General features: G+C 43.1%; 2 protein-coding genes across 7 annotated transcripts, besides 1 other annotated feature; one reads left to right on the forward strand and one right to left on the reverse strand.

The window, feature by feature from the left end:
* The first annotated feature begins 3,840 nt into the window (after positions 1-3,840).
* ADCY7 (adenylate cyclase 7) lies at positions 3,841-85,928 on the forward strand. Of its 4 annotated transcripts, none has more exons than XM_081870161.1 (28): positions 3,850-4,103; positions 36,960-37,531; positions 38,659-38,865; positions 40,447-40,608; positions 48,840-48,989; positions 49,950-50,095; positions 51,108-51,219; positions 54,062-54,189; positions 55,288-55,446; positions 57,594-57,726; positions 60,960-61,148; positions 62,133-62,176; positions 64,673-64,726; positions 65,007-65,087; positions 66,615-66,696; positions 67,967-68,064; positions 69,750-69,834; positions 70,629-70,766; positions 71,842-71,883; positions 74,916-74,981; positions 75,527-75,699; positions 76,823-76,904; positions 77,792-77,947; positions 78,402-78,548; positions 79,888-79,995; positions 80,955-81,069; positions 82,083-82,207; positions 82,581-85,928. In XM_081870161.1, exons 2-28 carry the CDS (start codon positions 37,361-37,363, stop codon positions 82,716-82,718), a joined length of 3,291 nt encoding a protein of 1,096 aa, XP_081726287.1. In that variant the 5' UTR covers positions 3,850-4,103; positions 36,960-37,360; the 3' UTR covers positions 82,719-85,928. The 4 variants fall into 4 exon arrangements, with proteins under 4 accessions (XP_081726290.1, XP_081726287.1, XP_081726288.1 ...); XM_081870162.1 differs by having other exon boundaries at positions 3,851-4,103; positions 74,919-74,981; XM_081870163.1 differs by lacking the exon at positions 64,673-64,726 and having other exon boundaries at positions 3,851-4,103.
* Positions 85,929-86,615: 687 nt separating this feature from the next.
* BRD7 (bromodomain containing 7) lies at positions 86,616-107,554 on the reverse strand. Of its 3 annotated transcripts, none has more exons than XM_081870221.1 (17): positions 107,392-107,554; positions 103,815-104,023; positions 102,995-103,124; positions 102,004-102,061; positions 100,510-100,654; positions 98,929-99,039; positions 97,939-98,117; positions 96,772-96,895; positions 96,452-96,527; positions 95,433-95,540; positions 92,228-92,360; positions 90,752-90,863; positions 89,956-90,018; positions 88,979-89,093; positions 88,737-88,880; positions 87,546-87,689; positions 86,616-86,802 (listed from the first exon to the last, which is right to left on the reverse strand). In XM_081870221.1, the coding sequence occupies exons 1-17, from the start codon at positions 107,438-107,440 to the stop codon at positions 86,735-86,737; spliced, it is 1,968 nt and encodes a 655-aa protein (XP_081726347.1). In that variant the 5' UTR covers positions 107,441-107,554; the 3' UTR covers positions 86,616-86,734. The 3 variants fall into 3 exon arrangements, with proteins under 3 accessions (XP_081726347.1, XP_081726346.1, XP_081726345.1); XM_081870220.1 differs by having other exon boundaries at positions 86,616-86,799; positions 95,433-95,546; XM_081870219.1 differs by having other exon boundaries at positions 95,433-95,546.
* A 152-nt stretch (positions 107,555-107,706) lies between these two features.
* Positions 107,707-108,189: a sequence feature (RNA overlapping with rRNA (AC0ZRL_020874) was converted to a misc_feature.).
* Positions 108,190-109,658: the final 1,469 nt, after the last annotated feature.

Consider the following 109,658-nt stretch of genomic DNA (forward strand, 5'->3'; position numbering starts at 1 on the left):
CTACTGCCGAAGGTCATCAGATCCACATAAGCACGTCAGCCCAGGAATTTATTACAGAAAAGAAGTACACCTAACAATAGGGTTTTTTAAAAAAATACTACTCTTATAACACTCAAATATACTTATTAATATTTGCATTTAAATAAACTAAAAAGGCCCAAATGCTGTGACCTTTCTTCACTGGGTGGGGGGGTGTTGCTCCATCCCCCTGATCATTTTGGTTGCCCTAAACTGGATAACATCATCCCCAGCAAAGGGAGAGGAGAAGGTAAGCAACTTTTCAGGAGTACTTTATTACAATAGCGCTTTACACTTAGCTGTGATTCTCAACAGCTGGTGTTCAGAGGCATACTGGTGGACATTACTAAGCTTAATGGACCAATGGTCTGACTCAGAAGAAAGCAGCTCCCAGTGTTCCTACAGATTTCTTAGCTAGATCACCAGAAGGGGGATGCTCTCCAAGCACTCTGGAAGCAGGAATTAGTGCTTTGATCTGCTCTCCGCCAGCACTTGGGAAACAGTGGAGCAGTTTCATGAGCACTCCAATCTCGCATGTCTGATCCACTCTGCTCTGTTAAATGGTTAGACTTGGGAATACAGCAGTGAGCTGGTCTCCTGAAAATGAAAAGCATGGTCTGGAAATGGAGGCTGTATGTAGTCAAAGACTGTCAGAAGTTGCTGTTGCTAATCTTATCTGGGAAAGGAGGGGGGGGGGCTTGATCCAATTTTTATTGGTATCTCTTGCCTTCCTAATGTAGAACTGCTGTCTCTTGCTTGATTGTTTTTAAAGAACCATGCCTGTTTGTGCATGTACATACACTGCCAGAACATAGAATCATAGAATCATAGAGTTGGAAGAGACCACAAGGGCCATCGAGTCCAACCCCTGTGACCATGGGTGACCATGCCCAGTTTTTGGACATCAGAGCATCCTGTCCACCCTTCACAAAACTACAATAGCTTCCTAGGGTTCTCTGGGCAAAAGGAATGGCCGCTAAGCTGCCTATGCCTTGCCCAAACACAGACGGAAGTTGGCAAAAGGTCAGGGTCACAAGAGGGAGTGACAATGGTCACTAGCTTAGTTGGCATTGTAGGGGAAAACAGACAAATCCATGAAGGATAGATCTATCAAAACTATTGCCCGTGAAAAGTTGAACATAACTGAGTTCCAGAGGCACTGTAACTCTGAACACCAGTTGCCAGGGAGTGACAACACAGGCCCTGCTGTTACCTTCAAACTGTTTGTGGGTTTCTGGAGGAATCTGGTTAGGCACTGTGGGAAGCTGCAGGCCAGACTAAATAGACCTTTGGTCTGACACAGCAGGACTTGTCCTATGTGTGGCTATCAATACCACCTGCCTTCCTACTAAAGGGCACCTCAGGCAGGAGCAGTAGGGCTCAAAGGCAGGTTTTGTCTTTTTGCTTGGAGAACATCTGATGAATGTTCTTTGTATTCATGCTTGTATTAATGAAATTCAGAAGGCACTCCAGAGAAGATGATGTGTCACCGGTATCCGGCAACCCAGCTGACTGCCACATGTCCAGTGGGTGTCATTCTAAGGTCACAATCACACCAAACATTTAGCGCAGCAGTATGATATATCTTTGAACAGTCATGGCTTCTGTCAAATTATCCTGGGTGCTAAAGTTTGTTATGGATGCTGAGAATTGCTAAGAGACCCTATTCCCAGCCCCCAGAGCTACCAGTTCCAGAGTTCCCTGGGAAGAGGGACTGATTACTCTGTGGACTGAACTCTTTGAGGGGGAAAGGGGGTCTCCAAGCAGCCCTCAGCACTCTTAATAAACTATAGCTCCCAGAATTCTTTGGGGGAAGCCACGAGCATTTAAAGTGGTATCACTGTACTTTAAATATACAGTGGTACCTCAGGTTACATACGCTTCAGGTTACAGACTCCGCTAACCCAGAAATATTACCTTGGGTTAAGAACTTTGCTTCAGGATGAGAACAGAAATTGTGCTCTGGCGGCCCGGCAGCAGCAGGAGGCCCCATTAGCTAAAGTGGTGCTTCAGGTTAAGAACAGTTTCAGGTTAAGTATGGACCTCCGGAATGAATTAAGTACTTAACCTGAGGTACCACTGTATGGTGTGGATGTGGCCTAATCCAGGAGACCAGGGTCAGGGCTGGCTTGAGATGTTTTGTCACTGTAGGCAAAATGCTCCAATGTCTCCTGCCGCCGCCGCCACATATCAGTGTCCTCGCCCCCTCCCTGCCCATTCTGTTGTGCCTGTGCTGCTGCCAACCCTGTCACAGCAACTGTATCCTCACCTGTGGTTGTGCCTGCACTGCTGCCACAATACTGCAGCAGTGGAGAGGGTAACGGCACTGTATCAGTGGTGTGGGAAGCCTCGGGGGGGGGGGCTGGCAGTGGTGCAACAGAAGGGGCCTGAAGCCATCTCCCCTGCCTGAAGCAAATGGCTTCACCTTGCCACCCCTCCTTGAAATAGGATGCTTAATAAGTCATCCCTGCCTACCTCTCCTGCCACACATAAGAGTTCTGGCTTGAGAGATAAGGGAGGCATATGAACAGGCTCTCCAGAGAGCTGGGCTCTATTGATATCTAGAGCAAGAAAATTTCAGAACAAGATATTGGTTGGGTGTTTTTCTGTTTTGGGGTTTTTTGTTTTTTTTTAAATGAAGCTGATCATGACTGGTTATCCTTTTCTGGGCATGGGAATGAATGTCTGCTACAGAAATAAGAGCTCAATCAGGTTGTGAAGGCCAGCAGATAAAAGGATTCTTTGTTAAATAGACACCAGCATTCAGGGGGACAAGGTTAACCTGGGGATGATATGAGCAACTGGGTGTTTCTACTTGGATGCATTTTCAGAGGAAACGAAACCAAGTCACAAAAGGCCTGTAAGGCCTGGACTTAAATAAGTAATAATTATATGTTTTGCAGGGTTGGACAACATTATTTAGAGGTGGTTTCACCAACCGGGTGCCCTTCAGATGTTTTGGACTACAATTTCATATAAATTGGCCAGAGATGATCTTAGGCAACGCACTGCAGGTGCTGAGTACCAGTATGATCTAGGCTTAACCTCAAATGACATGCTAGGACAGATGCAGAGGAGGGTGACTAAGATGATCAAAGGTCTGGAAACCAAGCCTTGTGAGGAAAGGTTGAGGAAGTTGGGTATGTTTAGCCTGGAGAAGGCTGAGAAGTGATATGATAGGATACCTGTCTTGAAATACCTGAAGGGCTGTCACATAGAAGATGGAGCAAGCTTGTTTTCTTCTGCTCAAACCAATGCATTCCGGTTACAATAAAGGAGATTCCAAATAAACATTAGGAAGAACTTTCTGAAGGCAAGAGCTGTTGGACAATGTAAGGGACTACCTCAGAAAGTGGTGGACTATCCTTCATGGGAGGTTTTTTATATATATAAAAAAAGAGGTTGGGTGGCCATCGATCAGGGATTCTTTCCTTGTGATTTCTCTGCTGCAGGGGTTTGGAGAAGAGGTGCCTTGGGGTCCCTTCCAACCATGGGCGTAGCCAGGATTTTTGATAGGTGGGGGTCAGAACCTCAGTTTGCTATTTATTTTTATTGATTTTTTTATTGGGGGCAGCTGCCCCTTCCTGCCCCCCCCCTTGGCTACGCCCATGCTCACAACTCTACAATTCCAAGCTCTCTAGAGGCCCGCTGCGCCCCGACCCCTGTGCTCCCACCTCATTCTGCAGCTCCACGTGGGCTTATAAAAAGGGGAAGCAACGGGCTGCCAATCGTCAGGCGCGCAAGGCGCAACTAGAGGCGGGGTTTCCCCAGGCCCCGCCCCTGAAGCACCTGCCTCGGTTCCCACCGCGGAGGCAGGCGAAGCGCGCCTTCCCTCCGCTCTGGCCCCGCTGCAGTCGTGCTTGGCGAGGCGGGAGAGTGGCCGCGCCGCCGGGGGAGCCGACGCCGCTAGAGGGCAGGGGCGGCACCCGCACGTCGGGCAGGCAGCGCCTTTCCGCTTTTGACTCACCCCTTCGGCTTGGGCTCTCCTCTCTTTCTCGCACACCCACCTACGCACGCAGGCAGGGTAGGCAAAACCCCGAGCCGAGGACAGCGACGAAGCCCTGGCCGGATAAGCGGCGGCAGAGGTGAGTTTAGGGGCTGTTGGCTCCGTGCGCCCTGGGCGCGGCGGGCCCGGTACCTCAGACGCTTCGGACAAGTGCCCTTAACTCTCACAGCGCCAAAAAGGCGGGGGGGGGGGACGTGAGGGCTTTGCGCACGCGCCGCCGCCCCCTCCTAACTTTTGCGCGCGGACCTTTCTCCCCCGCAGGACCCCCCAGCTCGCTTGTTTGGTGGGTGTTCTTGCGCTCGGGGAAGAAAAAGGTTGCGCTGCGCTAATTGGCTGGTTGGGGCTTCCAGGGCAATAGAATAAGGGGCTTAGGGAAAGGTAGCGTTGTCCCTTCCTCTTCCCCCATCTCCTTTTTTTTTTTTTTTAAGTCAAGGATCTGAAGACAGAAAACAAGTGTGCCTCTGAGCATGCACGGTCTGCAGACACCTCTAGCCCTAGCTTTGTCCACGTCTCCTCACAAAACTCTGCGGAGTAGGGGAGGAAGGCTTTGATCCTTGCATCTTTTAGTAGCTCAGGTGGATCTCCTTGGCAGCTGATGGAGTGTAGCTGGGGAGATTTTTCTTTTGTGAACTGTGGAAGATGAGGGGCATGCTTTCAAAACGTTTCAGACGCGTTGAGATTATTTTTGTGTTATGAAATACACACAGACATATATACATGTGTGTGTATGTGTTCATATATATTTACACACACACACACACACACACACACACAAAAGTATAACACCCAGTAGAGTCCTATGCAGCACTCAGAAGAAAGGATCCCTGTGTCTTCAATGGAGCTTACAGCCAGCAAGCTGAGCATTAAGATTGCGATGAAATTTGTCTCCATACTAAATTCTGAATCTTGGCCATTATCTGATGCTATTATGGTAATTGCTCAAATCAAATAAACATTAAGGTTGTTGGTTGAGTTTAAGAACTTGTTTGATGAAGTCTGCATGCTCTTGCATAGGAGCAGAAGAATGGCCCTGGTCCTTCCATAAGGGAAAAAAAGAACATTCTTGGTTGGTTCTTCCGTGGTGCATTTGAGGCATTCTCTCCTGCGTGAGAATGAAAGCAGAACCACCTCTCCTAAGATGGCACTGACTCTTCTTATAATTCACATTGAAAAATAATGTCTCTCTAAATAATATGTTAACAAAGTTTCTTTTTAAGCCAATTGATTAAAAATTTATAGCGCTTAGGATGTTTCTTTGCCTCTGAGCATATCCAGAGTGTTCTTCCTCTCTAATGAGCAACCACCAAAGAATCCTGGGAACTGTAGTTTAATCATTACAGAGCTACAGTAGCCAGGACCCTTAACAAATTACAGTTCCCAGGGTGTGGGTGTGCACTTTAAATGTATGGTGGGTACATAGACTACAAGCAGAAGCTCTGTTGGGAAGATATAGGGTAGATTTCAGGCAGTCTTCAATCCTGGCATCTCCCTGTTCAATCTCTCCTCTGGGTCAATTGTATATGTAAACGTCCCTTATTTCAGAGTGCTTTATTTAAACAAAGATTTAGTCGATTGATCAAATGTTTGCATAAATAACTTTGAAGAAAAAAGCATGAAGTCATCTTTTTAGGTTTATGCCTTCAAATGTTTGCGTGGCAGCACTTCTTTTCAACTGGTCAAAACTTAAGAGTACAGTTGTATGCAGTAGGGATAGGGAACCTCTGGCCCACCAGATGTTATTGGACTCCAGCTCCCATCAGCCCCAGCCAGTGGCAGGGATGATGGGAGTTGTAGTGCAGCAACATCTTGAAAGCTGCAACTTCCCCATCCGTGCTATATAGCATATTCAGAAGTCCCACTGTGTTGAGTAAGACTTACTTCCCAGTAAGGAGGGGTGCTAAGGTTATAGCCTACATCAACTGGGCATGTAACAGGTATCAAACATTGCAGGCATCCTACTCTGATTATTAGTACAGACATTGATCATATAGAGAGAGGGAGGGTTGAATCCAACTAAATTCTGCTTGACCTATTGAAATTAATAGATCTGTGGTTGAATTACGGTAGGTCTTCACCAAGTACATATAATGTTGAATACAACTCAGAGATGTCGTAGCTGAAAACCCTTAATCTCAGTGGTGCAGAAGATGCCAGTGGTTATTTCAGAGATATGCACTCTGCACACCCTCAGAGGCACAGCTCAGCATTGTTTCATGTGGTTGAATCGTTTTGGCCAATAAGTCATGAGTGAGGGGAGGGACGCTATGACTTAGTGGTAGAGCACTTCCTTTGCTTGCACTTGGTCTCAGGTTCAATCATTGGCATCGCCAGTTTTTTCAAAGGGCCTGGTAGCAAATGATAGGAAAGTCCTCGGCCTCAGATGAGATTAGACTAGAGAGTTTCTGGCAATATTAGGCAATAAAGGCAACCAGCCTTGCCTGCAGTAAGGCAGCATCCTACATTATGCTATATCCATGAAAATACTGGGATTACTTTTGGGTGTTAGTGAATCGCTGCTTCTTGCCTCTGGGTTGATGTCCAGAACTTTCAGGAAACTGTCATTTATTAAGCAGTGGGGCTTTGCAAATGCATTAACAGATGCATTAGCAGATGAGCAGCTCATTGTTACCATTTCAGTGGCAACCCTGAGGTACAGGTGCTTCCCATTATTGGCAGCAGGGGAGGGCAGGAAAACCCCGAATGGTCACTGTGAAGCATATTCCATAATTCACAATTGATATGTCCTCTTGCTCTCTGTTTACATTTGGTTTTTCTAGGAGTGAAAGGGAGTGACTGTTCTGATGGGCTGCATCTGTTGACCAATCTGTGCTGTAATCTGTTCAATATGGCACTGTTCATTTCCCTTTTTAAACTTCATTTCCTTTTGGTGTTGCAGTCTCTGCGTTTCGTAAGCCTACAGATATTGAGCATGTCTCTAAACTACAGTGGAGAAAGGGTTTTTAATTTTTTTTTTTTGGTAATGCTTTTGTTAAGAGAAGGTGGGAAATTAGCCAACTGCAGCCAAAGTGTTCATTTTCAGAATAAAGAACAGCGTTTCATGGAGGCTGCTGATTGTCTGAACAAAATGTGCTCCTAGCCTTTCAAGACCATAGTTCTTATTTCTGAAAACAAGTCTTTCTTTCCTGAATGGAAATGATTTCCAAGAGCTATTTCAAGTTTGACAATTTTTCTCTCTACACTGCTGGCATTGATTTATAAGGCTGTCAGCCACTGGAAACAACAAGAATCAAAGAATCATAGAATTGGAAGGGACTACGAGGGTCATCTAGTCCAACCCCTTGCAATGCAGAAATGCATGATTAAGAGCCTCATGCTTTTACCAACTAAGAGTCTTATAGCACCTTTAAAGACTAACAGACTTATTATGCCATAAGCACTGGAGGATGTTGGCTATTTGCAGTATGGTAGCGCTGCAGAGAGCTTGCTGGGGAGACCATGCATTAAAAAGGGACTCAAAAAGTACTTAAAGAAGGCTTTAATAAGAAAAACAAAAACTCCATTTACACTAAATACATCAACAAACAAACATGACCCAACCACCAACCCATCCCCCCAGGGTAATGGGAGAACTAGGTGCTGCTCCTTATATACTACACCCAAATGCTGACACAGCTTAATCAATACAACTCAGCAGCACCTGCTATGTTTCACAGCTGTAAAACTGGGTCTCGTTATTTAGCTCTGGCCCTTGCTCTGGCCCCTTAAAGACATACACATCGAGTGGAACAATGATGAACCTTTACATTTAAAGAAACCATTCAACAGAGGACTACAGTCCACTTCATCAGGTGCTTGAAGTGTGCTTGTTCCCATTCAACAAACCACCTAGAACAGTGGTTCCCAATTAGCTAAGTACTGAATGGGGGTTTTTGGAGTTCATCATTTACTCCGTTCCAAGAAATCTTCATTATGAGCCTGTTTGGATCATAGAATTGTAGAGTTAGAAGAGGCCGCAAGGGTCCTCTAGTCAAATCCCCTGAAATGCAGGAATCTCAACTAAAACATGCATGACAGATGGCCATCCGACCTCTGCTTAAAACCCTTGAAGGAAGGAGAGTCCACAGCCTCCCGAGGGAGTCTGTTGCACTGTCAAACAGCTCTTGCTGTCAGAAAGTTCTTCCTGATGTTTAGTGGGAGTCTCCTTTCTTGTAACTTGAAGCCATTGGTTCGAGTCCTACCCTACCTTTCATGTGACAGCCCTTGAGATATTTGAAGATGGCTACCATATCTCCTCTCAGTCTCCTCTTTTCTAGGCTTAACATATGGTTTCATCAGTCCATGCAACCTATACAGGCAATAAAAGTGGTGCAGGTTCTCGGTGTTCTGAGATGAACTGCCTCATTTGAGTTTGTGCAGGCAAACCACATCTTTGCATATGTAGATTACACATGTGTTCATTTTGGAATTGTAGTTGTACAAACTTCATGTGATTCACAATCTATTTCGTTCACATTTCATCTATGCAGGAAGAACTAGGTTTAAGCTTCCTCTTATAGCAATTGCTTTCTCCGAGGGTACTAACAAGAACCCTTCAGTGTGAAATGTGTCCTTTTAAAGAATTTGTAGCTTTTACAGTAAACCAGATGGACAGGTGGTGAGTGATTCACGATGATGTGATAAGCTTGTGAGGGTTCATGACAAATAACAGAACAAACTTCACCCAGGAAATCAGCATGGACAGAATGTAATACTTGCCAGAACCTGTTTCCAAACGCAAGACTTGACCTCATGTTAGCCAATGTTAACGCACTGGTTTGCGACTGGGGGCAAAAACTGGCCAAAGCTGTCTTGAGTTCATTGTGGTTCTGATAGTGACATGTTGCTCCTAAGGAACCTGAGATAGAGAATAAGATAGAGATGATAACTGGCTGAGTCAATTCCAGGTTGGTTTGCAAGGTGTTTACAGCAGCCATTGTGAGACTGGTAGATGAAATACACCCACCCACCCACCCACCCACACCTACCTTCACCACCATAGTCTACAAAAAGGATCACATTCCACATCCCTCAGGTCACAGCAGCAGCTTCTGCTACTTCCCAATTCCTTTTAAATGTGGGTTAAGTTGCAAGCTGGACATGTGCTGAAGGATGAGGATGTACCAGGAGACCCCAGGGATTGAACCCGTGACCTTCTGCATGCAAAGCAGATGATCCGACCATTCAGCCTGTACTATAAAGTGGCTCTTCCCACCAAGCTGAAGGACCAGGGGCAACAGCTGTTAGAAGACCAGACCAACACTAAATTTCTCTAATTAAAACCAACCCTTTGATTGTGGCTAAGTTGCATCAGTTCACAGTCAAAGGATGGAAGTGGTTTATCATTGGGTGTTCAGTATCTATGGAGGTGGGGGGAGGCCCCCACCCACGTGCTTAAACACTTCTTGCTGGAGTCTGCAGAGTTCTGAAGTGCACAGTTGTTGGCCCTTCTTCATGCCCACTTCAATATAAGATGATCCAAATTCTTGGGAAAATGTTGCAGGCAAAAAAAGACATGCCCTGTCCTTGCAGCAAGAACTCGCTTGTGGTGCAAAATGGCCTTGTTGTTATTGTGCTGTGAAATATAGTTTAGGGTTAAAGATGCTCTCCAGGTGTGTAAAAGTTGAATGTGACGGTACTACATGTTATTGAGGAAATGTAGGCTGGTGCTAGCCATCCATGCTTGTAATGTCTGGTTGGACACAATGAGATGAGACTAGTCCATAACTAGTCCCTAGATTCTAGTGTGAAATATCCTATTGGAGTGTGTTTGGTGTGCGCAATGTAGAGATAATTGGGCAAAACGGCTTCTTCCCTGTTTTAGCAACCCTCCTTCAAATTTTAAATACCTCCCTTTTTAAAAAGCTGTAGTGTAATATGCAAGGTGATTAGAAACCCTTTTATAGAAGCTGAAGCAGGATTAATCATTAAACCCGCTTTTTTTAAGTGTTTTTTTTTAAAAAAGAAAAGCAATTGCACAGCACAGTGTCACCTTGACAGCATCCTATTCAGTGTAGGATGGAGAATATGCAGATCTGGTTACAAAACTGCGTGCTTCATACTTGTGGGATAAGTTCCATAATTACCGGTACTACTTCTTCTTTCTTTCTTTTTTTTAAAAAAGCAGAATAATATAAATCGGTGTTGGAATGTGATAGGGAGCATGTTTTCTTCCATCATGCTCTAGTTCATAAGCCTATTTCTATTATGCAAAGGTGGCTCTTCAGTTCTCATTTTACTGAGTTAGGTTTGCAGTGGTAATATGGTGGTTAAGAGCCTCTGCTTCAAGACAGGAAATTCTAAATAGAAATTTGCTGCCACTGTGGTTAGAGTGGCAGCCTGGGACATGAGAGACCAGGGTTCAAATCCCCACTTGGCCATGAAGCTCACTGAGTGACCTTGGGCAAGCCACTGCCTCTTAGCCTAACCTACCTCACAGGGGTGTTGTGGGGATTAGATGAGGAGGGGGAGGATACTGCCATGAGCTGCCAAGTATACTGCCTTGAGCTCCTTGGAGAAAAAAGTGGGATACAAATGAAATAAGTAACTGGCTAGCAAGGGGAGGTTTGGGAGAGTTGCCATGGGATCAAAAGTAAATGTTAAGTAATTAAATTCACGTTCCAACTTATTCCAAGAGCTTAAGTTGGCATAAATGGTTAATTCTCCCCCCCCCCAATTTATTCTAATAGCCCTTAAGGTGGGTTTGCCTAAGGCAGAGTAGCTGGCTCAATGTCACTGGGTAGGCTTCAAGGCTAAGTGGGGATATGAACTCGGGTTTCTATCGTGAGATACTGATTCCCCAGTCTGCAGAAGAATTGTGTAAGGTCCCAAGATGGTAATCCATATTCAGTAAACAGCACCACCCCCAGCAGCCCCTCTCCACAAAAATTCCCAGTTTGCAGGTTATAATTCTACAGTGAAGAACCTCTGAGTGCAGCAATGTGTTGCTGTGTGTGTGATTGTGTTTTCCCGACCCCCAAGAGCCAGGATGCAATTCTGCAATTACATGGTTTTGAGGGTGTGTATGGGACCAGGGTCAACTGAAGTTGAGTGGATCCTCAAGCTGATAATGTTCAGGAATTCAGTTTAAAATGCTATAGCGTCATTGCTCCTCTCTTACCCTAAATGAGGGCCAGTTCTCACACAGCAGTGTTTGTGATGCAATAAGTTGCTTTCCATGATCCCCTTCATGGATCACTGCCTTGCCGTGGCAAAGGGGCTTGAATAACTCAGAGAAGCTATGAACTATGCCGAGCAGGGCACCCAAGATGAACAGGTCATAGTGGAGAGTTTTGACCAAACGTGATCCACCTGGAGGAGGAACCGGCAAGCCACTCCAGTATCCCTGCCAAGAAAACTCCATGGACAAAGACAATAGGCATATAAAAGTTATGACGCTGGAAGATGAGCCCCTCAGGTCGGAAGGCGTCCAACATGCTACTGGGGAAGAGCGAAGGACAAGTACAAGTAGATCCAGAGCTGATGAAGCGGCTGGGCCAAAGCCGAAAGGACGCTCAGCTGCGGATATGCCTGGAAGTGAAAGGAAAGTCCAATGCTGTAAAGAAAAATATTGCATAGGAACCTGGAATGTAAGAACCATGAACCGGGGTAAGTTGGATGTGGTCAAAAATGAGATGGCAAGAATAAATATTGACATCCTGGGCATCAGTGAACTACAATGGACGGGAATGGGCGAATTCAGTTCAGATGACCATCATATCTACTACTGTGGGCAAGAAACCCACAAAAGAAATGGAGTGGCCCTCATAGTCAACAAAAGAGTGGCGAAAGCTGTACTGGGATGCAATCCCAAAAATGATAGAATGATCTCGATACGAATCCAAGGCAGACCTTTTAACATCACAGTAATCCAAGTTTATGCACCAACTACTGGTGCTGAAGAAACTGAAATTGACAAATTCTATGAAGACTTACAAGACCTTATAGAAGTGACACCAAAGAAGGATATTCTTCTCATTATAGGGGATTGGAATGCTAAAGTAGGGAATCAAGAGATAAAAGGAACAACTGGCAAGTTTGGCCTTGGAGATCAAAACAAAGCAGGGCAAAGGCTAATAGAGTTCTGTCAAGAGAACAAGCTGGTCATCACAAACACGCTTTTCCAACAACACAAGAGACGACTCTACACGTGGACATCACCAGATGGGCAGCATCGTAATCAGATTGATTATATTCTCTGCAGCCAAAGATGGAGAAGCTCTATACAGTCAGCAAAAACAAGACCTGGAGCTGACTGTGGCTCAGATCATCAGCTTCTTATAGCAAAATTCCAGCTTAAACTGAAGAAAGTAGGAAAAACCACTGGGCCGGTAAGATACAATCTGAATCAAATCCCTTATGAATACACAGTGGAAGTGAGGAACAGGTTTAAGGATTTAGATTTGCTGGATAGAGTGCCTGAAGAACTATGGGTGGAGGCTTGCAACATTATACAGGAGGCAGCAACGAAAACCATCCCAATGAAAAGGAAATGCAAGAAAGCAAAGTGGCTGTCCAACGAGGCCTTACAAATAGCAGGGGAGAGAAGGCAAGCAAAATGCAAGGGAGATAGTGAAAGATACAGGAAATTGAATGCAGATTCCCAAAAAATAGCAAGGAGAGACAAGAAGGCCTTCTTAAACGAGCAATGTAAAGAAATAGAGGAAAACAACAGAATGGGAAGAACCAGAGATCTGTTCAAGAAAATTGGAGATATGAAAGGAACATTTCGCACAAAGATTACCATAATAAAGGAAAAAAGTGGTAAGGACCTAACAGAAGCAGAAGACATCAAGAAGAGGTGGCAAGAATACACAGAGGAATTAGACCAGAAAGATATGGATGGCTCGTACACCCCAGGTAGTGTGGTTGCTGACCTTGAGCCAGACATCCTGGAGAGTGAAGTCAAATGGGCCTTAGAAAGCACTGCAAATAACAAGGCCAGTGGAAGTGATGATATTGCAGCTGAACTATTTAAAATTTTAAAAGATGCTGCTGTTAAGGTGCTACACTCAATATGCCAGCAAATTTGGAAAACTCAGCAGTGGCCAGAGGATTGGAGAAGATCAGTCTACATCCCAATCCCAAAGAAGGGCAGTGCCAAAGAATGCTCCAACTACCGCACAACTGCACTCATTTCACACGCTAGCAAGGTTATGCTTAAAATTCTACAAGGCAGGCTTAAGCAGTATGTGGACCGAGAACTCCCAGAAGTGCTAGCTGGATTTCAAAGGGGCAGAGGAACCAGAGACCAAATTGCAAACATGCGTTGGATTATGGAGAAAGCTAGAGAGTTCCAGAAAGATATCTACTTCTGCTTCATTGACTATGCAAAATCCTTTGACTGTGTCGACCACAGCAAACTATGGCAAGTTCTTAAAGAAATGGGAGTGCCTGATCACCTCATCTGTCTCCTGAGAAATCTCTATGTGGGACAAGAAGCTACAGTTAGAACTGGATATGGAACAACTGATTGGTTCAAAATTGGGAAAGGAGTACAGCAAGGCTGCATACTGTCTCCCTGCTTATTTAACTTATATGCAGAATTCATCATTCAAAAGGCTGGGCTGGATGAATCCCAAGCGGGAATTAAGATTGCCGGAAGAAATATCAACAACCTCAGATATGCAGATGACACAACCTTGATGGCAGAAAATGAGGAGGAATTAAAGAACCTTTTAATGAGGGTGAAAGAGGAGACCGCAAAATATGGTCTGAAGCTCAACATCAAAAAAACGAAGATCATGGCCACTGGGCCCATCACCTCCTGGCAAATAGAAGGGGAAGAAATGGAGGCAGTGAGAGATTTTACCTTCTTGGGCTCCATGATCACTGCATATGGTGACAGCAGTCACGAAATTAAAAGACGCCTGCTCCTTGGGAGAAAGGCGATGGCAAACCTAGACAGCGTCTTAAAAAGCAGAGACATCACCTTGCCAACAAAGGTCCATATAGTTAAAGCCATGGTTTTCCCAGTAGTGATGTATGGAAGTGAGAGCTGGACCATCAAGAAGGCTGTTCGCCGAAGAATTGATGCTTTTGAATTATGGTGCTGGAGGAGACTCTTGAGAGTCCCATGGACTGCAAGAAGATCAAACGTATCCATTCTTAAGGAAATCAGCCCTGAGTGCTCACTGGAAGGACAGATCGTGAAGCTGAGGCTCCAATACTTTGGCCACCTCATGAGAAGAGAAGACTCCCTGGAAAAGACCCTGATGTTGGGAAAGATGGAGGGCACAAGGAGAAGGGGACGACAGAGGACGAGATGGTTGGACAGTGTTCTCGAAGCTACAAACATGAGTCTGACCAAACTGCGGGAGGCAGTGGAAGACAGGAGTGCCTGGTGTGCTCTGGTCCATGGGGTCACGAAGACGAAGAGTCGGACACGACTAAACGACTAAACAACAACAAGAAGTTGCTTTATTCGAAAAAGGCTCTTGCAGATCAGATAAGCCCATCAGTGGGAGCACTGTAGCAACATCTGAAAGGAGGTGCCTGTGTCCCATCAATCCTATTTGGGACTATAATCCAATGTGTCCTTTTCTGGGTTAGGCTATTTTGCAACCTTTCTCTTTCTCTCAATTGACATGTTAATCAGCTTTGACTCTGATATGACATCTTGAATCTTCAGATTGATGATGACAACATTTGCCATTGTTTCTGTGTTCCTAGTTGAGTTTCCACCTCTCCCCCCCCTTTTTTTAAAGTAATGCTTTACCTCGCTCCCTGATTACTTGGTTTCTTCAGTAGCTAATTGTGAGGAGTTTGTCAAAGGCCCATTGAAAGCCTGAATAAATTACTCCAGCTGGTTCTCCTTTATCCTCTACTTCAACTGGCATTTTAGCAGCCTGAGATACTGTTTATCCTTTGTGCAAGACTCACAATGGGGACGTTAAGGGGATTTTTCATCTGTGCATGTTCACACAGAAGTGAGTCCCTCTGAATTCAGTGTGTTTTACTCCCAAATGAGCGTCCATAGGGTTGCAGCCAGACAAATTGAATGTGTGACTTTTTCCTCTCTCCTTTGAGAGAGTGTTATGGCCTTAATCCAGGTGGGGATGGGCGAAGGCCAAAACACCCCTTTCTCTTCCAAATTCTGCCATGCACTGATCACGAACAAGTAGGACAGCTTTGTTGAAGGCCTTGTTCAGTTAACCCACTGTTGAGGATTCAAAGATGGAGAGGAAGAAGGAAGAGTTGGGGCAGGTAGAACCTCGTTGATCCTCGTGGGAAGAAGCAGAAAAGTTTAAATAATGTCGTCTAAGGCTGTGTACTCACTATACCTTTCGAGTACATTCGAAGCACGTTCTTTCCCTCAAAGAATTCTGGGCTCCGTACTTTGCCTCTGACAGAGTTACTGTTCCCAGCAACCCATTAGAAACTACACTACCCATAATCCTTTGAGGGAACGAAGGTGCTTCAGATGTGCTTTGAAAGGATAGTCTGTGTGCAGCCATAGCGGAGTCACTGTCTGCTGCCTTTTCCATAGATGCTGAGCCTTTCATGGAATGTGCCCTTCCATTGTTAGCTCTGACAGTTCCAGACAGATGGGTTTGAATCCTTTTCTTTAAAAAAAAAACCCATCTTAAAGAGCTTCCAGAAAGGTAAGCATGTTTACAACACCAGAGAGCCTCATGGCACATTAATACTACTGTTTACTATAGCCTGAGATGCAAAAGGGTTGAACACACTCAAAGAGAGAGAGAGCGTGCAAACGGATGGGGAGGCTAAGGCTGCTTCCCACCTCCTTGCCAGAAATATTGGTCCTTGCTCATCAGTGAGCTGCAGTTTTAGTTCGTCTACTGATTTGGAGCTTGCTCTTTCTTTCTTTCTTTCTTTCCATTTCAAAGTCTTCCAAAACTTGAAGGAACCAATTGATTAGATATTTCCTTTCCAGCTAGGTTGTGGTGGTCAGAGTACAGTATAATTTGTTACTTGCACAGTCCTTTTTTCATTGATGGGTAATATGGTGGAGAGAATAAGGCAGGGCACACTGTAATAAAGTGGCCTGACTAATGGTCAGGAATTGGATTTTCTGGAGGAAAAACCCGAGCAAGTGGTGGTGGGTGAGCTTCAGGTTCAACTTTCTTGTTGCCTCACATGGCTCTGACTTGGAAACTAACAAGGACATTATCCCACAGGTTAAATTTGCCCCAGAGGTTTCCACTTCCCAATTCCTACTATAATGCACTCATGACACCAAAGATACCTGCTTCCAGCATTTTTTACATACTAACTATGCCACAGTTATTTCAACAATGTCTAGACACTGAAAACTATCAACATGCCTTATAACCAGGAGAAGATTTGGTGAACTCCACCTTGGTTTGCATAGATTTCTGAGTACGCCAGGGAAGAAAAGAGTAATGGAGTACCTAGCACATTTTGCATGAATTCCAAAGAAACGTCTGAACCACAATGTCATGTTTTCAGAACCATTCATTGAGTTTTCCCAATACTGCAGACTCAAATCATTGAAAGAATTGCTAGGAAATTGGTGGGGGTTATAACCGTGGTTTTGTGTCTGTTAAATGTGGCGTATGGAAGCATTATGGCATGGAGTCATTCATTATATGTTGGCTTATTTTGACATCCTGGAAAATTATATCTGATTTTTTTGCCTTATTATAATAAACCTAAAAGCATGAACTGTCTTATAAACTTGTTTTTCTTAGGGAGGTAAAACATTTTACAGTGGTACCTCAGGTTAAGAACTTAATTCGTTCTGGAGGTCTGTTCTTAACCTGAAACTGTTCTTAACCTGAGGTACCACTTAGCTAATGGGGCCTTCCGCTGCAGCCATGCCACTGCTGTGTGATTTCTGTTCTCATCCTGAAGCAAAGTTCTTAACCCGAGGTACTATTTCTGTGTTAGCAGAGTCTGTAACCTGAAGCGTCTGTAACCCAAGGTACCACTGTAGTAGCAGCTCACTAAAATCAGTGGAAATATTGTTGCAGATTAAATGCACTGCAGGTTGTAACCATGCAGTCCCAAACTTTGCATACTTATTGAGTTCAGTTATGTTTAATCTCAAGTAAGAGTGTCTAACATTGTAGCCGTTTCCCTTCCAGTTTTGATTATGGAGAATGCATTGTGTACAAGGTCAACTTCTTCTAAAGGAGATGTATAACTGCAATGTTTAAATGTTCCTTAGAAAAAAAACAGAACAATTAATTATGGAGGATCATGGAAAATGCGTTTGTTCTTGTAATACACACCCACACACCCACACACACTTCTTTGTTACTCACCTTGGGTTTATTTCTAAACAAGGAGAAATGGAAACAAAAATATCAATTACAAAAAAATACAGTAAAACAACCAAAGCAAAACAGTGGTCATGTTTGCCCATCATGGTAAATCATAGTTAATGGTTTACTATGAATGTGGAGATAGTTTCTACTTTGTTTCTCCCCTAGCATAAGGGGGAAACCCCATGATCCCCAGCTTAATGTTATGTCCACGCCCTGGGATAATGGTTTGTTTCGCTCCAAACAAACCACATTTGGTAAGCCAATAGCGAAACGTGGCTTAACAATGTGGTTTGTTTGGAGTGAAACAAATCACACTGCCATCATAATGGTGAAAACAGATGGGAAATAACAAGAGTCACCCAGCATCACAGAACGGCAACAGATGTCTTCATAACAATCACAGCTAGTTCCTAAAAGCATAGGCCCCAAATATCTGAAATATAGCCTCCTTCCCTACAGACCCTCTTGGGTGTTAAGATCAACCAAAGGGGGATCGATTTAGTAGTTCTACCCTAGGATATTTGTGTGTGCGTGTGTGCGCACGCCCCTGAATAATCCTGGCCCCATAGGGCACACCATGTTTTGTTTCCTCAGAGGGGTAGCCATGTTAATCTCTTGCAGCAAAAATAACCAAAGTGCCTTGTGGCACCTGAAGGACTAGCAAGCTTATTTCATGTGCTGTTGGGCAGACTTTCTTTTTATTTGCCTTGAATCTTCCAACTTTCAGTTTCATTGGACGTCCTTGAGTTCTAGTGTTACAAGAGAGGGAGAAAAAACTCCTCTGTTCACTGCATAATTTTATAAACTTCTATCACGTCACTTCTTACGCTCCTTTTCTTTAAATAAAAAGTCCCAAATGCTGCAAGTGTTTTTCATAGTGCTACACAGTATTCAAACCATCTCCAGCCTGTCTCCCAACTTTGGAGCTGGATTAATGGCAGGGGTTGCCACGAAGGAGCTGGGATAATGGTTGCTCCCAGCAGCTTCAAAGTTGGGATGAAGGCTAGTTTGCTCATCATCCTTACCAGAGTTCAGTGTCATAATGAAGTATAATTTATACTTAGGAAGACTAAGAAAACATCAAAATGCATGTGCAGTGAAATGTGCATCTTTTAATTTATTTCCCCCAACAATTAGGTTCTTTAAGCTTAAAGCCCCAAAAAAGTCTAAAGCATTAAAAATTAAGAAGAAGAGAATGATCTTGAAGAACTAGAAAACCTTCAGAGTTCTACCCCAAAACAAACTTAATTCAGGTTCAGTTCAGCCAGCCGATATGCCTGGGAACCACTTACAGGAGTTGTTTGAACTAATTTGGTGAACTTTGTTAAACTGAACTAGTTCGTTCCAAGCACTGTATCTGCACACTAACCCTGTGAGGCTGGTTAGGAGGAGAGTGACTGGCCCAAGGTCATGGCTGAGTGGGGATTTGAACCCTGGTCTCTCAGGTCCTAGTCCAGCACTCTAACCACTACACCACACTGGCTTTTTGGTAGAAAGAAACTTTTCTCTCTAGTGCCAGTTTTTCAAGCTTTGGGGAGTAATGGAAGGAAGAGAAAACAAAAGACAATATCAAATTCCAGGCAGGTCAACTTTATGCTAACCTTTCCTTCATTTGCCACAGATTGTGCCTATAAACCAAATTTAAACAAAGTCCAAAGGTGGTTGAAGCTAAACAGCTTTATCTAACTAGCACCAAGCATTTATTTTTAAACATAGGATTAAGCCTATCTTGGCTGCCATCCATGTAGGTTAGGCAAACGTATTTTATAAGACGATTCTGCTGTTTGGCAACAAAAGATAAAAGCTTTTGCCAAGGTTACAGAAAAGATAAAAGATTTGCCAAGACCTATCTCGGCAAGAAGAGAAAACGGAAACTACATTGCTTTTTATTTATTTAGCTGTTAACTACATTTCTTCACTGCTCACTTGGTAATGCACTCAGGGTGTTTGTATGATCCAAAATAATTACTTTAACAGTCCTGTTGACATGATACAAAAGGGAAAAGACATGAGGAAGGCGGAGAAAACTGACAAAAGCAGGTACCAACCCTGACAATTTAAAAATCGAAATGAAATGAAATATTAGCCATGCTTGGGCTGGCATCTGTTCTGCATGCAGAAGGCCCCGGGGACAATCCCCAGGATCTCCATGTAGCATTGGGAAAGATTCCCTGCCCAACATCATGAAGAGCTGCTGCCAGTCAGTGTTGATAATACTGATCTAGATGGACCAAGGATCTGACTCAGTACAGGGCAAGTTCCTAAGTTCCTTCGCAGTATGCAACCTTTTCATTCATTTTATTGGGCCTGGTTCAAGTATGACTTAATTGGATATCACCCTTACACTTCTATTTTGCAAAGAAGGCTTAATTTGTGTGCTATTGGCGGTCATGTCTTCCTTTTGATCAATTTGATTTCTCCCAGCACCATGTTCTGAGAGTCCAGGTGGGGTGGCCACAAATCTCCTATTTAGTGGTAAACTCTTGTGTTGCTTCTTAAACGTTTTCATATCTGCACACGATATAAACAGCAATAAAAACCCTAATCTCTTATGTGCAAACATATAGCTTTCCCCAAGAGCAAACAGGAAATAAATAACATGTCCATACTGAGGCAGAGCCCGTTTCTCCCAATTGGCTTCACATGCAGAGAGGAGGTACAGAACAGGTGTGGGGAACCTGTGGTCCTCCAAAAGTTCCCAAACTACAACTCCCATCAGCCATGCTCTCTAAGGCTGATGGGAGTTGTAGTTCAGGGAGATCTGGAGGGCCACAGATTCCCCACACCTGGCATAGACCATAAGAGGAGCCTGCTGGATCAGTTCAAAGGCCCATCTAGTCCAGCATCCTGTTCTCGCAGTGGCCAACCAGATGCCTGCAGGAAAAATGCAAGCAGGATACCAGAGCAAGAGCACTTTTGCCTCTTATGGTTTCCAGCAACTGGCATTTTGGGACTACAGGTGAGGTGGAAAGAAAAAGAGACAGGGCACACTAAGACACAATTCTTGATGCTTTGCTGTGGAGCATGTGTTCCAGTTCAGGTCTGAGTGAGACCACCCCTGCCTCCCTTTCGACTAAGAACCTGCTGTCTGGGACTATGCTGGGTGGTTAAGCCCCTTTCCCAAAGACTCTATGTCGGCTGGTGTCTGGCTAGTAGTCAGCAGCTGTTTCTCATACATTGCTTTCAAACTATTATGTGTTTGCCTTGAACGGCATGGATCGTCCATTGAGTTGTTTGGCTTTGCCTTACTTATATGCTGTTGTATGTTTCGATGTGGTTATATTGATTTAAAAGCTATTTGCTAATTTTGATGCTTTTGTGATCAGTGTGAGTCGCTTTGAGGTCAGTGTTGTTGTAAAAGCATCACACGCAAGGCCAGACCGCACATTAGCTTCAGTGAGGCAGTTGCCTAAAGCAGCAGGCTGGGCACAGCTAGGAGGAGTACCAGATCGAGGGCCCTGAGGAGCATGCCTGCCACTGCTTGCTCCTCTCTGGCCACCTTTTTTCTCTTCCACCACCTTCAGCATCCCGGGGCTTCCAGTCACCTCAGGTGGCAGCAGAGGAGGAGGAGTTTGAGGGGCAAAAGTGCACCATTTTGTTTTGCCTCGAGTGGCAAATGTCTTGGGCCGGCCGTGGCCATATGCATAGCAAATCAGATTTAGATATGCCAAATCACAGAACACCCCCTTTGATCCTTTTTCATCGTGTCAGAACGACCCCACCCCATTGAGTCTTTCATTCGCTGCCTGGGTCTGGATTAGGCCGTCATGGCTGACACAGAGATGTCAGGACCCAAGGCCTACAAAAGATATCTTACGCAGGCCCTGAGAGAACATGTTATCTCTGGTACATGCTGGTTTGCATCTTAACAATGGTAGTTGAACTGTGTTGACAACATGCATTGTATCATGCATGGAGATCTCTGGATGGCGGGGGTGGAATAATTTCCTTCCATGCCTTGTGACAGATGGTGACAAAAGGTGGTTTTGCTTCTTTGCTCACTTAAGAAGGACCGCTGAGATCTATTTTTGGTATGCAATATCTGGCTGATCTTGTGAGATTTAATTTATAGGAACGTGTAAGTTGCTGCCTCATACTGAGTCAGGTAAAGGTAAAGGGACCCCCAGTCGCGAACGACTCTAGGGTTGCAGCGCTTATCTCGCTTTACTGGCTGAGGGAGCCAGCGTTTGTCCGCAGACAGCTTCCGGGTCATGTGGCCAGCATGACTAAGCTGCTTCTGGCGAACCAGAGCAGCGCACAGAAACACTGTTTACCTTCCCGCCGCAGCGGTACCTATTTATCTACTTGCACTTTGACGTGCTTTCGAACTGCTAGGTTGGCAGGAGCAGGGACCGAACAATGGGAGCTTACCCTATCGCGGGGATTCGAACCGCCGACCTTCTGATCGGCAAGCCCTAGGCTCTGTGGTTTAGACCACAGCACCACGCATGTCAGACCACTAATCTATCTAGCTTAGTATTGTCTACACTGACCGGTAGTGGCTCCTCAAGCTTTTAGATGAGAATCTTTCCTAGAACTGCCATCTTAACCAGCGAGCTATGATTTCTATTTGCTCGCCGTACCAGAATTGCAAACCAGGATCCAATTCTGGCCAGGGTCAAGGCAAAATGAAATGCAAACCCCTGTGACTTCTTGTTATCTCCCCCCCCTTTAAAAGCAACTTGAGTGTGTACATAAGCAGTCCAATATTCACTGCCTGGACTGTAATGATCAAAGCTTAAAAGCCTGGGTGTTCAATTGCTAACCCCCCCCCATTCATTCTTTCCAAGCATGACAACAGATATTCAATAGTAAGTCTAGCTAGGAATGTGGTTGTAGTTGTTTCTGTGCAATGAGTTAAACAAATTTGAGTTGTTGCATGTTGCAGATGCAGGGCTCTTCTGCCCTTCCTCAGGAGGAACAGCTCCAAATTAGTTTTAAGGGAAGTAGGATGGGTGATGATTGTCACCATGTTAATTTTACCTGCTTTTTGGGAATGGGTTAGAGGAGGGGCAGGCAATCTAAGGCCTGGGGGTCGGATGCGGTCCAATCACCTTCTCAATCCGGCCCGCAGACAGTCCGGGAATCAGCGTGTTTTTACATGAGTAGAATGTGTCCTTTTATTTGTGGGGCCTGCCTGGTGTTTTTACATGAGTAGAATGTGTGCTTTTATTTAAAGTGCATCTCTGGGTTATTTGTGGGGCATAGGAATTCATTCATCCCCCCCCCCAAAAAAAATATAGTTCGGCCCACCACATAGTCTGAGGGAAGGTGGATCGGCTCACGGCTGAAAAAAGGTTGCTGACCCCTGGGTTAGAGAGACCTTCATTGTCAGAAGAACCACTTGATTGCAGAAGAGGACTCCATCAGGAGTGGGGCCCTCTTCTGTTGAAACTTTTAACAGAATACAGGTGGGCCTGTGTTAGGGGGAGGGCAGACAGCTGTTGCTTATGAGCTACGAGAGCCACTGGAACAACATCTTATTATAATTTATTTTTAAAAATTCTAGTTCATAAAGAAATATCAAAACGGTTCACAACAACTGTGCATAAAACTGTACAATATATATATATATATATATATATATATATATATATATAAAGAGTTGAAATTAGCAAACATGATAACCAAAGATGTATTATTGATTGTCTGCATAAGCCTGGCGAAACAGAAAAGTTTTCAGCAGGTGTTTAAAAGTTGGCACTGAAGATGCCCGCTTCTTCTCTATTGGCCCATCGTTCCACAGGGCTGGGCCAGTCACAGTAAAGGCTTGGTTTCTTGTTGTCAAATGAGCCTCAGTAAGGACCAAAGATGCTCCTGCAGATGATCTCAGTGACTGAGCTGGGGTATGAGGTTTCAGGCGGTCCCAGCAGTACCCTGGATCTAAGTTGTTCAGGGCTTTGTAAATTAATACAAGGAGCTTGAACCTGGCTGCCAGCTATTATGTTTTGTACCTGATCTTAGTTGTCCGCTGACCTGGACCTCAGACTGCCCCTTGCTTGAGCCTTTGTTGGGACCTCTGCTTGCGTGGAATTGAACCTTGAACTGGCTTTGGATGTTGCTGCTGTCTGTGTCCACAATATCTTTCATTAAGTGAAAAATCTGCTGCAACCTGGGACACATCTAGGACAAGACAGGGCATTTCTTACTCTCTACAGACAAACTGTAGCTTGGAAACTTGCCTTAATGTTAAGTTTGGATCTCCTGGGAGCAACCTGGCCATTGTGCCCCCATCTCCATGGAAGCAGACAAATTGCCCTCTGCAATATTCATTTCAGCCCCAAGAGTATATTATTTTCTTGCAACAGGAAGCAGCCCTGAGCAACTTCCTTGTAATGGTTCCTCTTTTCTTAACATGTGCCTCTCTTAATTCAGACCAAGCAGTTTGGTAGCTATGGTTCTTTGGAGAAAATTATGTCTAGATGCCCGTGGGCTCTTGGGTGTTTCCTCTTTCGATGTGTGCTGAATGGAAAGTTTGTACTTAATTTCCTACCTTATCACTGAATCAACATCCATTTGTAACAGCTGGCACGGCCTCTGCCAATACGTCATAGTTAACGGAGGGGACAAGAAGAAAAGAAATAACCTCCTTTTCGCATTTGCTTAAGCGACCTAATTGCTCTTTAGAAAAGCAATGAATTAGTGTTTCAATTCACAAGGAGGTGTGGTGGGAGAGAGCAGATCTCTACATCTGATCTAGTAGTGGCTTCTGTTTTGAAAGGAAGCACTTTGAATTACACTTCCTCCTGTCGCTTGGATGCAACCTCTCCTGCACTTTCTGCTAAGCAACATTTGTCTGTGTTTGCAATTGCAGAAAGGAAGGAAATGCTGCTATCTTTTTAATATACAAAATGAACTTTGACAGAATGCTGGTTACTCCGTATTCTCCCCCCTCTCCTTGTGTCAAGTATTATTTCTTTGGATATTTGTATGCCAACTTTCAGAGCTATACAAACCCACCCCACCTCCCGGTTCGTATCATGAATTTTGCTTCAGTTCTAGATTTGTCAGATGTTAAAAAGGGTCTTGCAGCACTACTTCTGTGTGTGTGTGTTTCGGGGGACATTGTGTTGTCACATCGGGCCAATCCAAAAGGTTCCTTCCTTCCACCAGAGGAAGAAGTCTTCTGTTGGAGGACGGGAACTTTTAGAGCAATATACTGCTTTGAAGATCTGCAAAAGCTGGTATAAAAACCTCAAGTTGTAGTCAACTAAGGTATACTCAGAGGAGTTGTTGCTGTTGGCATTTGTCTTTCTTGAAAGACAATGGAGTGCACCTTTGAGGGTGAAGTCAAACAACAGAGTGCACCTTCGGGGGTGAAGTCAAACTGCTGGAGAACCACGGCACCTTCTGTGGCTGTGGAGACCATTAACTTGTAACTGCTGCCTCCCATGTTGTTTTTGCTGTGTTAGCAGCACCAAAGTGTCCTGTCTGGGGTGCAAGCTTGGGCAGGACGCATGGAGGTCCTGGGTTGCCCAGACAACAACACCCCCCTCTCTGCCTCACTGATGTGGTCCAAAGCAGAACAATAAGTTTGGCACCAGCTTGGCTGCAGAAGTTTCCTGAAGGAGGGGTACAACAAGCCACCCAACTCTCTCAGAGACTCTCGATTTGTGTAGGGTTTACTCCTTAGCCTTTTCTTCTTCTGAAGATGTCTTGCAAGGCAGCAGGTATGGATTTTTCCTTGAGTTTTACTCCCCAAATCTTTCTCATGAATATGCATAGCCGCAAGGCACCCAAGTTTTAGCACCAGAGTTTTCCTTCTCTTAGACAGGATACCTTCCCAGGTTGAGGAGCCACATCTGCCCCTCATTTCCCTGTGCAGCACATGCAAAAACCACCTTCTTGACCATTGGACCCACTCTTGGTCCAGCCCATTGAAATTGGTAGACCTCAGTGAAAAATGTCTACACATTTCAGTGGGTTTTACTCTGAGTAGAATTAACGCTGGATACAGCCCCTTGTAAATAAATCCCAGTGGACCCAGCAAAAAAAGATATAAGTCCACAGACACTGAAATAGGTCTATTCTCCTTCTCCCCTTCTTTCAACTTCTTCTGTGATGCTGGCACAGCAACAAAGAGACGTGTGCCAGGTAGCCTGGGGGCAGGATTGAGCTACTCATGTGTGGTCATGGATGTATGTATGTTCAGTTTGCCCTTGAAATGCAACAATTAAAAACATTTTTAAAAGTGAATATGTGTGTGTGTGTGTGTGTGTGTATATATATATATATATATATATATGAAGATGACGAGTGAGACCTCGTCGAAACGTCGCCTAGACACCCCAACTTTTACACGGGAAGACACCCGAGGACACCAAAACCTGCATTCCTGTACCCGTGAAAATCTACGAAAGCATATATATATATATATATATATAAAGGGAGAGAGAATCCTAGTCCAATTCTTTGGATGGTTTCTCAAGCTCCTTTAGTAACTAATTTATGTTGGCTATCCTTTGGCAGGTTTGTATTAATTAATCTGTTGATAAAGCTTACCATCAGGGCATGACACCTGAGTAGGAAGCAAGAGGAACCTGAGACTGTGAAGGAAGGAATGCTGGTTGAAATAAGTGAAATTCCCACTAGTGCTGGTTCAAATCATACATAAGAACTTAAGAGGAGCTGGCTGGATCAGGCCAATGGCCCATCTGCAGACTTCAGGATTTGCTCTCAACATTTACAGCTGAGCATTTGCCACAGAACCCCCCTGCTTTACATGTGTTCCTGGGTATATCTTCCACTGGCTAGACATACACTTGTTTACTTAGAGCACTAGACAAGTTTATTTAGGCTTCAGTAGGTAAACAGAAACCTTGTCATAAAACACTCCCAACACTACTCCGCAGCTAGCTGCTCATTGCAGGAGCAGGCATTAGCTCTGTGGGTGGAGCACATGTCTGGGATGCAGAAGGCCCCAGTTTTAATCCCTGGCATCTTCAGGTAGTGGTGGGGAAGGCTCTTGGCTCTGAAACCCGGGAGAGCTGCTTCCAATCAGTGTTGGGAATATTAAGCTAGATCAGAGTTTCCCAGACTTGGGTCTCCAGCTGTTTTTGAACTCCAGTTCCCATCATACCTGACCACTGGCCTTGCTAGCTGGGGATGATGTAAGTTGTAGTCCAAAAACAGCTGGAGACCCAAGTTTGGGAAATCCTGAGCTAGATCAATAAATAGCTGCCTTATACAAATATACAAGGCCAATCTTCCTGTTGTTAGGTGCTCAAAAATAGCACTTTCTTGCTTTCTCCATCCTTCCAGTTGCTGTCCTGCAATCTGCTTGTGTTACTTTTGGTTGTTTGTTTCTTTAGATTGCGTCATCCACAGGGGGCATATCTTCGTCTCAGCTGCCTCAGTTCAGAAAACACAAGGAGCTTTATTTTCAGCTATTTCCTGGCTTTTCTGAGCAATTTGCCATCAATTTTCCTAATGGAAGAGTTAAATTAACTTTTATCACATTATTGCTTAGACCACAGCAGCACAAAGCAAAGTTACGAAATTTAAACCAGATGGCAGCAATTACAAGGACTTACCTTTAAAAACAGAACAATACTCGCTATTTAAAATTGATAATTAGCGAAACCATTCATTGGATTTAATAAAATTAAAAGCATATATTAAAGCATTTTAAAACACATTCTTAAAATAACAAGCATTACTTATGCAGTGCAAAACATTATAAGCTTGTATCAAGGTGCATTTCTCAGATTTTCAAATCTCCAGGGCAATTTGCAGCAGTATTACTGTAGCCACATACTTTCCTCTACATATAGCAGGTTTCCTGCAAAGGTTGCAACTGTTTGTTCCACATACTGATTAGTCGCTTTTAGCAAGAAACAGAGCTTCCTTTTAGCACCCCAAAATTTGATTTCCAGTGAAAGAGTCATGACTACAACTGGCTGGTTGGCTTGACCAATAAGGAACTTTGAGCAATTCTTCCCTTAATTCCTTTCTAATGAAGCACCAAACTCCTTTGTTCCAGTCAGATAACAAGCATATACAACTTAATGCTCCTAATGACAGGGAAGTTAATATCAAGCAAGCTTGGCAATGCCTATTTTCCAAGGAAACCTCATTCAGCTTCCAAGGGATTCAGGTGATTCCAGGAACACCTGTTTGAAAGCCACAGGACGGGAGATTCATTACAGTTTAATTTTACGTAGACAACCAGAGGAGTGGGTAAAAAAAAAATCTTTATTTTGTCGAAAGCTGTATTAAATGGACATATGGAAAGGTGAAAGTTAAATCAGGGGCCTATTATAAACTCCCAATCCCCACCACTTATTCGGCCAAGTTTTAATGTGAAATCTCATCTTATGCATATTTACCTGGAGGTTAGTTCCATTATGTTTAATGGAATGTACTCTCAGGTAATTCTACACAGGATAGCAGCATTAATAAAAATGAATGCATTTTTGTGCCTGGCTGTTCCTACTGTACACATACGCATTATCTAATTTTGGCAGAATGTGAGCGCCATCAGTTCTCTGTAAATGGTTTTGGTGAGTATGGAAAAAACCAACCTCTGGCTGTAGCAGCTAGTGGGTGTGGGCCTTTGTCGTGAGACTTGTCAACTGTTCTCCAGTCAGAATGAAATTGGGTGGGTAAACTGTTGCCACGGAAATAGATGCCTGTGGTTATTGCTGTGTGCAGGAGGGGTTTGTGTGCTTTTTGAAGTCGGAAAGTTGCTTTGAAAGCATGGGCCCTTTTTATATTGCTTCCCCACCCCTAACCGCCCTTCTGTCACAGTGCGTTGGTACCATTTATAGCTGCTACCTTTTTCAGCTGCACAACATTTCGATTCTGCAAAACACTTTGGGTCCTTATCATTTGAGGGGAGGGGAATCAAAGCAATCCGGTAAAGGAGATTACTGCTGTCCCCATTTTACAGCTAGGGAAAGAAGGTTAAAGGCGACAGTGCCTTTCCCTAACACATAGTGGGGCTGTGGCAGGGACTATCAGGAGTGTTATCATTTATGTTGCATTTATACCCCATCCAAGGAGCTCAGAGTTGTGTACATGGTTATGCCCTGCCTTATTTAATCCCCACAGCAACCCTGTGAGGTAGAGGTTGGCTGAGAGGCATTTACTAGTCAGCAAGTGAGCTTCATGGCTGAGTGGAGATTTGAACTCTGGAATCCCAGGTCCTAGTCCAACCACTCTTAACCACTACACTAAACTGGCTCATTTGACCTGGGGCAACACAGGCTCAAATGCCCACAGCCATGATATTCACTGGGTGATGTGTCTCTTGGCCTGACCTGGTTGTGAGGGGCAGGGTGGGGGAGAGGAACTATGTCCGCTGCCCTGATTGAGTAAGGGTGGAATAAACAATGTCATAAATATACAATATGTGGGATAGTGGAATTTAACTTGCAGGGTGAGTGTTGGGCATACAGACTTGCTGGCGATAGTACTTTCAGGGAGAAATGTTTCTTGTGAGGGTGGGGTAATGGGACAGAGGAGCACCCTGTCAGCAAGCATCAAACTGCTTGCTGTTTCTGTTTTGCTTGAGTTCACAGAAACTTCCACATCTCTTTCAGCTATGTCTAAAAAGGGGAGGCTTTCTAAACTTCTGTTCCATAAAAGGAGTCCTCAGATCTCTTATCCGTCAACCATATTAAGGTAGATCTGCTATAAATGCCCCCAGATGCTAGTGTTTAAAGCAAATAAGCCAGTGTTTGCTGAACATTCAGCAAGTATTGACCTGGTGTCAGCTAACAGATATAATCTTATAGGAAGATGGCAATCTTAAATCATTTTAGCACCCGGGGCAGAATGTGCAAAAGGTTCCTCCTCACAATAGCATGCTGGTTAAAGTCAGGAACCTCAGAGGCAGTGTTGGGAGGGTGTTTATGTGCTGTGAAAGCCTGGCCCCTTTCAGACCCCCCCCCCAAGTTAAAGTCCTCTTTCTCATAGATGGGCAAGGAAAAGCATGTAAGCAATTTCAGGGGGTGCCAGCTGTTGTTGTTATTATTATAGTTTATTAATTTATATGCTTCTTAACTGGCTTGACACCAGTTTGTGTAATTTCCTTACATTATATTTCTCTGTGTTGCAGATTACTGGGGGAAAATTACATCCCTCAGGATTGGCAGTCCCTAATGTAGCCCCGTGCAGCCGCCTGACATGTCACTTGCCTGTGTTGTTAAACATCTTGATTCAGCGGCTAATTTTCAGGGGGCAACTTTTCTCCTTCATTGTACAATAAGCTTTTTGGTATCCTTATATGCTTCCTGTATTCTAGAATATGAGAGGTAATGAAAGGCTACCTCACTTTTGAGGACACTGTTTGCAAAGAAGTAGAATTTTAAAATAGGTCACTGGAAACTTAAAAGGGATAATTGGGGTTATTGATTTGAACAGTTGTTAAGATCAGTTGCAAGTTAGCTTTGGCTGGAGGGAAAAAAAATCTATCCATGGGGCATAATGAGGAACCTGGTGATCATGAACAAATTGTGTATCTTAAGCTTGGAAAGGCACAAATTATATTTGACTCCCACACTGGTCCGATAGCCTTCAGTGCACCCTGGGGCTAGCTTGCTTATGAAAATCGTTGTTATGAAAGTAATGTTCTTGCCTGGAACAAATTGTGAAGTTAGTAGGTTGAACAGTTTTCCGTTTGAGGTGCGAAGCTTACGTCCAACAACCTTGGCTGCGTGTAGATCGATAGAACCTTGATAGTTTGGTTTTTGATGGGGTACTCCCCGGGTCATTGCAGGCCAACAATGGCCAGTGATTACAAGAATCATAAGAAGAGCCCTGCTGGATCAGGCCAAAGGCCCATCTAGTCTAGCATCCTGTTCTCACAGTGGCCAAACAGATGCCTGTGGGAAGCCTACAAGCAGGACATGAATGCAACAGCGCTCTCCCTACCTGCAGTTCCCAGCAAGGGTCATCAGAAGCATGCTGCTTTGGAGATAGAATGGTTCCTGGGCCATTTGAACCTGTGAGCTGCACTCTGCCACGACACTGATGGATACTGCCTCTTCCTGCTTCCTCCATGCTTGGGTGTCTTGACAGCAATAAGCTGTATGAGTCAAACCCTTATGAAATATATAACACATTTAGTTGTGTGCTCTCTGGTTTTTTTGTTTTTTGTGCTTGCTTTTTGGTGTGCAAATATATCTCTAATTTGTAATATATCTCTAATGGACCATAAAGAAGGCTGATTGCCGAAGAATTGATGCTTTTGAATTATGGTGCTGGAGGAGACTCTTGAGAGTTCCATAGATAGAACCTATCTATTCTGAAGGAAATCAGCCCTGAGTGCTCACTGGAAGTACAGATCCTGAAGCTGAGGCTCCAATACTTTGGCCACTTCATGAGAAGAGAAGACTCCCTGGAAAAGACCCTGATGTTGGGAAAGATGGAGGGCACAAGGAGAAGGGGACGACAGAGGACGAGATGGTTGGATAGTGTTCTCGAAGCTACCAGCATGAGTTTGACCAAGTTGCAGGAGGCAGTGGAAGACAAGAGTCGGACACAACTAAACGACTAAGCAACAATAACAACATATCTCTAATTTGTAGTTAGGTATGTGATTATGAATTCCCAAAGTTACCGGTTACCAGTAAAGTAGCAGAGAATGTGAAATGTTGCATGGAGAATCATCATCTGGGGTTAATTTTTCTATAGTCGTTACACATCTTTTCCTCTCCCTGTCCTACCTGGGAATGCGGGTGGGTATCCCCAGTCCATTAAAACTAAACACAACCCTTTATGGTGATATAATACTGAGATTCATGCACAAAACAAATCCATGGTTTTAAACCATGGCTTGGTGTTATTTGTGAATCCTGCCCATCAGTTTAACTATGGTTTGTTTACTGCTTACAGACCTTGGTTTTCTTTAGCTATGGTTTTGCGTTACATACAAACCCAGCACTCATCTTCAACCATGGCTTGCTTAGCCATCCCACACCAGACATTCACAGAGCTGAAAAGGTTCTAGGTAACCAGTAGTTGAAAAATGAACTAGAAATTTTGGAGAAACAAGCCACGGTTTGTTTGTGGGGTAACTCATGGCTTGTTTAACAAACCGTGGATTAGCTTTAGAGCAAACCTGTCCAGTATTTAATTTCTGAGATTTTCAGCTGATTGAACAAAAAGGATATTTTATACAAATACGTACATACATTCTTCACAGTAAATTTCATGGCTAGCCAAAAAACTGAAGGAAGATCATGTATTTGTGGATCTCTTAATTTGACTGATATGTTTCCTTTTGATCTCTTCTTATGAGAATTTTATGGTCAGCATTAACATTTGCCTATAAACAAGTAGAACTGCTGCTTTGCCAGTCATGTGAAAACCAACAGTGCATTTGAAGAATACAAAAAGGCATAAAGTGTGATGACCTGCTGTCTACTCCATAGACTGCAAAGATGAGCTGTTAGCTTCTGCTTTTCTGAGAACGATTAAACTTAGCAAAGTACAATTCCTTTTCTTTGTTTTACTTTCAGTTAAATTTGGATTGGCTTTTCTCTGCTACTGTGTCTGCACCAACACTTCATTTATTTATTTTTAGTCCTCAACATCCCATAGCAATCTTTGCATATTTCCTGTATGTGCCCAATGTGTAAACGAAAATCTGCTTCTTCATTCAGTGCTTCCTTATTGGATCAGGAGAGATTCTGTGTTTTTTGTGGGTTCCAGGGCCTTGTAGTCAAAAGCCAGCTGTGCCTAAAGCAGTCACTGGGCACTTGCAAAGGGAAAAGTTCTTGTCCAAGACCCTGATGAAGTTCCATATTTAAACTGTGGAACTCACTCCTACAAGAGGTAGCGCTGGCCACCAACTTGGATGGAGGATAAGGCTGACAGTGGCTTCTAGCCACAATAGCTGTGTTCAACCTTGACTATCGGAAGCACTGTGCCTCTGAATACCAGTTGCTGGGAATCACAGTGAGGAAAGCATTGTTGCTTGTGAGCGTCCCATTGGGGCATCTGCTTCCCATTGGGGCATCTGCTTGGCCTCTGTGAGAATAGAATGCTGGACTAGATGGGCTTTTGGCCTGATGCTGCAGAGCTCGTCTTGTGTCCTTATGTGCCTTGTGTTTTAAACTGAGTCAAAGTTTTTTTCCTGGTGTTGAAGATACAGGTTCTGTGTGTGACAAACAGGTGATTCCGCAAGGGGGCACTCTGCAAGGGTTATGTAAGAGGGCCACAGAGGGTCAAATTCAGCGTGAGTCATGTAGAAGCTGGTTATGTTGATCGGGGAAAATATTTGGTGTGATAAATGGATTCAAATGTGGGCTGGAAATCAAATTAAAACTTGTGGAGTATTGTATTTTGTCTGACAAATATACGAGGCATGTGGGGGCGAATTGTCTTGAGAAGGCCAGTGGCTTACTGAAATATGACAGCTCCCTGTGGTGCAAGAATAGTTGTATATTTAATTGCAAGAAAATCGATTGATTGGTTTTACTGAGGGTTTTGTCCCTTGGGTTAAGAAAAAGTACATCCCTGAGTCCAAGGTTTGTTCTTTCTGGTAATGGCTCATTAGGGAGAAACTCAAAACCACAGCCTTGGTTCAGGTGTTACACTAAGCCAAGTTTCATGGCAGCCTGCTCCTTCTTCACTTTATTATTTGTTTACTGCGTTTACATCTCACGTCTTCTCCAGTAAGCTCAAGGTAGTGCATGTGCTTCTTCCGTTTTCCATCTTACTCTCACACAGCTGCCTTGTGATGCAGCTTAGAGTGGGGACTTGAACCCTGGGCTCCCAGGTCCTAGTCCAGTGCTCCCAACCGCTACACCCACCTCACTGGTTCTCATGGTAAGCTTGCTAATCATGGTTTACTGTAATGTGTGAACTCCGCCTCTGAGACTTCCCTTGAGAAGCTCAGCTGATGGGTAGGAGTTCAATCCTGCTTGGTCACTGTCTCCCCCTGCACCCAACTGGCCAACTGTGACAGATGGGTAGGACCACCCACTTGTCATTCGCCTGATGGGAAGAAGATAAAGATCTCTCCCACCAGGGCCCAAAAAAGGTTCCCCACCCCTGTTTTCAAGTATGAAATCAGTCTGTTTAATTATCTGTCCTTGCCTATTGTAGGACTGCTTATTTGAGTGCCCAGGTGCAAGAGTCAAGAGTGAAGGGGGTCAGAGGAGGCTATTTCCCAGAGACGGAGGCAAAGGAGGCCTCTTACTTTCATCTTTTCAATTTAGTGTTGATAAATGAGCCTTTGGGTAACTAAAAACAAGGCATTGTAAGAAGATCAAGGCTTTTTTTATTGCTGAAGGTCAGTAAGGCTTTGCTTTAATCAAATGTCAAAACATTTCACCAAGTCGGGTAACTCCCTCCCTGTACAGGCTGCTTCATCCTTGCTTCGTTATAAATAGCTGTTGTGTGGGCTCCTATAGTCTGAGGTCAAGAAGCTCCGAACAGCAGGAAGTGCTTCTGCCTGCAACAGCTTCATTTGTCTGAGAGGAGGAAGTAGACACATGCATGTGTGGGACTCCTCTCTCCAGACATGCCAGGATTAATGCCTAGACCCCACACACATCCAGGGTGTATGGCCGCATCCACACCATCCCACTTTGAAAAGCGCTGTGATACCGCTTTAGGCAGTCATGGCTTCCCCCAAAGAAGCTGTAGTCTACTAAGGGTGCTGAGAGTTTTTAAGGGACCCTTATTGCCTTCACAGATCTACAGTTCTCAGAGTTCCCTGTGAAGGAGGGATGGATTGTTAAACCATTCTGGGAGGGGGAACAGGGCTCCCATCACACACCATTGACCATTCTAGGTAGGGGCGATGAGAGTTGAAATCCAGCCACATCTGAAGGGCACTTCTGGATGAGAGTTCATTATTCAGAGAGGAAGAGGGAGCCAAAACCCCCACTATCCAAATCTTTGTGTGCACATAGACTAGGTTTCTGGGTCCTGACCAAGATCTTTTGTTTCCAGTTAAACCTCAAAACAATTGGTTCAGCCTTTAGGACTTGCCCTGTTGGGTACCATTGCTAACATCAGCAGGACTCATTATGTACTCCTGTATATTTTAAGTAACCATTTTATCACTGGCAGATAACTGGCCTACATCTGGTTTTGCTTACCCGTTTTCTTCTGAGGCTCTCTTCCTATTGAATTGGAGCCAAGGGGTGCCATGGAGATGGATGTTTTGTACCAAAGCAGCTGCAGTTCCAATACCAAGTCCTCAAGTTCTTCCCAAGCCATGCTTAGCCCTCTTTTTTCCCTTGCCCCCTCCCTATAGTTCACTTACTTCCTATAGGAAGTCTTTCCTGATACTGGATTTCATATATTGACCCACTTTTGAAAGCCATTGGTTATTACTAGATAACCGTAATTTGTTCATTGTCCATTGTTCATGTAATGCTGCTGTTGCCATGGAAGTAATTTTGCTCCCAGTGTTTGCATCCGTCAGCTTCAGGTTTTATATTTTGGGCTTTTTTAAGTCTGGCTATTCATGTCTGGTACAGCTGTGGGGGGGGGGAAACCCCACCCATCCTGGTTTTAGGCTTGTGAGTCAACTGCACATGTATGTTAATTCTGGAGAGAATTACAATCGGAGTAGAATACTGTTAGTGGACTAGGAACTGGGTTCAATATTTTAATGTGCTGTAGGCTACATGCACATGTGTATGCTTTCTTGGGAGTAAGACCCAGTGGACCAGCCTCTCTCTTTTGTGTACAGCGATGGTTTGTTACAAACTGCGGGTTAACTTTAGGAAAACCTCAGTTCGCTCACTATGTAAATGGAAATAATACTAGAAATATCCTCTCAGATGTCTCATTATTATTACTATTAATTACCCAGGCTTTACTCTAAGGTTCCAGGGTTGATTACACCAATTAAAACACAATGTTAGAAACTGCTTAAATCAACCTGCAATCACATAAATGAGGTGGGTCCTAAATATCTCGGATGTGTCCCTGTATTGGGAAGTTTTTAATGTTTGATGTTTTATTATGTTTTTATATGTGTTGGAAGCCACCCAGAGTAGCTGGGGCAGCTCAGCCAGATGGACGGGGTATAAATAATAAAATTATTATTATTATTTATTTCAAAAGCCAGGGTCAAGAAGTGTGTTTTCTGTATTCGCTGAAATTTGTATAATGAAGGTACCAGACCAGCCTTTGTGAGGAGAGAATTCCACAACTTTGGGGCCACCAGAGAATGCCCCCTCCCAGGCTGCCGTCATCTGACCTCTGAGGGTAGAGGAACTAGCAAGAGGGCCCCCTCTAGCAGTCTTAGCACCTGAGGACATCTGTAGGGAAGGAGGTGGTTTTTCAAGTATTTGCAGTCTGATTCATTTAGGGCTATAAACACTAACATGGGTACTTTGAATTGGGCCCTAGAACTAAATGCTAATCCCATAGAAGAGAGTCCGCCCATCCCCTAAATTTCTAGTACAGAACTAGATGGTTAAAGTATGAAATTGTGAACTGTTGTGAGGACACAGTTGGCTGGACAGTATAGAAAAGTCAGAACAAAATAAATGTACTTTCTAGGGCTTCAACGATTATTTAAGTTTAGTTAAAATGCATATTAGTTTTCTCTATCAAATACTAATACTTAAAAACAGCACACTAGAAAAACTGCAAATGGAAAGCCCCTTCTCAGAAGAGGCATCCTCCCCTCTCTTGAACACAGGATAAATGCCTTTTTGTTGATTATGTCTGCTATGACACACCATCCAAAATAATTATTTCATTGATTCGAAACTATTGTTTCAACACACAGAGAGACATTAATGGATAGACTTAAAACCACATTCACCAGCCAAAATTTCTTTAACCAGGTGACATCTCTAATACAGCCTTGGAACTCACCACAAAGTTTTCCCCCTTCTTCATTTTGGCTTCAGAGGAAGAAAAGAAGCATGTTCCACAGCTCGCATGGGCATGCAGGCTAGAAGCTTCTTAAGTCGGCTAGTGAAAATATTTGCCTTCAGTCAAGCAAATTGGTGGAGGACATTCCTCTTCCACCAATTTGCTTGTCATGGTTGATCCTTCCTCCTTGGCCAGCATGGTCACCAAGTGGAGGAGGGATGGAATGATCAGTTTCTTCCTCCACTTACCTACTTGCTTACCTACTTACCTACTTGCCTTGGTCCATCTTTCCTCTGAATACCAGTTGCTGGAAACCACAGGAGGGGAGAGGGCTCTTGTGCTCAGGTCCTGCTTACGGGTTTCCCATGGACATCTGGTTGGCCACTGTGAGAACAGGATGCTGGACTAGATGGGCCACTGGTCTGATCCAGTTGGGCTCTTCTTGTGTCCTTAATCCCCTGCCTGCATGGAATTGCTGGTTGCCTGTGACTACTGGGTGACTTGTTATATACAAGGCTGCTCTAATATTTCCCACGAACCTTTTAACAATGTACTTGGAGCGGGTGGGGGTGGATAATGGCAGGATGAATGAAAAGGACTACAATACTGAATATTGCGGGAGAAAAACGGTTGAGTAATAATCATTCGCTGACAACAATGTTACAGTATTTTGTTACCATAAAATGAGCATCATGTTTAAAGGGATCATTGTTGTGACTCACTCATCCTGAGAGGAGAAAAGGTGTGTGTATTTTGCCCTTGTTGTTAAATAATATTTACTTTATTGGGGATGAGGAACATGCACTCTTCTTAGACAAAGACGCACCTGCTATACTGAAACATTTTTTAAAATGCACAAAACCCTATCTCTCTCTGTCTTTCCTCTGCAGTTTGCCCCACAAAGCAGTAATCTGAGGGAATAACTCACAGCTTGTGCAAGATGTTTGAATGAACACGGCGAAATAGAAGCAGCCTCCCATCCGCAATACAAATAGCAATCAAGTCTGGAAGAAGAAGGGGGGGTGTGGACACCATGTGTGGAACTGTTGATGAGTAGCACATGGCTTGGGAGTGGAGGAGGAGGAGGGTGCTTCTCTTCCAATTTATGCTGAGATCTGGAGGACTTAATGCTTATAAGAAGAGATGCGAGTGCAGAGCGCGAGTCTGCTGATGTGGCCAAACAAGGCAGACCCAGCAGCTACTTGACTGGAGGTGGCTACTTGGAGCAGCACAGACCTGCCCTGCCTATCGCGAGGGGGAGAGGCACCACCGTGGCCCAGCCAGAATTAAGATGCCAGCAAAAGGCAAATACTTCTTCAACGAGAATGAAGGCTGCAAGATAACAGACCCTTTGTACGAGAAGTACCGCTACTCAAGCCAACAGCATCCCCTCCTCTTCTTCCTGCTCTTCATCGTCATTGCCTATTGTGCGACCCTCATCATTGTTCTCCTCACCCAGCATGTGAGTAGATATAGATGCCTCTGTTCTTGCTCTTTGGGCTCTGGAATGAAGTCCCAAAGTAATTTGCTCTAGGTTATAAAAGGGATCTGTAGCAAGAGGGGCACCAGCTGCTTCATTTTCCAGTTGTGCTAGTTCAGGTCAGTGTGCATTCATTCGTAGCAGCCAAAAACACCTAGAAAAACTAAGATCAGTACACAGGGGGAGAGGGAGGATTTGCTAAGGTGCTGCACATTTCTAAGGAGCTTTAGAGTCCAATACCGGGCTTAAATCTAATTGTTACCAGGATACAATACTATCAGCGGGGATTGCTTGTGAATACCAAGTTGTGAATACTTGAAGTATTTATACAATGTGAGGTTTTGTTGCTGCAGTAGGAGTTATACTTTTATCCTAGCAGTGGGGGATAGTGTCAGGCCTGGTTCTGAGCTGCACTAACAGAGCCAGTGGGATTTCCAGTTTAAAAGTTGCAAAGCAGAAATGGAAGGATCTCCCAGTTTCTCATTTTTTCAATATTCAATTCAGTTCTCCACATTTTGAAGCAATTTGCAATTTTTCAATTAAAAAAAATCCATATGAAAATTCAGCAGCATTTAAATGTGTACTATTCCCTCATAGACACACTTTTATATGCAATTTTGACTAAAGTACACATTTCTGAAAGCAATTTTCTATAAAATAGTGCAGTTTTGTACATTATTTGCACTGATGACTTCATTTTCTCATGCTTTCCCATTATATATACATATATTTGTAAACACTGGTTGGCTGGATAACTGCATCACAGAATTTGGATAAGTATGGATTTCGGAGGATAACTATGTTTTGGTTCGCATATTGTTTTGGAAAGTTCAAATTTCATAGTCTCGAACTGAAACGAATTCCTTCCCAGGAATGATGGGAATTGTAGTCCCAACAACATACAGAGAGGGTTCTCTGCTTCTAGGGTAGATGATCAGATATACCAGGTCAGACAAAGGGAGCTTCTTGTGTTGCTAGTGTGCTTTAGTTTATGAAGTTCTGATGCCTTTAAAAGTTTAGATTGTTGAGAGATTGTGCTATGGAAGAATGAGAACATGCATACAGTCTGTGGTGTGTGTTTTGGTGACCTTTGTTTTATTTTTTATCAGCCACCGGGAGATCATCTTGCCTACCTTATTACAGTTGGCACAGCACTCATAATTTTCATAGTCATGTATCTTCTGGTTTACTTTGAATACTTCTTTTGGTGTCGGCTGAAATTGTTTGCTGTTGTGATTTGGATCTGCTTGCTGGCCATAGGATATGTCTCCATTTTTGCCGCAGGGAAGACTCCTCAACTTGCTGCATGGGAACAGGTATTTTAATTTTTATCTATTGATCTGTCATCTTCTCCTTCCTCCAAGCTGCTCATGGCATTGAATAGGGTTCCTTATCAGGCTCCCTCCAAAATCTTGGGCTGCATGCACCCCATATCTTTAAAGCACATTCTCCCCAAAGAGTCCTGGAAACTGTAGTTCGTTAAGGGTGCTGAGAAATGTATCTCTGTGAAAGGGGTGCATTACAGTTTCCAGGATTCTGCTTGGGGTGGGGACTGTATTTTGAATGTGCTTTTTAAAGATATGGCATGTCTTCATCTAACCTCTCCCGTGAGACATTGATGAAAGGTCACCCAGTGAGCCTCATGGGTGAGCAGGGATTGCAACCTGGGTTTCTCTAGCCCAAGTGCAAATATTCTGCCCACTGGCTCTGGGAAGGGATGTGTTTCTGCTGTGTTTATATACACTCATTTAAAAATGCATGTTTTAAAACAAAACACAACTGCCTTCAAATCTGGGGCTGTCTGAATATCCCCAGACACTGCTCATTATGCAAATAGGCATGGCTAATCACCTGCAGTGGGGGGGGAGGGGATCATTTAATTATGACATCAATTTGCAAAATTAATGCTGCTTTGATTATGAGCAATTAGGGGCACCATTGAGAGTTACAGATGTGGGTGTGCCTTGGAGAAATGTTTCATCAAACTAGAGATAGAAAGGGAGGGAAAAGAGCAGGCAGGAAGATTTGATTGGTTGACTGCAAAGGGCATATACAAAACATTCCTGTATATGCCTGGGTATGGTAAAAGGAGACATCTCTCTGGATCTTTGGAGAGCAGATGGGAGGGTGGGGTAAGAGGGGAGGCAAGCCCCCAACCCCCCACCCCGTGCAGTGAGATACTTTGGCCTATAATACACTGCCCGTTAGATCAGAAGAATAACTGGATGGAATGCAACCCTATCCAGAATGCTAACTCCTCAGATAGGTGAAGTACCCTTCATCTGTACCTCTGTTGCTAGGGTTGTGTCACAGTTTATTGATTGTTGTCCTGTACGCGGGTGGCGCTGTGGTCTAAACCACTGAGCCTAGGGCTTGCTGATGAGAAGGTCGCAGTTCGAAGCCCCGCAACTGGGTGAGCTCCCGTTGCTCGGTCCCTGCTCCTGCCAACTTAGTAGTTCAAAAGCACGTCAAAGCGCAAGTAGATAAATAGGTACCGCTCCAGCAGGAAGGTAAATGGCGTTTCCGTGTGCTGCTCTGGTTCGCCAGAAGCGGCTTAGTCATGCTGGCCAAATGACCCGGATGCTGTATGCCGGCTCCCTTGGCCAATAAAGTGAGATGAGCGCCACAACCCCAGAGTCGGTCACGACTGGACCCTAATGGTCAGGGGTCCCTTTACCTTTTTCACCTGCCCTTTACCTATGTTTCTGATTAACATAGTGGTTTCCCTATCCCATTTATAGAAGTGGAAGTTGTGCTGTTCTTAACACAGTTCCCTGAAAGCGTTTTTGAGTACTGGTTCCTTCACAGCTTCCATTGTTCTCTCGAAACCTATCATTTGTTCAGTAATTTTTGACAGGTGCTTGGAAAACATCAAGGATCTCGTTTCTTTTTAACAGGTGCCATTCTTTCTGTTCATCATCTTCACGGCTTATACCATGTTTCCCTTGGGAATGAGAGATGCTGTGATTGTCAGCAGTGTTTCAGCGCTCTCCCATATTGTAGTCCTGAGCATCGCTGTAGCTCAAAACGAGCAGGACCACCCGACTCTTCCACGTCAGGTAAGGCAAAGGTTTGTATATGTGATTGCAACATGTGCATTTTGATCAGGCAGACGCCGTGGACATCCAGTGGAGCTCAACACTGGAAGATTCAAGACAGGGAAACTAAAGTATACTTATCCATGCAGCGCATAGTTAAACTATGGAACTCACTCCCGCAGGCGGCAGTGATGGCCACCAACCTTGATGACTTTAAAAGAGGATTAGAGAAATTCATGGAGAGGGCTCTTGATTCCCTTAATGGCTACTAGCCATGATGGCTATGCTTTGCCTCCACAGTTGGGAGGCAGCAATACTGCTGAATGTCAATTGCTGGAAGCCACAGGAGGGGAGAGTGTTGTGTTGCTCTTTCCCTGCTTGTGCGTTTCCCACTTGCACCATGGTGCACCGTGAGAACAGGATGCTGGATTAGATGTTAACAAATGCTACAAGTGGCTGAAAAGTCATTGTGGTCCATTACCCATGTGGTGCAATGATTAGAATGCTGGACTAGGACCTGGGAGACCAGGGTTCAAATTCCTACTCAGCCTTGAAGCTCACTGGGTGACCTTGGGCCAGTCGCTCCCTCTCAACCTAACCTACCTCAGTGTTTCTGTGAGGATTAAATGAGAAGGGAGAGAGAACCATTGAGCTCCTTGAAGGATGTAAATAGGATAAATACAGTTGCTGAGGCTCTCAGCAATTTTCAGGTGGGCCATACGGGTTAAAACTTTGATTTAGCTAAACATATGGACAAAACACAAAATTCCAGAGGCTAGAAGAATACTTTGTTATCAATGCACATATGTGTCATAGCCCATATAATCTTAGAAGAGGTTTCATAAGGACTTGCCCAGTTTAACTGGGCTGCCTTTTAAGTCAATCAAAATGTTTTTAGTCGGTTTAGTTAAGCAGTTAAAATACAACTTTATATTCACATTTGGTCTTGTATGTTAGAAGAATAAGTGGTAGTTAGAAATAGCTGTGTTGTGCTTTTCTGTTGTCTTGGGATATAGTGTGTTGTTTTCTGGGTGTATATTTATTCTTTGTTGTTCTTCCATGTGGATATTGACTGTTTCCCATTTGTTGGCTTCATAAAGCTGGTGGCATTCTTTCCAGGAGCCAGAAAGAATCTTGGACAAATTTATCAAGCAGTAAAACCAATATCAGTCTAGGAAGTCAGGCTGTAAAACTCTTTTTTTCTTTTCTTCTGGTGTGTGTGCGTGTCTGTCAGAGTTACAGAATTTAGACACAGAGTATAGAAAGTTTAATCATGCACCTGCTGAATTGAATCGCACCCACTGAATTTTTTTACCTGAAGTGACAGTAAAATTGTTTTGGGAAGCAGATTGTGAAGTGTAGAAAGAGTGCACAAGTCCTGCATTTGTATCTCATTTTTTTAATTATTATTTTTCAGTTCAAGCAAAATGTTTCCTGCTGGGCAATCCAGAATCTTCTTCACAATGTTATAATTCATAATAAATACCAAGAGGGAATGTTTGGCTTTTCATGAAGAGGGTTGGGTGTGTTCCTAAATTGCTTGGAAAAGGGAAAGAGAAATTCTCATGGCTTTGTAACACTGGTCTGTGCGCCAGTTGCACCCTGCCAGTGAATTTTCACAATTGCTTGGCAAGCACCAGGGGTCTAGTCATGAAGCTTTTGAAATCTGATAAACAGCTCGGTGTAAAGGAGCAAAGCCTCTCTGATTCAGGATCCACATAGTTGAGGTGTGTGCGTCATGTCTCGAAGGGTGAGGTAACCCATTTCCTTCCCCAAATGATTGCTACTTAGTGGAATGATGCAAGCCCTTCATTTTAACACTTTGCTCTCCTTTCTTCTCTTTGATGAATCTCTTAACAAATTTATCAGGGAATTTTGATTACTGGCACATTTTGAAGCAACTCCTTTATATTAAATGCTCATTTGACACCCTGAATCACACTTGATTTCAGTCTTTCCAAGAAATGGGTTCTAACAACAATTCCCTCCTCATTTCAAGATATTTAGTTCTCAGGGATCCAATCAGCAGGGGTGTGTGTCAGAATTCCAGGAAGACACATTGGGGGCTGATATTTGGAGAATGTTGGGGCTAAGTTGCACATTATGTAAGAGTTCTAAGATGGGATCTCCTGCCATATTCTGTTTTCCTTTCCTTATTTAGTTTTCGCTTCAGGGCACGTGTACAGTGTTTGACCTCCAAATTTGGCCAAGAGTGTGAGGAGGACGCTGAGGGTGTGCATAGTTCATTTAAGCATCCTGTCTTGTTCTGAAACTTGTAGCAGATCCAAACCATACATTTAAAGCAGATGTCTTCCTCCAGAGAATTGTGGAAACTGGAGTTTGCTAAGGTTGCTGGAAATTGTAGCTCTGGGGGGAGGTAAACTACAGTTCCCATGATTATTGGAGGGAAGCTGTGTGCTTTAAATGTATAATGTGGACCAAAAGTTGTTGATTAAGATGCCATGAGAAGCTATGGTACATTGAATTCTTCTGCATTGTATTCAGGCACATCATGTAGGGCAGGTATGGGGGACATTTGGCCCTTGAGGTGTTGCTGAACTATAACTTCCACCACCCCTGGTCATCAACTATGTCTACTAGCACTGATGGAGAGTTTTAGTTCAGCATAGTCTGGAGGGCCAAAGGTTCCCCACTCCTAACATAGGGAGAAAGTGCTTGCATGAGTGACCAAAAAGCTCATTCATACCTCTTCTTGTTTGCTTGTCTTAATAATAATAATAATAATAATAATAATAATAATAATAATAATTTTTATTTATATCCCACCCTCCCCAGCCGAAGCCAGGCTCAGGGCGGCTAACAACAATAAAACAGTACAAAAGTACAACACAACACAACACTCTAAAATCATTCATTATAAAATTAATTCAAATCAAGCCACTGGCAACCATTGGGCCAGAGCTCCGCGAAGATTGCCGAGGGAGGGAGTCAGGCTGTGCCCTGGCCAAAGGCCTGGTCGAACAGCTCTGTCTTGCAGGCCCTGCGGAAAGATGTCAAGTCCCGCAGGGCCCTAGTCTCTTGTGACAGAGTGTTCCACCAGATCAGAGCCACAGCCGAAAAAGCCCTGGCTCTAGTTGAGGCCAGCCTAACCTCTCTGTGGCCTGGGACCTTCAAGATGTTTTTATTTGAAGACCATAAGTTTCTCTGTGGGAAATACCAGGAGAGGCAGTCCCGTAGGTACGAGGCCGTATAGGGCTTTAAAGGTTAAACTGGGCCAGTGCATGGTTATTTATAAGCCTGGGGTGGGTTTATTGTGTTGAATGCCTACATACATTCCACTAGAGAGTGGAATATGGTAGGAAGAACTGGTTACTGTTACATGTATTCATACAGAGTTCATATGTGAGAAATTCACATATTGCTTAATGTGGCCTGGATCGGAAACTGTGGACTAGTTCAGCTTTGAATGCTTTCTATAAGCTTTCTTTAAGTTCCCTGGTCATAGTTTTGGCTGGATTTCAAACCTGGAGAATGATGTGATTTTTCTTCTAAAACCAAATACATCACCGAACCACTAAATGCATGTACTCATTTGTTTAAAAGTTTTCTCCAGCCCATTCATTGTATAGTCATTCCAGGATTTAGAGGAAACATAACATCAAATAAAATAAAACATTTTCCTTTATAGTTGTTAGTAACCACAAATTGACTCAGTCTTAAGTCTACCAACATCACCCCTGCAGAGTTAAAGGGGCAGAAAGCACTTAGAATAAGCTGACATCTGAATGGCTGTAAGAATTGTTTAACTGTTAAAATGTTGTGGTTACAAAGTGGAGTGGGATTTTTGCTTGACTACACTAATATATTGATCCTTCTTGTTTTGCTCCCAGAGTTGCCTCTTTGATTTGCTAACAACAGGCCAGAGCCAGTCATGCTGGTTTTCCAGGGGTGGGGGGAAAGGAAAATATTCCTTTGAAAATTTGGGTAATTTGCACAGAGCAATTCACAACATAGGGTGATCTAATTCAACATGTTTATTTTAGTAAGCAAAGTAACAAAATTTTGAAACTGACAAGCTTACCAAATTTTGTATTTGCCATTGCCATCCATTCATTGTTACTGTTGATCTTAAGCAATGGAACACTTTCCATGGTAAAAATAAAGCATGGGGGGGGATTCCACCCCACACCAATGGCCAGATCTTGCATAGTCTTATGCTCAGGATTGGTTCAGAAATCATTACAAGCCATAGTTAAGGACATTAAACTATGGATTGCAGTGATGTCAGAATTGCCAAACCATGCTCTTCAGTTGGCTAACAAGAATTGGAATCCATGGCTGACTAACCAACTAAGTTTTGGCATGATGTATGGATTGACAAACCATGGTTGTGACCACCACTCTGCCTTCAGAGGCTACCGAAGGCACAGTAAACTTGTGAAGAGTAAACAAGTGAAGTAGAGTGCTGAGAGAGAGAGGAAACCAAGCAAGCAGTTTTAAATGTATTTATTTACTGAAGATTTCTCACTGGACCTTCATCACAAGTGATCCCAGTGACAACAGGGTACAATCAACATAATCATAGTAAAACAATGGGCAGGTAAAGCAAGCCAATTGATCAACACTGCCAAACTACAACTTAGCACTCAGTCTAGATGCTAACATCCTGTAAATGCCTATGTAAACAACCATGTTTTCATCTCCTGTTGAAAAGCAAAAAGAGATGGCACCAGGTTTAACTACATAAATTGGGGGCAGGGGCGGCACCACAGATGAGCTTCCAAAAGCGTAATTTCCAAAGGTTTAAGGGGGGGGGGATCCACAGGGGAAGCTATACATTGCAACTCATCATGATGGCTATATGCCTCCTTCAGCATCAGAGGCAGCGTGTATCTGAACCTCATTTGCTGGGGAACACCAGTGGGAGAGAGTTATTCCCCTCATTGTCAAGTACTTGGCTTTTCAAAGGCACCTGACTTGTTGCTGTCAAAAGCAGGATGCTGGACTAAATTAGCCTTTGGCTTGATCCAGAAGGGTTATTTTTAAACCATGTTTTGAACTTCGCAGCACTATTCGTGCAAACCATGGTTGGACATGATGTTTGAACTGAGCCAAAGTGACAGTGATGGAAATGCTTGGGTTTTTAAAAATGCTTTTAGGGGATTTAAAATTAGCCCCATCGTAGTTCTGTAAACTGGAGAGGAAGAGGAGAATTAAAACCTGTAGCATGTTGTCCCTACAAAACTGTGAATCACAAATGATGAATGTTATTTGAAAACTTAAATCTATTATCTAGATTAATAACAATTGGCACATGTTGCTAATTCCTGCCTGCTTGAGTGCTACAAGTCAACTCCCTGTTGCCAACTCTTTGACTGAAGGCAGGAACTGTCCGTTTCACAGCCCCTCCAGTCAACCTACGTGAATTGGGCAACGTGTACCACCAGCAAAGAAGGCAGGTTCAAACCAGAAAGTTTAGGATGACTTGTGAAAGAGAGCCAAGACTCGCGCGCATGCACACACACACACACACACACTTAAAACAACAACAAAACCAACCATCCACTTGAGTTGCTAGCCAGTTTGACTTGCCTGGAGGAAAATTCATTCCTGGTCTCATAATTAGTTACTGGGTGCTAGCAAAACCCATAAATGAGAAGTCCTATGCGTAACTCCGTCATCCTTCCCCATAGCTATTCTAGGGAATAATCTGAAGCTTTCGCATTCAAAATTCTGTATCTACCATTGCTGAGCAACCTGCCGTCTGGATATGCAGAATGGGCCCAGCTATTAGTAGCCTGCCCTCCTCCTTTATGCCAAGGACGCTTTTACAGTTTATGGTTTCTTCTGGGTTGCAAAAAGAGAAAAAGTTGTTCAAAAGATGGAACAAGGAGGCAATGGTGGCCACCAGCTTGGATGACTTTGAAAAGAGGATTATACAGATTGGAGGATAAGGCTATTGATGGCTACTGGCCACAATGGCTCTGCTTTGCTCACGCAGTTGGAGGCAGCAATGCTACCAGCTGCTGGAAACTGCAGGAGGGGAGAGGACTGTTGTGTTCTGCTTCTGCTTGTGGATTTCCTACAGGCATCTGGTTGGCCACTGCAAGAACAAGATGCTGGACTAGATGCGCCATTGGCCAGATCCAGCAGACTCTTCTTAGGTTATTAAACCTTCCTTTGTAACATTTGCTATGTCTTTTGTTTCTTTGTTGGTTAATTTCCCCCTTTGCTAACAGCATAAAAAGAGGGTGGGGAGAGAACCTGCCTAAGTTATTAAAATATGTAATTTCCTTTTTGTCTCAGTTACAGTGTATATATTGGAGCTTCATCAGAATACCGTAGTAGATGATTTAATTTCCTTAGGCTTGGATGTTGCTTCAGTTTGCTAATATTGGCTATTAAATCATGGTCCTTCTCAAAGCAATGTTCTTGCTGCCTGACTGTTCACCATCACAAGTGCTTGCCTATATACACTCATTAATTTTCTCCCCAATTACCTTTCAAATGAACAAGCACAATCTCTTTCACAATTTCTAAATGAGTGTTGCGTTTGTACCTGAGTTCGAGAGGAAGCATACCTTTTCTACAAAGGGCTTGTTAAAAGGAAATAAACTTTGCCTATTATAGCCAGTCAAGGAAGAGAGTAGAAGTTTTTTTTGTTTCAGGTTCAAATGGGGTGAAAAAATTACATCACCCTACAGATATTGAAAGATTAAGGTTTGGCACATGAAGCAGATAGTTCTGGTTGCAATATATCACAGAAGTAAGACAGAAAAACCCTAAAATGCAAAATTGTGGAGAGACAGTCCTGATATTTTTTTGCAAGCCTACTTGTTGGAATATTATATGTCACTATCCACACTCAAAACTTTTCAGGATCTTTGTTTGATGGGTAGCGGCATTATTGAGTCCATTGATCTTCCCTGATTCCTTCATACAGTGGTGCCTTGCAAGACGAAAATAATCCGCTCCGTGAGTCTCTTCGTCTAGCGGTTTTTTCGTCTTGCGAAGCATCCCTATTAGCGGATTAGCGCTATTAGCGGCTTAGTGGCTATTAGCGGCTTAGTGGCTATTAGCGGCTTAGCGGCTTAGAAAAAGGGGGGGAAAGGGAAAAAACTCGCAAGACTCGCAAGACATTTTCATCTTGCGAAGCAAGCCCATAGGGAAATTCGTCTTGCGAAGCGCCTCGAAAAACGGAAAACCCTTTCGTCTAGCGGGTTTTTCGTCTTGCGAGGCATTCGTCTTGCGGGGCACCACTGTATTCCAAGATCAATGCCTCTCCTGTGTGTTTGTAGCGGGGGAGGCTTATCTAGGAAGCAACTCATGAAGTTTCTTTATATCAGATCAGACCGTTTGTCTACCTAGCCAGTATTGTCTACTCTGCTTGGCAGCAGCTCTCCAAGGTCTTAGGCAAAGGGTCTTTTTTCTCCATCACATACTACCTCTTCCTCCTCTCAGCACTGCTCCTTGAACCTGTGAAAACCAGAGGCTTCAAAGAGCAGTGCAGGAATGTTTGCAAAAGGGTTTTCAAACAGTTCATGCTACATTTCGAAGTCCCGGCAGTGGGACTTCAAAGTGCAGCATCGCCTGATTCCACAGTGATATCAAATGAGGGACGGCTCCACCCACCTGTTAAATTTGGCCCAACTGGGGTAGGGACGTAAGGATCTGGCTTGCTAGCAAGAGAAGGGTCCCCACCCCTGATTTTGAAGGATCACTCCCACTTCCTTTATGAACTAGCTTTTCATATGGTACCAGATTATCTGAATAACAGCCTGTACCAGTAATAGCCTGCTTGAACATTGAGATCAGCATTTGAGGCCATGTTCTCTGGTCCACTGAAGCAAACCATGTCTGGTAAACAGAGATCAAACCTTGACTTTACATCATAGTTTGTTTGGAGCAAAACGAATCATGATTCCTGGTTAGGACATACCACTAACCATGGTTTGTTGCTTCTCCTTGTGCTAGAGAAGGAGCGAAGCTAGAGCCCTTAAGGCTATTCACAGTTCACTATTAGCACCACATAGCACCACGTAGATACATCCAAGTAAAACAAAATAACCCCATGATATCTAGCTAACTTTGGGGGAAAACAGCAGCTGGTGCAGAAATATGGAAACTTAGATATAATGTGCAGTTGTATTGACTGGGTATTGAAACATGGGCCAGGAGTCTCTTGTCAAGTGCTGGGCAAGAGAACAGAAAATGAGCTGATTTAGCCTTAATAAAGTTTCGCTTATAAAATTTTGAGTTTGTGATGTTGGGGCATTTATTTATTTCCTCAGGTGCTTGCCAATGCTTTCATTTTTCTCTGTGGTAACCTGATGGGTGCGTTCCACAAGCATCAGATGCAGGATGCCTCGTGGGATCTGTACAGATATACTTTAAAGTGCATCCAAGTCCAAATGAAGCTGAAGATTGAAAAGAGGCAGCAAGTGAGTGAATCAATGCTTTAAATACCTACACACTTTCTAGCTCTTTTAACATCATCATTCAGCCATACCAGGAGATCACCTCTTTGAAGGCAAGTTCTGTAATGGGTCGCACTTAGAAGTATTCGGTTGTTCACGCTCACCAAAGGACACCCATACATGTGCAAAAGGAGTCGGCAAAACGGCTGGAGTAAAACCTCTGTAACTGAACTCCTTCCAAAATTTCCATTGTAAGAGAACATTGGACCATTTTTTTTGGCTGAATTAATGAGCACCTTTCCGGCACAGCAATTTATTCTTTACATTTCTATGACCCTCACCACCACTAACGCTGACGTTTTTAGTTTTAGGGTTTTGTTTTTTTAAAAAAATAAATACTGTTACTCTGCATTTCTCAGAACTTTATGAGGTAGGCAATGTTTTTGTGGCGTTTGACTGCAGACCTTGACTCTTTGTCATTCTGATTCCTCCTTTTTTTAATGGAATTGTAAGGTGGACGTATTGTAAGGAGCCCCTTAAGTGGGCATAACATTTATAAACCACTTGATTCTTAAAAAGGCAACAATCCTGTAAGCAGTTTACAAAAATAATAATAATAAAACAATGAAATTATCAGTAAAAACAACTATTTAAAACATTTTTTAAAAAAATTAAATAAAAAATAAGCTAAAACCAGATTAAAACCCATGTCACCATTCTGCACGTGACTTTAAGAAAAAGTGTTTTTAGCAGGCGCTGAAAAGAGTACAGGGAAGGGGCCTGCCTGATTTCAATAGGCAGGGAGTTCCAAAGTGTGGGTGGAGCCACACTAAGATATCATTTTCTTACAAGTACTAGCTGCACAGATTGAAGTGCTTTAGAGGATGTATATGAGACAAGGCGCTCTTGCAGGTATTTACTCTTAAAGGGTGTGGCATAAGTGCTAATAAGGCAAAATGAACAAGACCTGCTCTTCCCTCTTAGGAAAGCTTGCTTTTATCAATACTGCCAGCTCATATATCTATGGGAATGAAATTAGCCATCATAGAACGCCTGAAGGAAACCAATGACAGGAAGAAGCACGACAACAACTTCCACAGCCTGTATGTGAAACGGCACCAGAATGTTAGGTGAGCGGTGTAACTCGTCCTGGTTCTGTTAATAGTTCTTTCTGTTGCCCCAGTATACTAGAGACACAATCCAGTTCTTGCCATTTATTTGTTTTGCAACAAATTCTGTGCCACTGGCATTAAGCAAAACATGGCAGAGAACAGGATAAAATCGATAAAATTTCATGCATAAAACAAATGGAAAATATAATGCCAAAGATATATTTGGGCCAAAGTTGTAGAGTTCTTTTTTTCGGGGGGGGGGGAGTTGTTGAGCTTTTTTTTTTTTTTTTTGCAAAATGTATATATAAAAAGAAGCTTTAAAGGTATTTTTTAAGGAAAATTGCAAAAAACAACAGCCAACCAACCACCACTTCCAATATGGGCTGCCATATACCCAGGTTTTCCCGGACATTTTTGCTGCTTTCCAAAAAATCTGTCTGGATGCTATTTTTGACAGACGAATCCTGGCTGTGTCCAGGATATTCCAGACATATGGCAGCCCTATATTGGATCAACACACTTAGATCACCCCTCAAGGGAAAGCCTGGGTGAACAGGTGAGCTTCAGTATCTTAGGTGTCTGCCTGATGTCTATTAGAGGAACATTTCAGTGGGCAGATTCTGCCACACTAAAAGCCCTAATCTTAGTGGAATATGTGAAACTTAAGAGCATATATCACTTTTAAAGGCTGTATATCCCAACGATCAAAATGATGGACAGTTGATCTTGCAGGGGGGGAAAAGAGCAAGTGAGTTTTGCATGTGAATCAATTGCTGTCAGAAACCAGTGGAGCCATTTCAGTGAGGAGTAGAATAGATAATTAAAGGGTTGTAGTCAATGTTAATTTTGTCTAAATTGGTCATCCATTAATTTCAATGGGCCTACTCTTAAGTGGAACTGACATTGGATGTAACCCATAGTTTGGTGCATATGTGTGCAGTTCTTAGCTAATGTCCACGAAGTTTAAATATCTACATTGCTGATGTAGAAAATGAAAAACAATTTAATTGATTTTGGCTTCCTTGCATAGCATCTTGTATGCAGACATTGTAGGATTCACTCGTCTGGCAAGTGACTGCTCTCCCAAAGAGCTCGTGGTGATGTTGAATGAACTCTTTGGCAAATTCGATCAAATAGCAAAGGTAAGCAACTTCTTGATAGACAGAGAAGCCTCTTGTAATTTTAAATATTATTATGTTTTGAATACCGTATTTACTTGGATCTTAATGTCCCATCGAATCTAATGTGCACTTTAATTTTTGCAACATAATTTTGCCAAAAAAGTGAGCATTAGATTCAAGTAAATACAGTAATTATAGATAAATCCTTCCAACTATTATTACACTGAGACTAATAAGGTGTAGTAACGGTCACTGGCGAAGGAAGAGGAGTGCGGGGGGAGTGCATTGCCCCCGGCAGCGTGATCCCCAAGGTGCCATCGCGGCTGCCTGCCTGCACTGGCTGCCCCACCCCGCAGGCGGCTCCCTGCGGGCGGCGCTCCCTGCCCCGACCTGCTCTCCGCCCCCCCGGTGCCAGAGCGTGAAGCTCCACCACTGATAACGGTGCAGTGGCCTGGTTCACATGTAAGCTAAATTGTGGTTGGGCAAACCATGGGCTGTATTTGGATGTCACACTGAACTGTGGTGTAGCATCATGGGAACAAGCTATAGTGAGTCTTGAGGTTGCATGCTCCTCCTCCTCCTTCCTCTCCTTCTCCTGTATGGCCAAGAGGATTTCATAAGATTCTCCTTCATGTTAACAGCAGCTTCCTGCATTATCCAAACCAGGAACTTAAGCTAACCATTGCTAATGTAATTTTCAACTAGCCAACTTCAAAAGTTGAAGTTGACATGTATGAAAATAACCTCCGTTAAGGTAACGCATTAACCCCAGTTTGTTAGTCTGGATAATGTGCAAGCTATAGTTAAAAGTGAAAGCGAAAGTTCCCAAACCCAACTTTCCTTGCTGCACAGGCAGAGGAAGGGGGCATACAAACTCATGCCTGAATGTGCTGAATCATGGTTTAACAGAATGTGTAAGCACAGCCATTATTTGCTATTTGCACCCAGATTCGCAAACTATGGTTTTCTCCAAATCTGACTGGTAAACTGATTTTATCCATTGGTTCCAGTTCTGGTTCGGAGGACAAATGCAGAACTTAAGCTTGACAGTTTTGATTCCGTGGCAATGATGCAACCTTGGTTTGGCTGTTTCATCTGAAGCTTGTGTAAATTACTACTTATTCTGTTCTGTATTTTGCAAATGAAGAGAAATTATATTTAACAAGTTTTAAATCTCCCAACCTCTTACATTTATAAGAGTTAATAGCAGTTGATAGGTTGAACATTCCATTTTAGCACAAAGGAGTTTTCTGTGTCTGCAGAATCTCTGGCCTCAATCTTTATTATATTATATTCTTATTATATTATATTATATTATATTACTTAGTAATGTTCACTGTACTGAACATGTGGGATTTATGGGTATGAGCATCTGTCTCTATTTATAGAAGGTTCTATTTCCAACCATTTCCAATCTATTAATATTATAAATGCTCATGATTAGGGAGTTATGGTCTAAAAGTGTTCTGTCGCTGAACTATCTCTCATTAAAGGCAAAGAAGCAATTGGGATGTTAACTTAATTAAGCCTTAATGGATGTGGTAGAATTGAATCACTAAACGTACTGAAACAACTTGTGTGCTAAAATGGCATAAATGCATAATTAAGATGTTTAAAGTTCTGTCTTCCTTTTTCAATTTTTTCTTGTTTCTCATACAATTCCTTGCATGTTGGTTGTTAAACATTTGCGGAGACTGGAGAAGGATGAGGAGGTGGCCTTGCTAAACTTCTGAAAAGATTTATATTGAGGCTAACCAATTATCCAGACCATTATGGGGAGGGATGTAAGGAGTCCTCATTTTCCATTCTGCCCTGTGTTCATCACACGCAGCATTGCTTACGTTATCAGTATTTGTGGTTGCTGCTGCTTTCAGTCTGCAAACAATACAGGCATCTTCCCATGTACACACGTGTTCAACTTGTGCACAACCATGTATATGTGTGGCGCCTGGAAATAAATCGATTCTAAACTGCGAAAGATGCGAAAACTGCAAATATAGCTTTTTAAAAAGCAAGAAAACAACTAGTGCAACCCCAGGATCCTTTGCAACTGCAATCTCATGGGGGTTTTAAGGGTTTCCAGGGGTTTAGAGGATGTTTATAGGCTTTTTAGGTGGTGTTTTCCTCTATATGTGATTTCACATATACGCGCTACCCAGGAACATAACCCCCATGTAAGTGGGGAGATGCCTGTAATTAAGTGATTGTGTTTTCCCACTTGATCTGTGTTTCTTTTGCAGTGAAATGGGTAGGGTTAAATAACAAGGTAACAACATAATTTATATAATTTGTTCGTTGCAGCAGCTAGCGAGACGGATAATGTTAGTTTTGGCAGAAGACGAACTGCAGCAGAATATTCAGATTTGTTTCCCTTCCAGACATGGGCCTAATAAGCACACATTGGCAGTTTCCACTGTCATTTCTGTTTTTGCTGGAATTCTCCAACATCCCTAATTATGTGTTGATTTTCAAGACCCATTTCCGTATGCACAACAGGACTTCCTTCTGCCTGAGCTTCGTAGGGGAAAACTGGTGATGGTTGACAACTTACATTTCAAAGAAGCTTGTCCACCATTACTGATTAGCTGTGATTCCTGCATTGCTGAGAGTTAGACTACATGGCCATTTGGGACCCTTCCAACTCTGTAATTTTATGATTTCTCATAGTCCCTGGGGGGGAAAAAAAACTCCTGTGGAGCCCCAGAGTTCCTCAGAACAGAGATAGTAAAACAGCAGCTCCAGATAAGCTCAGATTTGTTTGTTCTGCAAAGTAAAGCCTATAATTTGTGTTCCTTAAGATAGATACTTGCTAATTCATATTTGCAGTGTTTCTGATGACTCGCATGTTGTTGTTGTTTTGCAGGAAAATGAATGCATGAGGATAAAAATTCTGGGAGACTGTTATTACTGTGTCTCGGGATTACCTGTTTCCTTGCCAGTACATGCCAAGAACTGTGTGAAAATGGGCCTTGACATGTGCGAAGCTATAAAGTATGTACTTTAAAAAAATGAGTTTAAATAATATGTGGAAACATTAACAAGGTAGAACTAAAGACATGAGAATAGGTTACATAGTAGTGTGCAAAGTATACGTCCCCAACATGGGGACAGAAAAAAGTGTTGCTGTCAACCGCCTGTTTTGTACATCACACTAAGCCAAACCATGGCTTAGCATTAATGGGCAAGTGTGGGCTCTGGGAGAGGAGATTGTGGCCTCTTTATTCCTCTCCAGTAGTTTTGCTGCTCCATCATAGTTTTATTAAGCACAGCATCCAAACTGGGCTCATGGTTTACCTGTGCTGACAAAGCACAAGCTGTAAACCACAGGACAAACCTTGGTTACAGCTCATAGCTAGTCTGTAGAGAATGAGGCCATAGTAATTGGCCCAAAGTTGGGGAGGGTCCATAGCTTAGTGGTGAAGCATATGGTTTGAATGGAGAACGTATTGAGTTCATTCTCTGTTATTTCCATGCATGGCTGTTAAAGGCTTTTGCCCGAAACTCTGAAGAGCCTCGAACAGTGAATGTAGACAGCACCAAGCTAGATGGATCAATGGTCTGGCTCAACATAAAGCAGTTTCCTGCATTCCTAAAATGACAGTAGGCAAGCAGTTCTAAAGCATTATTTGAGTCTGTGTTTGGAAGTTCAGACTATGGCTTGGGTTCTAAATGATGGTTACTGCAAACCATTGAGCCACTGCATTTAATGTGTATGATAAAACAAGGGCAAGTATTTAAAGAAACACGTGAAAGCATCAGAGATGATGGTTCGTTTCTCTCTGTATTCAATGCTCCTCTACTCATGAGCATAGACTAAATTGGCATATGGTCTGGCTCAGTATAAGTCATTTTCCTATATTCCACTGTCTTCCATTGCTTGTATAGATGAAGCCTACTCCAATTTGTTTAAAACACTCGATCCATCCCACTTCTTCTCTCATTTTGGCTGTTGACTTGAGCACATCCCTAAATTTCACATTGGTGTTTGCAGTAATTAAGAGAGAATTAAAGCGCCAGCATAAATTTGTAGGCATTAAGATGGGGGAAGAGTAGGCACCTCTTCCAATCCTCTTCTGATCTGTTTTGCAGACAAGTGAGAGAAGCCACAGGAGTGGACATCAATATGCGAGTCGGCATTCACTCTGGGAACGTGCTCTGCGGTGTAATAGGGCTTCGGAAATGGCAGTACGACGTTTGGTCTCACGATGTCTCCTTAGCTAACCGAATGGAATCTGCGGGAGTTCCTGGGTAAGGATTCCCCAACCTGAAGGTGTAATTCACTTGGGAAAGAAGCCTGGTGAAATTATGCCCTTTTTGTCGTGGTGCTGGAGACGTGTGGAATCTTCACAACGCTATGAGCAGAACTTGAGTAATGTGCATTGTACCACGCTATTCAGAGGAAGAGCTGTTTATTGCCTCTGAAGTCTATGGATGTTCTTTGCTGGTTGATTTTCTTCCTTTCGTGCATTTATCATTTGATGTCTTGTCGTCGTTGCTCGCCATATAAGCCACAAAGGCCACATCCAGACCATACATGTAAAGCACATGGCATGGATTTGACCATGGTTTTGATAGTTTGCATGGTTCCATACCATGCCTACCCAATCCATCATTGAAATGGCTCAGAACCATTCGGTTGATTCTTTTTTATATATGAGCATAGAGGCTCTTCTGTCATTGGGTAATCCCCTGCTCCTCCCCCTGCCCCTCCCCCTCCCCCCCAGATCCTGAGTTGTTGGCATTGCTGAAGCTTTTCCCAGTGCATAAATAATAACAATTAACTGACTGGAAGCTAGCAAGCAAATGAAACAGTTTAAGTAAACAAATGATCACATTAAGCAGTATAAGATGTTGATTTACATAATTAAAACAGTGAAGCTCAACTCTGCCCATGGACAAATTTATTAAAGGGTTTTATCAATCTCTTGATCAAAGAGCTCTCCAAGTGGTGTCCAAATAAGACCTGTAGGTAAAACACAGGTCAAATCCACCAACCAATTAAAAAAAACCACACACAAATGCATATAAAACTATTATTAAAACACAGATAAAATGCCAGATAAAAATCAATACAGCTTTTAAAAACAAATATAGCTTGCTGATTATATATCTGGGTAGCTGGCTCCCTTTTGGAGAACAACCCTAAAGATAGGAATGTGCAGGGAAGAAACTATTTAACCGAAAGAAGGTGTGTGTGTATATGTATTTGGAGCTTAGTGCATTACAGCTTGGATTGTTTCAGAAAACTGCCTGAGAAACAGTGACGCTAACCAGCTGAGTAAACTCTTGGATGTTTCTGTGTTGTGTAATATATCTAGATGTTGCCCTCGAGAGCTTCCAGCCCTTTTTGAGAGCCATTCAGCAACTTGTTCAGAGAGGGGTGGTGGAGGGAAGAGTGTTTTTTTGGTATAAATTTGAATTAATGTTGATGGGCTCCCCAAGCACACGCAAGCTGTCCTTGAAAATGAGATTAGCAGTTTGCACAAGTATTGAGAGTGTGTATATTTTATAATGATCCCTAGGGCTACAGCTAATCCATGTGTGAGTCACTGTGCATATAATTAACGTTTGCTTGCATTAAATTCATGCGCGGTGCTGAATGCTGTTGCATGATGGCATCTATTAATAATAATAGTAATCATATCGCCATGAATATACATAGTGCTTTGCAGACAAACACAAGGGAGGGGGAGACAGATCGGTGCCTTAACAGGTTTACAGCCTAAATTTTGCTTGCCTCATCTCCCACACTGCTGAAAGAAAGGGTGCTACATAATGTTTGTTCCACACTTGCAAGGAATCATTCCTGCAGCATGGCAACACCTGCACTTTGGTACTCCTTGCCCACTGATACTAGGCAGGTGCTTTCTCTGTACAGTACTATACTGCTGAAACCTTTTTGTTGTCATTGCTGAAGGAAGCCTATCCAGACATGCAAACTGGGACATGCATTTTAATGTGCAACTTTTATTTTATAATGTGCGCTTTGAAAACTGCTCGTTTATTTTGAAAATTTTAGGTTAACTTGCTTTTAATGTCTGATATTATCGGTGTTTTTAATGCGTAATTTATTTAAACCCCTTGGAGGTTTTGACAATTAAGCAGTAGATAAATCCTACATACCTTCCTTAATAAAAAAAAAAAAAAAAAAACTGAAGGCACTGCACAAAGCCCAGTGAGAAATGCATGAACAATTGTGCTATGATGGATTGCAAATAAGCAAAGCTGTTAAACAGCAATGCTGCCAGGATACTGGATTTGGCTTCCAAGGCGTGAAGCTGTTGAGAAGCACAGGCTTGTCAACAGCAGCCATTGATATGGAAATGAATAACTTACAGTGACCTTTCTGCAAATGTTTCAAGTCTTTTGTGCTCCTGTCTCTTTCCTCTCTCCAGCCGTGTACACATCACAGAAGCAACCCTCAGTCACCTAGGCAAAGCTTATGAAGTGGAAGATGGTAATGGACACCTCAGAGACCCTTACCTTGAAGCCATGAATATCAAAACTTATTTGGTGATAGACCCGAGGGTAGGTGTGCTTTTACCCTAGGATACACGTGCATATCGCTTACAAGTGTGTGCACACATTTGTCTTCCTGGCTTATTATTATTTTTAGCAAGTTATAAATGGAATGTTGCCTGGGATCTCCCTCCCCATTGGCTGAAGTGCTGTGATGTCATCACATTCTCTGATTGTTTGGGAAGTACATGCCCGTGGTAAAATGTTTGCAAACGATGTTGCATCTGTGAATGAAGTGGAATTTGTTTATTTATTTTTTAAAAAGTTTGGCTATGAAGAATTTCATACTGGAATTGAGGGTGTGATAACTGTGAGCTGTTTTTTTTCCCCAGGAAGGAAGGAGGGGCAGAGATAGAAATCCTGGGCAGACAAGGATAGCAAATGGAATGCAGGTGGTGGCAAAGCTAGATTGGGCAACCCGGAAGCAGAGTGGTTGAGTAAGCCCATGGGTGTGGGAGACAAAAGGACGGAGTAGTGGTGGGGGAGGGGAGAGGGGCTAGGGAGAACCTTGCATAGGGCAGGGATAGCCAATGTGGAGGCTTCTAGATGATCTTGGCTACAACTCCCAGGGTTAATGGGAGCTGTTGCCCATGAACATGGTTGGCTTATCCCTGGGGAGAAAAGGGATGGAAAATAAGAGCGAAACTCACAACTGGGGACCAGTGAACCGTGCATAGTGTTGATATGAGTGAGCCTGAATTTTCACATTGATTTGAACAAGCCCAATCTGCCTGCAGGTTTCTGGGGCACATTTGGGTTTCTGTGTGCATGTGAGCCTGCGCATAATATACATCTGACAAAAATTTTGTTGTGTGTGAGGGGAAGTCAAATAATTCGCTTTTTTAGTTCTGCGGTCTGCAAAAAACAAAACCCCACACCTTGTATTTTGTAGCTGAAATAAGTTGAGCAAATCTGCATGCTTAATCTTGCTCAAGCAACCCCTCAATTTATTTTGCATGGCTGTGCTTATGTTTGTTAGTTGTTGTTGTTTTGCTTTGAGTTTCTCAAGCTAAGGAAAGGAGTTGCAGGGTGTGTAGGGGGGTGGGAATTGGGACACCGAAGGCAATAAACCACAAAGAAAGATAGCGACTGTGGACTGAGAACTGGGAGCACAGACGGTGGGGAGGCAGGGCTGCAATTGCATAACGAGGCTGAAATAAGTATTAGACATTCAGTTGCCAGGGTCCATGGATCCATGAAACAATGGCTTATAGAGTTCGGTCTCCAAGGAACACTTCAAGTATCCAGAAAAGGCTGCTCTTTAACTGTGTGTAATTAAAAGAATACGCTTCAAGCCTCCCACGTTCTGCCTTTAAGTGCAGCTCCACTGGCATTCTGAGAAAAAGCGATGAGAAAATAAAAGGTACTCCAGGGTGATCCAGTTTGTTCTGCTCAGCTCACAAATGAAACTGTGTGCTGCAGTTGAGGCCAGCATCCTCTTAAGCTGGTTCCCAAGATTAAACGTGTGTTGAGTATATAGCGTGGATGTGGCATGAGACCTGTTGGACACACTCATCAGCTACCTCTGGATTGGGAGGAAAGGTGTGTAGATCAACGGTCTCCAGAGTGGGCTGTCCTGTCCCCTAGGGGGCACTGGGGTTACCTAGAGTGGCTCTAAGAGGCAAGCAGCTGATGGGGAGGGGGGCACTGGAGGTGTAAATGAGTATCAGTGGCATCAATGGCTCAAGTTAATCAAATCAGTTGAATCAGTTAAACTAAATGGTTTAAATTGGATTTTGAATAAACGTGCAATTACTTGTTGCTGTTCAGAATTTCATTGTGTTGGTAGCTGAATTGTCGTATTGTGGAGTTGGAAGGAACCACAAAGATCATTTAGTCCCACCTCCTTCAATGCAGGAATCCTGTGATTTAAGAGCTTCATGCTCTACCAACTGCGCTATCCCTCAGTGGATTGTGCAAACCACTATTCTGAAGAATGCTTTCCATGGGGTAAGGCACAGGGCACTGGGGTGAAGTTAATGGAACTGAGGGGGAGATGGCCCGAAAATGTTTGGGAACCACGGGTTTAGAGCATACGCTTTGACTGCAGAAGTTTCCCCTGTTGATTCACCTACATCTCCAGATGAAAGAGTCAAGTGATAAATGATGGGACAGTCCCCTGCCTGCCATAAGGCACTAGAGAGGCCTTGCAGGTCAGAGCAGGCAAAAGCGGTCTGAAGTCAGTGTTGGCTAACCTGTTGCCCTCCCAGATGTTCACAGACTCTAGCTCCCTTCAGCCTCCGCGTCAGCCAACATGGCCAATAGCCAGGGATGACAGGAGTTGCAGTCATAGGAAGAGCCCAGCTGGGTTGGACTGAAGGCTGACCTAGTCCAGCGTCCTCCTTTCTCACTGGCCAAGCTGACCCTTGAGCAAGGTCTGAGTCCAGCAACATATGGAGGGACCACAGGCTCCCCATCTCTGGGCTGGGTAGTCATAGCTTATAAGGCTTCCTGTATCATTTCCTGTATAATTTTGTTTCACCATGTTTATTGTACCTGGCACCTGTTAAGACTTTTCTGTAAGACTGTTCAGATGTGTAATCTTAACATATAAGTTTGTTTTAATGTGTATATTTCTTCAATAACTTTTACTGATAAATTACACTGTTCGCTTGCTTTTAACGTTCAGTTTTTAACCAGTATTTTTTAACAAATGTCTCATGTTTTATGGTCACCGCTTAGAACAGCCTTCACCAACTTGGCACCCTCCAGATGTTTCAAAACTCATTTTGGCTGAAGCTGGTGGAAGTCATAGCTCCGAACATCTTAAGAATCATAGAATCCCTCTACTGCAATGCAGAAATATTCATTCAGCTGTCCTTTACGGGCATCAAACCGGCATCCTTGGCGTTATCGGCAGCACGCACGAACCAACTGAGCCATCTAGCTATCCAAACTGAAGAGTGCCAGTTTGGCTTAGAGGTTACGGATGAGTCAGCAGTACAGTGGTACCTCAGGTTAAGAACTTAATTCGATCTGGAGGTCTGTTCTTAACCTGAAGCACCACTTTAGCTAATGGGGCCTCCTGCTGCCGCTGCACCGCCGCTGCACAATTTATATTCTCATCCTGAAGCAAAGTTCTTAACCCGAGGTAATATTTCTCGGTTAGCGGAGTCTGTAACCTGAAGCATATGTAACCCAAGGTACCACTGCATATAAATTCTGCCAAATAATTTCATTTGTTCATTATATCCAGTTTTCTAAAATGTACACTTGGCTGTCTTGTTTCTCCCCGGGTTCAGTCTAAGCAGCGCACTTCCAACAACCACCTCCCACAAACCACCAGAGTGCACGATGGCTTGAAGATGAGGGCCTCTGTCCGGATGTCGAGGTTTTTGGAGACCTGGGGGGCCGCCCGGCCTTTTGCTCACCTAAACCACAGAGAGAGTGTGAGCAGCGAGACAACTGCACCAAACAGAAGGCATAGGAGGGTGAGGCTCCATTGCTCTTTCTTTCCAAAACCCTCAGTTTGGACTTGGTTGGCTTTTGGTTGTTGTTGCTGCTGCAAGGAGTCAGAAGTAAATATTGGAAACAAAGGGTAGAAAAAGGGAGAGAAGTCCTGTCCCGTCCCATCCCCCCCCCACTTTATTTATGGGAAGTGGAGTTTGTGGCCCAGTGTGGCTATGGAGTGGGCAGGTACAGCCATTTCCCAGCTTCAGCACGGCAGTGGAAGGTGTTTTCCTGCATGGCTAGCTGGGAAATCCCATGAGACATTGGGGGCCAACCTGATGGGTAGGATGTCAGAACGGACCTGGGTGAAGACTTCACCCACCCAAGTCCTCTCTGAGGTGATTTAAAGGGCTGGGATCGTATGTATTACATACATATCAGTTCTTCTTTTGACACCAGTCTCAGTCATAGGGTGTACAGATGGTCAACAAAAAGTAAAAAATAAATAAATCCGGAAGCACAGTCCTTTTTTAACACCTTTCCACTTACTTATTTTATTTTTTTACGTTTTATTTTATTTATTTTATTGCAACAAAATCCTGTGTTAAGATGTTAAGGATGTTAAAAGAAAATATCACAGCGAAGAGCAGCATAAGAGCAACCATAAAATTACATTTAGAAAGCAAATATAAAATAGATATTTTCATAGCAAAAGTGAATAAAGCTATAAATGTCATGTAGGGCATCTGCTTCCCTACCTAGGCAGTCTTGCAAATGACACGAATCTTAGGTTTGTTCCCCCGTCGTGCCACTTCCTGAGAGGAAGCCAGCCCCTTACGTTACAGATGCAGAAACTCAGCCAACCATTTAATATACTTTCTATGTTATGGGAAACTCACAGGTCAGGGGCTCTTCTGTGCAGCACTGAACGTATTTTGCTTGTTGAATTCATTAAATTATATTTACATGCTTTAAGAGGGAGGGTTGGGAATGCATTAATCCCCTACCTTTTCTCTCTTGCTTAGGAGATAGCTCTGCAGTTGGTGAGCCGCCAGAGGACTACAGAGAGGCAAGTCATGCATGGTTATAACACATGTTAGATCCTGCTGTGTTGTGTTGTGGTGTTGTGTGTGTGTATACACACAGACACACACACATACCCTACCTTCCAGAACTGTGATTAACAAGGCAGCTAGAAAGTTACTGTTACTACTACTAAGCCAGCACAACCAACATAATATAAGATGTTTACAGTAAGAAAAAGCTCTGGGACCTCTCTGGAAGAGAAGCCCTTTTGCTAAGCATCTGAAAGGTCAGTGAAGATGGAGTTGTACAACTTTGGTGCCCCTGTCAAGAAGGCCCTGTCTTGTGTAGCACATAAATTGGTTTGCAGATCTTACTGAAGGCTCAGTAACTCCACTGCATGTGGTCTCTGAATCATGTTCTTTGGAATGTTCTTCTTATTCTGCACAATATTCCTCTGTGACTTTATCAGAAGTAGGCTGCATATTATTGTCTTGATTTTTGTATTAGATTTGGCTGATTCTTCTCTCTGCACAGTTTGACTTCAGATTTACTATTTTTAGCAGTGGAGTGCCCTCGTGAAGGTTTTCATGCGAGAAAATTATTATTATTATTTTTAAATCGCCCCATACTAGGGTTGCCACCTTTAGGATTTCCTCCCTAGACATTATCCTCCAAAATAAAACAAAGTTGTCAGGCGGACAGTGAGCGGCTTAGAGGGAAAGGAGTTACAGTGAGTTGTGGAGGGGTTAAGCACACCTCTCCTTAGCTGATTCTACACTGAAAATCCACCCCGCTCCTAAAATAGCAAGCAATCAGTGTTTACTTCCATTACATTGCATAGTTAGGCTCAGAGATGGCTTTTAAAATGGTTAGAAAAATTCCTGGAAGATGAGGTCTATCCAATTTAGCTCTAATAGCTAAATGGAACCAAGCCCAAAGGCAGTATAACCCTGAAAATCCGGTGCTGTTAACAGGCAACAGGGGAGCGCACACAACTCTGCATTTACCTGGCAAACTGTGGCAAACAAACTGCTGGAATATATGTTATGTGCAGCTAGCTCTGGCAGAAGCAGGCAAATGTGTCTGAGGAAGTGAGCAAATGGACTTGGGCGGTGTTTTCCTCCTGTGCTCTTTCTTTTGTCACTTTATTTACCCAGTGTTCAGGCAGCTGTGGTTCTTCTCACTTTCTCACCCCCAACTCCACATACAGTCCTGAATTTAGTCTCTCAAGCAGAGCAGTATCTCTTTGAGGTCTGGGTGAGCCAAGGCAAGTGAAGAGAAGAAATCCACAGCACTTAGCAAGCTGCTCCCTTCTTTTCCATCTCTATCTGTATCTGTATCTGTATCTGTATCTGTATCTGTATCTGTATCTCTATCTCTATCTCTATCTCTATCTCTATCTCTATCTCTATCTCTGTTTCTATTTCTATTATTTCTATTTCTATTTCTATTTCTATTTCTATTTCTATTTCTATTTCTATTTCTATTTCTATTTCTATTTCTATTTCTATTTCTATTTCTATTATTTCTCTCTCATACTCTAGACTCCTCAGCAGAGCCAGGCAGCAGAAGCATGAGTAAGGATGGAATTTTCTGAAAATCTCAATATCTAGCTTATCTGCATAGATTTTTTCTAATCGCATCTTGCTCATTAATTTTGATTGGAATCCCCCCCCCGAGCGTCAGCTATAAATTTTAACAGTGCTCTCATACACATTATTGTATATATACTATTATATGTGCATGTACTCCAGGTTTCCTGAAGTAACTGGCACATAGACAAGTACATGCAAAAATGTGTATGTATTAGGCAATATATTTGTAAAATTGTGCATGAGCCTTGACTTTTATGTAATAGTTGTATTTTGTTTATATAGCTTCACATATATTTAGGGTTTGGGGGGGGCAATGCCCCCAAGATTGCAGAAATGGCTCTGATATAACCACAGGCTCAATACAAGAGGCAATTTGATGTGAGCAAAGCTCAATCAGGCTGGAACCATCAAGTTCTGCGTATAAATTGGTTTAAAATGGATTCCTCCTTCATCCCTTAGCATGAAATTATCTGTGAACGAATCAAGTGACATCAGACAAGGGCTGGGCAAAGAGGGGAAAACAGTGTCCTAGATCCTTCAGCTCTTTTTCCGAGCCATTCCTAGATCATGCACCATCTCTGGGTCAAAGGTTGCTCTGCAACATCAGATGTAGGTAGAGCTTCCAACTGCTGTATCATCTCAGGTGAGAAACAGACAGGTTCACTCCATGCTCATTAGTTACTTGGTTCACAACAAACAAATCAAATTTTCGCTTTAAAAACACGCTCTTACACATTACTTTAGGATTCCACACTTTTTCAAGACGCAACACAGAGATTTCCCCTCCAAAAAACAAACTTGAGATGTTTGCTTTTATTTTGTCCACCTTATGAAGACAGGCTGCTATAACATTAGTCTTTTCACAGGTGATTAATCTGATCATTTCTAATCAATGCATGACATCAAATTTCTCTCTCCTTTCTCTTTCCCTGTGTGTGTGTTAGTCTGGATAGGTCTAGACAAGAACCATTGTGTCCTCCTTCGGTTGTAAGCTATAAGTGAGTTTCTCTTTCTTTCTTCTGCTTTCTGTGTATGCCTTGTGCCATAGAACAACTGGATACTCCCTTGCTACTTTCTCCTCTCTCTGCACTATATTTATATCTAAGCAATACTTGAGATACCTTGGGCCCCCTTTATTTAAAATTGGCCAGCGTGCATTTTCAGCTTTTGCTTCGGCAAAATGTAATTAAAAGGTATGTAATGATTACTCAGTGCACCTGTTCTCCTGCATTTTGGGAAAACGTTTCATCTGGATGATGTTTCTCTGCCTGTCCTTAGGAATACCTCTCAGAAAGGAAGGATGGAAGAAGAAATTAACGACAAAATGATGTCAACCATCGAGGGCCTCAGTTCAGCCAAGTAAAGGCATCACTCTTTTCTTCCTGTCCTTGAGAGAATTGCCTCATCTGCAGAAGGGGAGCGGCAGAGAAGACCGGGGATTTTCCCCATGCATATTTTCTATAGTATGGGAGTGCAGGCCTACTTAGAAATATCGCCCCTTCGTCATAAATGCGTGTGGAGAAAACAGATTGTGTTTTCTTCAGTGATAAGCAAACACACTCCTCTGCTGCTGCCTTTTCAGTGAACTGTAACATGGAAAACAGGTTATGGGGTTAAGCGTAAAGAACACTGCACTTCTGCATAGGTTTCAGGTTCCCAGAATTGTAGTCCAAAAACACTGGTTTAAATAATCAGAATTACCCTGTGTTGAAAACACAGCTCACAGCTGTCTGACTGCTACAAAACCCTCGGTTGGCTCAGTTTTGAGAAGAACAAAAAAGTAGAAAACCAGAAGTGGGCTTGACAAAACAGGAAATTGAGAAATGTCCTCTTATGACATGACTATTAATTAGGAGGTTTATTACTCCGGCTCCTTAAGAGCACTTGTGAAATCAGGAAGCTTTTTGAGTTCAGAGTGAGTCTTCAGGTTAACACAATACAGATGTCAAGGGATTCACATGACACCCTGCTGCTTATTGTCTCTGGCAATACTAGGTAATCCTAAGAAATGCAGCTTTTTGAAAAATTGCACAGCACAAACTTCAGATCAAAAGTACACAAATGGAATTCCAGAGTTCTCTGCAAATTTCTGCAAGGTCTCCTCCCACCTCTGCAGCCCTGGCCTGAATTCAGGGTTCTTCTGTGAGTTCAAGGGGGTGGGGGGTGCAAAGAACCCCACTTTCAAGCAGGGATTGGCTCCAGTCGAGAACTCCTGAGTAGAGCCAATCCCAGCAGGGCTTGCTTTTGGTGCCAAATTAAGTACATGCTGAAGGCAAACTCCACTTGCAGAGGAACAACCAGCAGCCCTTTCTAGGGCTCTTGATTGCTTCTCCACAGATGTGTGTGGCCAGGGGTAGCGATGCAGAAAATCACATTGAGGGCCAAATTAGGAGGCTGGAGCTTCCCCATCCCTGACTTAGAATAACAGTGGTCTTGGTGCTTAGAATTGGTCTTCCACTGAAGAATTAAGGCCCACTACTGGGTCACAGCCATGCAGATGTATGCCAGGAGATTAAGAAATGGTCCCCGGATGTATGTTTCGCTTAAAAGTGGGTCCTGGGTTGTAAAGCTGGGAGATACCCGCTCTAGGGTATTAATAATGCTTTACTTATCTTAGTTACTTTCACAACAATAATCTTGTAAGATAGTCCGTATAGCATAGATGTGGGGTGAGCCTTATTCTGGAGTGGGGACCATGTCCCTAAGGCTACCTACTGAGTTGATGGCACTGGTGAGATCTTATTTATGGGTCTTCTCAGTTGTTTGTGCTTTGGGGAGTCCAAGTTCCCTCCCCACACATACCTATTTGCGGTTCCATCTTGCTCTGCATCGTTTTATCCTGCTCCCATGCATATGTTTTCAACAAGCATTTCTTCTTCAATGCAGGCCGTGGTGTGGTAAAAAAGACGACTTCCGTGGGCTGTGTGGCTTCTTGCTATGTTTCGTAGAAATGGAGCTTGAGAAAGAGGTTAGTAAACGAAGCTTTGTGGCCTTCCTGTTTGTAGAATCTCGGGGGTGGAAGGTGGTCCCCCTAAGGCAGGAACTTCCGCTCATCCATCCTCCATTGGCACCACAGAGAAGCAACCTGATTCTTCTTTGGGGCATCACCTTGTTACACAAGTCATCGGGTCCTCCTCATCTTACCCTTTGAAAGGTTGAGCACCACCAGAAACTCCTTTTGGGAAAATCTGAAGAACTACTTTTCTGATAAGGCTGCTCAGAGTAGATGATTGCTAACTTTAAATATCTGAAGGTCTGTCACATGGAAGAGGGAGCAAGCTTGTTTTCTGCTGCTCCAGAGGGTAGTGCCAGAACAAATGGACTCAAATTACAAGAAAGGAGATTCCAGCTAAACATTAGGAAGACCTTACTAACAGTAAGAACTGTTTATTGGTGGAACGAACTCCCTCAGAAGGTGGTGGACTTCCTTCATTGGAGGTTTTTAAACAGAGCTTGGATGGCCCAGGGATCCTTTAGCTGTGGTTTTTGCATTGCAAGCAGTTGGACTAGAATGGTGATCCCAAGGGATCCCTTCCAGCTCTTCAGTTCTTTGATTCTGAATTGAGGAAAAACTACATTTTTTTGTGCTATAAACAGGCCAGTGTGTATACAGCCAAACTCCCAGCCTTGAGGGAGGACTTAATTCATCAGAGAGGCCATAATGCCTACTCTCCAGCTCAATAAATCTGTCTTTTCTTTTGCTCTGTAATCTCCCCAGAAAGCAAAGCTCACTTAGGTCTTCATCATTCCTTGCAACTTCCACTCTTCACTGCCTCTGCCCCACTCCTGACCCACTTGACTTTCCCGCCTTTCTTGTTCAAGTACCCGTTGTGTCTTGGGCGCACTGCTTGTCCCTGGTGTCGCACCAACGCCAATGCTTGTTTCTGAAATGTTGAGATGGTAAGACAACACCAGAACTCAGTCCTCCTGCCCAAACCCTCACAGGGATAGTACAACAGACTGGGAGACAACATAGATTTTATTTTTGATCTTCCTCCTTTCTCTTCCTCATCATGCCCTTAGAGAGGAGGAATAAGAACTATTCATTTAATTTGCCTTTTTTAAGTTGTCAGGTTCTAACATACGTGTCTTCTTGTGGCTGTAGCAAAGAACTTGTTTGATATAAGGCTCTTTTTGTCTAGAAGTTGCATGCAGCACCCAAGAAAGCTAGTCCTTATGAGCTGACCAAAATTATGTGAATCCGAGCTAACGTCTTTGTTTTGTTTCCCCATCTCCAGTATCGCACAATCCCGATCCCCAAACTGAGGGGCTATTTTGCCTGCGCCAGCATTGTGTTGCTGTGTATGTTCCTTGTACAGATTTCCATAATGCAAGGGTAAGTCATCCTCGCCCCCTTTTCCTTTTTAAATACGTTGCATACAAATCTGCTATAGGGGCAGTTTAATGTAATCCAGAGATTGAAGTAGTTAATGCTGCCCCCTGGCCCCAGACTGCAGAATTGGCACTGTTATGGCTGCTACATAATAGACGTCCTCCATTTGTAAGAACTTGGATCATATAGTGAGGCAGCACCCACAACTTCGGAACTCCCTGCCTCTTGATATCAGCCAGGCTCCCCCACTGTATTCTTTTCAGCCCCTGCTAAAAGCATTTAGGCAAGCTGAGGCAGTTGTTCCATAGGCTCCAAAGCTAAGCATGTAGGAACACCGAAGATGCCAGGTGCTTCGGTTTCAAGAGACTGGTGTGCAAGTTCTGTTCCATACAGTGGAACTTCAAGGAAAACACAACTAAAATTCACTCCAACAGAAGGTACTCCATCCAGATGGTTTGCTCATGTACATGCACAGAAAATAAATCTAGCTGAAAGGAGATTTACATTGATTGCTGCAATGCATCCCTATTGATTATTATTGCATTTTTAAACCATATTTTATTGATTTTCAGATATACCAGGACCAAGGAAACAACAATAATATTATTATTGTATAAGCTTGGAAGGTTGCATGATCTTAGAAGGGTGTATGGCTGTGGGGAGGCATGGCTGTGAGAATCATGAAGAGACCCTGCACTTGTGATGATGATGATGATGATGATTTAATGAAAATTGTACACTGCTTCATTGTTTTTTTAAAAAACCCACACCCTCAAAGCAGTTTACAAAAAAATAAACACCCTACCTTTAAAAGATAGCAAAAGTTAAAATACTAAAACAGATTAAAATCACCTCAACTTTTTAAACAGCTAAACAGTAATGTGTTTAGCAGGCATTGAAAAGGGTATAGCAAAAGTGCTTGTTTGATCTCAACAGGCAGGGAGTTCCACAGTGCAAATCCTGCTTCACTATATGATTGAGTTCTTACAGAGGCGGGACAGGTAATGGGAGGGCCTCCTGCAGTAGTTCCACTTCTGCCAATTGAAGCGGCCGAATGGGCCCAGGCCACTACATTACACTACTGTTTGCCACTGCACTACTGTTACTGATTCAGTGCTGCCTCCTCTGGCCAGCAGTTGGCTCTTGAAGGTTTCAGAAAGAGCTCCTTTGTATCACTTCCACCTGAGAGATCCTTTTAACAGCAGCCGCAAGGGATTGAACCTGGCATCGTCTGCTTGCAAAGCATGTACTGTTCCACCAGATTATGGTTCTGTGCCCAAGATGGGAGTCCAGATGGCCCCGATTAGCAGCTCATGTTCCCGCTCTAGATGACAGGAATGAATAGAGAGATGGCATGTAATTGGAGATGCAGAACCAAGGAAATTTGCCTCCTTATCTTTTTGGTGCTAGGGTGTTATTGCCTTGGGTAATATCCTGAACCAACAGCCTTGCTAATTGCAGGCAAATGTAATGCTTTAAACAGAGAGTGTTGGAGAGATTCTAACATTTCAGGTTTGGGGGGGAAATGCTGCTCAGTTAGCTTTGAAAGTCAGAAACAAAACCTGCAAGCAACTTGGCTATCAAAGGGATTATATATTCCCCCAGGAACTCACGACTATCGAAGCATGAATAACGTTTTTCTTTAGCTCTGCATCATCTGTTTCCACCCACCCCTTCCTCTCTTTCAGAACGTCAAAATTAGGGATTCCATTTGGGGTCGTAGCTATCATAATGGGGCTAATTTTGTGTGTGTGCTTTGCTGATGACTGTTGGGTAAGTAAAAAATAAAAATAAAATAAAACGTCCAAAGCATTAAAAGAAAAGAAAAGAAAATTGTACTGCCAGATAGTATGTGTTTGCCTTAAATGCGTTTGCATTGAAATTTGTTTATCCGCTGGGGTAAATGTAATATCAGCCGTGCTTGTAAAAATCTCCACGCATTATTTCTACCTGGGGCTGTTGATCTGGATCCTAAGAACTGCTAACATGAGGGCCACATTTACAGTTACTAATTTCAAGGTTGCCATGGCCAATATCTATCAGCCATTGTCTGCCCGGCTTAAGTGGGAATGAGTTTAGATTTCTCCTGAACATCAGTAGTGGGGGAGGCAGGCACACCTCACCAGGTAAGGCATTCCACAAACAGGGAGGCACCACCGAGAAGGCCCTGCAGTTGGGCAGTGCAGTTGGGCAGCTGCTGGAGGAGACACCACCACCAAGAGGGCATGCCCTGCCTGCCAATCACAGGGCCCATTGTGGTTGGTATCGGGGAAGTCGCTCCTTCCCCAGAACCTGCCTTCCCATTCATCTTGCAGTGGAAAGCCACACGACCCCCTTCTGCTGTACAAAACCACGTTGCTAGTAAACAATGGCCTTGCGGCATTGGCAGCTGCTGGAGGGAGAGAAGTATGGCCAAAGCTCTTCCATTTTAAGAACTGTGTGTAAGGAATCGCCTCCTGTAAACAACAGAAAATGTCAAACATTTGTTGCTGTAGCATGGTTGTAGGGAAGGAGGTAAGAGCTGGTATGCTTATGTGTCATGCTGTGCCTCTGTCATCTGTTTGCAGAGACCCTGTTCAAAGCAGTGGCCCCCAGCCCGCTATCTCCGCACGCTTTCAGAGAAAATGGAGACGATGCCAGCCGTGAGGCTCCCGCTGGCCACTATTGCAATCGGCTCTCTGTTAATCCTAGCTGTTTCTAACTTGGTAATTCCTTTCACTGGTCTTTTTTTTCCCATTATTATTTCATAAAATTTACACACCGCTTGACTCTAAAGCAACCCCCCCCCAAAAAAGCAGTTTGCAAAGAATTTAAAAAATGAATAGACTTCCTCAGCATTCTCTGCCTGCTAGCAGAAGGTCTCTTGCACTAGCAGACAGGTGAGTTTTAATATTACGCAACAGAGGAATTGCACAACTGTTGTGCAGCAGAGCTACCAGCAACCTGCCTATGCATTCTCTTGCACAACAATGTTCTGCTTCTGCAGAATTTTAAACTATGCAGCACATAATTAAACTGTGGAACCACAGAAGGCAGCGATGATCATCAACCTAGAAGGCTTAAAAGAGCCTTAGACAAATTCATGGAGGAAAGGGCTCTCAGCAGCTACTAACCATGATGGCTATTCTCTGCTTCCACCGTTGGAGGCAGTAATGCTCTTGAAAAGCAGTTTCTGGAAACCACAGGAGGGGAGAGTGATCTTGTGCTCCAATCCTGCTTGCTGGTTTCCCACCGGCCTCTGGTTGGCCACTGATCCAGCAAGCTCTTATGTTCTTAACGTTTCAAGTAAGACTAAGGGACTAAGTGATATCAAGAGCTTAATTCATTGCCACAAGCTGTGATAATGACTAGTAGCTTCAACAACTTTAAATATGGATTATACAAAAGGTGGATAGATCTATCAACTGGCATCAGCCAGTTCATTTGTTCACCATAAAGGGCGGGATTGCAGATTGTTTTAGCTAAGACTCTTATCCATCGGGTTGTGTCCTAAGTAGCACTAACTTGTCCCATCAGTGCAAGGATTTACAGTAGTGCAATATAATTCCCCCCTTCCTCTCCCAACGTGCCACCTAAATCTTTCTAGGCATTTTCGCAGTTCTCCAAAGCAAATTTGGGGAAGGATGTGGGGCACACATGGCAGGAAGAGAGCGGGGAGGAGAAGTCCCACGGCACAAGTGGAAATCCTTTCACTGACCAGACGCGTTGGTGATAACTGCCATTGTTTTGTAATAAAGCTATGTATTTTAATTCCTAACTAGCTTCTAATTTTTTAATTAGCACACAGACCAGACTATTGGAAACTGTACTACACCAAACCTGGTGAGTTTTAAAAAGCAAGTTTTGTTTGCTATATTAATAACCTTCGGTTTAGTAGCCCAAGATGGGAGATCTATTTCTTATTTAAAATGCAAACTTTTAAAAAATTAATGGTGCTCTAACCATCTAGCTTTTCTATGACGTTTCTCTTTGCAATTCACTGTTACATTTTAATTCTCCTTTCATGTGTACAATAAATTATTATTATTATTATTATTATTATTATTATTATTATTATTATTATTTATTTGTACCCCGCCCATCTGGCTGGGTTTCCCCAGCCACTCTGGGTGGCTTCCAACAAAGATGAAAAATACACTAAAATGTCACATATTAAAAACTTCCCTGAACAGGGCTGCCTTCAGATGTCTTCTGAATGTCAAGTAGTTGTTTATCGCTTTGACATCTGATGGGAGGGCGTTCCACAGGGCGGGCGCCACTACCGAGAAGGCCCTCTGCCTGGTTCCCTGCAACTTGGCCTCTCGCAGTGAGGGAACCGCCAGAAGGCCCTCGGAGCTGGACCTCAGTGTCCGGGCAGAACGATGGGGGAGGAGATATACTGGACCGAGGCCGTTTAGGGCTTTAAAGGTCAGCACCAACACTTTGAATTGTGCTGGGAGCCAATGTAGGTCTTTCAAGACCGGTGTTATATGGTCTTGGCGGCTGCTCCCAGTTACCAGTCTAGCTGCCGCATTCTGGATTAGTTGTAGTTTCCGGGTCACCTTCAAAGGTAGCCCCACGTAGAGCGCATTGCAGTAGTCCAAGCGGGAGATAACCAGAGCATGCACCACTCTGGCGAGACACCTGGTCCTTCAGGGGCACAGTTACCCCATTCAGGACCAGAGAATCCTCCACACCTGCCCGCCTCCTGTCCCCCAAAAACAGTACTTCTGTCTTGTCAGGATTCAACCTCAATCTGTTAGCCGCCATCCATCCTCCAACCGCCTCCAGACACTCACACAGGACCTTCACCGCCTTCACTGGTTCTGATTTCAAAGAGAGGTCGAGCTGGGTATCATCCGCATACTGATGAACACCCAGCCCAAACCTCCTGATGATCTCTCCCAGCGGCTGCATGTAAATGTTGAAAAGCATGGGGGAGAGGACAGAACCCTGAGGCACCCCACAAGTGAGAGCGCAGGGGTCTGAACACTCATCCCCCACCACCACTTTCTGAACATGGCCCAGGAGGAAGGAGCGGAACCACTGTATGACAGTGCCCCCAGCTCCCAGCCCCTCAAGACAGTCCAGAAGGATGTTATGGTCGATGGTATCAAACGCTGCTGAGAGATCCAGCAGAACTAGGAAACAGCTCTCACCTTTGTCCCTAGCCCGCCAGAGATCGACAACCAGTGCGACCAAGACAGTTTCAGTCCCGTGATGAGGCCTGAATCCCGACTGGAAGGGATCCAAATGGTCCGCTTCTTCAGGCATGCCTGGAGTTGTTCAGCAACCACTCGCTCAATCACCTTGCCCAAGAATGGAAGATTTGAGACTGGGCGATAATTGGCCATCGTGGCCGCATCTAAAGATAGTTTTTTAAGAAGCGGTTTAATAACCGCCTCTTTCAGCGGGTCTGGGAAGGCTCCCTCACAGAGGGAAGCATTCACCACCCCACGAAGCCCATCACCCAGTCCTTCCTGGCTAGCTTTTATAAGCCAGGATGGGCAAGGATCCAGGAGACAGGTGGTTGGCTTCACTCGTCCAAGCAGCCTGTCCACATCCTCGGAGGTAACAGATTGGAATTGATCCCACACAACTTGACTAGACAGGACTCTAGCACTCTCCCGCCCTGGCCCTGCTCCCATGGTGGAGTCTACTTCTTCCCGAATCTGAGCGATTTTATCTGCAAAAAACTTTGCAAAATCATTGCAGGCGATCATGTGGCCCGTACTGGGCCCCGATGTCGCAGGTGGTTCCGCTAAATTGTGAACCACCTGAAAAAGTCTCCTGTTGCTGTTTTCTGCAGATGTATCTCTAACCTGTTTCCGGTCAGATTCGGAATGAGTTATCCGCCACCGGCGCTCTAGCCGTCTCAACGATTGTTTCATTGCCCTCAGATCCGTGGAAAACCACGGGGCTGTCCGGGCTCCATGTAGTCAGAGAGGGTGCTTCGGAGCCAAACAGTCAATAGCCCTGGTTAACTCCACATTCCAGTGGGCCACCAGGGAATCGGCTGAAAGGCCATCAACATGGGATAAAGCATCCCCTAGCACTCTCTGGAAACCATTTGGATCCATTAAGTGGCGGGGGCGGACCATCCGAATCAGTCCCACCTCCCTGCAGAGGGAGAAGGGTGTTTTTTTTTAAAAAAAAAAAACAACCCATAATGATCTATTCAGCTTCTCAGTCTTGGAATCCTTTGGTTGTATTTTAAATTACTCACGATCCACGTGCAGAAGCCTTGGCCCCCAAAAAAGTGTGGTGGTGGCAGCGGTCAAAAATAAATGAATGAAATTGACACTTGAGAGAGAGAGAGAGCCCACCTCACAATCAAGGCATGGAGAAAGGCCATTGCTTAGTCAGCGGTTCTCAACCTGTGGGTCCCCAGATGTTGTTGGACTACAACTCCCATCATCCCTGAGCTCTGGCCTTGCTAGCTAGGGATGATGGGAGTTGTAGTCCAACAACATCTGGGGACCCACAGGTTGAGAAAGGCTGGCTTAGATGGAAAGCAGCTGCTTTGCATGCAGAAGGGCCCAGGTTCAATCCCTGGCTTCTCCAGGTAGGGAGAGACCCCAGCCTGAAACCATGGAGAGCTGTTGCTCATCAGTGTAGGCAATACTGAGCAAGACGGACCAATGGTTTGACTCCGTATAAGGTAGCTTCCCGTGTCCCTATGTTCATCCCTGAGCTGCTCCATTCTGAAATATGCATTATGGTTCAAGTCACAACAGCTCCATGTTTTCTTTAGCCAACCACCAGATAGTCCTGTCGATTAATCATTTTGCTCTGCATGTTGATGGAGCCTGGCCTGCCACAGACAACAAACAATAGTTTCTCTCTCTCTCTCTTTCTCTCCTGCTCTAACAAAGCAGCAGGTGGGCAACAGTTCTTCTGAAAACAGCGACATGCTGAGAATTGAAGCTGAGACCTACTCAGTGAGTAAATTTGAACTTAAAATATGGGTTTATACACACACTGGAGAGAATTGCTCAAAAAAAAAAAAAATACCAACACTTGTGCAAAAGCAGGTTGCTGGTTCTCTCTGCTTGGCTTCTGGCCACAGCAGAAAAGTGAGATTGCCTCACTTTTCCAGTGCCAACATTCCATTGTGCTCCAGCACTATCAAGAAACAACTCAAGTTAGGGCAATGCAGAGAATGGGCTGGCTTGATTTCTAATGGATGTGGCCACTGGGTAGGGGATAAAATTTCATGTAAATATGTATGAATTTTCATGAGGACTTTGCGATTTTTTTTTTTTAAAAAAAAAACAGATATGAAAATGTGGAGAACAGAATTTAAGATTGGAGAAATGAGAAACTGAGAGAAGCCAAAATTGACAAATTTGCCCATACCTAGAACATGACTACATAGGCAATCATTGTGCCATGATATTATTTATTTACACACACACACACACACACACACACACACACACACACACACACAGATTTTTTTAAAGCCGCTCCTCTTCTGTTCCAGTATTATACCTACTGCTGCCTTCTGGGTTTCATCGCCTGCTCTGTGTTCCTTCGAATGAGCTTTGAACTGAAGCTTATCCTTTTGTCAGGAGCCGTCGTTGGGTATTTCATTGTATTTAATAGCAACCTGCTTTTGTGCTCCAGCCGCAGCAACGTCAGTGACTCCACCACAAGGTATGGTATCTTGCTTCTCAATGGTAACAACACTCTGTAAGCTGATGGTGAGCTTAGTGGAATTGCAAACTGCTGCTCCAGGAAGTGATCTCATAGATTACAGTTTCTTAAGAAGCTGGGAACAGACCCAAAGTATGCTGCAGCATAGTGACATTAGCTGCATTAGGAACCCTTTTCCACCAGTGAAAAAGTTGAATTCTTGGGTATTGTGTGGATAATGATTACGCTAGTGTTGCAGTGCATTTGCTGTCACTGCAACATGTCGCACAAGACCTTCCTCCTACCTGAAGCATTTTCAGATGTTTAAACCACTCTGCCATTTTCATGCAAACACAGGAAATTGCCTTGTGCCAAGTCAGACTAGAGAAGACCCTAAATGGCCTCCTTACTTATCATTGTGTTCATCGGTGATGAACTTGGGAGGTCACCTCGTTGCTTTTCTCTCTTGGACCACCTGCACCATACAGTTAAAGTGCTACAATACGACTTTAAATAGCCATGGCTTCCTGCAAGGAATCCTGGGTGCTTATAGCATTAGGAGACCCCTATTCCCTCTCGCAGAGCTACAATTTACAGAGTGGTTTAACAACCAATTCCTCTTTACAGGGAGCTCTGGGAATTGTATGAGGGTAATGGGGGATCCACTATTTTATGTTTACAAACTTATTCTCTCTCCGACACCCGTTCAAGATGGTGCATAATGTGGAATTTGCCCAATCAAAAGCCCCATCAAATATTTTTTGTTTCATGAGCTGGAAATGCTGCAAGCTTGTCTTCCATTTTGACCTCTTGCCCTTGAGAGTAGTATTTATCTGAGTATCAAACTCAGAAGCGGATGGCAGTGGTGTTTACTTAACCCTACAAACCCAGGGGTGTTCCCCCCCTTGCAGGAGACAATATTTGACCGTAATTTAATTTCTTTTCTACTGTGGATGGATGTCTTTGTGTCTTGTGAATGGTTCCAATGTGCACTCTGGAAAACTCTTGTTTGTAGTCCTCTGTATCGCTTGAAACTTTGAAGATTTTAGAGATGCATTTCCAAAAATTTAAGCACGGGTGTTTCACGCATAGTTCCAAATGCTTTTAAAATGAATGTTTTTGTTTTGTTTGCTTTTTGTTTTAGGTTTTTTATGAAAGAACCAAGAATAATGACAAATTTATACCTGGCTCTGTTTTACATAACTTTGGTTCTACTGTCAAAACAGGTAGGCAACTCAGTCCTCATAGGTGTGCGATTTGCCCAGAGCTTTCTGTCTTCAGTTTATTTGTGATGTGACATTCCAAAACTTTTTTTCTTCTTACTGTGATATGTGGGAAGATTGATTAAATAAATAAGAATAAGATTGAATAAATAAATAATTTTCATGTGGTAGAATGGATGGTACCATTTTAGTCTGCAGCTGGGGGGAGTTTGTGTTTGTTTTTTAAAAAAATACTCCACTATGAGTATCCCTGCAAAATTATTTTGTGGTGTTTTCCAGATCTGCTGCATTTTGTAACAAATCAGACACTATAGGATTTGTTCTGAAGTGCACACAGTCTCTCTATGCTTGTGAGTTGTGTTTCCTCAGTTTGGCAGTTGGTTTCAACGGTGGAAAGTCTCACTTGCACAGAGATCAAATCTGTGAGGCTATTACTAGTGATGACGATGTCTTAATGACAGCTGAGGCAGGTCTGGGAAACACAGCGCAATGATTTGGGATAAATAATTAGGTACGATTTAAAATAGAAATGTGGCTTGTGGGAGCATGTTAGACAATTAATGACTGCTGCACGTGTACAGGAGTATGGGCATTTGTTTGTTTGTGGCTTAGTACACTTGGCTTGCATGGGAAAGAAAATGTGTGGGGTGCAATTTGGGGCATCATGGGTTAAATACTTGGCTTATTGGTGAAGTCTCTCATTTTAAAAGATTTCAAGCTTTTGAAGGAGGAACAGTTGATTTCATGGACATTTAAAATGTCATGGAGCCCCTGAACCCACAAGGCATTAAACAAGTTTGCTGCAAATACACAAAGCTGTTTCTAGTATTTTCAGCGTGCTGATAGTAAGGCTGGGTTTCATAATTCCTTGGTTTATTTGTTTTTTGCAGATAGACTATTACTGTCGTCTGGACTGCCTACAAAAGAATAAATTTAAACAGGAACACGAGTCGTTTGAAACCATGGAAAACGTAAACCGGCTGCTGCTGGAGAATGTGCTCCCAGCTCACGTCGCTGCTCATTTTATTGGGGACAAATTAAACGAGGTATAGAACAATAAGATTCACATTGCTCCATTGTGCTTTCATTCACTCCTCTGCTAATCTTTAAGAGATTGCTTGTTGAAAACAGCATGAGGACAAAGCAGTAGAAGCCCCATGGTATAAAAAGCAAAATAAATCTTAGGTCTCATTCACAATATACACCTGTAGTGCTCAACCACTTTAAAGTCATGGCTTACCCCAAAGACTTCTGGGAGCTGTCGTTTGTTAAGAGTGTCGTTAAGAGCGACAAATTTCCGTCGCAAAGCTACAATTCTCAAAATTCCCTGGGAAGGAGGAGTGGTTGCTAAACCACTCTAGAAATTGTAGATCTGAGATTTCTGACACCTAGCGTACACTTACTTCTTTGAATTTACATGTGCTTAGACAGTGTTGCTGAGATGGAAGCGACTGGTAGCGAACAATGATATTGTTGAAACTGTTGTTGCATTTCCTGCAGGATTGGTACCATCAATCCTATGACTGTGTCTGTGTCATGTTTGCCTCAGTACCCGACTTCAAGGTGTTCTACACAGAATGTGATGTCAACAAGGAAGGGCTGGAGTGCCTTCGACTCCTCAATGAAATAATTGCCGATTTTGACGAGGTACCTCTTGCAGCTTGTGTGGGCCTCTTGGTGTTGGGATTGGTTCTCTCCGCCCTCCCATAAATAGCCAGAAATGAGTATTCTCCTCCCCTCAAGACTTCAGTGTAGTGAAGAGAGATCTTCTTCTCCACAGAGGAGAGAATTGGCTTCTTGAGTCATGTTAGGAAGGTCCTTGGCAGCACTTAAAAAATGTGACTGGTTGGATATGCAGCAGAAAGATGTATCATAATTCAGTGGGAGAACACATGCTTTGAATGCAGAAGGTTCCCGGTTCAATCCCTGGCATCTCCAGGTATGGATGGGAATCCCTTCTGAAACCCTGGAGAGCCACTGCCAGTCAGCGTGGACAAATATTGAGCAAAAGGACCCAAAAGGCCTTGGTAGGAAACAAAAGGCCTTGGTAGGAAACAGCTTCCTATGTTTTAGGGATGGGGAAAACTGTGGTCCTCCCATCTCCCATCAGCTCCAGCCACCATGTTCAGTGGACAGAGAGGATGGGATTTGTGGTCCAGCAGCAACTGTAGAAGGCCACAAGTTCCTGACCTTTGAGTAAGAAGGATCTACGGGGTACCTCTACCTTGCAACCTTGGAGAGTCATTGCCAGTCAGAGAACACAACATTGGGCTTACTGGAGCCTGAGAGTTCTTATATACTGAGAGCCCTGCTGGATCAGACCATCAGTCCAACTAGCCCCGCATTCCCTTCCCCACAGGGGCCAATCAGGGAAGCTCACATTCAGGACAGGAGGACAGTAGCCCTCCCTCGCTCTTGTTCCCCAACAAGAGGCATGCTGGTTCTTATCCTGGATCTGATACTTCATAGTCATCCTGACTAGCAGCTATTGAGAGCCTTGTTTTCCTTCCAATTGACCTGGGTATAAGGCAGCTTCCTATGTTCCAGGGGGTTGGGTGGTGTGTGTCATATGAAGAAAAGTATCCTTGAACCAGAGAACCATGGTTTGATTTGCATGCTTGAGCAGGATGATGCACCTACTTCTGCAACCTTATCTTGAAAGGGTTGCCATCAAGGGTGAAAACACGATGAAAGGGGTGTGGGTGGGTGTCTTCATGCAGGCATATTAATCAACCTATTGGGGAAGTCAGAAACACACAACCAAATCTTAAAACCCACACATCCTTCCCATGTATTTTGTACTTGGTGATCGGTATGAAGTAAAAAAAAATGTAGCAGGAAAGCCAGCCCTATCTTGAGCAGTATAGCCTCTTCCCCTTTTCTAGCTTATTCCATTGGAAACTCTGGCCTGTGAGAAGACTGTAACAGGACAAAGAATCATCCAGGTCCTGGATTTTAATTGTTTGCTCATTTTTTCCCCAAACAGCTGTTGCTGAAACCTAAATTCAGTGGTGTTGAAAAAATCAAAACTATTGGGAGTACATACATGGCAGCATCAGGACTCTGTGTTACCCCAGGCCAAGAGAATAATGTGGTAAGTCACCTGCTGAAATACAAGCCACTTTGATAGTGTGTGTGTGTGTGTGTGTGTGTGAGAGAGAGAGAGAGAGAGAGAGAGAGAGAGAGAGAGAGATATGCAGGGTTCTAAGCCCCACTCAACCATGAAGCTTCCTGGGTGACCTTGAGCCAGTCACTGCCTCCCAGCTTGGCCTACCTCACAGGGCTGTTGTGGGGATTAAAGAAGGAGGGAGAGAACCATGTGAACCTTGAACCATGTGAACCTTGAATTCCTTGGAGAAAAAGGTGGGATATAAATGCAATAAAGAAAATGAAATAAATAAATGTGAGTTTTGCTACCAGCTACTTTAAGCAGAAAAGGGGCGCAGGTGGCACTGTGGTCTAAACCACAGAGCCTAGGGCTTGCTGATCAGAAGGTCAGTGGTTCGAATCCCCGTGATGGGGTGAGCTCCCGTTGTTCGGCCCCTGCTCCTGCCAACCTAGCAGTTTGATAGCACAAAGTGCAATTAGATAAATAGGTACCGCTCTGGCGGGAAGGTAGACAGCGTTTCCGTGCGCTGCTCTGGTTCACCAGAAGGGGCTTAGTCTTGCTGGCCACATGACCTGGAAGCTGTACGCCAGCTCTCTGGGCCAGTAAAATGAGATGAGAGTCGCAGCCCCAGAGTCATCCGTGACTGGACCTAACGGTCAGGGTCCCTTTACCTTACTTTAAGCAGAGAGAGGAATGTAGGTGTCCACTGACTTTACCTGCAGTTCTAGGATACGCCTATAATATATCTGCACTCTATTAGTGGAGGGGTAGCTACCTCTGGCCATCAAGATGTCATTGGATTAAAAAACCCATTCTGGCTGGGGCTGATGGGAGTTGTGAGTGCCGAAACAACCTGGAGGGCCACAGGTTCCCTACCCCTGCACTAATAACATAAAGCAAAGATCCTCTTAACACTCTCCCCCCTGCCCCAAAATATTGCTTAGGACCAGGAAAGACAGCATGCTCAAATTGGCATCATGGTGGAATTTGCGATGGCTTTGATGACTAAGCTGGATGGCATCAACAGGCACTCATTCAACAATTTCCGTCTCAGAGTTGGTAAGTTCAATCCACTGCCCCCACCAAAAAGCGGTGGGACAGGCTAAATTATCTTGGGGACACCACTGTATTTCTTCCATATTCAGTGATTTTTTAAATCACTACATCTTAGAAGAACATCTAATCCAGCATTCTGTTCTGATAGCAGCAAACCAAATATCTGTGGGAAGCCCACAGGAAAGATCCGTTGTTTTCCAGCAAGTGGTATTTAGAAACATTACTACCTCCAGAGCTAGCGTGATTTACACTATTGCTTAAGAACCACAACCAAAGAACATAAAAAGAGAATTGCTGGATCAGACCCAAGGGTCCACCTGGTCCAGAATCCTGTTTAATAATAATAATTAATAATAATAATAATAATTTATTATTTATACCCCGCCCATCTGGCTGGGCTTCCCCAGCCACTCTAGTTGATCAAATGCTTGTAGGAGGCCCGCAAGCAGAGTACAGAAACACGAGGCGCTGTATTGTTCTCACTCAGACCACTGGTCCACCTAGCTGGTCCACCTAGCCTCAACTGACCAGCTGGGTTTCAGGCAGGAGTCTCTCCCAGCTGGGAGTGGTTGGACTCCAGTTTCTTACAGCCCCAACAAGCATGACCATTGCTCTGAGTATTCACTACTGACTGGCTCTCCAGGGTTTCAGACAAGAATCTTTCCCAATTTTACCTGGAGATTCCAATTTTACCTGGGACCTCCTCCACTGTCCGGTTAGCTAATGGAACCCAGATAGTGTTGCCATGACCAGTTATTGATCAGCTTACAATAACATAGAGGTGGACTTCTTCACGGGGTAGTAGCGTTCCCTGTTGAGATACAAGAAGCCCCATCAGTGTTGGCATCCCACTGGATTCTGAAGACATGCCTTTGTTTAGGCACACATTCCATTGAATAGAACTTGTGATTTTATTTTCCTGTGCTGGCATATAGCACCTTCCTCTTCTTGTGGCAAGAAGCCACAGGAGCAGAAAGCAAAATTTCATCTTAACCTTCCCTTTCCTGTTCTTGCAGGCATAAACCATGGCCCTGTAGTAGCTGGTGTGATTGGTGCTCGCAAACCACAGTATGACATCTGGGGAAACACAGTCAACGTTGCTAGTAGAATGGAGAGTACAGGAGAACTTGGGAAAATCCAGGTAAAAAAAAAAGTGGGCAGAGGGGTGAAGGAAACCTGTACAATGATTAGAACATAAGAAGAGTCCCTCTCCAAACCCAGAACTAAGGAGGTCATTGTGACTGTTTCCATTGCCTTTTAATCTCATCTCACCTACCCTGCCTGCTTCTTGAGTCCCTTCTCCCCAGGAGCAGCCCAGATCTTTCACTGTCCAGCAAGAAAGCGGTTGGGGGAAAGCTGTATAGTTTATTCCTGTTGTGGAGGTTTCCTTGTTCCTCTTTCTGATGTTTGTGGTTATTTGTTTATTTTGCATGCTCAGGAGTAGTAGCTGGGCCTGAAAGGGATGAAATGCTCACTTTGAATTGTGAATGGACTCATGTGTTTTCTGTGCACAGGTTACAGAAGAGACTTGCAAAATACTGGAGAACCTGGGATATGCCTGCGAGTGCCGAGGACTTATTAATGTCAAGGGGAAAGGAGAACTGGTGACTTACTTTGTGTGCACGGATACAGCTAAATCCCAAGCGCTTTGATTCGAGCAAGAAACTGCTGAGAAGTTCGGTCAAAATTTGTGTCTTGCTGGGCTTGGTTGTTTTTAAAATAACTTCCCTTCCGGAAAGCCTGGAAACTCCGCCTCCTTATGGAAAGGAGCTTATGACAAAAACGAGTGCGGACTAGAAGTGTTAGTACTTGTATCTCAAGAGGAAAGGATTGTGGAAAAGCTCTTTACAGCTGTGCCTGTCAAAAGAGTTTGCAGGTGTCCATGTTGCAGATTATTCTCTCCTTTCCCTGCCATGCAGCCACAGGACAGAGCTCCACTTCTGCACCTTTTTCATGGATTCGCAGTTGAACGAATTGCCTCGTTAAAACATTCCACTGCCTCATCCTTTCGGACCTGGTTTAACAGTATTGCACTTGTCCATGGACACAGCACTGCCTTGAGTTTGCAGCAGTCTTATTACATAAGGCAATGGGACCGAAGACTCCTCTGCCTGAGAACTTTTTAACTGGAGATGTCAGGGGTTGACTCTGGGATCAACTGTACACAAAGCTTGTGCTCTTATCATTTGGTTGTGCTTCCCCCACCCTCCCACCTGACTTTGAGCTGCAGCTCTGCTCTAGAACTGGATTTCAGTACCAGGAACTGTTGCACTGCCAGTATACTTCTCTACAACCACAACCCGGTCCTTATAAACATTTCTGTGGTGGTAGTCCTGTTCTGCTGCTAAACCATACCCGGATATATCATACACACGTTTTGCTTATGCCTGTGCTATTCTCTACTGGAGCAGAAGACAAGTCATGTGAGGAACTTGCTTATGTTTTGCTCACATGGCTTATTTTTTCTGGATTCTATTATCTGGGTCTGGAAACATTCTTGGCCTTGGTTCTTGAATGTGCTTTCCACTCTGGGTGGAAACGTGTGGGAGGCTTCTCCTCGTACACCTTTTGCTTGTGCTGTAATGTTTTTTGCACTTCATCAGGTGCTTTTTATTTCAGCAGCTATTAGTGCCCTACAGCAACATGCTTAACATCAGCAGTGTGTGTGTGTGTGTGTAAAAATCCAGATTCTTGCACTTGGTAACCCTGCTCATATAATTGTGAGTAGCTTCAAATAGTTTTCACTGCTGGCATGGCAGTGCTGTATGGCAGGCAGAATTGGGTGATACACACTTTAAAATACGGCACAGAGAAACTTCCAGTGTCTTCCTTAATTCGTCTGATATAAAGAAGTATAGTTTCAGGGGATACAGATCTCTCTCTCTCTTGTGGGTGTAACAAACCATGGGGCAGCCCATTGGCAGCTACAGTGCAAATTTTGTACAGTTAGTGAACCCCTCCCTCCCTCCCAAACTATTGTATTGCTAGATTTCATCATTGGCAAGAGGTTGCCACCTGTTTTCACATTTTTATGATAAAAATAAACAGAGAGGGCACAACCAAATACAATGTCCACCCTGAGCCAGACTTGAACTTCGAATGTCTACCACCTTTTGCTATGCCATGGGGTTTTGCTCCAGTCTCATTAGACAATTTGAGGGCGGGGACCTATTTGTTAATTATTATTCTTTCTCCTGTTGTCTGTAGTATTCAATAGGCTTTATTTCTTTCTAGATTCAGTGACATTTAGCACAAACTAAGTCAGTATGAGGCAACTCCAAAATTGACCACCTGAATACCAACCTATATAACTAACTAGATGAAGGAGAAATACTATGGGTTTCAGAACTCATTTCGGAAACACCTCACAGCAGTGTTTTGTTACCAGCCACCATGCAAGATCTGTGTGAGGCATGCTAATTGGGAGTAGGGAAAGCGCAGAAAGTTGGCTTCTGAACAAAATAATTTTCCAGGTAGAACTCATTTAGTCTGCTTAAATGATATGGGATTGGATCCAAAGATGCAGAAGGTACAGGTTTCAGTAGAGCCTTGTACAAGAAGAAACTAAATTGCAAAAGATGGAGATCTGCTTTTCCAGCTTGTTGCAGGAGCTTAAGAATGGCTCTAGAATCTACCTGTTTTATTAATGGGTAAACTCCTGAGTTGTTTGCAAATCAGGGCCATCAGCTTATGCTCAATATTTTTTGGGATCCAATCCACTGTACCTGCCATTAGCTGTATTCACAGGGGCTAACCTTGAAACTTTTTCATCTTATGAAAATTACTTCTGTCTGACAGGCTTTTCACAGGAGAACCAGAAACAAACCACTAAGTCTTACAGGCAAGGGGAAAAGGTGTAAATTGTTTACAATGTGAAAAGAAGAGAGAGTTGTTTATGTGCCCCATGGGGGGGGGGGAATGCTTAGCAGCGCAGTGCTATGCATGTGTACTCAGAAGTAAGTCATACTGGGGCAGTGGGTTTACTCTCAGGTAAGTGCACATAGGATTGCAGTCTGACTTTATGTGGAGCACAACTGAACTGTGTTGACTAGTACCTGGGCATATCCTAGGAAAGCAAAATGAATGGCTTTGCATTGAAGGGTTCTATAAATTTAAATGTGAATACCATGAAACATTTTGAAATTGTATGTTTTTCCCTGTGACTGAGATTCTGTAGAATGCCTTTGGCTCTGCTCCAATTTGCAAGTCACTCTCTGGAGTAACTTAACTGAAATCCAACTGAAGTTTATGGAAATCATTCCAAGACTTGAGGATTGTGACTCTAGTATTTTAAAAAAAGTTTTCAGAGTAGAATGTGACTGTGCAAAGATTTCTGGCATTCTTTGCCCTGGATGCAGCCCTGTTGTGTTCATTATAATTACTGTGTAATTAACTTATGCGGAGGTTGAAGTGCCTATGTTTCATGACAGGAACAAAACTCTTCTAGTCAAGTCCTACTGTGGCTTTTAGGACTTTTGGAAAGTCTTAGCTGTCTAGAGTAGGTCACACTGGAAAGTAGCAAGATAGGGTAGTCCTAGGTAGGATAAAAAGGAAACTTACACGATTGTATTTTGTTATAGCAGCAAGTTAATGTGAAATATGATAACACTGCTTTCAGTTCTTACTTTATTGTGCATTTGTTAGAATGCTTTAGTTCAAAGGATCCACCTTTAATCTTTGCAACTATTTGTCATCAGTTATCAAACGTCATATGCCAACAGCAGAAACTCAAGTGTGAAATGCAAGTATTAATGTTTAATTGTTTCTGTTCACATTCTACTGCAAGTCAAGGTAACTTGTCTACCTTCTGTTTTAATTCTAAATTTCCCAGATTAAAAATTTAGGATGCGTTTGTTGCCTAATTGCTCTTCTTTTGTATCGTTTCAAATTCTTTAAGAAATGTGTTTCATAAAAGTAAATATTTCATTCTTGCTTTGTGTGATCACTTTCCCCAGGCTGTTATAATGAAAGAGCAACGTTACATGAAGCACCTCTTGCCCTCCATTTCACTGTCAACAAAGGAAAGACATTGTGCTGCCTGAGGGGGAAAAAACAAACCCCAAAGCAGGCCTCTTTGCTAGTTTCTTTTCTTATGTTGCCAGTTTGCTTTTGGAGTATGTTGGAGGGAAAGCAGTCAGCTGTTCAAGTCTAAGGTTGCTGCCCTGTGTACATCTCTAGATGGATTCTGCTGAATGTGAGTAAACTCAATAAGGCATTGTTATGTCTGATGTGATGTGAAAACTTGTCTAGGGTGACTCAATTTAAATTGAACATTGTTGCCCACAACAGCCATTTCCAGGGGCCATGATAAGCGTTCCTTTTGCTTCATCATGTGACTTCCTATAATAATAAATGCACCATTTTAAATGTCAAATTTAAGGCTTTCTAGCCCATTGTCACCTCAGTCCTGTATGACTCCAGTAATGCCTGCAGAATAGAGGCAGCATCTAATGTAACAAGATTTGCGTGAATGTAAAACTCTGCAACTTGCTTCATTCTGCACTGCATTCAAGAAGCATCTCTTAGATCTGTCAGGAAAATAGAACTGGTTTCGTTTTAAAGTTTTTATTAAGAATTTAAATATAACACAAGTATACAAAGTGCCCATGCATGCACTGGGACAAATCTTTAAAAAAGGAAAGACTTAAAACCATTTAAATATGAAGCATCATGTACCACCAACTGGTTCACATTCATTTCCAATGAGAACAGGAGCTTTGGGAGGTTCCTCTGCTTCTGGGGAGGAAAAAGCATTAACAGCCTATTACTTGGCTTGTTTTGGCTAAGGAAACAGGTGGAGTATATTAGCTTTTCTCTATTTAGACAGACAATGGTGTGAATCTGCTTCAGAATTAACAAGCAGCTCTCACTGCAGGGAAGGGGAAATGTCAAGCCAAAAATGTGCCAAAGTCAGATTTAGGCACATCTTCCAGCTCTAACTAGTCCAGTGTGCTAGGGTCAACACAGAAGTCAGACTTTCTCACTGTTTATTTCTTCTGTGGGTTAAGTACCTCTTAAGTGCTAGTTTACAGAATATGGTTACTGTAGTTACTCCATGTGGTGAGTGTCAGGGAAGAGTTAGAAGTTTCCAGTTTCTCAGAGGGAGAAAGCATTCCCCAAGGGGGGGGGAGGGGAGGAGGAACAACAGGGAGGGACCGGCTGTTCCCAGGAAAGGCAAGGGTTAAGTTCTAGCTCAGATTCGGAGGAGGGGAGATACAGGCCAGCTCTAGCCAGGAGGTTAGAAAAAAGCAGGAAAACAAAGGGAAGGGGCATTCGACATTTTGAGAGTGGCTGGTCATGGAGAAGCAGAGCTCAGAAGGTATCTGAAATAAGTGACTCTGAGGAATAATATAGAACAAGAAGCGTTTGTGTGGTGATCTGAAGAGGACAACGACCAGGCCTGACAGTGAGCAACTCATGAACCACATCCAGGACAACCGATCTATGGGGACCTGCTGAAATGCACTGTGGTTACTCACCATCTGTTAAGTCAACAAAGCTGTCCATGGCATCTGGTAAAGGAACTGAAATCCCCATCGCTTTACGGATGCCATATGTGCTCACAATATCTCCCGGAGCCACTTGTTGTGCAAGCTCTTTTAGATTACTTGTCACTCTCTCCGCTGGAAAAGTTAACAGTAAAACATTGATATGACTTTATAAGGTTTATCTAAAGTCTGTTAATTGCCCCCCAACAGCCTAAAAATGCAGGGTTTTGTCATATAAAACTAGTTTGCACACATTGGTTTTCCATGACATATAAAGCGGGGCAGAGTTAATGATTTAAGATGAATCACTCAGCTATCTAGGCCATTTTCTTTACTGGTGCATGGGAACAAACCATGGTCACTGGGCTTAGTACTATAGCCTAGTCAAAGGTCATCATCATCATTTTGCCCCAGCCACTCTGGGTGGCTCCCAACAAAATATTAAAAACACAATAAAACATCAACCATTAAAAGTTTCCCTGAACAGGGTTGGCATCAGATGGGAGAGCGTTCTACTGAGAAGGTCCTAATTTGCTTCACTCCATACAAACCACAATCCTTGGTTTTAACATATCACTAAGCCCCCAGGAATTGTAGTTAGGGGGCCAGTGCTCTAGCACACAGGAGCGAAGCAGGCACAATCACCTCATGCACAGTAAACCAAACACCCCTCCAGATGGTATAACAATAGGAACAATAAGTTAAATGCACTACCTTGTTTCCCATTGCTGCATTTCTAAGAACGCAATGCAAGATGTATTTTACTTATGTTGTGGCTACAGTATCCAACCTGCTCTGTGCACTAGCTACAGGGTCTTTGCTGGCCCTGCCCCGTCCATCATGACTTCAAATAGTGGGGGCAGGGGAAGATTACTTTCATCTAGCTTTCTGGCTTGGCCCCTCTGCCTGCAGCAGCCAGCCAGGCACACAGGAATCCCCTTCAGCTTGCAATAACTAGCATTTCAATCCGCGCCAGCAACCACACATCTTCCACTCTTCTATGACATCCAGGAAGGTGATGTCCCTATATTGTCATGGCAATGCTGCTCCATTTGATAAATGTGGTTACCAAGACAACCAGCATCCATTTTAAAGAAGTTACTAGCAGGGCAGAGGTTAGTCTAAAGAACCAGGACATGTCTAAAATTTAAAGGTTTCACGTGCCAGGAGCACCACACTCACCCAAGTGCATCTCTTTGTAAGATGGGCCCAAAAGGCAGATCATGTTCGGAGGTGGCTTCGTACTTAGTCGTTCATTCTGAGCGTCTTGAAGCTCCCGAAGCAATTTTGTGGTTTCGTCAAGTTTTTTCTGAAAGACCTCTGCTTCTGTTCAATTGAAAGTGAAGTTTTGGGCAGACATCAGCTGGGCTGGAATGTGCCAAGAGGGCTTGCACAGCAACAACTGCACAGCTCATGCCACTCACCTTCTGAGTCAAACTCCTCCACAGGCATTCCAAAATTGGTTACTGCTCTTAGTGCTGTTAGCCTCTCCTTACTAAGAGAGGAGTCAAACCTACTGGGTAGAGCTGTTTCCAGAATCTGTAGATGGCAAATAAATGCAGGTTCTTAAAAATCAAGCAAAACCCAAATTTATACAAAATATTTGAACCAAGCAGTGCATTTGTGGTGACTCTCAACCTTTTCTTCAGATCAAAAATAGGCACCAGGAATGGGGAATGTGTGGCCCTCCAGATGTCCATTGGGCATGCTGGCTGGGGCTGTTGTGGCCCAACAGCTGGAGGGCCACATATTCCCCATCCCTGCAATATACTAAGTGGGATAGTTTAAACCACTATAATTGGTTCTCTATTCCCTCAAGCGCAGACTCAGAACTACTCCAATATCAGCTGGTCAACTATAATATCTGGGACTATGTTCCATCTTCAACATTTACAGCAAAAGAGACGCAATTAAACCATTCTGCAGAATCTCATCCATTTGCCAATGAGTCAGATGAGGATACCTTAGTAATACATTTATACCTGAACACCACCTTCATCAAATGTCTCCTGTTTACAACAGTTATGTTGAACAGGCAGCAGCAACTATCTTGCACAACAGCATGAAGTTGTGAGGGTTTAGCTTTCAAAGTAATAAGGAGTTAAAACAGGTTTCTTTATATAGTACAAGCTATGGCTGGAGAATACAGATGACTGCAATTAAAATCTGACCAGGGCACAACAATAAGGTGAACTTTACATAACTTTTTAATGCTATGAATGAAAGGCTGCAACACAGAGCTGGAAGTTTATCTCCAATGCTGCACAGTAAAGAGCAAGTCAGCTGTTCCGGTTTTATGTAGAAGTACATAAAATTTGACACTTGAAACAAATTATTCTAACTGGCTTGCATGAGAACCTTTCACTGCCTAGAGGCTCAATCAAATTCAGAAGAGTATCACCTCCACATCCTTGCTTGTAGCAGACTTTTCACACAGACATTCAGCTTCTTCTGCTGGCTGCACCTGGAAAAGAAGGATAAAGTTTTCAAGCTGCTCAATCCCTTCAACTGGTTACCTCTGATTTAAAACACTCCATGGTGGGTGCCTTCCAGATGTTGGTTATATTTGCTTGAGGTGGACAGTGAGGGTTTCTCCTATGTAATCCCTGGCTTTTCATATTACCACAGTGATACAGGAAGGAGTAACACTGCTGTGGGTCCCATGACACTGACGGGACCTAAGAATCTGACCTAAAGCTGATGGGTTTTGAGCAGCCTGTGCACATGATTGCAGGCTTAGCTTATAACACACACACATCTTATCAAGCTAGTTTTCTGCTAATTAACCCCATTACAGGGAATAAATTTCCCAATGAAAACTTCACAGTGGGATCCAGGTGAGTTAAGTGCTCTTATATAAAAACATAGTTTGAAATATTTCTAAAGGTACTCCTTTCCTCCAACATGCGTTCTCAAGGAGAACTAGTACCTGGTCTCATAAGTAATATCTGTCATGTAGATTCTTTTTGCAGTCCAGGGCAATTGTCCCCATGTCTATGGACTCCTTAATGCCATGATTTCCACTCCACTATTTACACTTTGGGAGTAGCCAAAGTGTAGTTCAACAACATTGGGAGGGCAACTTCCATCAGCCTCAGCTTGTAGGGTGAACAGTTAAGGATAATGAGAGTTGTAGTGTGGAGGACACTACATATTGCTTCTCCCTGATACAGATGCTCACACACAAGCAGTCTCACCTTTTCAAGTTCTCTGAGTGAGAGAGAATGCCTTCCTTGGGTCAAAACATCCAACAAACTGTCCGCCATTACGTACGGGTAGTCTTGAGATTTTGCCAGGAACTCATTGATGCTGAAGATAAAAGCAACAAAATTGCATGCCAATTAGTTTACAAGAAACAATCTTACAAGTAAAAATAAAATCACTACTTACCTTTGAGGTTTGTTTTGTTCTCTCTTTAAAAAAAAGTTTTATAATATCAGAACCACTAGGGATGTTAACTGGTGATTTCTCTTAAGTTTACAGATTTTCCCTTTCTTGGATATGTTCTTAAATTCACATCTGTACTGGGATGCAGACATGCATTATTATCCACAGGCTCGTAAGTTATGTAAATTTGCAGTGCTAGTTATCACTGACGTTTCCTAGAAATAGTAAAAACTGGAGCTATGTATGTTCAATGCAAAAGGTGGTATTCTAATCAGTCTGTGTAACCTGCGCTTCATTTGGTGGGTGCAGGAGGGAGGCTGATAGCAAAGGAAATTGTATGTGCGGTGGTGGGGGAGAGGAGCACATTATACCCTAATGTATGCCAACTTGAATTTGTCTTGGAAAAGCCAAGGTGCAACCAGGATAACGTAACACTGAGCAAGCTTTCTACAAATATGGGGTTCAGGGGTGCCAACTTGAATAAAATATTGAGGGAGGGCCAGGTAAGCGCAGCCCCACATAATTGATCACATGATGTTGTGCAGACACACCAGTTGAATGGCAATGCCCATCAACTTTGGGGGAACCCAGCCGCCTCAAATATTTCATTGAGGGGGGAGCAAAGCCCCTTTGGCCCTTAGGAGTTGGTTCCTATGATGTGGTTACACCTAACATGCCAAATACCACTCCAGCAGGTGCCCAACCCCAGTGCTCATTCCTCCATCTCTCACAAAAAACCTGGAGAACTCAGTTGGTTAGAGAATGACAGTGATGATGTCATGCTTGCAGGTTTGATCCCTGTATGGGACAGCTGCATATTCCCGCATTGCATGGGGTTGGACTAGAGGATCCTCAGAGTCCCTTCCAACTCTATGAATCTATGAACCAGTCAGGAAAGCTGAGACACAAGAAGAGATCCATCCAACTGAGACCCCCAAGGGAAACTTATGTGCGTAGAAAAAGCATCTCTCAGAATCATACCACAATTTAGATTTTTATTTGTATTAGGACAAAGTTGTAATGGATGGGATGTAAAAATCGAAATACTAAGAACTCATTAGCTTCCCTGTTGAGTTAGTGTTATTCCAGGAAAACCCGCACATCAACTAGTCAAAAATAAAGAATACAAAAGCTGCAGTCAAGTTCCATTCTCTTGCTAGTGCCAATGCCAGTAGCAGGAAAAGAAGCGCCCCCCCCCCCCCGCCCACCTGCCAATATGTGAACATTCCTAAAAGAGGTTTTTAATTCAAAGTCATCAGGATAAAGACAAAAATAAGCCTACTTACTTAAAATTCCCTTGATTAGAATCTTCCCCATAGGTGGAATAGATTAAATCAGAATCATCCTTGCTGATATTTGCAAATGTGGAGTCATAAGCTGGAGCATAAGAGCTAAAGGGCCCATAGTTCAAGTACATCACTAATGAAAAATAAGAGCCGGAATTAATATTCTCACATGTGTTAAACTGAATGTCCCTTTTAACAACAGATTTGCTCTTCACAGGTGTTTACTGTTTGTTGGAAGAAGAGGTACAGCTTCTCAATTTAAAGCTAACAGCACTTTAAATCTATTGCACCTGGTCTGGCCAGAGTAAAGAAAGCCTCTTTGGGCTCTGAGAACCCAGTTCCACGAGTGCCAAGAAATTACTGTTGCTTCAATTACACCTGTCCTAGTGCCAGGCAACCAGAGATGTTAATACTTGGGCTGGGGGTGCCTCCTCTCCCCACTGCCAGTCACCATTTCTTCCAACAGAAAATTGTAAATGCTGGGGAAACACTGAAAGAACTAAATATTTCTTGCAGAATGAATGAAATGCTTTTTCAGAGGTGGTTTTATTCATTCAAAGGTCATGTTCACAAGGATTTTGACTTAATAAACTATACTGTGCAAGAGCTGGAGGCTGGCAGAATTGCTGCTTCATTCCCACCTTTACACAAGTTGCTAATCAAACCAGGAAGGGGATAGTTTCACACGGCATCTGAATCCGAGACTATGCTTTGATTCTCCCTAGCAACCCAGGCTCACTAGCCAGCCTTAAGCTAGAGTTTGCTGTTTGCTTATTAAACCTGGCTTTTTAGGGAGAAGCAAAGCCCTAACAAACACAACAAACTAAGAGCACAGAATGCATAATTCAGGGGTAGCCAATGAGGTGTCCTCCAGATACTACAACTCCTACCAGCCCCAGTCAACATGTTCAGAGATGATGGGATCTGTAGTCCAACAGTATCCTGACATGGGTAAAGAATATGCCTAGTATTGCCATAATTCTGACCAATCCCCTCCAACTAGGTTGTGCAAGTCTTGTGTCTGAACCTATCCACTTTTACCTTGCACAACTAGGTTGCTGAATTCATACCACACCAGAGCTACATTCCATAACCACTGGTTTATTAAAATTGGCATTTCTATTAATTGCTTGTCAACCCAGATTCAACCAGCATGCATGCCCAAAGAAAACTGCTTTTGCAAATCCAAATTGGTTTAACAGGTACATATGTGGCTATATGCAGGGCCCCAATATTGAAATAAGAGTCTGAAAATATTATTATGCCACACAGTGTAGATATCTTAAAAGCCTCAAGTCATATGTTTCAACTCTTGAATGAATCAAGTGATGTGAATTTCTGTGATTCAGTTTGTGTTTTGTCTCAAGAATGAATACATCAGCAAAGAAAAAAGACTGTGGATACAGAGCGAGATCCAACATTGCATCAGCAGATGTGAGGGGACTTCCCCTTCCTCTCCCCCCCATGAAGCTCCCCATCTTGCTCCAGAGGGTCCCCCAACATCCTGCAAATCCCTGATTTGCAGGGAGTTGCAAAGGGGAGGAGAGAGCTGCATTTGGACAAGTGGGATACCGCAACTGGGTATCACCCAGATTCCGCTTTGATCTATGTTAGCTGATCAGATTAGCTGAGTTTTAAGGACTAAACTAATAATGTGAAAAGCTTTTAATTGTTCTGATGATGGATACAAATCCCATATATTTTCAGGGATCAAACAGTCTAGTGCATATACTGTTAAAAGCTTTTGAGCTTTTCTAGCAGCTGCCAAAGCATATGATGTGATCGTTCAACAAAACTTCTGTTTCGGCAAGCTAGCAACAATTCAGTTTTCTGCTGACTGGACCGACAACTCTTGCCAAGTAGTAAATGAGCAAAATATTTAGCTCTAATCTCTTTTGTTTTTTATAGCCCAAGCCATACAATAGATTCTCCTCTACTTATGCAAAATCTCCTTTTTATATGGGGTTTTTAGTACATCAACCACAAACAACTGCAGAAGGCACTAGGTGATATAAAGAGATCTGATATATAGCCTTCAATATTTATGAGAGGAAAAACCACCTAGAAGCTAAGTTCACATTGGTTGTCTCTTACACAAATCATGTTGCACAATTACACTGTTCACGCTGTTTAAACAGCTCAACAACTTTGACCTGAACCCCTAAAAAATGGGTCTTTCCTCCTCCCTAAAAAAAGCTGAACAACTTTGACCTGAACCCTCCAAAAGGGGGTAGATCACTGCAGTACAGGAACGAAACTGCTAAAATTGCTCAGGCTGCCAATCCCATAAATTCTGCTTCGAATCTCTTAGGCAGGCTGGTATCCTCTACAGACCAAATTACAACAACAAAAACTAATAATTGTTAAAAGCATAAACCTGTTCTTAGTTGTCCCATAGAATTGAAACAATCTGTAGTTTAAACAAGGGCCTGCTATTTTAGGACTAGGTTGTACTATATGTGACTATACTTGCAAACATGTTGGTATGTAATATTATTTATTCATTTCATAAAATTTATACACTGCCTGATTTTTAAAGAAACCTCGAAGCAGTTTGCAAAACGATAAAACAATAACATTAAGAAAACCACAACCATACTTAAAAACATCCAAAAGCTAAAATGCTAAAACAGATTAAATTTACCTCAACTTTCGAAGCATCTAGGTAGGCTTGTCTGAACAATAACGTTTTAAGCAGGTGCAAAAAAAGAGCATAGTAAAGGCGCCTGCTTGATTTCAAGAGGCAGGGAGTTCCAAAGTGCAGGTGCTGTCACACTAAATGTAAGAGTTCTTACAAATGTGGAACGGGTATTATGTGGCACCTGTAGTAATTGGGCCACCTTTTAGAAAAATTCTCAAAAGGCTGTTTCCAATAGTGCACAGTTAAGCAAACCTCTAACTTTCATACTTTATTTCAGCTTTAATTCCCAGTGCTCATTTCCTCTAGGAAAGAAGAAGGGTGTGCCTGGGCAGAAGCAGCTGCAGCCTGTTGAGGAGAGTGCTGGCTGTTTCCACCTGTGGCTACTCAAAGAGGTTATCTGTCTGCTCCACCCTTCCAGATAACATATAAGTATGCCTAGACATAGTTAAATGTGGCAAGGGCTACAGGGCACTCAGTCAGTGGTTCATAGCTGACCTGGGTAATTTCTGCCAGCCTTGTTGCATTCAAGGGCACCACTAAGCATAAATTAGAATTAACACTTACCAGGAGTAACTTTGTTTCTTTTGTCTTCTTTGAACCCTTGTAACGTATTTACACCTGACTGCAGTCTTCCAGCTGTGACACCCAACTTTGCAGAGCCATGTCCGATTTCTACCACTCAAGAGATGAACAAAAAGGAAAGTTATAGGACTTAAGTTAGCCACATGCACACAACATCTCCCTTCCGAGTATTTACTAGGTTTTTCTAAAGCCTTTGTGAGCATAAACACTGAAAAATAGTCCCTTAAAAACACCTTTGTCCTGGATTCAACTATAAGTCATAAAAATGCACTAAGGAAGAAGAAGGTAGTTGTAATAACGACCCTAAAACAGAAATGTCCACGCTAATCTATTTTTATTTACTTAATTGAGCAGATGAAGGCAGGGAACTGAATTTGGGACCTTATGCATAGAAATTATTAAGCTATATTGCAAGGATGGGAAACCTGAGAACCTTCAGATGGCTCAGGACTACAACTCCATTCATCCCTGAGTTCTGGGCATACTGTATGGGAAGTCAAGCAACATCTGGGCATGCACAGGTCCCCCATCTTTGCTAGATAAGGAATCATGCTTCTGGAAGGCAATCGTTTAAAAATGCCATGGACTATTCCAATATGTTAGGCCATTATTCCCTAAATCAAACAGCATTCTCATGAAAGACATCCCATTCTGACTGTCTCTGGGCTAACTGTTCAAACAGGGACCATTTAAGCAGGGACCAGAAGCAGCCAGATGCTCAGTGGGAATTCTTTTTTTTTTTTTTTTAATATGGAACGCTTCACAAATTTGCGTGTCATCCTTGCGCAGGGGCCATGCTAATCTTCTCTGTATCGTTCCAATTTTAGTATATGTGCTGCCGAAGCGAGCACCTCAGTGGGAATTCTAAGGAAAGCTAGCACGGGAGGAATGTGGGACAGCCTCAAGAGACTTCCTCTGCACCTCTACTAAGTGTAGAAATCCATCAGTAATACACACCACCAAGGGGAAAGGTTTTAAAAATTACTCAGTGCAAGCATTACCCCCTGTGTTATTTTCTGCTGGATTAAGAAGTCCCAGGGTGGTTGTGCCATCAGGTTTTCTTCTTTCAAACTCACACTGAAATAAAGATCAAGCCATTAAAATGTGTCTTTTGTGCACAGCCTACAAAGCTAGGATGACAGAGTCATACATAATTTAGCAGGCTGTTTTGTTTATTGCTTCAATGAATGGATATTATGAGACTTTAGATTTGTAATCACATCAATCATTGAAACATCAAATGAAAGGGATTGAAGCATATTTAACTTATGTTATGGTGTTCTAGATAATGAGCATCATCCATATCCTTTTCTCCGTTTACCTGAGCATTAGCAGGTCTTTTTGTTAACTTTCCTCCTGATTCTCTGATGATATGTTCAATCAGTTCTTGCTCCCTCTCTAAATTACTATTCCTTATTTTTTCTTCAAGTAGCTCTTTCTCTTTCCTAGAAAACAAACATACATTAAAAAGAGACAACCCCCCCAAAACTATATACATTATTGTACCCCCTTCATAGTATATAAGATAGCAAAAAAAGAGTTTAATACCACCAAATCTAAAACTTTGTTTTAGAATATGTGCAGTCAATAACTGGTGAATTCCAAGAAGTTCTTCATCAGTTTAAAATAAAGTGGCACATTTGCCAGTGAAGGTGGAATTCATTTGCTAGTAATTTGCTTCCTTCGTTGTGCATGTCATCATCCTTGAGTCTGAAAGTATGATTTCAAGCAGAAGCGACTGTATCCAATGTTGTTAGTTCTCTGAACAGTCCCACTGAAATTACAGGACATGACTAATATAGGTCCATTAATTTCAATGGCTTTGTTTTGAGTAAAACTTAGCTGGATGCAACCCAATGTTTCTGAAATTTGTCTTATACAACAGGACAACATAATTTGAACCTGAAGTTTTACCGGAGTGCAAATAAGTACCAAAAAAGAAGAAACAACACGTCAATTCTGTAATAGGATAGTTTTCATTATATTAAATTGCATCTTGCTATTGTGTTTACTATTGTAATTTCTACTATAAATGTTGCCCACTGGCAGTTCTAGCAAACACTTGCTGCCTCTCCAGCTCCAGGATGGGCTGAGGACTGATTGGCAGTTGTGTGGTAAAGGCACCCAAACATGGTCAATCTAGCAACTTTTCCCTGCTCTGAAGCTGGAAAGGCAAGTGGGTGAGTGCCAATGCCAGAAGATTCTGTGCACCTTTTCCTTCAGAAAAAAATGTTGGAATAGGACTGGTGACTATGATCTTTGGCTAAGGCTACCCAAAAATGGGAGATACCTATAGATGCCTCTGTACAGAGGTGTTCCATGTAGCCATCATGCCTAAGTGCTACTGACAGACCAGTCTTCTTCCATGTATTTGTTTAATCCCTATTCAGAGCTACTGGAGATAGTTGCTTTCAATGCAGCTTGGGGCTGCTTGCTCCTAATTTTGCTGAAATGAAAGAAATATGTAAGCCCTTTGCAGAGTAATTACTTCTTGAGTTCTTTGCTAGGTGTTTTAAAGGCTCTGAGGTCTATGTCCATGGAGTCTGCATCTTTCCCAAAGCCATCATCATCTTCACCTGACTGGAGACCTGTTTTATCTTTATGCTTCCTGCTCTTCTGAAGGTCTGCCATGAAGTCAATGCTTTGTTTCAAACTCTGGATTCTTTCCTAAGGAAACAAACCATGCAGGTTTAAAACTTCATACTGTATGTGAGTCCCCCATTTTAAAACTGCCTAATCATTAAGTGCTTTTCTTTCAGTTACAAGGGGTCTTCAGAGGGGGAAAGAGGGCTGCAAAGCTGTCACAGAACCCTTGCAGAGTCTGCAGTCTTATTCCCCAAACTGAAGGTCCATGTTCTGCGCTAATAAAATATTGTAAAAGCAGTTGTACTAGCAGTGCTTTTTCCCCAGGGAGAACTCACAGGAACTCAGTTCCAGCACCTCTCAGGTGGGCACCATTGCCTTTCTAAAAGAATGAAGGAGGTGTTCATGGTGAGTTCTGGCATCTCTTTTCCTAGAATAGCAGCACTGTGTGGAAGGAGATCAGGAGAAAAGCCTACCACAAGCTATCAGTTCAGATTCCTGTTGAGTGTGCTCTGTTCTTCCCCCATCTGCCTACTGGGTAGGTAAGGGGTGAGGAGAAAAAATGGGGTGTAGGGAAGTAAGTCCCACTGAGTTCAAAAGACTTAGTCCCTAATACATGTGTTTAAGATTGCAGCCATAGTGATCCTTGGAAAAAAGATCAAGCAAGTAGGTAGGGTTCCAATACATATAACTTACAAACAATCTAATTTTAAGTTATAACTATTCTTGGAGAGATAAAGAAGAAAGAACTACTTACTGAACTAACCCAATGACTTAGCCTTTAGCTAGAAAAGAATGGCCTCTTCTCTATTAAACACAAATGGAAATATGATGAAACCGTACACAAGCCAACAAAACTCTAATACCTCTTGAATTATTTCCTTAATTCAGTTACCTGGCTGAGTATTTTCATTCCTGAATGCAAGAGTTTTTTAGCAGCCTTGTAATAAATGGTCTCTGGTTTGTTATAGACCATGGCGTTAGTACACATCAGTTTGAAGTTCTCCTGTATCAACAGAAGAAGTAAGACACATAAGTAGGAACTTACAGGAATGTTTCCTAGAAAATATATCTGCCCCTTTATGTATGGAAATTTGTACTGTGGACAAGATGGCAGGTGCTAGTAATTGAGAACATAAGCACTGTTTGTTCTGCCTGGCTAAAAAAAGTATCCTCATAATATGGAGGATAAAGGAATAATGCATCATAATACAGGTGCAAGTTAGTCTATACAGTTTATTAGTAGGCTTTCCAAGTTCCAACCTAGCAACAACGCTTGTGCGCACACACATGCGTAGACAGCACTGCTGTGTGCACACATGCAGATAGGAAGCATTGCTACTCCATGGTTCTATCTTACTCCACTGTTGTAATAGTCTCTCTCCTGACCCACCTCTAACTACAGTACTACTGCAGGTAGAAGAAAAGGACAGGCTAAGAAATCATTGCACTAGCTGGCAGAAAAGGCACCAGGCCTGCATTCTCTGCCACCTTGAAGCTCATAAGAGTGACAGGCTGAGTCTCTGGTTGGGATTTGGTATCCTTTTACTTAGATATTAGTTTGCAAAACACTAGGCCAGCAGTTGATGTGTGTTAAAGATGACAGATTTGATCTGAGACCAAAGATGCTTATGACAGACATCTGACTTTACACTTTTCATATTAATTTGCTGATAAAGGCAATGCTCAATGCAGACAGTACTCCCAAGAGATCAGAGGGCTCTTTTTGTCAGGATGACAACAGTAATAAGGGAATCAAACGTGTTTTTCTTTAAAATGTGCAAATAAAAGGATAAAAGGTTGGGGCAGGCATTTTAAAATATAGTGCTATATAAGGCAGGAAAGAGGCAAGTTGCATTTTTAAAAACTTTTTTTTTGGGGGGTGAGAGTCAATATACACAATATTTGTTTCAGTAATGCAATTGTATTACATTCTGGAAGAACGCAAGGGATTCTTACTACTGTCCTGTGTGCTAAAGCTTCTTTCCTACATTTCTCAAGAAAACAACAACACAAACATATTTACATGCTTCTGTGATTTAAGTAGTTCTCTTAAACACAGAAAAACCTCAACCTTATTAGTACAATGGTGAAGAGTCACTTAATTATGGCTATAAGTATTTATTACTCTGATGCACTAATGACCAGGTTCATTTCACATCCTTGTTTTAAAAGATCAAGTACTTCTGCTGTTCAGTCTTTTCTCCTTGACACACACACACACACAAAATTTCCAACACCCTGGTACATGAAAAATGTCTCTTGAAAACATTCAAAAAGACTTTCTCTAAAGCAAGCAAATGAACAACTCTGAAAGCCAGATGCGCCAATTTTTTATTCTATGTGTTCATAAACTATGAAAGTGCAGCCCCAAAATGAATAAAATATTGAAAAAACCTGCACAATGCAATTGCTAGTACCAGCAAGTGTCAACGTCTAATCCCCCCTCTGCAGTTAAAATATAAATTAAAAGCACCTTTAGTTCTTCTATGGACTGGTAACCATTGTTCTTGATCTTCTCTTTCATGGTACTAAAATCCATTGGGCGTTTAATGATCATGGAGTAGCCAGGAGCAATAAAGTCAGTCACAGGAAATGAAAAGAAAGCATTTGGATCCTTTCTGTTAAGAAATGAAAAGAAGAGCCCTTTATGTTTCATTTCTATAACAAAGAACAGACAGAGCTTAGTATTAAATAGGAGAGAAGACTCCAACTTGAAAGAAACCACAGAACTGAACTGAAACAAGAGAGCTTTTGCCCTAATAATACAATCTTGCATTTCTTTAAAGTTGTAGAGGTGCTGCCTGGAAGCAGTCTCACCCTCCCTTTTTATTTTATTTTATTTTTTTACTTTTGATGGGATTTTATTTTTAAAGCATGTTTGACATTTCTAAACCAAACCACAGGTGCCACATTCTGTCTCTCCTTAGAACACCAAAATGGATTATAATATCAATGGCAGGGAAAGCAATTCTATTTTACAAGGCCGTTGAATGCTTGCAAAATCTTACTCTCACCTTCAATTGAAGGGTCCTGTTTAAGACTGGCAGCATTCCCAAAACCCCAAGCAGTGTTAATACATAGAGCAAAGCCTTCAAACATCAATAGTCCAAGCCTCACCAAGTGTAAGTTAAAACTAAGAGAGAAATCATCAAATCCTCATTCTGGTCCACATGGGTATGCAAGATACCTAAAAGCTACAAAAGATGAGTTGTCCAAGCCAGTCACGAATCATACATATAACAACTGCACTGACTGAGAAGACTGCCACTAGCTTTTGGCTAAATCCACAAGCAAGAATAGGCCTGGAATCGTCAAAATTAATTTGACCTTCCTCTAGTAACTACTGCTTACTTCCACCCTTTCCCTGATAAACTCCTGTTTAAAAAAATGTTTTTGCCCTCATGGAGCAATGCTTCATATAATCTGTAGTCAAGTTACATGAACAATTCCCTAAGTTCAGATGGGCTAAGCAAGAGTATACTTCAGACAGATTTCTCCTGTTAGGAGGACCTAATGCCCTCTGAAGAAAGAAAAACTTAGACCACAAACCAAGATCCTAAAAAAGCTAGAGGATATTCCATGACTACTCCAGAGTAAGCAATTTTTGAAACACAACCCATTTATCAGTAACTTTCTAGAACCACTTCAATAAAGATTTAACGATTAAAAGTGAAAACCATTATTAAAGGAAGATGATGCAGGAACTATGCATCATCAACACCCAAAGAACTTGGGTTCAACATGCATTAGCTTGGCAGATTTTACAGTTGTTGACAGCAATAGCAACACAAATGCATGTAGAAAGAAAGAAAGAAAAAGAAAGAAAGAAAGAAAGAAAGAAAGAAAGAAAGAAAGAAAGAAAGATCCAGCTTAGAAAAATCAACACATTGGTTAGACAGCATTTTCTAATCTTTAGCAATTTCTACTAGCAGTATCAGAAATGCTCAGAGTCTTGACAAGACCTCACCTTTGCAGTTGCCTCACAAGTTGGTTCAATGCTTCTTGAAGTGGCGTCTGTTCCACTTCTAGGACAAAAAGATGAAAGAAAAATATTAACTAGAGTGCATGCGCGCGCACACACACATAACACCTAAGAAATGCTAAATAGAAAATACTATATTTTCAAATGAAGTACTGCTGTGCAAGGTAATAAACACATCAAGAGTTGCTTTCTCCTGTTAACACTTTTTCTGTGCATGAGGTTCCATAAGCTGGTTAGCTCTCTCAATTACTCTGATAGGAAGGACTATGCACACTACAAAGAAATTAGACCTTTTCCATAGGTGGTGGTGCGCTCCCCGATTCTAGTTCTGCCTATGCCGTAGCAAGGGGGTTGTTTCAGAGCTGCTGCTTCAATCACCTTTGGAACTTCTGCCTTTCTCCCTTCTTCAGCTTAGCTAGCTGAGGTGGAAAGTGAGCCAGTCTTTTTAACTCTGGCGATACCTGCTCAGCATGGAGGCTCAATAGCCAAAGACAGGTGTGTGCCTCACTATCACCCTGTCATCAAGAGAATAAGGCAACAGAAGTGTCCCATCCAGCCATGGGATGCACTTGCCATAACTCTTTGGACCATGTTTGTGGGGCATTCCTGACTGTTTCAAGTTTTACATCTCATAGTTTCAAACATACATTTATTTTAATTTTAGAAACAGTGGTGCATGAAGCATTTCAGCCTCCCACAATAAACTCCCACAATTTGAAAGCAAACTTCAGTTTTGCAGATTTTGGCCAATTACATGTTAGTAATGGAGAGAACTAATAGCTACAGTGTTGCTGCTATTTCAGATTTATTTTGAGACTGATCTTAATTTTTTTTAAACTTTCAGGATTCATATTCCAGCTTTCCTCTTCAACAACAAAGCACTTAAGGTGGCCAACATCATAAATTGAGAAGCAAGGCAGAACAAATCAACTTACCTAACAGCGTAAAAAGAAACAACAAAACAGCTTTTTCTTACCTTCTTGTTTTGCCAAACTGCTTGCCAATGGTTTTTCAGGTGGCAAGTCTAGCCTTAGAGGAGTCTGACATTTCAGTTCTCTTTCTCCTTCACTTTCACCCCGGTCCCTATCTCGCTTCTTTTTATCATCCTGTGGACATAAAATATAAGCAAAACTGTTGAGAGAAGTATCCATACCAGTGGCTGGAAATCTGATTACAATTTGTTTACTCAGTGAGGAAATTTATTGTAAGTATACTAAAGGTACACAAGGAACATTACAAATATGTTCTTTATGTGCTGTCTCCACCTACTGGAAGACACACTTAGTCAGGACAAGCTTATTAATATTTAAAGGATGTGTTCCATAGGAAGCTGCCTTATACCAGATCACCCTGTTGCCCATCTAGCCCAGTACTGTCTAGCTTGACCAGAAATGGTTCTCCAGGGTCTTAGGCATACAGTCTTTCCCATTACCTGGTCCTTTTAAAATTGAATACCGAACAGGGGGCCTTCTGCATGCAAAGGAGGTGATTTATCTTTGAGGTATGGGATAAATTTGCAATTCTGCTTGTGCAAGGTGCCTTTACCCATTGTTTTAATTCCACAATCCCAACTCAGCCCTTTATGCCACGTCCCAAGTCTTTCCAAAGGATTGAGGAGGACTATCCTAAAGACCAACCTTCACCAACCTGGTGCCCACCATAAGTTTTGGACTACAACTCTCATCAGCTCCAGCCCAAACATTTGGAGGACACCAGGTTGGAGAGGCCTGCCAAAGGCAAGCTATCACAAGGAAAAGATTTACATTAAAAAAAAACACAACTGCTCTGAAAGCTACCTTTCCTTTTCTCTTTCTTTTTTCCTTTTCTTCTCCGGGAACTTGCTTTTCTGCTTTTTTCCTCTTCTTCCTTTTCTTGTCTTTGTGTTTTTCATGGTCATTTTTGTCTTCATATAGGGCTGAATCATGTACTGAGCTCTGAGTGGAAAGTTCCGTGACTTCATTTCCTCCCACCTTTAAAACCAGCTTTAAGGGCTTTTCTACATATTCTAGGAAAAGCACAGGAAATAGACCTGGTTTAAGTATTACAAATAAACTTGCACTACATACCCTAATAGGCTAACCAACTTCAGGTTACAAAAGTTTTTAACAATTAAACTGATGAATATGTAGCCAAGAATATATAGCTAAGATATATATATATAGAACCCAAACTATTGACATAAGGGTTATTTTAATGGTGTCAGTTAGTTACTAGAAAAAAATGTATCTTTCTTTGTATAGCCAGCCAATTTACATGCAACCACTGAGCTTCATGTAGACCTTAGCTCCATTAATATCTGAATGCCACAGAGCAGCTTTGTACTTGGTTTTTGCAATACTACAATGAACGAACTAGTCAGAGACAGAAAGGTTATAACATAGCATTTAAGAATATACTGTAGTGCTAAGTCTTGAAGCTTTTGTTCAGCATTCATACAGAACACAGATGAGAGCCTTTGGGCCCCCCAATGTTATTTGGACTCCAAGCGCCCATCAGCTCTAGATGATGGGAGATTTAATCTAGAAAAATTTGCAAGGCTGCAGGTTCCTCATCCCTGATACAAAGTATTTCAAGTGCTCAAATCACTTCACAAAACTATGGTCCAGTTCACGCATAAAAAGGTAAAGGTACTCCTGACCATTAGGTCCAGTTGTGGACGAGACTGGGGTTGTGCGCTCATCTCGCTCTATAGGTCAAGGGAGCCGGCGTTTGTCCACAGACAGCTTCCAGGTCATGTGGCCAGCATGACTAAGCCGCTTCTGGTGAACCAGAGCAGCGCACGGAAATGTCATTCACCTGTCCGCCGGAGCACTACCTATTTATCTACTTGCACTGGCATGCTTTCAAACTGCTAGGTTGGCAGGAGCAAGGACCGAGCAATGGAAGTTCATCCCCGTTGCAGGGATTCTGTGGTGGTCCAGTTCACATATAGCAACAAGCTAAACCATGGGTTTGTATGAATGCGCAATTGTGCGAGTTCCTGGAGAGATTGCTGAGGTTCCTTTGCAGCTGCTGTGCTGCTGCACTGCTGTGAGCTAAGTCATGATATGACTTTGTGTTATGCCAGAACCCAGGCTTGTGGTTGTGTGCCCCAGGCATACCACAGATATTAAGCCATAGGGAAAACTTCAGCCACAGCTCGTGGTTTTCTCTGAGGTGAAATAAATCTTGAGCACAGTTCAGACAAACAAAATCAAACCATTGCTGAGCTCACAGCAGCAGGAGGACCAGAGAAGGAGCAAATGGCTGCAATCCTTTCTCTGAGAAACAGGGTATTTGCTTGTTTGTAATAAACCACGGTCAGCCCTGATGCTTTACATGCAACCAAGGTTATTATCTCAGCAATTTTTAAAAAAGATAAAATATTAATATTCCCACACCACAGAACAGCCACTATAGCCGAGATAAACATTTTGGAGTGATGGACATTTCCCGCCGGCCCCCCCCCCATGCCAAGAATTTTTCCTAGAAAGTGAAGATAGAAATTGTCTTTAAAATTAGGGAAATTTCATAGGAAAGAAGAAGTAGGTTGTAGCCTAGTTCATGGTTCTGCCTTTTCTTACAGTGACATAATGGCATTTCCAGCAAATTTGGGAATGAACTGAGATCATTTCATGCATTGGCTGTGTTCACATATCACACTAAACTATGGTCCAGCATGATGCATGTGAGAAGGAACAAGTCACAATCAGTCTCTCTCTTCATCCCATGTGGCCAAGGGGAATTAAAGCTTTTTTTTTTTTTTTGCTTTATCTGAACCATGGCTTGTCACTGTGTCTGTAATGACAATCTGCAGTAAATATTTTTAAAATTATTTTTGATACAATCAGCAAAATTTAAAATCAAATACTAAATTATACATTTGGATAGGCTTGTTGCAACAACATTTTTAGTAGGCATCAAGGAGTGTAGCAAGAGTGCCTGCTTAATGTTAATAGGCAATACATTTCAAAGCATAGTTGCTGTTGTGCTGAAAGACAAACTCCTAATAAATGGAGAACAATTATTATATGGCACTTGTAGAGGTGCAAGCTCTGCAAACTGAAGCAGTCCAGTAAGCACATATGGGGCAAGGTGATCCTTCAAGTTAAATGGCCCATTAACTATAGCTAGTTTAAAACAAGACAACTTCAAAAGGTTTCTGGAGCTGGCTATATATAATGCCATTATGTCACTGTAAGAAAAGGCAGAACCATGAACTAGGCTACAACCTACTTCTTCTTTCCTATGAAATTTCCCTAATTTTATTTATATATATATATATATATATATATATATATATATATATATATTAACTATGGAGATATATATATATATATATATATATCTCCATAGTTAATTGTAAGTGCAGTTCCCAGTTCAACTGACACAAGAGCTAGGACAGTCTGTCATTTTCTATGGGTGGCCAGGATTAACAGCTATCTTTGAGAGAAGCTATTGCACTTTTTCACTGTCTTTGTATTTTAGATATCCTGCAGGTTGCTCCTCCCTTTTTATGCTGTCACTGTTATGAGAATCTGCATTTTATTATGTAGTTCTTAAGTTTTATAACTGTATTTATAGAATCACTTCAATTTTAATATTGCATAAATATCATATTATGTACTGTGTCATAAGCTCAAAACCAGATCAAAATACATGGTCAACATTCTACATATCCGGGTAGGCCGAATGTTTCTTCCTTTTATAAAAATGATGCACCCCTTGACTGCAAAAACAACAAGCCAATCCTCAAAGCTGTTTACAAAGACAAGCGTGCCGCTTGATGTCAACAGGCCGGGAGTTCCAATGGGCAGGGCACCAGCCACACTTGAAAAGAATCATTTCCTACAAGTGGGACATTATGGGGCACCGGCAGTGGCGCCAGACCCACAGATCGAAACGGTGGGAGTGGGTGTATATTGGGGCAAAATTAATTCAATTCATTAACTGTTTGATTAATTAATACTTGCAGGAACAGGTACAGGGTGCGGGGGACCCTCAGGTGCCCACGAGAGTCTCCACAGCACCTTTCTTCTACCTGACCTACCTCACAGGGTTGTTGTGTGGCTTTAATGAGGAAGGCGAGAGAACCATGTATACGCCACCTTGAGCTCATGGGAAGGGGGGATACAAATGCAATAAAATAGATATAGATATCCCACACCAACCCACAGGAGGAAGCCCCTTCCCCCTAAAAATCCCCCTCAGAATCCGGTTCCCTCACAAAACGACTCCCGCCCCGATCTATGGCTTCGAAGTGGACGGTGGAGGACCACAAACACACCAGACGCGCGCTCTCTCACACACATACACCACACAACAGGACCACACAACCCACCGCCCCCTCATTATCAACCTATTTAGCAGCCCCGGGAGGAAGGAGGGCGGCACCTTCATACGGGTACTTCTCCCCCCTGTGCTTCTTGTGCTTCTTGCCCATGGCCCGAACGCAGACGCCGCCGCAGAGACGCTCCTTCCCTCTTTCCGTCAAGTCTCGCCCTTCTCCCGCCGCGCTTCGTTTATTCTCGTGAGAGGAAGGAAGGCCGAGCACAAAGCGGAGGGAGAGGGGAGCACAGATATAGAAATAAATGGAAGAGCGGCCTAACGCCTTGTCCGGGTGAGCGGCTTCCGCGCTCGCTTTGGCAGCCGCCTCTCTTCTCCCCGCATCCCGACCCCTGCGGAGGAAGAGATAGGAAGCGAGGCTTTGGGCGGAGCTCCGTTTAAAAAGCCGCGTGTCCCTGCCTCGCTCTTCCTTTTATCCGCCACCCCAGCTCCCCCCCGCGCAACGGTAGCAGTAGCCAGCTCTCGTCCTACTCACAGTAGATCCGCTGAAGTTAAGGGGCATGACTTAGTTCCTTAATTTCAGTGGGTCTGCTCAAAGTAGCCACAGAGACCAGTTGTGCTTTGACAACGTGACATATAACAGTTCAGATAAAGCCAAAGGGAAAAAAAGGTAACAGAACTCGGAAGCCGAAGTTGTGCGCCCTTCTATCACTCTATCTCATGGGGCCTAATCGAAGGGGAGGGGGGAGAGGAGGAAGAAAAAAGGACAAGGAAGGGACTGGGGCAGAGAGCGGCACTAGTAAGGTGCCTGAGAAGATGAATGGTATCCCCTGGCGGCTCCAGGGCGCTACTACAGCGGCGCAGTCGCCGGTTGAGCCTTGTTCTTCCCCGCTTCCCTGTTCAAAGGTGAGACTCAATTATATATAAAATAGACGGCTAAAATTATATTTATATAACATATAAAATTATATCTAATCAGTTGTCTTGCATGGATATGTGCCTGTCCATATTGATAAGAGCTTTAATTTGTAGGGTTGCCATACTTCAAGGAGGTTCTTTAATGGTATATTAAAATCTTATTTTCTGAATGCTAGGTTATGATCATAACAGACTGCAACTGAGAGGGAGCTTGATTTGGGGATGGGAGTTAAGCTCTAGGGTTTCCAAAAGGGGGTGTGGGGACACACAGCAAGCGATTTATATGGTGCATTCGTGCTTTCATATATTTACTTCAAATTTATATACAGTACTTAATTTTATGCCATTTGATTGTAATAAAACTTCTAAGTGCCTTACAGTGGCGTAGCGTGGGTTGTCAGCACCCGGGGCAAGGCAAGTAATTTGCACCCCCTAACCCGTGGGAGAGAGTGAGTGAGCCAGGTAGGGGCAGAGAGCTGCGAGTGCGAGCGCCCCCCCCCCCCAGATGTTGCGCCCGGTGCGGCCGGCCCCCCCTGCACCCCCCACGCTACGCCACTGGTGCCTTATGAGCGGTTTTCTTGAATTAAGTGCATTGTAAATTTCTTTGAGAATTCTTTTTTAAGTATAAAGCAATATACAAATGTTACCAAATCAATTCTGTGGGAAATAGATAAGATTTCAGGGTGGGTTTTTGCTTGCTTGCTTGCTCTTTTGTCTGGATAAGAACAGATTATTTTTAAGTTTTTAGGTTAAAGTCTTTAAATCATAAGTCGCCTTGGAGGCTCTTTTTGAGCCGATAGGCAACTCATAAATACTTTTATAAATTGACCCTAGTGTACAGTTTACTTTTCATAAACATTCTGCATCCCACCCCCCTTTAAGCCCATTCATCCTTGCTCACCTGTGTGCCTTCGTTACATATCTTTAGGCACCTGGCAAAAGCATTCCTCTTCTCCCAGGCCTTTGGCTAACTAAGCAATCTAAGTCCTTTTAAACTGTGTGGAGCAGGTTATTTTTGTTTGTTTGTTAGTATGTCATGTATTTTTATATTGTAAACCACTCTATGATCTTGGGGTGAAGGGTGGTATAGAAATTTAATTAATATTAATCATACTACATTGCCCCAGAATTTTGGTAACTATCATACTGAGTCCCTTGGCGCATACCCCGAAGTGCCTTGTGATGAAAAAGGCCTATGTCTCAGGGGTAGTGCACATAGTCTGCATGCAGAGGACTCAAGGCAGCAGTGCCAACTTGAATAAAATATTGGGGGGGGGGCTCTCCTGCATAATCGATCACATGACATGGTGCATGCCGACCATTTGAATGGCAATGCAATATTTTATTGGGGGAAGGCGAAGCCCCCTCGGCCCCTGGGAATTGGCTCCTATGCCCTAGGCTCAGTCTCTGGCAACTCCACATAAAATGTTCCAAGCTAGTAGAGCAGGTGGGAGACC

This window comes from Podarcis erhardii, assembly GCF_964252035.2.
Source record: "Podarcis erhardii genome assembly, chromosome: 7".
NCBI lineage: Eukaryota > Metazoa > Chordata > Lepidosauria > Squamata > Lacertidae > Podarcis > Podarcis erhardii.

Coding starts and splice junctions, on each gene's coding strand:
- ADCY7 (XM_081870161.1), top strand. CDS start 37,361: ATGCCAGCAAAAGGCAAATACTTCTTCAACGAGAATGAAGGCTGCAAG. Junction 55,447..57,593: donor GAATCTGCGGGAGTTCCTGG/GTAAGGATTCCC, acceptor TCCTCTCTCCAG/CCGTGTACACATCACAGAAG. Junction 69,835..70,628: donor GCTTTGCTGATGACTGTTGG/GTAAGTAAAAAA, acceptor ATCTGTTTGCAG/AGACCCTGTTCAAAGCAGTG.
- BRD7 (XM_081870219.1), bottom strand. CDS start 107,440: ATGGGCAAGAAGCACAAGAAGCACAGGGGGGAGAAGTACCCGTATGAA. Junction 92,361..95,432: donor AAGAAACAAAGTTACTCCTG/GTAAGTGTTAAT, acceptor ATTTTTCATTAG/TGATGTACTTGAACTATGGG. Junction 90,019..90,751: donor CACTCAGAGAACTTGAAAAG/GTGAGACTGCTT, acceptor CTTCTTTTCCAG/GTGCAGCCAGCAGAAGAAGC.